The sequence below is a fragment of the Ceratotherium simum genome, chromosome X (genome assembly GCF_057802395.1).
Source record: "Ceratotherium simum simum isolate JZ-2026a chromosome X, ASM5780239v1, whole genome shotgun sequence".
NCBI classification, from domain to species: domain Eukaryota; kingdom Metazoa; phylum Chordata; class Mammalia; order Perissodactyla; family Rhinocerotidae; genus Ceratotherium; species Ceratotherium simum.
Window position 1 is genome coordinate 69,669,788 of NC_141940.1, and position 144,179 is coordinate 69,813,966.

General features: G+C 36.7%; 1 protein-coding gene across 1 annotated transcript; it reads left to right on the forward strand.

Annotated features, from left to right (window-relative positions):
- Positions 1 to 16,085: 16,085 nt before the first annotated feature.
- ZDHHC15 (zDHHC palmitoyltransferase 15) lies at positions 16,086 to 114,507 on the forward strand. The gene is made up of 12 exons (XM_004442196.3): positions 16,086 to 16,427; positions 38,232 to 38,258; positions 52,215 to 52,309; positions 78,201 to 78,321; positions 81,633 to 81,702; positions 83,770 to 83,802; positions 84,557 to 84,677; positions 88,989 to 89,121; positions 90,727 to 90,853; positions 93,259 to 93,362; positions 103,795 to 103,873; positions 110,203 to 114,507. The coding sequence occupies exons 1-11, from the start codon at positions 16,292 to 16,294 to the stop codon at positions 103,839 to 103,841; spliced, it is 1,014 nt and encodes a 337-aa protein (XP_004442253.2). The 5' UTR covers positions 16,086 to 16,291; the 3' UTR covers positions 103,842 to 103,873; positions 110,203 to 114,507.
- Positions 114,508 to 144,179: the final 29,672 nt, after the last annotated feature.

Here is a 144,179-nt window from a genome sequence, read left to right on the forward strand (position 1 = left end):
TTCCTTAGTTTCTTTCAATAATGTCTTATAGTTTTCAGTGTATAGGTCTTTCATCTCTGGTTAAGTTTATTCCTAGAGACTTTATTCGTTTTGTTGCGATTGTAAATGGAATTGTATTCTTGATTTCTCTTTTTGTTTGTTCATTTTTAGTGCATAGAAATGCTACGTTAGTTTGATGTAGTCCCATTTGTTTATTTTTTCTATTGTTTCTCTTGCCCGGTCAGATGTGGTGTTTGAAAAGATGTTGCTAAGACTGATGTCGAAGAGCGTACTGCCTATGTTTTCTTCTAGAACTTTCACAGTTTCAGGTCTTACATTCAAGTCTTTAATCCATTTGGAGTTAATTTTTGTGTATGGTGTAAGGTAAGAGTCTACTTTCATTTTTTTGCATATGCCTATCCAGTTTTCCCAACACCATTTGTTGAAGAGACTTTCTTTTCCCCATTGTATGTTCTTGGCTCCTTTGTCAAAGACTAGCTGTCCATAGATGTGTGGGTTTATTTCTGGGCTTTCGATTCTATTCCATTGATCTGTATGTCTGTTTTTGTGCCAGTACCATGCTGTTTTGGTTACTATAGCTTTGTAGTATATTTTGAAATCAGGGAGTGTGATACCTCCAGCTTTGTTCTTTTTTCTCAGGATTCCTTTAGCTATTCGGGGTCTTTTGTTGTTCCATATAAATTTTAGGATTCTTTGTTCTATTTCTGTGAAAAATGTTGTTGGAACTTTGATAGGGATTGCATTGAATCTATAGATGGCTTTAGGAAGTATGGACATCTTAACTATGTTAATTCTTCCAATCCAAGAGCACGGAAAAACTAAAAAGCTTCTGCACAGCAAAGGAAACCATCAACAAAACGAAAAGACAACCTAACAATTGGGAGAAGATATTTGCAAACCATACATCTGATAAGGGCTTAATCTCCAAAATATATAAAGAACTCATGCATCTCAACAACAAAAAAACTACCAACCCAATTAAAAAATGGGCAAAAGACCTGAACAGACATTTCTCCAAAGAAGATATACAGATGGCCAACAGACACATGAAAAGATGTTCAAAATCACTAACTATCAGGGAAATGCAAATCAAAACTACAATGAGATATCACCTCACGCCCGTCAGAATGGCTATAATTAACAAGACAGGAAACAACATGTGTTGGAGAGGTTGTGGAGAGAAGGGAACTCTCATACACTGCTGGTGGGAGTGCAAACTGGTGCAGCCACTATGGAAAACAGTATGGAGATTCCTCAAAAATCAACGATAGAACTACCATATGATCCAGCTATTCCACTGTTGGGTATTTATCCAAAGAACTTGAAAACACCAATTTGCAAAGGTACATGCACCCCTGTGTTCATTGCAGCCTTATTCACGATAGCCAAGACTTGGAAGCAACCTAAGTGCCCATCAAGGGACGAATGGATAAAAAGCTGTGGTATATATACACAATGGAATACTACTCAGCCATAAGAAACGATGAAATCCAGCCATTTGTGACAACATGGATGGACATTGAGGGCATGATGCAAAGTGAAATAAGTCAGAGGGAGAAGGTCAAATACCGTATGATTTCCTTCATTAAGTAGTAGATAATAACAACAATAAACAAACACATAGGGACAGAGATTGGATTGGTGGTTACCAGAGGGGAAGGGGGAGGGAGGAGGGTGAAAGGGATAATTGGGTACATGTGTGTGGTGATGGGTTGTAATTAGTATTTTGGTGGTGAACATGATGTAATCTATGCAGAAATAGAAGTACAATGATGTACACCTGACATTTTTACAATGTTATAAACCAATGTTACTGCAATAAACAAAAAATTTAAAAAAATAAAATAAAATAAAATAAAATATTAAAGTTGCATAAAAAAAAAAAAGAAATGCTACGTTATTTTGTAAATTGATTTTGTACCCTGCAACTTTGCTGTAGTTGTTGATTATTTCTAATAGATTTCTGATGGATTCTTTAGGGTTTTCTATATAGGGAATCATGTCATCTGCAAACAGTGAGAGTTTCACTTCTTCCTTTCCAATTTGGATTCCTTTTATTTCTTTTTCTTGCCTAATTCCTCTAGGCAAAACCTCCAGTACTATGTTGAATAGGAGTGGCAAGAACATAACCCTTGTCTTGTTCCTGTTCTCAGAGGGATGGCTTTCAGTTTTTTCCCCATTAAGTGTAATATTGACTGACGGTTTGTCATATATGGCCTTTACTACGTTGAGGTACATTCCTTCTATACTCAATTTATTGAGAGCTTTTATCATAAATAGATGGTGGATCGTGTCAAATGCTTTCTCTGCATCTATTGAGATGATCATGTGATTCTTCCTCATTTTGTTAATGTGGTGTATCACATTGATTGATTTGCATATGTTGAGCCATCCCTGCATCCCTGGAATAAATCCCACTTGATCATTGTGTATGATCCTTTTAATGTATTGCTTGTATTTCGTTTGCCCATATTTTGATGGGGATTTTTGCATCTATGTTCATTAGCGATATTGGCAAGTAATTTTCCTTCTTTGTGTTGTCCTTGTCTGCTTTTGGCATCAGGGTAATGTTGGCCTCATAGAATGAGTTAGGAAGTGTTCCATCATCTTCAATTTTTTGGAATAGCTTGAGAAGAATAGACATGAAATCTTCTTTGAATGTTTGGTAGAATTCTCCAGAGAAGACATCTGGTCCTGGACTTTTAGTTTAAAGGAGGTTTTTGATTACTGTTTCAATCTCTTTACTTGTGACTGGTCTACCCAGATTCTCTATTTCTTCTTGATTCAGTTTTGGGAGGTGGTATGAGTCTAAGAATTTATCTATTTCTTCTAGATTATCCAATTTGTGGGCATATAGTTTTTCATAGTATTCTCTTATAATCCTTTGTATTTCTGCAGTGTCTGTTGTAATTTCTCCTCTTTCATTTCTAATTTTATTTATTTGAGCCTTCTCTCTTTTTTCTTGGTGAGTCTGACTAAAGGTTTGTCAATTTTGTTTATCTTCTCAGAGAACCAACTCCTAGTTTCATGATCCTTCCTACTGTTTTTTTAGACTCTATTTTATTTATTTCTGCTCTGATTTTTGTTATTTCCTTCCTTCTGCTGACTTTGGGTTTTGCTTGTTCTTCTTTTTCTAGTTCTGTTAGGTGCAGTTTAAGGTTATTTATTTGAGATTTATCTTGTTTGTTGAGGTGGATCTGTATTGCTATAAATTTCCCTCTTATGACCGCTTTTCCTGCATCTCATAAGTGTTAGTATGTTGTATTTTCATTTTCATTTGTCTCCAGGTAATTTTTAATTTCTCTTTTGATTTCTTCATTGATCCAATTGTTGTTCAGTAGCCTGTTGTTTAGTCTCCACATATTTTTGACTTTCCCAGTTTTTTTCTTGTAGTTGGTTTCTAGTTTCATAGCAGTGTGGTCAGAAAAGATGCTTGACGTGATTTTAATCTTTTTAAATTTATTTATTGAGGCTAGCCTTATTTCTCAACATGTGGTGTATCTTTGAGAATGATCCGTGTGCACTCGAGAAGAATGTGTATTCTGCTGTTTTGGGATAGAATGCTCTGTATATATCTATTAAGTCCATCTGATCAAGAGTTTCATTTAGATCTACTATTTCCTTGTTGACTTTTTTTCTGGATGATCTATCCATTTATGTAAGTAGGGTTTGAGGTCCCCTACTATTATTACATTGCTGTTAATTTCTCCCTTTATGTCTGTTAATACTTGCTTTATGTACTTTGGTGCCTCTGTGTTAGGCTCATATATATTAATAAATGTTATGTCCTCTTGGTGGAATGTCCCTTTTATGATTATATACTGCCCCTCTTTGTGTCTCATTGTCATTTTTAACTTGAAGTCTGCTTTGTCTGATATAAGTATGGCAATACCTGCTTTTATTGTTTGCCATTAGCTTGGAGTATCATCTTCCATCCATTCACTCTGAGCCTATGTTTGTCTTTAGAGCTAAGATGTGTTTCTTGGAGGCAGTATATTGTTGGATCTTGTTTTTTAATCCATCCAGATACTCTGTGTCTTTTGATTGGAGAATTCAATCCATTTACATTTAGAACGATTATTGATATATAAGGGCTTAATATTGCCATTTTATCCCTTCTTTTATGGTTGTTCTATGTTTCCATTGTTTCTCTTCTTTTGTATTTCTGAATGTCATTTCATTTTGGTGGTTTTCTGAGGAGGTTTTCTCTCTTGTTGTGAATTGTAGCTCTGCTCTGATTTTTTGTGTAGTGGTTACCATGAGGTTTATATAAAAGATCTTGGAGATGAAACAGTCCATTTTCTCGTAGCCTCTTATCTCCATTAACATAAGCATGTTCCATCCCTTTCCTCTTCTTATTTATTGTTGTTACAAATTATTCTATTTTTAATGTTGTGAGTTTGTGACTAAGTTGAAGTATTTATATTTACTTTTGAAGCTTTTGTTCCTTTATCTTTAAGTTATAATTGAGTATTTGCTTCCCTGTTCTGATAGAGAGCTGCAGTTTTCTGATTTTTTCTGTTTATCTCCTTGTTCAAAGCTTTGTAGGCATCTGCCTTTTTGTTTGTGGTGTGAGGGCATATTTAATTATTTCAGTTTTCTGATTTTTTCTGTTTATCTCCTTGTTCAAAGCTTTGTAGGCATCTGCCTTTTTGTTTGTGGTGTGAGGGCATCTTTAATTATTTCTTGTAGGGGAGGTCTAGCTGCAATGAACTCCCTCAGCTTTTGTTTATCTGGTAAAGCTTTTATTTCTCCATTGCATCTGAAGGAAAGTTTCAATGGATAGAGTATCCTTGGCTGAAAGTTTTTGTCTTTCAGTATTTTGAATCTATCATTCCAGTCTCTCCCAGCCTGTAGGGTTTCTGCTGAGAAATCTGCTGAAAACTTGATATGGTTTCCTTTGTAAGTTATCTTCTTCTGCCTTACTGCCCTTAATATTTTTTGTCATTGACTTTTGCCAGCTTTACTATTATATGCCTTGGAGAAGGTCTTTTAGCATTGATGCAATTGGACATTCTAAGATCTTCGTGTATTGGTAAACTCGGTTCCTTCTCCAAGATTGGGAAGTTCTCAGCTATTATTTCTTTCAACGAGGTCTCTGGTCCTTTCTCCCTCTCTTCTCCCTCTGGAATACCTATAATCCTTATGGTGCTTTTCCTAATTGAGTCAGATATTTCTCAAAGAATTTCTTCATTTTTTTAAATTTTAGTTCTCTCTCCTCCTCCACCTGAAGCATTTCTATATATATCCTCTAAGTCACTAATTTTTTCCTCCATAACATCAGCTCTATTCTTTAAGGATTCTAGATTATTTTTATGTTATTAATTGTGTTTTTCATATCCAGAATTTTCTGCTTGATTTTTTTAATAATTTCAATCTCTTGGGTGAAGAGGTTTATTTTACTCCTGAGCTCATTGAACTGTTTTTCTGTGTTGTCTTATATCTCATTGAGTTTCTTTATGACAGGTATTTTGAATTCTCTGTCACTTAGATCATAAATTTCTGTGCCTTCAGGGTTGGTTTCTGGAGACCTGTCATTTTCCTTCTGGTCTGAATTGTTGCTGCAGTTTCTCATGGTGTTTGATGAACTAATCTCTTGTTGGGGCATTTGTGGTAGTATTGGGTCACAGATTCCACCTGCTACAGCTAGGGGGAGCAAGAGCAAACTTTCTGATCCCAACCCGTCTGCTGGAAGTTATGGGGGTACTATGGGCACTTGCACTGGTCTGGAGAGCTTTCAGGCACTTGTGTGGAGTGTGCTTGGGGGTCAGGGCTTCCTCCTGGAGACTGAGCTAAGGCCACTCCGTGGGGCCACAGGGGCATGGCAGGCCCCTGCTGGGAAAGTGATCATGAGTGGGTTAAGGGTCACTGCTGCCTCTTCCTACAGTCGATCCAGAGCACACTCCCTCTTTCAGGGCTCAGCAGTACTATGGGCACTCGCGCAGGCCTGGTGTGTGGTTTTGGCATATAGAACTGCTGCAGTCTCTGCCTGCATTCCCCCTAGGCTGCTGTGCTTGGTTGGTGAGGCTTTTCATGGGGACAAGCCAGGGCCACTCCTTGGGGCTGCAGGGGCATGGTGGGCTCCCCTCCTTGCTGGGAAAGAAATCTTGAGTGGGCTAAGGGTCTCCACTGCTTCTTCCTACAGTCGTCCCAGGGCACCCTCCTTTTTTCAGGGCTCAACAGTACTATGAGTGCTTGCACAGGCCTAGAGTATGCTTGCCCTGGCACAGCGTGTAGATCTACTGAAGTCTCTGTTTGCGGTCCTGCTGCCAGGCTGCTGTGCTTGGTGAACAGGGCTTCTCGTGGGGACCCAGCCAGAGTCAGTCCTTGGGGCCATGGGGGCATGGTGGGCTCCTACCCCCACCAGAAAAGCAATTGCCAGCAGGCTAACGGCCACCGCCTCTTCCTACAGCCACCCCTGGGCACATTCCCACTTCCCGGGCACTCATGCCAGGCTGGAAAGCGATCCTCTGTGTGCACAGGGCTGCCAGGGGAAGACAAGGAGTGCTCATCTATTTTCACCACTTCCCAGAGGGTCAGTCAATCCACCCTCAGATGTATAGCTGAATGTGTCTCTCAGACGTCCTGTTGTGATGTGAGGGTTTCCTCCATTGGTCAGTGAATGTCCATTTAGTTGTAGTTCAAAAGGACAAGAGACAAAAGGAACAGCTCACTCTGCCCTGTGGCTGATGTCACTCCTTGTTCTCACCTTTTAATCTCTTTGGCTCTGGGTGTCTGGTTCTGTGTCTTGGCTTCAAATTCCTGCCTCTAGCATTCTTTGACCTGGAATAAGCTCCAGTCAATCCCCCTACTTCTTAGCCCTCATCTTTCCTACCTTGTTTTCAGCTCAGCTCATTCTCTGGTTTGGGAATCCCAAGATGCCTTGTGTGAAAACTCTCATTGCACCCCATGAGACACCCACCTCCAGCCTGACCAATCTCAACTTATTTCCTTATAGATGCTGGATGAGATTTTGATCCTCTGGTCTTGATGTTTGTAGTTGGACTCTGGTGTTTGAACCTTGGCTTTCTCCTACACCAAGGAATGGCACACTTTTTCCATAAAGAGCCAGATAGTAAAAATTTTAGGCTTGAATGCCATAGGATCTCTGTCACAACTACTCAAATGTGCTGTTACAGTGCAAAAGCAGCCACAGACTATAGGTAAACAAATGGTCATGAATGTATTCCAATAAGATTTTATTTACTAAAACAGTCAGTGGATGGTTTCTCTGGCTCTTAGCCCTCCATGCTACTGTGGATATAAGCTATCCCTATCATAAGCCTTCTGCCCCAGGCTATTTTATTTGTGCCTAGGCTACCATATAAGAGGAGTATTTAGATAAAATTAATCATGTTTAAAAATTAAAATTATTGGGGCCAGCCTGGTGGCGCAAGCAGTTAAGTGCATGCGCTCTGCTGTGGTGGCCCAGGGTTCACTGGTTCGGATCCCGGGTGTGCACCGATGCACCACTTGTTAAGCCATGCTGTGGTGGCGTCCCATATAAAGTAGAGAAAGATGGACATGGATGTTAGCACAGGGCCAGTCTTCCTCAGCAAAAAAGAGGAGGATTGGCATTGGATGTTAGCTCAGGGCTGGTCCTCCTCACAAAAAAAAATTAAATTAAATTAAAGTTATCATCTTCCCCCATCAAAGATGCTCTTCTCACCATAGGTCCTCTCATGGTGACTGACAACACTGGTCATCAAGGTATTGAAGTTATAAATGTGGTTGTTAGCTTTGACTCATCCCAATCCTCACCTGCCAATTGGTCAAGAAGTTCTTTTGATTCTTTCCAAAACACTCTTACATTTGCTCCCACCTCTCCCTCCCGGCTTACGCTGTCTCTTGATTAGACTACTGTAATATCTTCCAGAAAGACAGATTACTTGCAATCCCCCATTACTTGCTGTGATATTTCATAAATCCACTACATATTTCCTTTTTCCTGGAATCCCCTCCCTCTTAACTCCAACTCCCACCTTTTATCTTCTTGGTGAACTCCTACTGATTATTCAAAACCCAGCTCAGACTTTTCCTTTCACATTTAATCATTGCCTCTTCAAGTCTACTTGGTTTAAATAGTATACCTTTGACATTCCCAAGAGATATGTTCCAAAAGCCCAAAAATCATGAATAATTGAAAATTTAGAGGAAGATGGTGGAATAGGAGGTCCTCTGCACATATGCCCCCACAGCAACAATAATTTGGCAGCAACCCACAGACAAAAGTGCCTTTGGGAAAGCTTTGGGATCAAGGTAGGAGACTGTAAAATCCTAGTAGAGCCCAACACCAAGGACAGTCATTTTGAGGTGCATCCAGGTGTCAGGCTTGCCAACTGTGGTCCCAGTTACAGATACAAAAACAGATCTGTCCTCCTGTGGACTCGGCTACAGCGCTATTTGGCATTGGTCCTGCCATCAGCACTATCTGACAAGGGAAATAGGAGAAGACATGCCCACCCACACCTTGGGTAACAGGCTCACCAACCTTGGTCCAACTGTGGATTGTAAAGTAGCCCTGTGATTCAGTTCTAGTCCCTCTCAGGCATGGTCTGAAAGCAATCCTGCCCACCTAGGGATCCGGCAGGAAGCACAGCCATCCACATCCCCAGAGGCAAGCCTGAAGACCTCGGACCTGGCTATGGACATTGAAGCAGCCCTGTGACTTAGAACTGGTTCCAGCTCTTCTTAGGTGCAGTCCAGAACCACTCCTGCCCACCCAGGGAAACACCTAGTGACCCGGCAGGAGCCCTCCAAGGAACCCAGCAGGAGTTACACCTGTTCATGCACCTGGTAACAGGCCTACCATCTGTGGACCCCAAAGTAGAGTGATGTCCCAGCACCAGCCCCACTAACCAAATTCCTGGAAGCAGTTGCACCAGCCCAGGGACTAGGCAGGATCCCCTGGTAACTGGCCTGCCAATCATGGACCCCACTGTGAACCCAACAACAGCCACATGCCCCACTCCAATTCCATTCAACTGAGATCCTGAAGGCAATACCATCAGCCCAGGGACCCAACAGGAGAGGGTCTTTACTTGCCAAAACCAGTATGTAAACACTGGAAAAATTGCTGGCTCCTTTAAATGCACAGACACCAACACAAGGCTACATGGATCATGAAGAATCAGGCAAGTATGACACCACAAAAGGAAATTAATAAGCTCCAGAAACTGATCTGAAAGAAATGCAGATCTATGAATTTTCTGACAAAGAATTCAAAATAATCACTTAAAGAAGCCAAATAAGATGCAAGAAAACACAGATAGACAGCTAAACAAAATCAGAAAAAAACAATGCATGAATAAAATGAGAATTTTAATAAAGAAACAAAAACCATAAAAATGAACCAAACAGAAATCTTGAAGCTAAAGAATACAATGACAAAAACTAAAAAATTCAATACAGAGCTTCAACAGCAGACTCAATCATGCAGAAGGACAAGCAATCTTGAAGACAAATCATTTGAAATTAGCCAGTTAGAGGAACAAAAATATGAATGGAAAAGACTGAAGAAAGCACACAGGACCTATGTGACACTATTAAGCATACAAATATATGCATTATGGGAGTCAAAGGAGAAGATAAAGAGAAAGGGACAGAAAGTTTATTTAAAGAAATAATGGCTAAACAGTTTCCAAATCTTGGGATGGATATGGACATCCAGATTCATGAAGTTCAAATATCCCCAAGCAAGACCAAGCCAAAGAAGATTAGCCCAGGACACATTATAATCAAATTGTAAAAAGTCTAAGCAAAGAGAGAATTTTGAAGCAGCATGAGAAAAGCAACTTGTCATATACAAGGGAACCCCCATAAGGTTATCAGTGGATTTCTCAACAGAAACCTTGCAGTACAAGAAGGAGTGGGATGATATGTTCAAAGTGCTCAAGGAAAAAACCTTCAACCAAGAATACTACACCCAGAAAAGCTGTCATTCAGAAATGGAGAGATAAAGACATTCCCAGATAAACTAGAGCTGAGGAAGATCATCACTACTAGACCCGCTTTACAGGAAATGCTAAAGGAAGTTCTTCAAGTTGAAAAGAAAGGAAGCTAAGAAACAATATGAAAGTATAAAACTCACAGGTAAAGGTAAATATATAGTCAAATTCAGAATACTCTAATACTGTAATGGTGGTATGTAAATCACTGAACTCTAGAATAAAAGTTAAAAGGCAAAAGTATTAAAAACAACTATGGTTACAGTAATTTGTTAATGGATACACAATATAAAAAGATGTGAAGGGTGATATCAATAGCATAAAATGTTGGGGGGGAGTAAAAGTATTAAGTATTTTCTAGTGATTGAAGTTCTGTTCTTATTAGCTTAAAACAGAATGTTAAAATACAAGATGTTTTATGTAAGCCTCATAGTAATGACAAAAAAATCCTTCTAGTATATACACAAATGATAAAGAGAAAGGAATCAAAGTATACCACTAGAAAAATTAACAAATCATAAAGAAAGACAGCAAGAGGAAAAAAGAAATAAAGAAACAAAGAAACTAAAAAAGGCAGCAAATAAGAAACAAATCGGCAATAGTAAGTTCTTATCTATCAGTAATTACTTTAAATATAAATGGATTAAGTTCTCCAATCAAAAGACATAGAGTGGCTGAATGGATAAAAAAACAAGATCCAACAATACGCTGCCTACAAGAGTTTTATGTTAGCTTTAAGGGCACACATTAGTTGAAAGTGAAGGGATGAAAAAAGATATCCCATGCAAAGAGTAACCAAAAGAGAGCAGAAGTGACTATGCTTATATTAGACAAAATAGATTTTTATTCAAAATCTGTCACAATAGACAAAGAAGGTCACTATATAATTATAATAAAGTCAATTCAGGGGCCAGCCTGGTGGCGTAGCAGTTAAGTTCACGCATTCCACTTCAGCATCCCTGTGTTTGCCGGTTCACCAGTCCCTGGGTGCAGATCTATTCACTGCTCATCAAGCCATGCTGAGGCGGCATCACACATAGAAGAGCTACAACTCTACAACCATGATACACAACTATGTACTGGGGCTTTGGGGAGAAAAAAGAAAAAGATGAAGATTGACAGCAGATGTTAGCGCAGGGCCAATCTTCCTCAAAAAAAAAGTCACTTAATCAAGAGGATATAACAATAGTACATACAAATGCAGCCAACATCAGAGTACTTAAATATATAAAGAAAATATTAACAGAACTGAAGGGAGAAATAGACAGCAATATAATAATAGTGGGGGACTTCAATACTCCACCTCAGGGAACTAGAACAAACTAAGACTAAAGTTAGCAGAAGGAAGGAAATAATGAAGATTAGAACAGAAATAAATTAAATAGAGACTGGAAAGACAATAAAAAAGATCAACAAAACTAAGAGTTGGTTTTTTGAAAAGATAAAATTGACAAACTTTGAGCTACACTAACCAAGAAAAAAAGAGAGAATACTTAAATAAAATTACAAATGAAAATTGTGACTAATATCAAGAAATAAAAAGGATCATAAGAGACTACTATGAACAATTATATGCCAACAAATTGGATGACCTAGAAGAAATGGATAAATTTCTAGAAATATACAACCTACCAACACTGAATCATGAAGAAATAGAAAATCTAAACAGACCAATAATGAGTAAGGATTTTGAATCAGTAATCAAAAATCTGCCAACAAAGAAAACTCCAGGGCCAGGTGGCTTCACTGGTGAATTCTAACCAACATTTTAAAAAGAATTAATGCCAATCCTTCTCAAACTCTTTCAAAATAATTGAACAGGAGGGAACATTTTAACTCATTTTACAAAGCCAGCATTACCCTGAAACTAAATCCAAACAAGGGCACTAAAAAAAAAGAAATAGAAAACTACAGGCCAGTATTTCTGATGAACATGGATGCAAAAGTTCTCAACAATATATTACCAAGCCAAATTCAACAGCAAATAAAAAGGAATATATACCATGATTAAACAAGATTTATCCCTGGGATGCAAGGATGGTTCAACATATGCAATTAATAAATGCTATACACCACATTAATAGAATGAAAAATAAAAATCACATGACCATCCCAATAGATGAAAAAGCATTTGACGAAATTCAACATCCTTTCATGATAAAAACTCTCAACAAATTAGGAAAAGATGTCCATTGACACAATAAAGGCCATATAAAGCCCACACCTAACATCATACTCAACAGTGAAAATTTGAAAGCTTTTCTTTTAAGATAAGAAACCAGACAAGGATGCCCACTCTTGCCACTTCTATTCAACATAGTACTGAAAGTCCTAGCTAGAGCAATAAGGCAAGAAAAAAAAATAAAAGACATTCAAATTGTAAAAGAAGTAAAACTGTCTTTGTTTGCAGATAACATGATCTTATATAGAGAAAACCCTCAAGACTCCACCAAAAACCTGTTAGAACTAACAAATGAATTTAGTGAAACTGCAGGATACAAAATCAACATACAAAAATCAGTTGCATCTATATATGCTAATAACAAACTAGCTGAAAGGGAAATTAGGAAAACAATCCCATTTACAATAGCATCAAAAAGAAAAAGAATACTTAGAAATAAATTTAACCAGGAAGATGAAAAATCTGTACACTGAAAACTATTCAACATTGATGAAAGAAATTGAAGAAGACACAAATAAATGGAAAAATATCCCATGATCATGGATTGGAAGAATTAATATTGTTAAAATGTCCATACCACCCAAAGTGATCTACAGATTCAATGCAATGTCTATCAAAATTCAAGTAGTATTTTACACAAAAATCGAAAAACAATTGTGAAATTCGTATGGAACCACAAAAGACTCTGAATAGCCAAAGCAATCTTGAGCAAGAAGAACAAGGCTGGAGGCATCATGCTTCCTGGTTTTAAACTCTATTACAAAACTATTTTAATCAAAACAGTTTGGTAGTAGCATAAACACAGATACATAGTCAAATGGAACAGAGCAGAGAGCCCAGAAATAAACCCACGCATATGCAGTCTACTAATCTTTGACAAGGGTGCTAAGTATACATAATGGGGAAAGGACAGTCTCTTTAATTAATGGTGCTGGGAAATCTGGATATCCACATGCCAAAGAATGAAATTGGACCCTTATCTTACATCATACACAAAAATCAACACAAAATGGATTAAAGACTTAAACATACAACCTGAAACTGTAAAACTCCTAGAAGAAAACATAGGACAAATGTTCCTTGACATTGGTCTTGGCAATGATTTTCTGGATATGACACCAAAAGTAAATGCAACAGAAGCAAAAATAAAACATGTGGAATTATATCAAACTAACAAGCCTCTGCACAGAAAAGGAAACAATCAACAAAATGAAATGGCAACCCACAGAATGGGAACAAATATTTGCAAACCATATATCTGATAAGGGGTTAATCTCCAAAAGATTTAAGGAACTTACACAATTAATTCAATAGCAAAAAAATAAATAACCTGACCTAAAAATGGACAAAGGACCTGAATAGTCATTTTTTCAAGGAAGACATACAAATGGGCAACAGGTATATAAAAAAGGTGCTCAACATTGCTAATCATCAAGGAAATGCAAATCAAAACCACAGTGAGATATGACCTCACATCTGTTAGGATGGCTAATATCAAAAAGACAAAAAAGATTAAGTGTTGGCAAGTGTCTGGAAAAAAGGGAACCCTTGTACACTGTTGGTGGGATTGTAAACTAGTTCAGCCACTATGGAGAACAGTATGGAGGTTCCTCAAAAAATTAAAAATGGAACTACTACACAATTCAGCAATCCCACTTCTGGGTATATATCCAAAGGAAATGAAAACAGGTTACCAAAGATACACATGCACTCCCATGTTTATTGCAGCATTATTCACAATAGCCAAGATATGGAAACAACCTAGGTGCCCGTCAACATACACATGGATAAAGAAGATGCGAGATATATGTACAGAATATTATTCAGCCATGAGAAAAAAGGAAATTCTGCCATTTGCAACAACATGGAAGGACCCTGAGGACATTACGCTAAGTGAGATAAGTCAGACAGAGAAAGACAAATACTGTCTGATATCTCTTGTATGTGGAATCTGAAAAAACTGAAATCATAAAAGCAGAGAGTAAAGTGGTGGTTAGCAGGGGCTGTGGCGTGAGGGAATGAGAGAGATGTTGTTTAGGGTACATACTTGCAACTAGTAGATAAATAAGTCAGTCCTGGAGACCTAATACACAGTATAGTGATTACAGACAACAAACTTATTATAAACTTTAACCTTGGTAAGAGACTAGATCTTAATTGTTCCCAACACTAGAAGAAATTATAATTATGTGATGCAATAGAGGTGTAAGCTAATGCTACAATGGCAATCATATTGCAATGTAAATGTATCAAATCAATATGTTGTACACCTTAAACTTATGCAAGTTGTATGTCACATATATCTCGATAAAAAAATAATTGTCAAAAAATGGTTAACTATGTGAGGTGATGGATGTGTTAATTAGCTTGATTGTGGTCATCATTTCACAGTGTATATGTATATCAAATCATCATGTTATACACTTTAATACAATTGTTATTTGTCAATTATATCTCAATAAAGCTGGAAAAAATAACATTTAAGTATCCATGTCAGAACCTTAGGTCTCAAGTAATTACTTGAGTTATTAAAATAAATATTGCAACTGAAATGAGCCTGCATTTCATTACATCATTAATTTAGTAATATCAACCATGAAGTTAACTTAATATGAAAAGAAACAACGAAGCTATCACCTCATGCATATATAACCATGAATAAGAACAGAAAGCAACCTTGTTGAAATCCTTGTTCCCACATTGCAGTCAGACAGAATACGAATTAAATGTGAGTGTCAGCAAAATCACAAATTACTTCATGTCACAGACCTTTGGAAATCAGTAAACAGTGAGTATCAAATCCATAAATGTCAAATGCTTACTATACTTATATTATTGTACTTGTGTCGTTGAACACCTATTGCCCTAATGAGAACATGAGCTTCTTGGGGACAGGACTCCTGTTTTATCATTCTTTTTATACCAAAGTTGACCTAACATAAAGCAACCACTCCAAAAACATTTGTTGAATTAAATTGCCTCCTAATTGGTTTCTCTGCTTCCAGGCCATCCTCCTCTCCAAAATCCTGCCAGATCTTTTACAAAAATACATCTCTAATAAAGTCATTCCATTGTCCAAAACTTTTAATGCTGTTCATAATCTGCTTTACAGGATTATGTCCACACACCTTGTCAGGGTATATAAGAAATACCCTCAGCCTATATTCCCAGTTTCACTCCCAGCATCTCAGCCTACCCTCAACCTATATTCCCAGTTTCACTCCCAGCCTCTCCTCTTCACACACCCTCTCCTCAAGCCATACTAGCTGTTCCTTGAACACTTTTGGATTTTTGTTACTCTATGCCTTTGCAAATGCTGTTTCCTCTGTCTGACAGGTTCTTCCGCTCTCATCTGCCTCATCAAACTCTTATTATTAAAGCTCAGTTTAAATATTACTACCTTTGTAGCTTTCCCTGACCCCTCACAGAATTAATATCTCCCCCTTTCTTTTTTCTGCATCAATACGTTTATTTATTCTGAAAATGGATTAGGCTAATTTAGGGGGAAGGGAAGAAGAGAAGGAAGGAGGGAGCGCCCTGCCAATGGACTTACCCAAGCAGCGACTGCGGCACTACGTGTTAAGCATATTGTTCTAGCAGCAGTGGTAGAATGGGACTGGACGATCTTTTAAGTCATGAGGTGCTATGGTTCGCACCTTTCACACTGCGTGTATGTGTGCTTGTGTGTGTGGAGGGGATCGGGGTGGGGGTGGAAGAGACAAAGAGACAGAGACAAAGAAACAGAGAGACACAGAGATCAGAGAGGAAATGAGAGAGGACGCAGTGCAGATGGGCGGACCCAAATTTCTTCCGCTTTTCAGTTTTGCAGAGGTCCAGCCCTGCATCTAGCGCTGTAGCAAGGAGGTGGGAGAGGAAGAAAGGGGAGGGGCCGCACTCCCTCTGAGCGTGCCCAGCCTCGACTGCCTGACGGATCACCTTCCGCTCCAGCACGGCCAGTTCCTCCTCGCCGTGACTCATGCCTCTTGTGCCCGGCAGGGCGCACTCTACCCACAGCCCCACAGGTGGTATAGGCTTGGTGAGACGCTTGCCGCCAGGCTAGGCAGTGGAGCGCCGCACAGCGCGCCTTCCCGCCTCTAAGCTGCCGCCCCAGCAGTTCCGACCCAGCGCCAGCAGGCCTGCTTGGTCGATCTTCGAGCCGAAGATGCGGCGGGGCTGGAAGATGGCTCTGTCAGGGGGGCTGCGGTGCTGCCGCCGGGTACTTTCCTGGGTGCCAGTGCTCGTTATCGTCCTCGTCGTGCTCTGGTCCTACTATGCCTACGTCTTTGAACTCTGCCTGGGTAAGTGGAGCTGGGCACCTAAGGTGGGGAAATTATGCTCCAGCATAATCGTCTGCCCTACCCTTTACACTAGTGTCGCCTGTGTTCTTAGCCCTCACACTGCGGTTTTCCTTTAGCTCCATGGAGAACTCCCCGTCTCCAACCTCTGGCTTCCCACAATATTTTTTGTGCCCTCCCACGAAGGTCCCACCATGTCGCCATCGCTTCCCACCTTGGGTTTCTTACATTGTTTCCTGGCCCTACTCACGAGAATTTCCTGGCTCTTCCCACTAGGTTTCTCATACAGGACAACCACTTGTGTTACGTGTTCTCGTTCTGGCGGCTCCCACTCTACCGAATTGAGGAAACGACATACCCTGTATCCTTAAACTGTCTGCTTATGCTACGAATCCCACCAATGCATCCAATTAGGAGCCCCACATTTTCCCATTCCCTTCAACTAGGAATCCCAAAATATTTCCTGTACTCTCTTACTAGCTCTCCTTTTTCCAACACTGGGATTCATCCTTTTCCCATGATCTGCTTTGAAGAGCATTCACGCCTTCCCACATTATTTTCCCCACATTATTTTCTGACATCTCATACTAGTCACCCTGCTTTTATCACACTATGATCCTGCATTGTCCACTGTTTTCTCACACTAGAGTGTCCTCTTTACCCTCCCACAAGGGTTCCCACAATATCTTTCATACCCTCCCTTGTTATCTTTTTTGAAAACTACTCCCCACCTCCTGCAGTCCTCTTCCACTGTTAGCCCCACATTTTGCCATTTTCTTCCTCTAGAGTTTCTTCTTATTTTCTCTTACTTCCCTCGAGGATCGCACTTGTCCCCTGTCTTCTCAAATTAGGGAAACACCATCCTTTCCCATTGAGCTTTCATTGAGTTTTCCTGTTCCTTCCAATGGGAGCCTCATTTCTTATCCCCTCTCATTAGACCACCCTCTTTATAAATCTGGGGTCTCCTCTTATACCGTGTCCTGACACACTAGGGGGCGTTCCATCTCCTCCTTATCTATAAAATGGTTTCCACAGTATATCTTATACTTTCAAACTCAGAATTCCACAATATTTCCTGACACAAACCCCAAGACCCTATCGTGTATGTTCCGCACTTGGATTATCCCCCTAGTTCCCTATCCTTATCACTACTGGCCTTATAGTGTTCTTATCAATTCACAATGGAGTTTCCGTATTATATCCTGTCTCCTCAAAACAGAGCCTCTGCTTTTCTCACAGTAAGATCTCTCCTTGCCCCTATCCTTTCACGTTGAAGAATCCCCATCTCTTCTCAAAGGGTATTCCACATAGTTGTCACTTCAATATTAGAATCCCGGTTCTAGCACCCTTAAACTTATATCCCACAATATTCTCTATTCATTCAGTGTGAGGTTCCAGTACATTTCCAGTCCCCTCATCTTAGGACTCCTATTTGTCCCATTGGATATCCCTTCACTCCCAAGTCCTTTTAAGGCTTCTTTATTCTTCATACCAGATTCTTCTCATCTTAGAAATTATGGCTGGAGCTGGCCCCGTGACTTAGCGGTTAAGTGCACGCGCTCTGCTACTGGCGGCCCAGTTCGGATCCAGGGTGCGCACCCACACACTGCTTCTCCGGCCATGCTGAGGCTGCGTCCCACATACAGCAACTAGAAGGATGTGCAACTATAACATACAACTATCTACTGGGGATTTGGGGGGAAAAAAAGGACAAGGATTGGCAATAGATGTTAGCTCAGAGCCGGTCTTCCTCAGCAAAAAGAGGAGAATTAGCACGGATGTTAGCTCAGGGCTGATCTTCCTCACACACACAAAAAAAATTATGGCTGTGATCCTGCTTTTTCCAACCCCAGGGCCTGACTCCACTTATAACTTCCTGCTCTTACATCTTTAAGGAGAAATAGTCTACTCCGGGTAGACTGGGATTAACTAGAGAGGCAGGAGATAACCCTCTTTTCCAATATAGAACTTTCTTCTAATCAACTCTGTGCATCAGAGTTTGAATTTTCCTCATCTCCTTCTTAGATTTATTATGGAAAATGCAGAAAGAGTTATTAAAAACAAATTCAATTAGGGGCCAGCCCCGTGGCTTAGCGGTTAAGTGCGCGTGCTCCGCTGCTGGCGGCCCGGGTTGGGATCCCGGGCGTGCACCAATGCACCGCTTGCCAGGCCATGCTGTGGCGGCATCCCATACAAAGTGGAGGAAGATGGGCCCGGATGTTAGCTCAGGGCCAGTCTTCCTCAGCAAAAAGACGAGGATTGGCATGGATGTTAGCTTAGGGCTGACCTTCCTCACAAAAAGAAAAAAAAAATTCAATTAGTTGCCTTCTTAGATACAAATTTAGGCTGTTTTTCTTTTTTATCTCAATCTGGTATTGAGGTGCATTCAGTGGGCTGTGCAGTGACTGGGAAGTTTTTCTATTCTTAGACCTCACCACTTTGCTTTTTTGAATGATTGATTGACGGGTTAAAAGTTCAGCTCCATTATTATGCTATGGACTTTGCTCCTAGGATCAATGCCATATTGTAAACACCATTAAACATATTTTTGAGTTTTTCAGTACTGATCTACATGAGCTTTGCCAAGCAATCGTTTTAAAAATAAATAATGATAATGGCTAACACTTACATAGTATATAATCTGTGCCAGGCAAGGTTCTAAGTACTCTAGATATATTAACTTTCTATATACTTACTCATTTAATCCTCTCAATAACCATTGCCATTGTACCATTACTGTCTCAGTGGGTACCATTACTGTCCACATTGTGCAGATGTGCAAAGTGAGGCACAGATGAGCAAACTGAAGTAAAGACCAAGTTAGAATCAGTGCAGATAATCAGCTTTGTACAAGTTCTTGTTAAGTCATATAAAATTAAAAGCTGAAAGGAAACTTAGAGCTTTTTTGTTTTGTTTTATTTAACATATTTGAAGAGCATTTGTTACATGCCAGCCACTGTTTTAAATGACTGTACACACACACACACACACACAAACACACAAACTTAATCCTCATAATAACCTTATGAGATACATACTATTATGATGCCCATTTTTTAAAGACAAGAAAACTGAGGCACAGATAGATTAGGAAGCTTGCCTAAGGTTACAGAGCTAGTAAATAGCCCAGCTTGGATGGCAACCCAGGCAGTATAACTCCATAGTCCTTGCTTTAACCAGCACAGTATCTTGACTCTCTGCCTCCTCTCAACTAATACAGAGGACAAAACTTGTGACTCACAGGCCAAATGTAGCCTGCAGATGTACTTTATTTGGCCTGCACAGTATTTTCTTAACATTTTTCATCAGCTACCATTATTTAAAAACCAGGAAAGTAAGGTAGCTTTGACTTCCAATTCTGGCTCCACCAGTCCATCCTGTCATCTTCATTTTACAATCTTTAACAAATGAGTGACCTGGGCTTTGGAAAGGTTAAATCAAATTTTCCTAAAGTCACATGTTTAGTAAGTAATGGAGAATTGGATGTCAAGTCTGCCTGATATTGAAGCAACACAATCAAGTTAACAGATTTGAGTTTCAATATGACTCAAAAAGTAATATTAAGGATCTAACTTCTTTCTAAAAATAGAACCTGAGTCTTTCTCTCTAATGTCAGGTTGCAGCTGAAGCCGAAAGTGGTATTTTTGTCTTATAATTCTTAGAGTTTGAATTCTGCCACTTACTAACTAGGAGACATGGGGCAAGTTACCTAATCTCTCTCAACCTCAGTTGCCTCACATGCCCCTTGCTTATATGGTTGTTCATTCATGTCACAAATACTTGCTGAGTACCTATTATATGCCATTATAGCATTATTGTTGTGAGATTTAAATAATATGGTACATAAAAAGCATGCATCACAGTTGAGAGCACATTGTAACTGCTCATTAAATAGTAACTTGTTATTACTATTATTAATAAAGATATAAGGAATTCTGCTTGGCTCAAAAAAATAAGAAGCTTAGACTTTTAGACAGGGAGAAAAGTAACAATATCTATTTTTTTAGGTAAAATTGACGTAACATAAAATTAACCATTTTAAAATGTTCAATTCAGTGACATTTAGTATATTCTGTTGTACAACCGTCACTAATATCTAGTTCCAAAACATTTTCATCACCCCCAAAGGAAACCTCATAGGCATTAAAAAATCACTCCCCATTCCCTCCTCCCCCCAGTCCCTACCAACCACTAATCTGTGTTCTGTCTCTATGGATTTACCTATTCTGGATGTTTCACATAAATGGCATCATACAATATGTGTCCTTTTGTATCTGGCTTCTTTCAATTAGCATAATGTTTTTGAGGTCCAACCACATTGTAGTATGTAACAGTACTTCATTCCTTTTTGTCTGAATAATATCCCACTGTATGTATATACCACACTTTATCAATTCATCCATTGATGGACATTTGGGTTGTTTCCACCTTTTGTCTATTCTGAACAATGCTGCTATAAACATTTGTGTACAAGTATTTGTTTGAGTATTTATTTTCAATTATTTTGAGTAAATACCAGGGAGAGAGGTGGGAATTGCTGGGCTGTATGTTAATTCTATGTGTAACTTTTTGAGGAAACGCCAAACTATTTTCCACAATGGCTGCACATTTTTATTTTCCCACCAATAACGTAGGAGGGTTCAAATTTCTCCACATCTTCACCAACACTTGTTATTTTTCTTTTTTTATTATAGCCATCATAGTGGGTATGAAGTGGTATCTCATTGTGATTTTGATTTGCATTTCCCTGATGATTAGTGATGTTGAGCATCTTTTCATGTGCTTGTTGGCCATTTGTATATCTTTTGTAAAGAAATGTCTTTTCAAGTCCTTTGCCCGTTTTTTTAATTGGGTTATTTGTCTTTTTGTTGTTGAATTGTAAGATTTCTTCATATACTCCAAATACTTGACCTTTATCAGATAAATGTTTCGCAAATATCTTCTCCCATTCCATGAGTTGTCATTTCACTTTCTTGATAGTATCATTTGATGCACAGAGTTTTTAATTTTGATAAAGTAAATTTATCTATATTTTCTTTTGTTGCCTGTGCTTTTGGTTTCATGTCTAAGAATCCATTGCAAATGCAAGGTCATAAAGATTTATCCCTGTGGTTTTTCCTGAGAGTTTTATAGTGTTAGCTTTTACATTTAGGTTTTTGATCCATTTTGAGTATTTTTTTGTATGTGGTGTGAGATAAGAGTCAGATTCATTCTTTTCATGTGATTATGCAGTTGTCCCAGCATCATTTGTAGAAGAGACTATTTTTTCCCTATTGAATAGTCTTGACACTATTGTCAAAAATCTGTTGAGTATACATGTATGGATTTATTTCTGGACTCTTAATTCTGTCCTATTGATCCATTTATCTATCCTTCTGCCAGTACCACACTCAGTTGAGTACTGTACCTTTGTAATAAATTTTGAAATCAATAAGTGTGAGTCTGCCAACTTTATTTTTATTTTATTGGACAGTTTGGCTAAGATCTTTTGCAATTCCATATAAATTATAGGATCAGCTTTTCCACATATGTAAAATGGTCATTGGAATTTTAATAAGGATTGCACGAAATCTGTATATTGTTTTGGAGAGAATTGCCATCTTAACAATATCAAGTTTTCCAGTCCATAAACATGGAAAATCTTTTCATTTGTTTAGGTCTTTAATTACTTTTAGCAGTGTTTGGGAATTTTAAGTGTATAAGTCTTGAGCCTCTTTGGTTAAATTTATTCCTAAGTATTTTATTCTTTTTGATGCTATTATAAATGGAATAGTTTTCTCAATTACCTTTTCTGATTGTTCATTGATAGTGCATAGAAATAAAATGGATATGGGGTTTTGATCTTGTATTCTGCAACTTTGCTGAATTTGTCCATTAGCTCTAAGAGGTTTTTTTTTTTTAAAGATTTTATTTATGTATTTATTTTCCCCCCAAAGCCCCAGTAGATAGTTGTATGTCATAGCTGCACATCCTTCTAGTTGCTGTATGTGGGACGCGGCCTCAGCATGGCCGGAGAAGTGGTGTGTGCCTGGGATCCGAAACCGAGCCGCCAGCAGTGGAGCGTGCACGCTTAACCGCTAAGCCACGGGGCCGGCCCTAAGAGGTTTTTTTTGATGGATTCTTTAGAATTATTTATACATAGGATCATATCATCTGCAAATAAAGATAATTTTATTTCTTCTTTCCAATTTGGATGCTTGTTTTATTTTTCTTGCCTAATTGCACTGGCTAGAACTTCCAGTACAATGTTGAATAGATGTGGTAAAAACAGGCATCCTGGACTTATTTCTTATCTGAGGGAGAAAGCTTTAGTCTTTTTCCATTGAGTATACTGTTAGTTGTGGGTTTTCCATAAATGCCATTTATCGAGTTGAAGAACTTGTCTTCTATTCCTAGTGTCTTGAGCATTTTTTTTTTCATGAAAGTGTGTGGAATGTTGTCAGATGCTTTTCTAGCATCAATTGAGATGATTGTATGGGGCTTTTTTCTTTGTCCTATTAATGTAGTGTATTACATGATTGATTTTCATATGTTGAACCACCCTTACATTTCTCCAATACATCTTACTTGATCATGGTGTATTATCCTCTAATATGCTGCTGAGTTTGGTTTGCTAGTAATTGCTTGAGTAATTTTGCATCTATGTTCATAAGAGATATTTGTATATAATTTTCTTGTGATGTCTTTATCTGACTTGGGTATCAGGGTAATGCTGGCCTCATAAAATGAGTTAGGAAGTGTTCTGTCCTCTTCAATATTTTGTTAGGGGGCCGGCCCAGTGGCACAAGCAGTTAAGTGCGCGCACTCTGCTGTGGCAGCCCAGGGTTCGCCGGTTCGGATCCCGGGCATGCACCGACACACTGCTTGGCAAGCCATGCTGTGGCAGCATCCCATATAAAGTGGAGGAAGATGGGCACGGATGTTAGCCCAGAGCCAGTCTTCCTCAGAAAAAAAAAGAGGAGGATTGGCAGATGTTAGCACAGGGCTGATCTCCTCACAAAAAAAAAAATATATATATATATATGTATTTTGTTAGAGTTTGTAAAGGATTGGTGTTAATTCTTCTTTAAATATTTGGTACAATTCACTGGTCAAGCCATCTGGTCTTGGCTTTTCTTTTTTGCAAGGTCTTTGATTACTGGTGTAATTTTTTACTTGTTAAAATTCTGCTCGGGTCTTGTCTTCTTAAGTCTGTTTTGGTGGTTTCTGTGTTTCTAGGAATTTGATCATTTCATCTAGGTTATCTAACTTGTTGGCACACAGTTGTTCCTACTATTCTATTATAATCCTTTTTATTTATGTAAGTTCTTTATTAATATCTCCACTTTCATTTCTAGTATTAGTAATTTGAATCTTCTCTCTTTTTTTCTTGTTCAATCTCATTAAAGATTGGTCAGTTTTGTTAATCTTTTCAAGGTCTCAACTTTCACTTTCATTGATATTGTTTTTGTGTTCTCAATTTTGTTTTTCTCTACTCTGTTCTTTATTATATCATTCCTTCTGCTAGCTTTGATTTTAGCTTGTGCTTCTATTTTAGTTCCTTAAAGTATAAAGTAAGGTCATTGATTTGAGATTTTTATTCTTTAATAATATAGACATTTACAGCCATAAATTTCTTTTTGAGTACTGCTTTCACTGTGTCCTGTAGGATTTGGTATGGTGTGTTTTTATTTTCATTGATATCAAAGTACTTTTTAATTTCACTTGTAATTCTTTGATTCATTGATTGTTTAAGAGTGTGTTGTTTAATTTCCCCATATTTTTGAATTTTGTAGTTTTTATTGTGTTATTCATTTCTAGTTTAATTCCATTGTGTCAGAGAAGATACTTTGTATAATTTCAATCTTTTAAGTTTGTTGAGATTTGTTTTGTGGTCTAACCTGTGGTCTAACTTATGGTCTCTACGGGATAATGTCCCATGTACATTTGAGAAGAATGTGTATTCTTCTGTTGTTGGGTTGAGTGTTCTACATTTGTCTGTTAGGTCTAATTGGTTTATAGTGTTGTTCAAGTCCCCTATTTTCTTATTGATCTTCTGTCTAGTTGTTCTATCTATTGAGAGTGAGTATTGAAGTCTCCTGCTAATATTTTAATACTGTTTGCATCTCCCTTCAATTCTGTCAATGTTTGCTTCCTATGTTTTGGGCTCTGTTGTTAGGTGTGTATGTGTTTATAATTGTTACATCATCTCGATAGATTAGCCCCTTTATCAATATATAATATCCTTCATTGTTACTTATATAAATTTTTAACTTAAAGTCTGTTTTGTCTGATGTTAGCATAGCCGCCCAATCTCTCTTTTGTTACTACGTACATGGATATCTTTGAAAAACTGTCTTCCAAAGTGGCTGTATCATTTTGCATTCCCACCAGCAATTAATGAGAGTTTCTGTGGCTCTACAACCTTGCCTGAACTTGGTATTGTCAGTATTTTGGAATTTTGCCATTCTAATATGTGTGTAGTGATAGTTCGTTGTTTTACTGCATTCTTATTTGATTAATTGATTTTTTCTTCTGTACCCATTTTGATTTCCTCTCATTTCTTTTCTATATATTTTTTAGTTTTTTTTCATAGTGCTTACCTTGGGTATTACAATTAATATGTTAACTTTATACTAATAAAATTTGGATTAATACCAACTTAATTTAATAGTATACGTAACTCTGCTCCTTTTCAGTTCCATTCCCTCCTTTATGTTGTTATTGTCACAGATTGCATCTGTGTACATTGTGTGCCTCTTAACATAGACTTATCATTATTGTTTCATGCATCTGTCTTTTAAATAATATAGCAAGTAAAAAAGAGTAAAAAACCAAAAAAGTAACACTACTGGCTTTTATATTTACCTATGTAGTTACCTTTGCCAGTGTTCTTGATTTCTTCTTATGGCTCAAGTTACAATTAGTGCCCTTTCATTTCTTCCTGGAGGACTCTCTGTCATTTCTTGTAGGACAGTTCTACTAGTGATGAACTCCTTCTACTTTTGTTTATCTGGGAATGTCTTATTTTTGCCTTCATTTTTTGAAGGATAGTGTTACTGGATATAGAATTCTTGGTTGACAGATACTTTTCTTTCAGCATTACCTCCTTCATGATTTCTGAAGAGAAATCAACTGTTAATATTATTGAGTATTTATTGTATGTGAAGAGTTGCCTAACTCTTCCTGCTTTCAAGATTTTCTCTTTGTCTTTAGCTTTTGATGGTTTGACTATAATGTGTCTGATTGTGGATATCCTTCAGTTTATCTTATATGGGAGATTCTCCATGGGAAGTTCATTGAGCTTTTTGGATGTTTAGATTTATGTCCTTTAACAAATTTGGGAAGTTTTCAATCACTATTTCTTCAAATATTCTTTCTCTTCCCTCTTTCTCTCCTCTCTCTCTGAAACTCCCATTATGTACATGTTAGTACATTTGATGGTGCCCTATAGGTCTCTTAGGCTCTGTTCATTTTTCTTTATTCTTTTCTCATATTGCTCTTCAGACTGGATAATTTCAATTGACCTATCTTCATGTTCACTGATTCCTTCTTCTTCCTGCTCAAATCTGCTGTTGAACCTCTCTAGTAAATTCTTTATTTCATGATTGTCCTTTTCAGCTCCAGAGTTTCCATTTGATTCCTTTCTCTGATTTCTATCTCTTTATTTATATTCTCTATTTTCATTCTTCTGGTTTCCTTTAGTCTTTGTACATCATTTTCTTTAGTTCTTTGAGCATATTTAAGACAGTTCATTTAAAATCTTTGTCTGTTAAACCAATGCCTGGGTTTCCTTATGGTCACTTTGTATTAATTTTTTTTCTATTAATGAGCTATACTGTTTTGTTTCTTGGCATGGCCTATAATTTTTCTTGAAAAATGGACGTTTAGAATATTATACAGTAGCAACTCCAGAAATCAGATTCTCTCCCCTCACCAGAATTTGTTTTTGCTGCCTGTTGTGAGTTGATGTTGTTTGCTTATTTAGTGATTTTTCTATATTAAAGACTGTATTTGTTGTTGTGTGTAGTCTCTAAAGTCTCTGTTCCTTAAACTTGTGGTCAGTTAGTGGTTTGATAAATATGTCATGAATGCCTGGAGTCATAAAAGAAATAGAAAAGAAGAAAAATATATACTCTCCCAGCCTTTGCAGATTGGCTCTGTGTTGGGGCACTTCACTCCTTCAGCTCCTGCCAGGCTGTCTATAACTCTGCCTTAGCCTTCACATGCTGCTTTGCAGGACCTGAAGGCCAGTTAGAGGTGAAAGCTTAGGATCTTCTTAGGCCTTTTCTGAGCATGCTTCCCACCCTGCATGTATGTGTGCCCTTCTCAATTCCATGATGTGCATAGTAGCTTTTAAACACTTATTCCCCGACCTGTCTCCTTTGTCAACCTCTTCCTTCCCAGGCTTTTTATTCTGTCAATTGCCTGTCTCAAGTGTTGTCCCTTGCCCCAGGCTGCTGGAGCCAATACCTGTGCCTATGAATTCTTTCAGCAAAAGCCACCCAAGAAGATGCCCCAGGCTTAAGAATGCTCTGAGTCAGACAAAACACAGGGAACCCTTTGCGTTGGTCTTTGAGGGAGCCACCAGACAGTCAAGACTCACAACCAAAATTCTCTGAGAATAAGGTCTGTATTGCTCCCTCTGGCACTAGAAACCTGCACCAGGCCATTCTTACATCCTCTTCTGATCTGGGGTGTGGAGGATGGTAAATAGGCAATTTGAAATGTCACAACATTGTCTTGCCAAAAAGCAACAGCTCCTTTCTTCACCAAGTCTCTCCTGATTGTTGTACATTTCTTGCTAGATTCCAGAGTTCAGCAAAAGTTGATTTTGATGGGTTTTACCACTTCATTCATGACTTTTGGGGAAGGACAAAACCCTGGAATTCCCTACTCTGCCATTTTTGGTGACCAGTAGTATCCAATTTGAGATCAAAATATAAAAGGTCCAGGAAATAATTCTACTCAGAAGCTATAAATTCTTCAAAGAGAGTCAGAAGAAATGAAAACTGATAAGGCAAAAAGCCAGAAGGAACATTTTCTAGAAACCAAGTTTCTACGGAAGTACGAACTCTCCATTGAAGCCTATATGAATCATTGTATTCTCATGTCTAAAATAGTTTAATAAGTCATCCATGTGTGAAACAGTTAAATGTATCACACCTGACTAGTATGACTTGGTATGATATCTATCATACCAAACATCTGAAATAACTCCAGTGGTTTTTAAACCTGGCTGATAATCCAAATCACCTGCTGAGTTAAAATACAAATTCCTGCACCTCTACCCAGAGATTGGTTATATGAAGGGGGCCCTAGAATCTATATTTTTATCTGTTCCCTAGGTGGGTATTAAAATCATCCAGATTTGGGAACGGCTGCCTAAAAAGTAAATGAATGGCTAGTATGAGTAACTTTTTCAGAGGAGTAAATGAAGACTGGCATGATTAGTTTGCTGTCAACAAGCAGAACATAATGAGAAATGTATCTAGGCTCCTCATTTCAAATTCTATTCCCTCTCCTAACCTAAAGTCTAAGAAAAATGTAATGGAAAAAGTGGATATCAAATATATTCCATTTGACATTGAATATATTATTTTAAAACCATCATATATAACTTTGGGATCAATATCATAAATAATATATTTTTTAAAAAAGTAAGACTTATTTTGCCCCAAACTATAATAAAATCTAACCTCACTGAATAGTTTACCTTTCTCAGAAAAATAATAATAAATAGCTAACAGTAAGTAAGTACCTATTATGTACCAGGCACCCAAGCACTCTACACATATTTTATCATTTAGTTCCTATAACAACCTTATAAATAATTTATCCTCATTTTACAGATGAGGAAACTGAGGCACAGAGAGATTAAATAATTTGTCCAAGGTCACAGAACAAGTGGCAGAGCCAGAATACGAATATACCAAAGTATATGCTGTACATTGCTATAATCAACTTCCTCCACAAATGAGTCATTAATTAAAAGAGAACTTCATGTTGTAAGGGAGCACTCATCTCACTAGACTCATATTTTCAACCTTCCGGTTCTCCTTTCACAAATCCTTTTGAGCTTTACTGTCTAATTCAGTATCCACTAGCCACATGTAGCTATTAAACACTTGAAATGTGGCATCTGAATTGCGATGTACTGGAAGCATAAAATACACACAAGCTTTCAAAAATTTAATACAAAAAGAAGAAGGTAAAATATCTCAATAATTTTATGTGGATAACATGTTGAAATCATATTTTTGATATATTGCATTAAATAAAATATATTATTAAAGTTAACTTCACTTGGTAGTTTTTTTGACTTTTTAAGATGTTTCTACTAGAACATTTAAATTACATGGCTTGCATTATATTTCTACTGGGCAGCACTATTGTAGAATTTCCTCCATGTCCTTTCTACTACATTCGTTGACCATCCCCACCTAGACCCAAATTAGGCTTATTCCACCAATACCCTTCTGTGAACCCTACAATATGCATCCACTTAAAGGAAGTAAAGAGATATGCTTTGGCTTTAACACTCGTTGTCTGTGATGAAAAGCCCTTGCGTATACTCCACATTTCCATACCTTTTCTCCATACCTAGTTGCAAAGAATTAGTAAATAGGTGAGAGAAAAGAGGAGAGACAGTGCGATAAGGTATTTGATGATAACTCCAGTCACTTAACTCCCCAGTAGTGAGCTAAAATTTGAAGCAACAGAACAGGTGTGTAATTACACATATCATCACATCACTCTATGATCATACATGGCAAGTTTCCCATAGAGTGACTAACTGTACATTTTCCCAAGAGATTCATGATAAAGGATTCATTTTGTAAAAGTTTATTATAACACTTGTAATATTTTCATTTTAAATATGACTGAAGTATTCTTAGTCTCTTCCTTTAATAATGTAAAAAGCAATACTAGAAAAATAAAGGAAAGGCTAAACTACCAAGGTAAGTGCCACAATGTTTTAGAATGAAGGCCCCCCTTTTTTTCTCGCAAGTATGTAACTTTCAACAGGGAATTTTGCAAGAAAATATATTTTTCTTAGATTTAGTGACTCCTTATAGATTTCAGGAGTGAGAAGGATTTTAAAAGTTAAATCCAGTGCCTAACTAACGTCTAAATGTCCTCTACAACATTTCCAACTGTTTGTAATGGGAAACTCAGTTCTTCCCAATGCTATCAGTCTGGCTGGTCATCATTGTCATCATCATCATCATTATCATAATCATCATCATCATCATCATTTTCTCTTATATTGAGCTAAAGTGTGTTGACCTATAGCTTTTACCCATTGATTCTATTTCTGCCCACTGTTCTTATATCATATAAACCAATCCCACTTGTGCATGACAGACCTGAAATTACTTCAAGACAGCTGTCTCCCACCTGGAGACTTCACTGCTAACCATTCATTTTTCTGTATATACATTGTCTCATTCCAGCATTTGCAAAGAACTGAGTGATATCCTTCCCTCACCCGCAAGTGCTGTAGCAAGTGGCCAATCAAATGGGAGTTAGGAGCTCCACTTCTTGTTGAGCAGTGAGTGTTCAGCCATAGAGGCATATGAAGATATACCAAACAGCAGTTTGTCAGCTACTCTTTATTAATATTTGTCTCCAAGAAACTCTGCTCTCTCTCACTCCATTTTAAAGAGATGTTACTGAGGCTGGCCCGGTGGCATAGTGATAAGTTTCGCATGCTCTTCTTTGGCAACCCAGGGTTTGCAGGTTCAAAACCCGAGAGTGAACCGACACACCGCTCATCAAGCCATGCTGTGGCAGTGTCCCATGTACAAAATACAGGAAAATGGGCAAAGATATTAGCTCAGAGACAATCTTCCTCAGCAATCTCACAGCTAATCTTCCTCTTTTTGCTGAGGAAGATTGGCAACAGTTGTTATCTCAAGGCCAATCTTCTGCAACAAAAAAATAAATAAATAAAATTAAAAAATAAAGAGATATTATTGACCCAGTTCAGGACCTAGTAGAACTGATACAGGTATGCACCATGTATGTGCAAAATCATGATGTCCCAGGTTGAACCATCAGAGCTTCTTGTTTTCACTTCCATTTGTATTGTCAATGTAGAGTATGTGCTTCATTCAATCATTACCTTTTTTGTATTGAGGTCATTATAGTTTATAACATGGTGAAATTTCAGTTGTACATTATTATTTGTCAGTCACCATATATATGTGCCCCTTCAATCCTTGTGCCCGCCCCCCAACTTCCTTCCCTCCTGGTAACCACTAAGCTGTTCTCTTTGTCAGTGTGTTAGTTTATCTTCCACATATGAGTGAAATCACGTGGTGTTTGTATTTTTCTGTCTGGCTTTTTTCGCTTGACATCATACCCTTAAGGTCCATCCATATTGTTGTCAATGGAACAATTTTGTCTTTTTTAATGGCTGAGTAGTATTCCATTGTACATATATACCACATCTTCTTTATCCAATCATCGGTTGATGGGAACTTGGGTTGCTTCCACTTCTTGGATATAGTGAACAATGCTGCGGTGAACATAGGGGTGCATAAGTCTCTTTGAATTGTTGATTTCAAGTTTTTTGGATAAATACCCCGTAGTGGGATAGCTGGGTCACATGGTATTTCTATTTTTAATTTTTTGAGAAATCTCCATACTATTTTCAGTAGTGGCTGTACCCATTTGTATTCCCACCAGCAGTGTATGAGGGTTCCCTTTTCTCCACATCCTCTCCAACATTTGTTATTTTTTGTCTTGGTGATTATAGCCATTCTGATGGGTGTAAGGTGATATCTCATTGTAGTTTTGATTTGCATTTCCCTGATAGTTAGTGATGTTGAACATCTTTTCGGGTGCCTATTGTCCATCTGTGTATCTTCTTTGGAAAAATGTCTGTTCATATCCTCTGCCCACTTTGTGATTGGGTTGTTTGTTTTTTTGTTGTTGAGTTGTGTGAGGTCTTTTACTTTGGTGGTTAACCCCTTGTCGGATATATGATTTGCAAATATTTTCTCCCCATTGGTGGGTTGTCTTTTCATTTTGTTCCTGGTTTCCTTTCCTTGCAGAAGCTCTTTAGTCTGATGAAGTCCCATTTGTTTATTTTTTCTTTTGTTTCCCTTCTCTGAGTAGACGTGGTATTCGAAAAGATCCTTCTAAGACCAATGTCAAAGAGTGTACTGCCTATATTTTCCTCTAGGAGTTTTATGGTTTCAGGTCTTACTTTCAAGTCTTTGATCCATTTTGAGTTAATTTTTGTGTATGGCAAAAGATAATGGTCTACTTTCATTCTTTTGCATGTGGCTGTCCAGTTTTCCCAGCACCATTTATTGAAGAGACTTTCCTTTCTCCATCGTATGTTCTTAGCTCCTTTGTCAAAGATTAGCTGTCTGTAAATGTGTGGTTTATTTCTGGGCTTTCAGTTCTGTTCCATCGATCTGTGTGTCTGTTTTTGTACCAGTACCATGCTGTTTTGATTACTATAGCTTTGTAGTATATTATGAAGTCAAGGATTATGATGCCTCCAGCTTTGTTCTTTTTTCTCAGGATTGCTTTAGCTATTTGGGGTCTTTTGTTGCCCCCTATGAATTTTAGGATTATTTGTTCTGTTTCCGTGAAGAGTGTCATTGGGATTCTGATTGGGATTGCAGTGAATCTGTATATTGCTTTATGTTGTATGGACATTTTAACTATATTTATTTTTCCAATCCATGTGCATGGAATATTTTTACATTTATTTATGTCATCATTCATTTCTTTCAATAATGTCTTATAGTTTTCACTGTATAGGTCTTTCACCTCCTTGGTTAAATTTATTCCTAGATATTTTATTCTTTTTGTTGCGATTTTAAATGGGATTGTATTCTTGAGTTCTCTTTCTGTTAGTTCGTTATTAGAGTATAGAAATGCAACTAATTTTTGTAAGTTGATTTTGTATGTTGCAACTTTGCTGTAGTTGTTGATTATTTCTAATAGTTTTCCAATGGATTCTTTAGGGTTTTCTATATATAAAATTATGTTATCTGCAAACAGCAAGAGTTTCACCTCTTCATTGCCTATTTGGACTCTTTTTATTTCTTTTTCTTGCCTAATTTTTCTGATCAAAATCTCCAGTACTAGGTTCAATAAGAGTGGTGAGAGTGGGCACCCTTGTCTTGTTCCTGTTCTCAAAGGGGTGGCTTTCAATTTTTCCTGTTGAGTATCATGTTTGCTGTGGGTTTCTCATATATGGCCTTTATCATGTTGAGGTACTTTCCTTCTATACCCATTTTATTGAGAGCTTTTATCATAAATGTATGTTGGATCTTGTCAAATGCTTTCTCTGCATCTATTGAGATGACCATGTGGTTTTTCTTCCTTGCTTTGTGAATATGATGTATTACATTGATTGACTTGTGGATGTTGGACTATGCCAGTGTCCCTGGTATAAATCCCACTTGGTCATGGTGTATAATCTTTTTAATGTATTGTTAAATTCAGTTGGCCAATATTTTGTTGAGGATTTTTGCATCTATGTTCATCAGTGATATTGGCCTGTAACATTCCTTCTTTGTGTTATCCTTGTCTGGCTTTCGTATCAGGGTGATGTTGGCCTTGTAGAATGACTTAGGTACGTGTTCCAATTTCCTCAACTTTTTGCAATAGTTAGAGAAGGATAGGTATGAAATCTTCTTTGAATGTTTGGTAGAATTCTGGGAAGCCATCTGGTCTTGGACTTTTAGTTTTGGGGAGATTTTTTATTACTTTTTCAATCTCTTTATATGTGATTGGTCTTGATTCAGTTTTGGGAGGTTGTATGAGTCTAAGAGTTTATCCATTTCTTCTGGATTGTCCAATTTGTTGGCATATAGTTTTTCATAGTATTCTCTTATAATCCTTTGTACTTCTGTGATATCCACTATAATTTCTCCTCTTTCATTTCTAATTTTATTTATTTGAGCCTTCTCTCTTTTTTTCTTAGTGAGTATGGCTAAGAGTTTGTCAATTTTGTTTATCACCTTAAAGAACCAGCTCTTTGTTTCATTGGTACTTTCTACTATTTTCTGGTTTCAATTTCATTTATTTCTGCTCTAATTTTTATTATTTCTCTGCTTCTGCTGACTTTAGGCTTTGTTTGTTCTTCTTTTTCTAAATCTGTTAGGTGTAGTTTAAGATTGCTTATTTGAGATTTTTCTTGTTTGTTAAGGTGTGCCTGTATTGCTGTGAATTTCCCTCTTGGGTCTGCTTTTTCTACATCCTATCTGAGTTGTTATGGTGTATTTTCATTTTCATTTGTCTCCAGATATTTTTTGATTTCTCCTTAATTTCTTCAGTGATCCATTGGTTGTTCAATACCATATGCTTTAGTCTCCAAATATTTGTCCCTTCCTCACCTTTTTTTTTCTACTTGATTTCTAGTTTCATAGCATTATGGTCAGAAAATATGCTTGATATGATTTCAATCTTAAATTTATTGAAGGTTGCCTTGTTTCCCAACATATGGTCTGTCCTTGAGAATGTTCCATGTGCACTTGAGAAGAATGTGTATTCTGCTGTTTTTAGATGGAGTCTTCTATATATATCTATTAAGTCCATGTGGTCTATTTTTTCATTAAATCCACTATTTCCTTGTTGACTTTCTGTCTGGATGATCTATCCATTGATGTACGTGGGGTATTAAAGTCCCCTACTATTATTGTGTTGTTGTTAATATCTCCCTTTATGTTTGTTAATATATGTTGCTTTATGTACTTTGGTGCTCCTGTGTTGGGTGCATATATATTTATAATTGTTATGTCTTCTTGGTGCAGTGTCCCTTTTATTATTATATAATGCCCCCATTTGTCTCTCATTGCTTTTTTTATCTTGAAGTCTACTTCGTCAGATATAAGTATGGCAACACCTGCTTTCTTTTGTTTGCCATTAGCTTGGAGTATTGTCTTCCATCCCTTCACTCTGAGCCTATGTTTGTCTTTAGAACTGAGATGTGTTTCCTGGAGGCTGTGTATTCTTGGGTCTTGTTTTTTAATCCATTCTGCCACTCTTGTGTCTTTTGATTGGGGAATTCAATCCATTTACATTTAGAGTGATTATTGATACACGAGGGCTTAATTCTGCAATTTTATCACTCATTTCTGCAAGGGAATGTTCTGTCATTCCCTTGTTTGTTGTCCCTTATATTTTGGACTACCAATTCAGTTTGGTAGTTCTTTATGATGGTTTTCCTAGTTTTCTCTTTATTTGTCATCTGTGTCAGTGTTCTGATTTTTTTTTAGTGGTTACCAAGAGGTTTGTATAAAAAATCTCATAGATGAGATAGTCCATTTTCTGATGGTCTCTTATTTGCTTAGACTAAGCCAATTCCATCCCTTGCCTCTTCCCCTTCTAAGGTATTATTCTCACAACTTATTCCATCTTGTATTGTGTGTTTGGGATTAAAATGACAAGATTATATTTAATTTTGATGTTTTCCTTCCCTTTATCTTTAATGTTTATAGTTAAGTGTTTGCTAGCCTGTTCTGATAGAGAGCTGCCATTTTCTCTACCTATTTATCTCCTTGTTCAAGGCTTTGTCATGCCTTTCTTTTTTTTCGGATATCAGGGGCTTCTTAAGCATTTCTTGTAGGGAAGGTCTTGTGGCAATGAACTCCCTTAGCTTTTGTTTATCTGAGAAAGTTTTTATTTGTCTGTCCTATCTTCAGGATATTTTTACTGGATAGAGTATTCTTGTCTGAAAGTTTTTGTCTTTCAGAATTTTGAATATATCATTCCACTCTCACCTAGCCTGTAAGGTTTCTGCTGCAAAATCTGCTGAAAGCCTGATAGGGGTTCCTTTGTAAGTTATTTTCTTCTGCCTTGCTGCCCTTAATGTTTTTGTTTGTTGACTTTTGTTTTTTTGTTGACTTTTGCCAGCTTTACTAGTATATGCCTTGGAGAAAGTCTTTTTAGGGCCGGCCCTGTGGCTTAGTGGTTAAGTGCGCACACTCCGCTACTGGCGGCCCAGGTTCAGATCCTGGGCGCGCACCGATGCACTGCTTCTCTGGCCATGCTGAGGCCACGTCCCACATACAGCAACTAGAAGAATGTGCAACTATGACATACAGCTATCTACTGGTGCTTTGGGGGAAACAAAAGGAGGAGGATTGGCAATAGACATTAGCTCAGAGCCAGTCTTCCTCAGCAAAAGAGGAGGATTAGCATGGATGTTAGCTCAGGGCTGATCTTCCTCACAAAAGAAAAAAAAAAAAGAAAAGCACCGCAAAAAAAAAAAGTCTTTTTACATATATAAAATATGTAAGTAACATATAGTTAGGAGATCTATTAACTTCTTTCACTTGTATTTCCAGCTCCTTACCCAGGTTTGGGAAATTCTCAGCTCTTATTTCTTTGAGCAAGCTTTCTGCTCCATTCTCCTTCTCTTCTCCTTCTGGAATACCTATAATCCTTATGTTACATTTCATAATTGAGTCAGATATTTATCAGAGAATTTCTTCATTTTTTTTAGTCTTAGTTCTCTCTCCTCCTCCATCTGAAACATTCTATATTTATGTCCTCCAGACTGCTGATTCTCTCCGCCATAATATCAGCTCTGTTATTCAGGGAGTCCAGATTTTTATTTATCTCATCTATTGTGTTTTTCATCTCCAGCATTTCTGATTGGTTTTTTGTTATAATTTCAATCTCTTTTGTGAAGAATTCCCTCTGTTCATTAATTTTGTTCCTGATTTCATTGAACTGTCTCTCTGTATTTTCTTGTAACTCATTTAGTTTTTTTATGGTAGCTATTTTGAATTCTCTGTCATTTAGATTATAAATTTCTGTGCTTTCAGCATTGATTTCTGGGTACTTGTCATTTTCCTTCTGGTCTGGAATATTAATATATCTCTTCATACTGTTTGATGGTGTGAATTTGTACCTCCTCATAGTGATACTATCTGGTTGCAGCTTCTACCTGCCACCATTGGGTAGGGATCAAGAGCTGTGTATTCTGAGCATGCTGCAATCTGTGGCTCACTCCCTCACAGTTGCTGCTTTTCTATCATCTGCACAGGTGCTCTGGCCGATCAGCTGAGCTGGAACACTGGACCAGGGGAGAGGTGCTTGCCTTCATGTGTGATCCTGGGGGCATTGTCGCCCTGCCCTGTCTTAGGATGCTGGCTTTATGAAGACACCCCTGCAATAGCTTAGCCACCTCTGTGTGGGGCTTTCTCACTGGCTGTGAGGGAACTTGGAGAGTGAAGGTGTTCTTGCGAAGGGCCACCCCTCTGCCTCTCCTCTCTGAGACAAGCATGGTCCTGCGCCCTGGGTCACTGCCATTGAAGGAGGGAGAGGAGATCCCCTTGCCTCTTTCCACTTCCTCCGTTGGGGTCCAGCACCTTCATCTTCAGGGATGGCTGTGTGGGTCTCTCAGACGTCTTTTATTTTGTGTCAATATCCTCTATTTGTATATGAATGTCCTTTACTTTGTATCTTAGGGGGGAGAGTCTAAGGGAAGAGCTCACTCTGCCGTGATGCTGATGTCACTCCCTCAATCATTCTTAACCAGGATTCTATAACTGGAAAGAAAAAAAAAAAGGAGTTGATATCAATCTCCAGATAAGTGTATTAGAGAAAAAGAGGACATTATCTGGTCAAATTTAACACAGACAAATGGGACAGTTTTAACAAAGTCCATTCAAATGATCATTAAAAGGAGACATTTTTAAGACTCAACAAAAATAGACGTGCAAATGCAGAGAAAGAGAAGGTATGACCGATGAAGGACCCCAGGAAATAGCCCCTAGAATATAGTCTCCTTCTCCGTTTGGATTTTTTTCCCATTTCCTGACCTTTAAGTGTTTATCATTGTGTATGAAAAACATCTTAATTTAATAGCTTCTCAAGATTGAGATCCATGCCTTGTAATTTCACTTTACCTTAGTGCCAAGTACAAGCACTCACAGGTGTTGGTGGTGAGTAAAGACAGGTAGGCCTCACTTTGTACAAATGACATTCTGAACAAAAGTTATATATGTATGTATCACAATAAGCCAGCAAGGAATGATTGAGGACGGTAGGCACAGTACCTGGAAAAAGTCCTGGAGGCTGGAATCTAGTCCCAACTCTACCACTAACTTGCTCTATGACCTTGGGCAAATCATTTGCTACTACTCTAGTCCATTTTTCCCATCTGTAAAATGAGGCAGATAAACTAGATAATCACTGAAGTCCCTTCCAGTTCTGATATTCTGTGAAATATTAGTTAAAATATAATAATTAATATTCATTAAGTACTTACCTTGTGCTAGATATTATGCTAAACAATATTTACATGCATTAACTCATTTAATTCTCAAGTAACCTTGTGAGGAAGGTACTGTTAGGGAAGTTAAGGAACTTGCCCAGGGTCACAAAATAGTGCGACTAGGCTTCTAACCCAGACAGTCTGACTTCAGAGTTGACATGCAACCTCCACGCTATATCACTTCTAAATATACAAGTGAAGCTTGGTATTTAAAGATGTTCTACAGGGAATACTTTAGGAAAATAAACAATCATCTCCTAATTTTTCAGCTTTTACGTTCTTACTGCCATGTTGTATAGCTTGAGTGTTTCTCTTTGTTGTTTTTTTAAAAAAATCAGATTATAATTGTATTTGTTGAATGAGTAAAAATTCTTAATTACTCAAGTATCAAGATGAAGAAAGATAGGAAAGGATGAAATTTAATCATCCTTGCCTTTCCTTATCTTACCAGGCTGGTGGTTTCCTAAAGTACCATTGAATAAATTGCTCAAAAATGATGCTATGGAAAAATGGATTAGGTAAATAATATTTTTAAATGTCACTAATTTTGACCTTTCTTTCTCTTTTCACAGTGACTGTTTTGAGCCCAGCAGAAAAAGGTAAGGGGGTATTATAAATTTTATCGGTCAGGAGTGTCTCTCTCTTTCTATCTAAAAGTGAATTACATAAAAGCCTATAAATGGAGCAACTTTCCCAGGAACACACTGAGGTGAGTGGAAAGTTCAGGATGGCAGTTTTCAGGAGCTTACCCAGAGATAGAGCAGAATATATTTTTAGTGGCCCCTTTGGCTATACGACAGAAATTGAAAATTACCAGGATTTATGATAGAGAAAGGCACAGTTAACCACTCTCTTGGCCATAGTAACCCTAGGCTCTCTTTTGGTTCATCACTGTTGTCCTAGGTACCTTGCCTTTTTGCCCAATTCATCTCCTCTTCAAGACGTGGAGTAAGTGCCCCACAGGGGGCTTTTAAGAGTTAAGTCCGTCACCATTGCAGTTCCAATGTATTTACTGTACTCCTCTCCACTCCTCACCCCCATTTTGGCTTGGTCTGCAATTTGTACTACCATTGTAAAGAGACTGAGGCATTTTTCCTTAAAAATGTGTAAGCTAAGCATGAGTCTTAACAAAATTTTAGCTTTACATTATTTTTTCAGGTATTACCTTAAGTATTTACGTAGGCACTTCATATAGCCACCCTTTATTTTCACTTCATGGGAATTAATTATTGTAATTAATTAACTATGTAGCATTCATCTTATGCTGTTTTAAAGCTCCAATATGCTATTAGTCATTTAACAGAAGTGTTGGCTATAGAGGCAACAGAGCAGAGTGGTGGGAAGACAGTAGACCATAGTAGTTAAAAGTATGAACTCTGTGGGCCGGCTCTGTGGCTTAGCGGTTAAGTGCACGCGCTCTGATGCTGGCGGCCAGGGTTCGGATCCCGGGAGCGCCCGGAGGGACCACTTCTCCGTCCAACGCGAGGCCGAGTCCCGCGTACAGCAACTAGAAGGATGTGAACCTATGACATACGACTATCTACTGGGGCTTTGGGGGGAAAAAGCTGAATAAATAAAATCTTTAAAAAAAAAAAAAAACAAAGTATGAATTCTGGCGCTGGACTGTCCAAATTCAAATCCTGACTCCGCTACTTTCTAGTAAATTATTTGACTTCCTTGTGCTCATTTTAGTCATGTGTAGAATATAAATAGTAATACTACCTATTTTGTTGAGTTGTGAAAATTTAATGAGTTAATGCATGTAAAGCACTTAGGACTTTGGTGAGTAAGCATATTCTGATGACTCAGTAAATGTTTGCTACTATTATAGCCTTATAGCAAGTAGTGAGTTGCCTCTTATTCTTATGCCTGGTTCTTAAGGTCAGAGATCATTTTCTGTATATATATACATATATATATACATATATATGTATATATATATGTATATATATATGAAATAATTATAAATAAATATCATTTTCCACAATAAACTTTCAAGACAAGTTGGGTGGGGGCTTAGATGATGCTCTAGCATAATAAGAATAATGACAGCAATATTGTTATTATTATTGGAAACTACAATTTATCGTGCCAGGTACCCTCCTGAGTATTGTATATATATTACATTTTTCAACATTGAATCAGCACAATGATATAGACATTCTTATGTCCATTTATTGAGAGGGAAACTGAAGTTTAGAGAGGTTAAGTAACTTATCCCAGGTCATCTAGCTAGTAAGTGGTAGGATTCAAACCCAGAACTGTGTGACTTCAAAGTCCATGCTCTTAAGCAAATCTGCACTTGTCTTTTACTTTTTGGTCTGCAACTCCCTCATTTGCTTAGTTGAGCTCCTTACTCATAAAGTTGATGCTCAATTGCTCTTTTTTCTGGTGTCCAAAGTACTATATCATCATTTCTTTGTGTTATCAGTGAACTCACCCACACCAGTGTAAAGTGTTATTTGTAAGGTCAGCTCAGTTCAAAGCTTTCCAAGTAGCATCAGTCCAATTACCAGGATCTGAGCTCTTTAGGAGATTGTAACCGCAATGTATGATTTTTAAGGTCCCTTCTGACTCTAGAATTCTGTGACTCCAAAGCACTTTTCTCCTAATAGTTCTTAAATTTATCAATACAGTAAAGAATAAGATTAGATTTTGCTTCTTTATTCTGCAGTGGGGTATAATGGGACAAAGCACAGGATTTAGGGACAGAAGATCTGGGTTGGAGTTCCAGCTCCATCATTTACTAGCTCTATGACCTTTGGTAAGTAACTCAACTTCTCCGAACCTCAATTACTATAAAATGAGGCTAGTTTAATAACGTCTTACAGATTTATTGTAAGCTAGCAGAAGTAAAAGTATACAGCAGTAAACTGCTTTGTAAATGTTAAGCATTAACAATCTCAGTTGTACCATTTTCTGTATGTCAAGATTCTCAAAGACAGTGGAATCCATCAACTAAAATTAGGTTTGATCATAACCAGAAAGTTGAAAGTTAGACTTGTAAAGAGCTTCTGAACATTAGCACAAGTCACTAGGAGATGCCATGAAATCTCCTTTTCAGAAAGTATCAGACACCCAACTCTCTGGCGTGGATCAGTGAGCCATGCCTAGAAGCTAACCAATAGGCATAATGACTATCTGAGGTCCTTTCTAACCCTGTGAATCTGTGACTTATTTCAAATTACACTGCACTATTAAAGTAGAATACGGTATAGCATATGATTGCCAGTAAGAACATTGTTTGGCATAGGCAAAGAAACTATAAGGGGCAAAGAAATGAAAACCTCGAGTCATATAACCTTTTATTCAGTCTCCACAGCCTAAGAAAACCATAGTCAGACATATTGCAAAAGTTTTTCCATTTCTTGTCTGCTTAATGTTTCCTTTACTGGGTTGAAGAGTGTCACTCCAAAATTCATGTCCACCTAAAACCTGTGAATGTGACTTTATTTAGAAATAGGGTCTTTGCAGATGTAACCAAGTTAAGATGAGGCCATATTGGATTAGGCTTGGCCCTAAGATTAGTGTCCTTTTAAGAAGAGGGAAATTTGGATACACAGATACACACGGAGAGAAGACGGCCATGTGAAGAAGGAGGCAGAGATTGGAGTGATGCTGCCACAAACCAAGGAACACCAAGGATTGCCAGGAACCACCAGAAGCTAGGAAGAGGCAAGGAAGGATCCTCCTCTGGAGCCTTCAGAGAGAGCACGACCTTGCCTATACCTTAATTTCAGACTTCTAGCCTCCAGAACTGAGATAATAAATTTCTGTTGTTTTAAGCCACCCACTTTGTGGTAATTTGTTATGACAGCCCTAGGAAACTAATACGATACCTGATAAATTTTAATTTCTAATGCAGTTAAAAGAGCATTGTAACAGTAGAAAATAAGCATAGACTTTGGTGTCAGATGTACCAAGGATCAAATCTTGATTTTACCACTTACTGTATATATTGACCTTGGGGAACTTAACCTCACTAAGTTTCACTTTCTTACTTTGTAAAATGGGGATAAGAATACCTACCTTTTATGGTCGTTTGGAGCACTAAATGAGATGATGTACGTAAGTCTCTTGGCAGTGCTTGGCATATGATGAGTGCAAAAAATTATACAGAATTATACAAAATAGTACAAAATAACTATTATTGTTGTTGTTATTAACATTGGAAAAGACCTAAAAGATCTTTCTTCTAAGAAGCATGACACATTTCAGGACTGTTCCTGATTCCTCCTACTATCCTTGTAAATATATTGTTAAAATCCATGCACTTGTATTTTGTAAGTAGAATAACTGAGACCCAAAGAAGTAAAATATGTTGCCCTAGTCATGCTGATTCTAGTGCACAGAAAGGACTAAAGCCCAGAGCATATGAACCATAGTCCAGAATATTATATATTATGTCATTCTTGATTATATAGGACTCAAAAATTCTTTTTTTAAGACATGAGTCCATATCTTCTTCCATAGATCATACTGAAAAACATAATAATAATGTATTTATTTTGCTTTCACTAGAATGTTTTGCATAGATGATCTCATTCAGCATCATACTGTCTGCATTTTGAAGATCTTGACTGGAAGATCTTTCCTCCTCTACCCCTGAAGTGAGGATCTGAGATGAATTGGAGGTTAGAAATTTAGTAGGGTCCAAGGATGGGGGAGGCTAAAACATGAATTTAGGAATGAGATTAGGCACAATCTGTCAGACAGTCCACATATAATCAAGAGTAATGTATTGACTTCAGTTTTTCATCTTCAAAAGGGCCATTAATCATTTTAAACATAAGTTTAATTCTCTGAGAATTCACTTGCATTTTGAATTGTTTACATACTGAATTCTCTGGTTTCTCCTTTCAAGTTAAAAATGGTTGTAATTATTTACCTTTTTAGAAATAAATGTAATTTCTAAATAATAGAACTGTTGTGGGCTGAATTGTGTCCTCCCCAAATTCATATGTTAAAATCCTAACACCCAGTACTTCAGAATGTGACTGTATTTGCAGGTAGGGTCTTTAAAGAGGTACTTAGGTTAAAATGAGGTCACTAGGGTAGGCCCTACTCAATATGACTGGTGTCCTTATAAGAAGAGGAGATTAGGACACAGACACACACAGAGGGAAGACCATGTGAAGACACAGGAAGATGGACATCTACAAACCAAGAGAGGCCTCAGAAGAAACCAACCCTGCTGACACCTTGATCTTGGACTTGGAGTCTCCAAAATTATGAGAAAGTAAATTTCTGTTGTTTAAACCAGTCAGTCTGTGATACTTTGTTATGGCAGCCCTAGCAAACTAAGACAAGAGCTTATTCAGATTTCCATTTGAAAATTCAGAGCATAGAAATATCTGCTTTGTGTTGGCTTCTTGATTATACTAACTTTAATTTATTGGTGATGTATTAGACACCAGGAGGGTGAGAGGCCCCTGGGAGGAAAAATTTGGGGCCACAGTATGATCTTTTTTACTCACCTCCAGACTGTATAGGAAATCCTCAATTAGGTTTTGAGTAGTTATCCCAGTGCTCTTAATACACTATGTTATATTTATTATTATAAAATTACTTTATAATGAGGATTTGGGAGAGCAGACAAAAGCTCTCTTTAGAGGCTAACTCACTGCTAAAAAAGTTATATTAATATAATAATAATATTTATAATTATTAATATTAATTATTAATATAATTATTAATAATCATATTTTGTAATAAAATAATTCTTATTGGCAATTGAAACAATACAAAAATATATAAAATGAAACATTAAAATCCTCCTCACATTGCCCACTCTCCTATCACTATTCACAGATAACTACTATATTTACTTTGATTTGTATCCTTCTAGATGTTTTCTTCTGTATTTAGTTACAAACATGAGTATGAAAGTGTATATTTTTATGGGCTTGGTTGTTTTATTAACTGGGTGATACTGTGCATATTATTCTATGACTTACTTTTTTCACTTAATAATATATCATAGATGTCTTTCCATGTTAGTATATACAAATGTATTTCATTTTTTTAGTGATCTCAGGGTTTTTTATAGTATGCATATACTATGATTTATTTAACCATTCCCGAATAATGAATTTACAAAATAAAACTTTATTATTATGAAAGTAATATAACCTGATAAAATGCAAACAATATAGAAATGGATAAAGTAGAAAGTGTAGGTCCTTTGTAATTACTGCAGGGGTTAAGGATGAGGTAAGAGTCAGTGGTGTCTATTGTACATACCACTTGGTAAATCTTTTAAAAAGTGATTTGGCTCCTTTACATTTTGACAAATCTCTTTGATATTGCTATATCTAAATGTACCATTTCAAAGCTATGACTCTCCCATGCTTCAGTTCATCCCTCCCCAGTGGGCTGGGCTGGAACTTCCATGCTCTTGTGCCCTTCCCAATATGACTCCCAGAACCCCTCACTTGTATTGGGTTACCGCTTGTTGGGGCATATATGGAGCCAAAATGATGAGATCTATATGTGTGAGGAAAGATCAGCCAGAGTACAACCAGTGCTAGGTTTCAGAGTCATGATTTTGCTTTCTACCCTAGCTGTGTATCTATCGACACTGCTGTCAATCATATAACCTATAACTCCCAACACATTTAAATATGGCTATGAGGATGCTGCAGAGTATACAGATGTCAAATTATAATGTTGTACACCTGAAACTTATATAATGTCATAAACCAAAGTTACCTCAAAATAAATAAATAAATATGACTATGAGGAAAATAAAAATATTAGGCTGGAAAGTCAGAATAAATAGCTATCTACTATGCTAAATGTTAGAAAATCTAAGATGAAAAGACATCAAAGGAAAAAGCCCATTTTTATTACCTATTTATTTATTTTGAGTCTGTTAGACTAAGTGTTTTTATTATTACCAGTTAACAGGTAATGGGACTGGAGGCTCAAAGATAACTAAGGTCACCTAACTATTAAAGAGTCATAATAAATACTATTTCAAGTGCACCTATTACATGCCAGCTATTGCTGTAATGTGCCTTAGGTGTATTGATTCATTTAATTCTCATTACAGCCCTATGACATAAGTATTATCATATGCCAATTTATGGATGAAAAAACTGAATGTGGAGAGTGTATTAGTTTGTTAGGGCTGCCATGACAAATTACCATGAACATGGTGGCATAAAACAACAGAAATGTATTCTCTCATGATTCTGGAGGGAAGAAGTCTGAAATCAAGGTGTCGGCAGGCCATGCTCCCTCTAGAGGCTCAAGGGGAGATTCCTAATCTTGTCTCTTCCAGTTTCCCGTGACTGCATTTGTTCTTGGTTTGTGGCTGCACTGCTTTACCTCCGGAGAAGGTCCTTTCTTAGATCTCCTTGTTTTTTGTTTTTGTCAGGCTTATTGGCATAAAATTTACATACGGTAAGAACTATCCTTTGTAAATGTACAGGTTGATGAGTTTTAACAAATGTATACAGTGATGTAAGCACTACTACCATCAAGATATACAATATTTACATTACTCAGAATATTCCCTCTGCCCCATTTGCAAGCAGTCCTCTTACTCTCCGCCCTGGAAACCACTGATCTGTTTTCTGTACCTATAGTTTTACCTTTTTCAGGATGTCATATAAATTGAATCATACAATACGTAGTCCGTTGTATCTGGCTTCTTTCACTTAGCAATATACATTTAAGATTCATCCATGTGAGTGTGTGTATGAGTAGTTTGTTCCATTTTATTGCTGAGTAGTATCCTATGTTATAGATGTACCACAATTTGCTTATTTATTTACCAGTTGATGAGCATTTGGGATGTTTCCAATTTTTGGCTATTATAAATAAAGCTGATAAGAATATCCATTGCAGGCCTTCATGGAAATGTATGTTTTTATTTCTCTTGAGTAAATATCTAGGAGAATTTTTGCTGAGTTGTAAGGTAATTGTATGTTTAACTTTTTAAGAAACTGCCAAACTGTTTTCCAAAGCAGTTTTACCATTTTAAATCTCCATCAGTGATATATGAGATTCCAATTGCTCTACATCTTCACTGTCACTTGGTGTTGCCAGGTTTTTTTAACCATTTTATTGTGTATGAAGTGGTATTTCCTTGTGGTTTTAATTTGCACTTCTGTAATGACTAATGATAAAGATCTTTTCATGTGCTTGTTTGCCATCTGTAAATCTTTTTTTATGAAGTGTCTAAGTCTTCTGCCTATTTTTGTTGAATTGTTTGTCTTATTTTTGAATTGTAAGAGATCTTTACATGTGCAGATACAAGTCTCTTTATTTTTAAGCAAATATGATGCCTCTCCAGGGAGCAAAATTAGGATCAACGGGAGAGAGTTACCAGGAGGCATATTGCTGCTTAATATGAGGAAGATGTGTCTAACGATCAGAGTTAACCAACAATAGAATGCAATGCCTCAAGAGTTGATAAGTTTCCCATTACTTCAGGTGTTCAAACTAAAGCTGCGTAAGCACTTGATAGGGATAATGCAAAGCAGATTTATGCATCTTGGAGACTCTTGGACCAAATGGCATCTAAGGACTCTTCCAAATCTAAAATTTTATAACATTAAAATAAATCAAGTCAACATCATATTAGTGAGGTAGAAGATTTATTGGTTGCATCAACAAAAGGAAATACATTCTGAGGGAACCAAGCTGGGATTGTGATAATCCCCGCCACTTTCCCAGACAGTGAAAAATTGGCTCACAAATCCCTAGCCACTGTATAGACCAGAGAGATTCTCTGTTCTGCTTTGGTGTCCTCTGTGAGTATTCCTGACAACATGGGGGCATTAGGCTGTACTTAATCCAAATGATACATACAGAATTATAATATCTCAGCTATCCGTTTTAAACCAGGAAAGTAGCCAAAGATTATTCCCCAAAGGATGTTGCCCTGTGTGCTTCTTTACCCCTAAGATCAGTGAATCAATGAAATGTTAAGTAGACATTGTCAAGAAGAGGACTGGAAACAAACCATTTTCCCTGTTTTTGAATGAAGCCATGGTGTGTCTGCCCCTGAAATCAGTGTAATTTTTACCACCATATCTCAGAAAACAAATCATTAAAATTTAAGAGGAAGGGAGAGGAAGAGAACTATCAACCTGACAAGGTGGTTGTTGTTGTCATCATTGTGTATGTGTGTGTGTGTATACACATGTGATAAGATTAGCGAGGTTAACCAACTTCTAAAGGACACACAGTTATTAAATTGCATATCCAGGGTTCAAATCCAGGTCATCTGATTCCAAATCCATTGTATTTTGCACGATATCTCAATGCCTGAAGCAGACCAAAAAGAGAGGCCTCTTCAGCATGGAAAAACAAAAACTGAAAGAGGCTATAATCCAAGTTCATAAATATATGAAGACTATATATTTTGTTAACTTCGTGTTGTTTACCAAATCTCAATACACTGGGACTAGAAAGCTCTTTGAAACTGAAAAATACTATATTTAAGACAACTAAAACTAAGCCCTGCTTTGCACAGTGACTGGCAAACTTATGAGACTCATTACCCCCCAGAATTGGTATAGACTAAAGATATAACCAGTTCATAAAAGGTTTATATAAATTGATAAGTGGTAGATGCCTAATGGATAATTAAGGGAAATTAGGATACTTGGGAGACAACCCTAACTTTTAAAGTTTATATCAATAAGGAAAACCTTGCTGTTTCAAAAGATGATGCCATATGTTGGCACTAGAATTTGATCCCACCATCAGAGAGACTCCTAGAGGGTAGCTGGCTAAACCTTGGAATAACTCTTGACAAAATGTTGTATTCTTCTAGAGGGTAGCTAAATCATGGAAACAACTCTTGAATAATTCTTATATTCTCATGAACTATCCTTAGCTCCTTAGTTACAACCTATGAGCCTCTAACCCCGTTCTCTCCAAATACTCCTTTAAATAGCTAAGAGACAAGGTCCAGCTCTGTGTTAGGACTTTTAAGACAGTGAAAGTAAAGTAAGTCAGTGAACTCAAATATTGGAGTCAATACGTCGTTGCTAGGTGTCCTACTCAAAAGGAGAAATAACTATCCAGCTGACAAATTTGCCCTGATCATATTCTGGGGATTTCTATGTTGAGCCAAAATGGGGATTTCAGTGAGGACTCTTTCAATTGCTGAAGCTACAGCTGCAGTTCCTGTTTGAATTATAGTATGTAGTTAAAAGGTACACTCCTCTCCCCATTACCCCCTTTGCCAACTCAATTGCTTTTAGTCATCAATTGATATAAAAGATATTACAGAAAACAATGTCTTTTTAAACTATACATAGTTTCCAAAAATAGCTTCGTAAGAAAAGAGGTTTGTTATATAATTGCCCCAGTAACAGCTTTAGCCTTTATGTGTCTGAATATGTAGTCAAGCTTCATTATTTTCTCTGTTCCCCATTTTGGTGCTCATCTTGCTGCATTCATTATTATTCACACAAGAATGGTATGCATGTGCACACACACATATACAAAGAAAATCACTGACTTCCCATTAGTTCCTGGAAGCAACACCTAGGAAAAGCATCCTACTGGCCAAAGATTTTGCTAATAGCAACTTTCTGCTACTTTCACCATGTAGTTTCAGATTCTATAATTTTTATCAAAGTATTTATGAATCATTATTTCAGGAAAGTCTCAAGTAGTCATTCTCATTTCAGAAGCTCTTCCCTTAATGGGATATTGCCATTGCAACACAGTGACTGAATTCGTTACAACTGCATGCTTAGGTGGATTTTTCTTTGGCAGCTGGTCATGTTCCTTATGTCTGATTTCTGCTTCTGAAAACCTTTGCACATTGTGGAAGGAAAAAAAAAAAAAAAACTTGAAAGGCTTTTGGCTTTCATGTGGTAATCACAGCTCCAGCAGCTTCTGATGCCCCATGATTGTGATCACTACCAGATAAGCGAAGGGCTTTACTGTGCCTTTTTGCTTAAAAAAGATGTTTTCCGGGGCCGCCCAGTGGTGTAGTGGTTAAGTTTGCGTGCTCCACTTCCGCGGCCCAGGGTTCATAGGTTCAGATCCCAGGCACGCACCTACACACTGCTCATCAAACCATGCTGTGGTGGCGTCCCACATACAAAATAGGAGATTGGCACAGATATTAGCTCAGGCAGTCTTCCTCAAGCAAAAAGAGGAAGATTGGCAACAGATGTTAGCTCTGAGCCAATCTCCCTCACCAAAAATAAAAGATGTTTTCCCATTTCATTCTAATGTTAATGAGTAGTGACAGTACAGGGATACAGTTCATAAGCTGTTTGATTTCTCTAGTGACCTGAACACTCACTAGAGTGTCACACTTAAAAAGAAAGTCTCAGGGGCCAGCCCGGTGGCATAGCAGTCAAGTTCACATGCTCTGCTTTGGCAGCCGGGTATTCACAGGTTCAGATCCCAGGTGCGGACTGATGCACCGCTTGTCAAGCCATGCTGTGGCAGCGTCCCATATAAAGTAGAGGAAGATGGGCACACATGTTAGCCCAGAGCCAATCTTCCTCAGCAAAAAGGGGAGGATTGGCATCGGATGTTAGACCAGGGCTAATCTTCCTCACACACACAAAAAAAGACTCAGTGTCCCTGCAGTATATAAGGATGATTATTCTAGGTATAAAATAATTAATTATAAAAAAATATGTTGCTCATTCTTTAAGGCAGAAAAAGAATGGACTTCCACACATTTGGGACCATGGCTTACGAGCATCATATATATAGAGAGAAACATAAAATTGAGAATCGTGGGGCCTATCCATAATTCAATAATACTCACTGCAGAGTGAAGTGTGGCAGAGATGTGGTAATTCCCTGCCAAGGATGTTGGAGCGGAGCTTCCTCCTTGGGTTGGTAGACTGAACAACCAAATGGCCCTGTTTCTCATGGTCCGTCTGCCTCAGAATCACCTGGGGGAGTTTCTAAATTCTTGGACTCCATCTCAGACCGCTGATTCAGGATATTTGGTGTAGAGCTTAAGAATCTGCATTCTAATAGTCTCCCAAGGTGATTTTGATGCACATTGAAATTTGAGAACCACTGCTCTAAAGAAAAGAGCTCTGGACTGGAAGTGAGGAAACCTGGATTCTGGTTCCATTGCTTCCGTAACTTTGCTGGGTAACCCTGATCAAGTCATTTACCCTCTCTGTGTATAAAATGTATATTTTATCTGTGTATAACATGAGGAGGTTGAACTAGATGATCTCTGTGTTCTCACCCAACTCTAAGATTTTTATGAAATCTATAGTATAGTCCCTATTCTACCAATCTACTGAATGACTTTGACTTAGTCATTTAACCTCATAATCTCTCATTTTCCACCCTTTATAAAAATATACTTATAACTTCTATGAAACCTTGGAATACAGGAATGGGAGCTAGCTGTTTTCAGTTCCATGATTAAACCAGTTGTTAATTTGTAGTATGACCTGGAAGAAGTTCAAGTCCCACTTCCTATCTCAATCATTGGAACAAAAATAAACACCCTTAAAGTACTACCAAGTGTAAGAGCTTAGTTCTCACCATTCAGGTGATCCAAATTGCTGAAACTTATTACCTTTGAAGTGCGCAATGGGAGGATAAACATGAAATTATTTTCTCCTAATTTCTTTGCAACCAAAAATTCCGCACTCCCATTCCATACTGAAGGAACAGCAGTTAACATATGTCCTTTCTAACTTGATAGTCATGGAATCTTCCCCATATAAACCACATAAAATCAAAGAAACAAAACATAGCAAAAGATAACACATAAAGAAACATTTAAAAATCTTGCCTAGGATCGAAAATTCTAATAACGCTTCACGAGGGCCAGGTTGTGGAGGAAGAGTCACTCTCATTCATTGCTGATGAGACTGTAAAGTAAATAAAACTTTTAAAATGGCAATATCTACCAAAAGGTCTATGTTTGGGCCTAGCAATCCCACTTCAGGGAGTTGATCCTATAGACACTTTTAGTACATGTGCCAATAACATATATATAAAGTTATTCGTTATAGCATTATTTGTATTAGCAAAAGCAGAGGGAAGATTTAAGTTTTCATCAGAGACAGTGTGGTTAAATAAATTACGGTACATTCATTCAATGGAATCCCATGCAACTTTTTAAAAGGAGAGTGCGGAAGCTCACTCTCTCCAAGTTATAAGTGGAATGATCTCCAACTTATAACAAGTGAAAAAGAAATAAGGTGCAGTGTGTATAGAATACTGCTATTTGTGTGAAAAAGCACACTGTTTTGGTGCTTTTATGTGTATAAAATCTGAAAGGGTACAGAATAAATTCATGACACTGTGACATTTGTTGCTTCCAGGGAGGGAAACTGGGTGGCTGAGGGACAGGGATAGAAGGGAAACTTTTTACTGTGTACTATTTTATACCTTCAAATTTTGAACCTTGTGAATATACTAGCTTTCAAAAAAAAAATACAATGAAAAATTTTTAAATACTATAAAAATTCCATATGTATAGTGTTGATATAGTTATATATTTTATATAAACATATAAAAATGAGGATATCTGGAATGATACACACCAAATAGGTATTATGCCTTAGGAGGGGGAGATGGGAGGTTAGATGTATGTGTGGAATGAACCTTTATATTTTACTTTATATTGCTTGAATTTGAAAATGGGAATTCTGAATTACACAAATCAAGCACGTAAAAAGAGGTCTTATACCATAGGGCTGGGAGCACTGGGCCAAGAGATTGCAGCTTTTTTCAGTTCAGCCGTATATATATGAGAGGCTCAGCCCTATTAACTTGGTCTTGAGTCACCTCATTCCCTTCAGTCTTTCTGATGGATTAAAGTAATAAGATCTTCCCATGCAAAGACTCACAATGAAACAGTAAACTGACTTTCAGTCTTGTAATGAACTCTGTGGAGAATACTGAAATTTCTCATATCAGAAGAGTTATCTAGGAGGCAAACAGTATAAAAAGAAAAGCAGTGGGGAGCCACTTTTACAACTGTCTCAAAGGTACAACTCACATTTCAAAAGTGTGTAGTCTTTGGGGCTACTGAAAAGAATTTGTGATTTAGAGTCAGAAGTTTTGTCTTTAAGACCTGGCTGTATTATATAGTAGCTGTATGACTTTGGATAATAAACTACCCTTGATAGTTAATCAACTATCCTATCCTATTACGTATCTCATGAAGTTATTTACAAAATATAATGAGATAATATTATGAAAGCATGTTGTAAACTCTGTAGTGCTGTGCAAATACTATCATTATCATCCTGCAGCACCCACAGTGATAGAGATAATGACAATTGGCTACGGTAGCTTCACCCACATTGTCATAAAGGACATTTTCACTTTACTCTCAGAATCACATGGCAACTTTTAAAACATGCAACTTCCACAAAGTCTCTGGTTCAAAATTTGGCATTATAACTTGTTTCTGTCACTGCTTAGGAAAAAGGTAAGAATTAATATTTCATTATAATACTAGAAAATACTTGGTAATAGGAAAACGAAATAGAAATTTGTTGTTGAGCATTTTATGTCTTCCTGAACTCTTAGAAATGGACAAAAAGATAATATAAACACTGATTTTTTTTCTTCAATTTCAGTTATCTACCTCATATTCTACCATGCCATCTTTGTGTTCTTTACCTGGACCTATTGGAAGTCTATTTTTACACTCCCACAACAGCCAAACCAAAAGGTAAGATATACTTCAAACTTCAAAAGGTAAGGATACTTCATAAAGGCTAAAAACAGAAGAAAGTAGAAATGCCAGTAGGGCAAGAAGAGGGCAAAAACAGGAGCAAATAACCTTCCATTACAAAAGATATATTCAAGATAATCTTAAAAAGGACTCAGAGATAAAGGTAAATTAAGGGTAGGATAGTCTATTGAAGGAGTTTGTGAAATCGCCAGCCATGGATATCTTTAAGACTAGGAAACCACTGCCTGCATTGGTGATATAATTAGAGAAACAAGAACCCACTTGAATTCTGAGGACTCATCTAGTTCAACTCTATGAAACTATATTATTTTAGAACCCAGCGAGACTCTGCAAGACAACTCCTAGGAAAAAATTACAGTTGTTAAATTGATAATTTTCCAACTGTGTTCCCTTGAATCAAAGTGTTCCATGCAATATTTGGGAGGGTTGATCAAAGAATTTTTAATCATATCAGGCATTTATAATATGTGACTACTGTCACATATTTTTTACTTCAGAACCTACAGATTAGGTTCTGAAGTAAAAAAAAAAAAATGGAAGAGATTTTAACAGCCTCCAAACATTAAGAAAAATACTGGTTTAAATTTTCCCATTTATGGAATCAAAATGGCGCACACAAAAAATGAAATTAGAGAGGAAAACAGTAATGCAATAATTGAGGGATATAAGAGATAAAGGATATATAGAAAATAAATAGCAAAATGGCAGAAGTCCTTTCTTATGAGTAATTATTTGAAATATAAATGGATTAAACTATCCAGTCAAAAGGCAGACATTGGTATAATGTGTACACATTATCATCTATCTTTATATTGTCTACAAATGACTCACTTTAGAACCAAAGACATAAATAGGTCAAAAGTGAAAGGATGGAAAAAGTTATTCCAAGCGAATATTAATCAAAAGAGAGCAAGGCTAGCTATACTAATATCACATGAAAGAAGCTTTAAGCCAAAAACTGTCGCAAGATACAAAAAAGAAAAAGACCTTGCTGAATGATGTCAGAAAGATGACAAAGTAGAAGATGCCAGCTTTTGTCCCCCCCCCAAAAAAAAAGAACAGACAGCTATGCATGAATGAAAATAGCCCTGGGAGGGCTTAAGAGTCTAATTAAGAACCTGCAACAACACAGTGGAACGAAAAATGGAGAATAACCACACAGAAAGGATTGCTGGGGAGATCAACATGGCTGAGACATCTGGAGAAGGCTAAGAACAAAGAAACAGGGCAGGGGCTATCAGTGTCAGCCATGTGGTGGATGCCAATGCAGTCCCCAGTGGCCTGCTCTGTGGAAGACCCTGGCAGCTTTTGCCACTGAGGAACTCAACAGCCCCCATAAATGTCCACTGCTTTAACAGCAGAGGACCCCATAGTGTTTGTTGGTGTGGACCTCAGCAGTTTGCTCCACAGAGGATACTGGCAGCTTTTGCCACTGAGGTAACCAATAGCCTCAAATTCTTCCAAAATTTGAAGAGGACAGTATGCTTCAAACTCATTTTACAAGGACAGCATTACCATGATACCAAAGCCAGACAAGGACACTACAAGAAAAGAAAATTACAGGCCAATATCCCTGATGAACATAGATGCAAAATCCTTAACAAAATACTAGCAAACCAAATTCAACACCATTTTAAAAGGATCATTCACCCTGGCTAAGTGGGATTAATACCTGGGATATAAGGATGTTTCAACATATGTAAATCAATAAATGTCCTGCACCATATTTACAAAATGAAGGATAAAAATCATATGTTCATCTCAATAGATGCAGAAAAAGCATTTAGCACATTTCAACATCCTTTCGTGATAAAAATTCTCAACAAATTAGGTATAGAACAAATGTACGTCAACATAATAAAGACCATATATGACAAACCCATAGCTGCTGTCATACTCAATGGTGAAAATCTGAAGGCTTTTCCTCTAAGATCAGGAACAAGACAAGATGCCTACCCTCACCACTTCTATTCAACATAGTACTGAAAGTTCTAGCTAGAGCAATTAGGCAAGAGAAAGAAATAAAAGACATACAAATTAGAAAGGAAGTAGTTAAATTTTCTGTTTGCAGATGACATGATCTTATATATAGAAAACCCTAAAGACTCCACCAAAAAACTTTTAGAACTAATCAACAAATTCAGTCAAGTTGAAGGATAAAAAAACAAACAAAAACTCAGTTGCATTTCTATACCCTAAAAATAAACTATCCAATAAGTAAATAAAACGATTTCATTTACAATAACATCAAAAAGAATAAAATACTTAGGAATAAATTTAACCAAAGAGATGAAAGATCTGTATAAGGCAAACGATAAAACAATGATGAAAGAAATTGAGGAACACACAAATAAATGGAAAAATATCCTGTGTTCATGGATTGGAAGAATTAATATTGTTAAAATGTCCATACTACCCAAAGCCATCTATAGATTCAATGAAATCTCTATCAAGAGTCCAATGGCGTTTTTTACAGAAATAAAAAACAATTCTAAAATTCATTTGGAACCACAAAATATCCCAAGTACTTAAAGCAATCTTGAGCAAGAAAAAAAAAGCTGACAGCATCACACTTTCTGATTTCAAATTATATTATAAAGCTATAGTAATCAAAACAGTATGATACTGACAAAAAAACCGAACACATAGACCAATGGAACAGAATCAAGAGCCCAGAAATAAACCCATGTGTGTACAGTCAACTAATCTTCAACAAAGTTGCCAAGAATACACAATGGGAAAATGACAATCTCCTTAATAAATGTTGCTGGACAAACTGAATATGCACATGCAAAATAATGAAATTGGACCTTTATCTTATACCATTCACAAAAATTAAAATGAATTAATAATTTAAACATAAAACCTGAAACCATAAAAATCCTGGAAGAATACAAAGGAAAACTCCTTGACATTGGTCTTGGCATGAATTTTTGGATTTCACACCAAAAACACACAGAACAAAGCAAAAATAAACAAGTGGAACTGCATCAAACTAAAAAGTTTCTGCACAGCAAAGGAAACAATCAACACAATGATAAGGCAGCCTATGGAATGGGAGAAAATATTTGCAAACCACATATCTGATAAGGGATTGTAATCCAAAATGTATATGGAACTCATACAACTCAATAGCAAAAAAAATTACCGCATTAAAAATGGGCAAAGGACCTGAACAGACATTTTTCAAAAGAAGACATACAGATGGCCAATGGGTACATGAAAAGGTGCTCAACATCAGTAATCATCATGGAAATGCAAATCAAAACCACAATGAGATATCACCTCACACCTGTCAGGATGGCTATTATGAAAAAGTCAAAACAGAAGTGTTGGTGAGGATATGGAGGAAAGGGAACACTTGTGCACTGTTGTTGTGAATGTAAATTTGTACAGCCATTATGAAAAACATATGGAGGTTCCTCAAAAAATTGAAAATAGAACTGCTATATGATCCAGCAATCCCACTTCTGAGTATATATTTAAAAAAATGAAATCTGTATCTCAAAGAGATATCTACACTCCTGTGTTCATTGCAGCGTTATTCACAGTCATAAAGATATGGAAACAATCTATGTGTTCATCATTGGATGAATGGATAAAGAAAATATGGTATATACATAATGGATATTATTCAGTCTTTAAAAATAAAGAAATACTGCTATTTGCAACAATATGGGTGTACCTGGAATACATTATGATAAGTGAAACAAGCCAGAAACAGAAAGATAAATACTACATGATCTCACTTATATGTGGAATCTTAAAAAAAAGTGAAGGGGCCAGCCCACTGGCTGAGTGGTTAAAGTTCCACATGCTCCACTTCAGTGGCCCAGGTTCGTGGGTTTGGATCCCAGGCACAGACCTACACCACTTGTCAAGCCATGCTGGTGGCAACCCACATACAAAATAGAGGCAGATTGGCACAGATGTTAGCTCAGAGCCAATCTTCCTCAAAAAAAATAAATAAATAAACTCATGGTAACAGAGTAGAATGTTGGTTACCAGGAGCTGGGGGTGGGAGTTAGGGGAAATGTTGGTCAAAGGGTACAAACTTTCAGTTATAAGACAAATAAGTTATGGAGACCTAATGTACAGCATAGTGACTATAATTAATAATAATGTATAATTGAAGTACCAAGAGAATAATCTCAAATGTTTATACCACAACAAAAGCGAAACTGTGAAGTGAGGTAGGTTAATTAGTTTGATTGCGGTAATCATTTCACAATGGATACGTATATCAAAACATCACATTGTTCATCTTAAATATATACAATTTTTGTATTCAGGTCATAATAGTTTATAACATTGTGAAATTTCAGTGGTACATTATTATTTTTCAGTCACCATATAAATGTGTCCCTTCACCCCTTGTGCCCCCCCCAAACACTTCCCCCTGGTAACCACCAAACTGTTCTCTCTGTCCATGTGTTAGTTTATCTTCCACATATGAGTAAAATCATACGATGTTTGTCTTTCTCTGGCTGGCTTATTTCACTTAACATAATACCCTTCAGGTCCATCCATGCTGTAGCGAATGGGACAATTTTGTCTTTTTTTATGGCTGAGGAGTATTCCATTGTATAAATATATACAATTTTTATCTGGCAATCATACCTTAGTAAAGCTGGGAAAAAATAAAATATTTAATCCACTAAGAGAAAAGAGAGAGACAAAGATGAACATTATATGTTGATAAGAGAGTCAATCCATCAATAATATGTAACAGTTACAAACATGTGTACACCTAACAAGAGAACTCCAAAATGTAGGAAGTAAAAACTGACAGAACTGAAGGAAAAAATGCACAGTTCTACAATAATAGTTGGATATTTTAATATTTTAATAGTTCATTTTCAATAATGGATAGAGCACCTAGACAGAAGATCAATAAGGAAATGTAGGGTTTTGCAACACTATAAAACCAACTAGATGTGACACAAATGTATGGAACACTCCACCCAAAAACAGCAAAGTACACATTCTTCTCCTGTGCACATGGAACATTTTGCAGTATAGACCATATGTTAGGCCACAAAACAAGTCTCAATAAATTTAAAAGATTTGAAATCATATAAAGAATCTTCTCTGACTTCAGTGGAGTAAAACTAGAAATCAGTAACTGAAGGAAAACTATAAATTCACAAATATGTGGAATTGAACAACACACTCTTAAACAACCAATGAATTAAATAAGAAATCACAAGGGAAATTAAAAAATACTTTAAAAATACTTTGAGATGAATGAAAATGAAAAGCAACATACCGAAAATTATGGAATGCAATAAAGCAGTGCTCAGAGGAAAATTTATAGCTATAAACAGATTATAAAAGAACTAATATATCAATTCAATATTCTTTACACCTTAAAGAATCAGAGGACGAAGAGCAATCTAACCCCAAAGTTAGCAGAAGTAAATAATAAGGATTAGAGCAGAGATAAACTAAATAGGGAATAGGAAACAATAGGATAATAAAACAAAAAGGACTTTGAAAAGATCAACAAAATTGGCAAACCTTTAGCTAGACTTACAAAAAGAAAGGGAGAGAGAGAAGACACAAATTACTAATATCAGAAATGAAAGTGGGACATTACTATAGACCTTACAGAAACAGAAAGAATTATAAGAAAATAGTATGAAGAATTGTGTGCCAACAAATTAGATAACCTAGATGAAATGGCCAAATTCCTAGAAACACACAAACTGCTAAAACTAAATCAAGAAGAAATGAAAAACCCGAATCTATCTATAATAAGTAAAGAGATTATATTAATCAAAAATCTATCAACAAAGAAAAGCCCAGGACCAGATGGTTTCACAGGTAAATTCTATCAAACATTTAAAGAAGAATTAACACCAGTCCTTCTCAAATTCTTCCAAAAAAAAAAAAATAGGAGAGGGAGGAACACTTCCTCTAACCAGTGCAAGTAGGCAAGAAGAAAAATAAAAGGCATCCAAATGGCACAGGGAGAAGTAAAATTACCTCTGTTCATAGATAACATGATCTTATATAGAAGGAATCCTAAAGATTCCACCAAAAGAACCTGTTAGAACTAATAAATGAATTCAGCAAAATTTCAGGATGTAAAATCAACACACCAATGCACAACAATCAGTTGCATTTCTATGCACTAACAATGAGCAATCAGAAAAATTAAGAAAACAATGGCATTTACAATAGCATGAAAAAGAATACAATACTTAGTAATAAACTTAACCAAGGAAGTGAAAATCTTGTACACCGAAAACTAAAAAATGTTACTGAAAAGAAATAGATAGAAATAAATGGAAAAACATCCCATGTTCATGGATTGGAAGAGTTAATATTGTTAAGAATGTCATTACTACCCAAAGTAGTCTACAGAGTCAATGCAATCTCTATCAAAATCCCAATGATATTTTTTTGCATAAATAGAAAGTTCCATCCTAAAATTCACATGGAATCTCAAGGGACCCCAAATCGCCAAAGCAATCTTGAAAAAGAACAAAGTTGGAGGTCTCATACTTCCTTATTTCTAAACTTACTACAAAGCTACACTAATCAGAACAGTGTGGTACAGACACAAAGACTAATGGAATAGAATACAGAGCCCAGAAATAAACCCTCACACATATGGTCAGATAATTTTTGGAAAGGATGCCAAGACCATTCAATGGAGAAAGGACTTTTCAACAATGGTGTTGGGAAAACTGGATATGCACATGCAAAATAATGAAGTTGGACCCTTACTTTACACCATATACAAAAGTAACTCAAATGGATTAAAGTCCTAAACCTAAAAAGCTAAAACTATAAAACCATTAGAAGAAAACATAAGGGATAAGTTTCATGACATTGGATTTGGCAATGATTTCTTGGATATGACACCAAAAGCAAAAGAAACTAAAATAAAAATAGGTAAATTGAACTACAGATTGTCCCCAACTTATGATGGTTTGACTTAAATTTTCTGACTTTACAATGGTGCAAAATCGATACACATTCAGTAGAAATTGTACTTCAAATTTTGAATTTTGATCTTTTCCTGGGCTAGAAATATGCAGTATGGTACTCTCTCATGATGCTGGGCAGTGGCAGTGAGCCACAGCTCCCAGTCCGCCATGCAGTCATGAGGGTAAACAATCGATACCGTTACAATTCGTACCCATACAACCATCCTGTTTTTCACTTTCAATACGGTATTCAATATATTACATGAGATATTCAACACTTTACTATAAAATAGGCTTTGTGTTAGAAAATTTTGTCCAACTGTAGACTAATGTAAGTGTGCTGAGCACATTTAAGGTAGGCAAGGCTAAGCTATGATGTTTGGTAGGTTAGGTATATTAAATGCATTTTCAATTTATGATATTTTCAACTTAAGATGGGTTTTTTGGTATGTAATCCCATCGTAAATCGAGGAATATCTGTACATCAAAATTTAAAACTTCTGGACATCAAAACACAACAAACAGAGTGAACTGGCCACCTATGGAATGGGAGAAAATATTTACAAATCATCTCTCTGACAAGGGGTTAATATCCAGAATATAAAAGAACTCCTACAACTCTATAACAAAAAAACAAGCAACCCAATTTTAAAATGGGTAAAAGATTTGAATAGACATATCTCCAAAGAAGATATACACATGACCAACAAACACATGAAAAGATGCTCAACCTCACTAATCATTAGGGAAATGCATATCAAAACCACAATGAAATACTACTTCACATCCATTAGAATGTCTACTATATTTTTAAAAAGCAGAAAATAGAACATATTGACAAGGATGTGGAGAAACTGGAACCCTTGTGCAATGTTGGTGAGAATATAAAATGGTGTGGCCACTGTAGAATACAGTATGGCTCAAATAATTAAAAATAGAGCTACCATATGATCCAGCAATTCCACTTCTCAGTGTGTACCCCAAAGAATTGAAAACAGTGTCTCAAGGAGATATTTGTACACCCATGTTCATAGCAACATTATTCACAATAGCCACAGGTAGAAGCAACTCAGATATCCATCAACAGATGAATGGATAAATAAAATGTGGTATATACATACAATGGAATATTCTTCAGCCTTATAAAGGAAAAAAATTCTGACACATACTACAACATGGATGAACTTTCAGGACTTTATGGTAAGTGAAATAATATGCCAGTCACAAAAAGACAAATACTGCATACAGTATTTCCACTTATAGAGTACCTGGAGTAGTCAAATTCACAGAAAGAGAAAATAAAATGGTGGTTACCAGGAGCTGAGGGGAAGGGGGAATGGGGGATTTTTGTCTAATGAGTATGGAATTTCAATTTGGAAAGATTAAAAAAGGACTGGAGATGTATGATAATGATAGTTGCACAACAATGTGAATATACTTAATGCCACTGAGCTGTACACTTAAAAATAGTTTAAATGGCTGAATTTTATATTGTGCATATTTTATCACAGTAAGAGAAAAAGGATAAAAGACCAAAATGACCAAAAGATTAAGACCTAAACCTCTTAAACTCTTAGGAGAAAACATAGGGAAAAAATCTTCATAACCTTGGATTTGGCAATGGATTCTTAGATAGGACAACAAAAGCACAAGAAACAAAAGAAAAAATAAGTTAGATTTTGTCAAAATTGAAAACATTTGTACATCAAACAACACTATCAATAAAGAGAAGACCACCCAAAGAATTGGAGAAAATATTTGCAGATCATATATCTGGTAAATATCAAGTATCCAGAATACGTAAAGATTCTTACAACTGAACGACAAAAAGACAAATAACCCAATTAAAAAATGGGCAAATGATTTGAATAGACATTTCTCTAAAGAATGTATACAAATGGCCAACAAGCATGTGAAAAGATGGTTGACATCATTAGTCAATAGAAAAATGCAAATCAAGACCACAATGAGATACCACTTCACACCCACCATGATGGCCAAAATATAAAGAAAGAAAGAAATGAGAGAGAGAGAGAGAAAGAAAGAACAAATGAAAGAAAAAAAGAAAAGAAAAACACAAGGAAGAAAGAAAAATAAGAAAGAAGGAAAGAAAAATGGACAATAACAAGTGTTGGTGTGGATGTGGAGAAATCTGAATCCTCATATTTTGCTACTGGGAATATAAAATGATGTAGCTAGTGTGGAAAACAGTTTTGTGGTTCAACATGAAGTTAAACAGAATTACCATGTGATCCAGCAATTCTACTCCTAGGTATATACTCAAAAGAATTGAAAACAAGTGTTCAAACAGCTATACACAATTGTTCATAGAGCATTATTCACTTTAGCCAAAAGGTGGAAAGGACCCAAACATCCATCAATGGATGAATGGATAAACCAAGTGTAGTATGTCCATACAATGGAATATTATTCAGCTATAAAAAGGAATGCATTACTGATACTTGCTGCAACATGGATGAACCTCGAAAACATTATGTTAATTGAAAGATACCAGACACCAAAGGCTACATATTGTTTGATTCTATTTATATGAAATATCCAAAAAAGAAAACCTAATGAAACAGAAAGTAGACTAGTGATTGCACGGGTCTGGGAATGTGGGTAATAGGGAATGACTGCTTAATGTATATGGGGTTTCCTTTGGGGTGATGAAAATATTCTGGAACTAGATTGTGGTGATGGTTGGACAACACTGTAATGCCACTGAATTATACACTATAAAATGTACACTTTAAAAGGGAATTTTATGTTATGTGAATTCTAGCTCAATAAAAATAATTAGCAGTGATGTCATCATCATGGTGGCGTGAGATGTACCCTTTGTCTTTCCCCTTCAATCTACAATGAGCAAAACATCTGTAACTCAACAAAGGCTACATCGCCCAACATACCACGATGCTGGGGAGATCCACACATCAGTACATACAAAGTTTGGTAGATTGGAACAGACTGAGGAGGCAAACCAGGGGAACAGCGGAGGCAGTGCCCACAATCCTGGCACCCTGGCTGTGGCAGCTAAGCCAGCCCAACCCAGCCCCAGAGAACTTGGTAGCAGCACCTGGGGCATGCACATAACTCTGGCTTCCTGACCACAGTGGTGCCTGTGGCCACAAAGAATCAGTCCCTAGCAGAGGGGGTGCCCCACAAACCCAGCTCCCACCCCACAATCCCCCTTCTCCCACCATGGCAGCAGGTCTTGCAACCCAGGTGATCCTGGATGCAGCAGAGGTGTCCTCCATCACTGTGTCCCTGGCAGCAAAGCCAGTGACTACTGCAAAATCAACAACAGCAAGGCAACAGTGACCTCCAGAGGCACAAGTGGCAATGGCAAGGGTACTGGAGATGCCCCTAATAGAAGCAGTGGAGGATGGAAAGTACTAATCCTCAAATATAGCCAGAGGCAGCTCAGGAAAGAGAAACCAAAAACTGGTGTCATAGCGCCACCTACTGAAAAACAAAAGAAAGGCCTCTAATCACCAATTGGTTGAATGGCTAGGCATTTAGCAATACCTAAATAAGAAAAATACTTGCTGTGACAAATGTGCCAGCAGAAGAATAACTCAGCAAGCACCACAAAAAGCCAGAGTAACATGGAATCACAAAAAGAAAATAATTCTCCAGAAACCAAAAATATAGTCATGGAAGATTGTGATCTAACTGATAAAGAATTCAAAATAGCTGTCGTAAAGAAACTCAGTGAGCTACAAGAAAACTGAGAAAGGTAGTTCAAGGCGCTCAGGAATAAAATTAATGAACAGAAGGAATTCTTTACCAGAGATTGAAATTCTAAAAAAGAACCAAACAGAAATTCTGGAGCTGAAGAACTCAATAAATGATATGAAGAATGCATTAGAAAGCATTGGAAATAGAGCAAACCATATGGAAGAGGTAATAAGAGAGCTCAAACATAGAAATTTAGAAATGATGCAGGTAGAAGAGGAGAGAGAACTAAGGTTTTTTGAAACTGTAGAAATACTACAAGAATTATCTGACTCCATTAGGAAGGGCAACATAAGAATAATGGATATCCCAGAAGGAGAAGAGAGGGAGAAAGGAGTGGAGAGCTTATTTAAAGAAATAATAGCTGAAACTTCTAAACCTAGGGAAGGAACTGGTTATATAAATCCATGAAGCTAATAGAACACCCAATTATCACAACACAAAAGAACCTTCTCCAAGACACATGACAGTAAAACTGTCAAAAATCAATGACAAAGAAAGAATATTAAAGGCAGCCAGGGACAAAAAAAACAATGACTTACAAGGAAACCACCATTAGGCTATCAGCAGATTTCTCAGCAAGAAACTCTACAGGCCAGGAGAGAGTAGAATGATATATTCAAATATTGATAAAATGTTCAATGATAAAAATGATAAAAAATTCAAATATGATAAAAACTGTCAGCCAAGAATACTCTATCTAGCAAAGTTATCTTTCAGTTGTGAAGGAGAAATAAAGGCTTTCCCAGGCAAACAAAAGCTGAGGGAGTTCATCACCACTAGATCTGTCTTACAAGAAATGTTGAAAGGAGCTCTCCTACCTGAAATCAAAAGGCAAACATACACAAAACTTTGAGCAAGGAGGTAAACAGACAGACTCAGAAAATTGCAACTCTATGTCAGAATAGCTTAGTAAACAATTATGACATAAAGGTTAAAGGAAAAAGAAGCATTAAAAATAACTACAGCCACTTCAATTTGGTAACAGACTCACAACTTAAAAAGGGATAATTTGCAACAACAAAGCATAGAAGGGGAAGACAAAACGGATGGAACCTGTGTAGGCAAAAGAAGATAAATACTGTCAGCAGAATAAGGACTATCTCATCTACGAGACCTGTTATACAAACCTCATGGTAGCGACAAAACAAAAATTCAGAGCACAGACACGAAATATAAAAAAAGAGGAAACTAAGAAACACTTCACAGAAAACCACAAAACTGAAATTGCAGACAGAAACAGAAGGAAAAAAACAATGGAAATATAGAACAACCAGAAAACAAAAGATAAAATGGCAGTACTAAGTCTTCATATATCAATAATAATCCTCAATCTAAACAGATTGTATTCACAAATCAAAAGACACAGAGTGGCTGGATGGATTAAAAAACAAGCCCCAACAATATGCTGCCTCCAGCAGACCCATCTCAGCTCTAAAGACAAACACAGATTCAAAGTGAAGGGATGGAAGATGAAGCTGCAAACAAATGGCAACCAAAAGAAAGTAGGTGTAGCCATACTTATATCAGACACAATAAGACTTCAAGCCAAAAAAAGATAACAAAAGACAAAGATGGGAATTATATAATGATAAAAAGGACCATCATTCAAGAAGACATAACATTTATTAATATATATGCACCTAACATAGGAGCAGCAAAGTATATAAAGCAATTATTAATAGACCTAAAGGGAGGAATTGACAGCAACACAATAATAGTAGGGGACTTTAATATCCCACTTATATCAATCAATGGATAGATCATTCAGACAGAAAGTCAACAAGAAAACATTGGCTTTAAATTAAATGTTAGACCAGATGGACTTAATATATACATATATAGAACATTCCATCCAAAAGCAACAGAATACACATTCTTCTCAAGTGCACATGGAAAATTCTCAAGAACAGATCATATGTTGGGAAACAAAACAAGTCTCCATAAATTCAAGAAGAGAGAAATCCTATCAAGCATCTTTTTCAACCACAATGGTGTGAATTTGGAAATCAACTACAAGAAAAAGTCTGGGAAAGTCACAAATATATGGACACTAAACAACATGCTACTGAACAACTATTAGATCAATGAGGAAATAAAAGGAGAAATGAAAAAATACCTGGAGACAAAGGAAAATGAAAATACTGCATACCAAAATCTGTGGGTTGCAGCAAAAGCAGTAGTAAGAGGGAAGTTTCTAGCAATACAGACCTACCTCAAAAAATGAAAAAAATCTCAAATAATCTAACATTACACTTAAAGGATCTAGAAAAACAAGAACAAATGAAGACCAAAGTCAGTAGAAGGAAGGAAATAATAAAAATCTGAGTGGAAATAAATGTAACAGAGACTAAAAAGACAATAGAAAAGGTTAATGAAACTAAGAGCTTGTTCTTTGAAAAGATAAACAAAATTGACAAACCTTTAGCTAGACACACGGAGAAAAAAAAAAGGCTCAGATAAAAAATATCAGAAACAAAAGAGGAGAAATTACAACAGATACCATAGAAGTAAGGGATCATAACAGAATACAATGAAAAGCTATATGCCAGAAAATTGGATAACCTAAAAAAAATGAATAAATTCTTAGAATCATTCAACCTTCCAAAACTGAATCAAGAATAAAGAGGATCTGAAGAGACCAGTGACAAGTAAGGAGATTGAAACAGTAATCAAACCCCCCCCCCAAAGATACAAATCCAGGACCAGATGGTTTCTCTGGTGAATTCTAACAAATATGCAAAAAAATTAATACCTATCCTTCTCAAACTCTTCCAAAAAATTGAAGGGGAGGGGATGCTTCCTAACTCATTACAAGACCAACATTACCCTGATACCAAAACCAAACAAGGACAACACAAAAATCAGTGAACATACATGCAAAAATCCTCAACAAAATATTAGCAAACCAAATACAACAGTACATTAAGTCATACACCATGATTAAGTGGGATTTATTCCAGGGATGCAAGGATGATTCAACATCTGTAATTCAATCAACATGATACACCACATTAACAAAATAAAGAATGAAATCATATGATCATCTCAGTAGATGCAGAGAAAGCATTTGACAAGATTCAGCATCCATTTATAATAAAAACTCTGAATAAAATGGGTATAGAAGTTGGGGCGGGCCTGGTGGCATAGTGGTTAAGTTCACACACTCTGCTTTGGCAGCCTGGGGTTCGTGGGTTCGGATCCTGGATGTGGACCTACACAGTGCTGATATAAGCCATGCTGTGGTGGCATCCCATATACAGAATAGAGGAAGATTGCCATAGATATTAGCTCAGAGACAATCTTCCTCAAGCAAAGAGAGGAAGATTGGCAACAGATGTTAGCTCAGGGCCAATCTTCCTCACCAAAAAAAACAAAAAAATGGTTATAGAAGGAAAGTACCTCAATGTAATAAAGAACATATATGACAAACCAACAGCTAACATACTCAGCAGTGAAAAACTGAAAGCTCTCCCTTTAAGAACAGGAACAAGACAAGGATGCTCACTCTTGCCACTCTTCTTCAACATAGTACTAGAAGTCCTAGCCAGAGCCATTAGGCAAGAAAAAGAAATAAAAGGGATCCAAATTGGAAAGGAAGAAGTAAAACTGTCACTTTTTACAGATGACTTGATTTTATATACAGAAAACCCTAAAGAATCCACTGAAAAACTATTAGAAATAATAAGTGAATATAGTAAAGTTGCAGGGTACAAAATCAATATACTAAGATCAATTGTGTTTCCATACACTAACAACACAGTAGCAGAAAGAGAAATTAAGAATAGAATCCCATTTACGATCTCAACAAAAACAGTAACATACCTAGGAATAAATTTACCCAAGGAAGTGAAAGACTTGTACACTGAAAACTATCAGACATTGCTGAAAGAAAGTGAAGAAAACACAAAGAAATGGAAAGATATTCTGTGCTCATGGACTGGAAGAATTAACATAGTTAAAATGTCCATGTTACCTAAAGCAATCTACAGATTCAGTGCAATGCATATCAAAATCCCAATGACATTTTTCATGGAAATAGAACCAACAATCCTAAAATTTATATGGAAGAACAAAAGACTCCGAATAACCAAACTAATCCTGAAAAAAAAGAACAAAGCTGGAAGTATCACGCTCCCTGATTTCAAAGTATACTACAAAACTCTAGTGATCAAAACTGTATGATATTGGCAGAAAAGCAGACACAGATCAATGGAACAGAATTGAGAGCCCGGAAATAAACCCTCACATTTATGGACAGCTAATTTTTAACCAAGGAGCCAAGAACATGCAATGGAGGAAAGAGAGTCTCTTCAATAAATGGTACTGGGAGAACTGGACAACCACATGCAAAAGAAGGAAAGTAGACCAGTGTCCTACACCTTACACAAAAATTAACTAAAAATGGATTAAAAACTTGAATGTAAGACCCGAACCCATAAAACTCCTAGAAGAAAACATAGGCAGAATGCTTTTGGACAGTGGTCTTAGGAGTATCTTTTTGAATATGTTTCCTCGGGCAAGGGAAAGAAAAGAAAAAATAAACAAATGGGCTACATCAAACTGAAAGGCTTCTGCACAGCAAAGGAAACCATCAATAAAACGAAAAGACAATCTACCAATTGGGAGAAGATATTTGCAAATCATACATCCAATAAGGGGTTAATATCCAAAAGTTATAAAGAACTCATACAACTGAACAACAACAACAAAACAACCCAATTAAAAAATGAGCAGAAGGGGGCCGGCTCTGTGGCGTAGTGGTTAAGTGCGTGCGCTCCGCTGCTGGTGGCCCGGGTTCAGATCCCGGGCGCACACGGATGCACCACTTGCCAGGCCATACTGGGGCGGTGTCCCATGTAAAGTGGAGGAAGATAGGCACAGATGTTAGCCCAGGGCCAGTCTTCCTGAGCAAAAAAAAAAAAGAGGAGGATTGGCGTGGATGTTAGCTCAGGCTGATCTTCCTCACAAAAAAAAAAAAATGAGCAGAAAATATGAACAGACATTTTTTCCAAAAAAGATATACAATGGCCAACAGTCCCATGAAAAGATGTTCAATATTCCTAATTGTTGGGGAAATGCAAATCAAAACCACAATGAGATATAACCTCACAACGATCAGAATGGCTATTATTAAAAAGACAATAAATAACAAGTGTTGGAGAGGATGTGGAGAAAAGGGAACCCTTGTACACTGCTAGTGGGAATGTAAATTGGTGCAGCCACTATGGAAAACAGTATGGAGATTCCTCAAAAAATTAAGAACAGAACTACCATATACTCCAGCTATGCTACTTCTGGGCATTTATCAAAAGAATATGAAAACACTAATTTGAAAAGATATATGCATCTCTATATTCATTGCAGCATTATTTACAATAGCCAAGATGTGGAAACAACCTAAGTGCCCATTGACAGATGAATGGATAAAGAAGATGTGGTATACATACACAATAGAATACTACTCGGCCATAGAAAAGATGAAATCTTGCTATTTGTGACAACATGGATGGACCTTGAGGGTATTATGCTAAATAAAATAAATCAGAGTAAGACAGATACCGTATGATTTCACTCATATGTGGAAGATAAAAAACAACAACAACAACCAAAGAAACACATAGATACAGAGAACAGATAGGTGGTGACCAGAGGGGAACCCGAGAGGGAGAGGGCAAAATGGGTAAAGGGGGTCATTTGAGTGGTGATGGATGAAAACTAGACTTTTGGTGGTGAACGTGATGTGGTGTATACAGAAGTCGAATTATAATCATGCACACCTGAAATCTATATGTTATAAACCAATTCTACCTAAATTAAAAAAAAAGAAAAAGAAAATAATTGTCCCCTTCATGCTATTTATGAAGCTTGTAGGCCAGTAGAAGGGCTGAGTGGTTGGGCATTTTGTAGGCCTAAACTGGGTGAGAAGATGACAGGATTTAGATATGTACTGCAAATGTCTAACATTTAAGACTACATCATCATCATTTTTAATTGGTAAAAAGAAAAGGTGAGAGTGACGTCAGCATCATGGTGGAGTGAGCTTTCCCGTGAACTCTTCCCCCGACAAGATACAACAAAAGGTACAGTCACAGACCAACAACGGAATCCCAGACAGTGAAAAGCTAGAGCGGAAAGATCCACACTGCCGCACATCTGACAGAGGAACGTGCTGGGCCCCCGGAGGAAGTGGGGAGAGGTAAGGAGAACTCCTCTCCCTCCCCATCAGATCAGCGATCCCGGTCCGCGCGGCTCCCAGAGAGGGGGGAGGCGCGGCCCTCAGCGGGGAAACCGTAGCTCTTTAGACTCGCTCAGCCAGTGGGAAACTCCCGCACAGAGGACTCAGAAGAGCCACAGGGCTACTATCAACATTTGAGCACCCCAGAGAGCAGATAAAGAGGAGCAAACGAGAAGCCTCCCACATCAGGGACCCAGAGGGCAAAAGAGAGAGCTCCCCCCTCCCCACAAACCAGACCCTGCAGCTCAACTGACCAGACCAGACCTAGCGATCGCGGCAGACCAGACCAAGAGATCCGTGACAGACCAGACCAAGCGATCCGCGACAGACCTGATCAAACGACCGGACCCGTGGATCGCAGCGGGAAAAACAAAACAAAAAAAAAACAAAAACAAAACTGCGGATCGCAGCAGAAAAACCGGGGCAGAGCGCAGGGGGCTTAGACTAGACAGACCTATACCACCAGACAGTGGCGGCAGGGGGAAATTGCAACCAGAGGTTCCAGGATGAGGAAAAACAAAACCGACACAGGAACCACAATGCAAAAATATATGAAATCACCAGACCAGAAACAAAATGACAAGCATGCAGAAATCAACCCCGAAGAAACAGAAATCCATAATCTAAATGACAGAGATTTTGAAATAGCTATCATAAAAACACTCAACGAAATACGAGACAACACAGACAAACAATTCAATGACATTAGGAGTTTCTTCACAAAAGAGATTGAAATCATAAAGAAAAACCAATCAGTGCTGATGGAGATGAAGAACACGATGGAGGAGATAAAGGAGAATCTGGAATCTTTAAAGAACAGAGCTGACAATATGGAGGAAAGAATTAGCACTTTAGAGGATAGGAATACAGATATACTCCAGATGGAAGAGGAGAGAGAACTAAGACTAAAAAGAAAAGAAGAAAGACTCCGAGAAATATCTGACTCTATTAGAAAATGTAACATAAGAATTATAGGTATTCCTGAGGGAGAAGAGAGGGAAAGAGGAACAGAGAGCCTATTCAAGGAAATAATAGCTGAGAATTTCCCAAATCTGGGGAAGGAGCAGGAAATACCAGTAAGCGAAGCCAACAGAGCACCTATATATATTAACAGACAAAGGCCTTCACCACGACACCTAGTGGTAAGGCTAGCCAGGGTCAACGACAAAGAAACAAGATTAAGGGCAGCTAGACAAAAACAAAAAATAACGTACAAAGGAACTCCCATCAGGCTCTCAGCAGATTTCTCAACAGAAATTTTACAAGCTAGAAGAGACTGGAATGATATATTCAAAATACTGAAAGACAAAAACTTTCAGCCAAGAATACTCTAACCAGGAAAAAATATCCTTCAAATATGATGGAGAAATAGTAACTCTCCCAGATAAACAAAAGCTAAGGGAGTTCATGGCCACAAGACCCCCACTACAAGAAATACTCAAGAAGACCCTCAGGCCTGAAAAAAAGAAGAGAAAGGGAACACAAAGCTTGGAGCAAGGAGAAAAGTAGGTAGACAAACTCAGAAAAATAGTAGATCTTTACCACAATAGGTTAGCAATGACTTAAATACTAAATTCAAAGATCAAAAGAAGAAACTCACCAAAAATAAATTTAACCTCATCACTGTAAACACACAGCCACAACACAAGATAGAATAAGGTATAACAAGAACAACTTAGAAGGGGAAGAGGAAAGTGATTGCATTGACTTAGTATAAGGAAATAGGAGGCCATCAGATAATGGACTATCTCATACACAAGATTTTTTGCCCAAACCTCAAGGTAACCACTAAACAAATAATCAAAACAAAACCACATATGATAAACCAAGAGAAAACTAGAAGAGTCATAAGACAGAACAACCAAACTAAATTGGCAGTCCGAAACAAATGGGACAAGAAACAAAGGAAATGCAAAAGAACCAGAAAATAAGTGACAAAACAGCAACATTAAGCCCTCATATATCAATAATTACCCTAAATGTAAATGGATTGAACTCTCCAATCAAAAGATACAGAGTGGCAGGATGGATTAAAAAGCAAGACCCAACAATATGCTGCCTTCAGGAAACACATCTTAGCACTAAAGACAATCAGAGGCTCAGAGTGAAAGGATGGAAGACAATACTCCAAGCTAATGGCAAACAAAAGAAAGCAGGTGTTGCCATACTCATATCAGACAAAGTAGACTTCAAGATAAAACAGATTAAGAAAGACAAAGAAGGGAAATATATAATGATAAAAGGGACACTCCATCAAGAAGACATATCGCTTATAAATATATATGCACCCAACATAGGAGCACCAATGTACATAAAGCAACTATTAACAAACCTAAAAGGAGACATCAACAACAACACAATAATAGTAGGGGATCTTAACACCCCACTTACAACAATGGATAGATCATCCAGACAAAAAGTCAATAAAGAAATAGTAGACTTAAATGAAAAACTGGACGAGATGTACCTAGTAGACATATACAGAGCACTCCATCCAAAAACAGCTGAATACACATTCTTCTCAAGTGCGCATGGAACATTCTCTAGGATAGACCATATGTTGGGAAACAAAGCAAGCCTCAATAAATTTAAGAAGATTGAAACCATAACAAGCATCTTTTCAGACCATAAGGGTATGAAACTGGAAATGAACCATGAAAAAAAAAACTGGGAAAGGGACAAAAATGTGGAGATTAAACAACATGCTACTGGACAACCAATGGATCATTGATGAAATTAAAGGAGAAATCAAAAACTATCTGGAAACAAACAAAAATGATAATATGCCATATCAAACCATATGGGATGCAGCAAAAGCAGTCCTGAGAGGGAAACTCATAGCGATACAAGCCCAACTTAACAAACAAGAAAAAGCCCAAATAAGCAACCTTAAACTACACCTAACAGAACTAGAAAAAGAAGAACAAACAAAGCCCAAAGCCAGCAGAAGGAGAGAAATAATAAAAATCAGAGCAGAAATAAATGAAATTGAGACCAAAAAAACAGTAGAAAGGATTAATGAAACAAAGAGTTGGTTCTTCGAGAAGATAAACAAAATCGACAAACCCTTAGCCAGGCTTACTAAGAAAAAAAGAGAAAAGGCTCAAGTAAATAAAATTAGAAATGAAAGAGGAGAAATTGCAATGGATACCACGGAAATACAGAGGATTATAAGAGAATACTATGAGAAATTATATGCCCACAAATTGGACAATCTAGAAGAAACGGATCAATTCTTAGACTTATACAACCTCCTAAAATTGAACCAAGAAGAAATGGAGAATCTGAATAGACCAATAACAACTAAAGAGATTGCAATAGTAATCAAAAACCTCCCAAAAAATAAAAGTCCAGGACCGGATGGCTTCTCCAGTGAATTTTACCAAACATTCAAAGAAGATTTAATATGCATTCTTCTCAAACTATTCCAAAAAATAGAGGAAGATGGAACACTTCCTAAATCATTCTCTGAGGCCAACATCACCCTGATACCAAAACCAGACAAAGACAATACAAAGAAAGAAAATTACAGGCCAATATCGTTGATGAACTTTGATGCAAAAATCCTCAACAAAATATTGGCAAACCGAATACAACAGTACATTAAAAAGATCATACACCATGATCAAGTGGGATTTATACCAGGGACGCAGGGATGGTTCAACACCCGCAAATCAATCAACGTGATACATCACATCAACAAAACAAAGAATAAAAACCACATGATCATCTCAATAGACGCAGAGAAGGCATTTGATAAGATACGACCTCCATTTATGATAAAAACTCTCAATAAAATGGGAATAGAAGGAAAGTACCTCACCATAATAAAGGCCATATATGACAAACCCACAGCCAACATCATACTCAATGGGGAAAGACTGAAAGCCATTCCTCTGAGAACAGGAATGAGGCAGGGCTGCCCACTCTCACCACTCCTGTTCAACATAGTAAAGGAGGTTTTGGCCAGAGCAATTAGGCAAGAAAAAGGAATAAAAGGAATCCAAATAGGTAACGAAGAAGTGAAACTCTCACTATTTGCAGATGACATGATTGTATATATAGAAAACCCTAAGGAATCTGTTGGAAAACTATTAGAAACAATCAACAACTACAGCAAAGTTGCAGGGTACAAAATCCATCTACAAAAATCAGTTGCATTTCTGTATGCTAATAATGAATTAACAGAAAGAGAGCTCAAAAAGATAATACCATTTACAATTGCATCAAAAAGAATAAAATACCTAGGAATAAATCTTACCAAGGAGGTGAAGGACCTATACAAGGAGAACTACAAGACATTATTGAGGGAAACCCATGATGACATAAAGAAATGGAAAGATATCCCATGCACGTGGATTGGAAGAATAAACATATTTAAAATGTCTACATTACCTAAAGCAATCTACAGATTCAATGCAATCCCAATCAGAATCCCAATGACATTCTTCACAGAAATAGAAAAAAGAATACTAAAATTTATATGGGGCAACAAAAGACCCCGAATAGCTAAAGAAATCCTAAAGAAAAAGAACAAAGCAGGAGGCATCACAATCCCTGACTTCAAAACATACTACAAAGCAATAGTAATCAAAACAGCATGGTACTGGTACAAAAACAGACACACAGATCAATGGAACAGAATTGAAAGCCCAGAAATAAAACCACACATATATGGACAGCTAATTTTCGACAAAGGTCCTAAGAACATGCAATGGAGAAAGGAAAGTCTCTTCAATAAATGGTGTTGGGAAAACTGGACAGCCACATGCAAAAGAATTAAAGTGGACCATGTGCTATCGCCATTCACAAAAATTAACTCAAAATGGATCAAAGACCTGAAGGTGAGACCTGAAACTATAAAACTCATAGAAGAAAATATAGGCAACACACTATTTGACATTGGTTTTAAAGGAATCTTTTCGGATGACATGCCTACCCAGACTAGGGAAACTAAAGAAAAAATAAACAAGTGGGACTTTATCAGATTAAAGAGCTTTTATAAGACAAATGAAACCAGAATCAAGATGAACAAACAACCAACCAGCTGGGAGAGAATATTTGCAAAACATACATCTGACAAGGGGTTGATTTCCATAATATATAAAGAACTCACACAATTGAACAACAAAAAAACAACCCAATCAAAAAATGGGCAGAGGAAATGAACAGACACTTCTCCAAGGAAGATATACAGATGGCCAATAGGCACATGAAAAGATGCTCAACATCACTAATCATCAGGGAAATGCAAATCAAAACAACACTAAGATACCACCTCACGCCTGTTAGAATGGCTATAATCACCAAGACAAAAAACAACAAATGTTGGAGAGGAGGTGGAGAAACAGGAACCCTCATACACAGCTGGTGGGAATGCAAATTGGTGCAGCCTCTATGGAAAACGGTATGGAGATTCCTCAAAGAATTAAAAATAGAGATGCCCTATGATCCAGCCATCCCACTACTGGGAATCTATCCAACGCACCTGAAATCAACAATCCAAAGAGGCTTATACACCCCTATGTTCATTGCAGCTTTATTCGCCATAGCCAAGAAGTGGAAGCAACCTAAGTGTCCCTCGACTGACGATTGGATTAAGAAAATGTGGTATATATATACAATGGAATACTATTCAGCCATGAAAAAAGACAAAATCGTCCCATTTGCAACAACATGGATGGGCCTGGAGCGTATTATGTTAAGGGAAATAAGCCAGAAAGAGAAAGACAAACACTGTATGATCTCACTTATATGTGGAATATAAACCAACACATGGACAGAGAAAACTGGACTGTGGTTACCAGGGCAGTGGGGGTGGGGGGTGGGCACAAGGGGTGAAGGGAGTCATATATGTGGTGATGGACAAACAAAAATGTACAACCCAAAATTTCACAATGTTAGAAACCATTAAAACATCAATAAAAAAAAAATCAACAGCAAAAAAAAAAAAAAATAGAGATCCCCTATGATCCAGCCATCCCACTACTGTGAATCTATCCAACGAACCTGAAATCAACAATCCAAAGAGGCTTATGCACCCCTATGTTCATTGCAGCATTATTCACCATAGCCAAGAAGTGGAAGCAACCTAAGTGTCCCTTGACTGACGATTGGATTAAGAAAATGTGGTGTGTATATACAATGGAATACTACTCAGCCATAAAAAAAGACAAAATTGTCCCATTTGCAACAACATGGATGGGCCTGGAGCGTATTATGTTAAGTGAAATAAGCCAGAAAGAGAAAGACAAACACTGTATGATCTCACTCATATGTGGAATATAAACCAACACATGGACAGAGAAAACTGGACTGTGGTTACCAGGGGCAGTGGGGGTGGGGGGTGGGTACAAGGGGTGAAGGGAGTCATATATATGGTGATGGACAAACAAAAATGTACAACCCAAAATTTCACAATGTTAGAAACAATTAAAACATCAATAAAAAAAAAAAAGAAAAGGTGAGTCCTTGGACCTAATTGCTAGCCACCATATTAATTTCTCTAATACCCAATACATCCCAGTCTATCACCAATTGTCCCACTCAAAAGGCATTTACTGGCTCATTGCATTGTAATTCTCAGAAAGGCTTGGTTAGTGCCAGAAATAGGGCATCCAGTCATGACATCTTATTCCAAACCAAAGCCTACTTGAATAACCACAGATTTTCATCACGTACAAGCAGTAACAACTCTGTCTCTGCCATTTAAAAAGGTATAGTGTACCATAAGAAAGTTATATTCCCAAGGACATCACAAAAATTAAAGGGTCACCCCAAGGTGCTATTTTAATTATCAAAATTTAAAAGAATTTTTTAAAACTTTATTCTTTTGAGTTAGTCAGTATAATTGTTCTTCTAAGAAGACAAAATAACCAGTTATTTTTATATTGAATTTACATTATTTAGTTACTATTTTATGACATTGATCTATGGCCTTTTGGTTGATAAAATTGTTAATTCTATGCATCTGTCCAGTTCATTGCAGAATCCTTAGCACCCTGGGCTCCCACCCATTAAATGCCCATAGTGCATCATACTTATTGTAAAAGCCAAAAATGCCCCTACATATTTCCGCATACCCCAAGCCAGGTACTCAATTCTCACTCTACTTGAGAATGACATACCATAAAACGTACCACTAGGTATGGTTCTTAAAATACAGTGTTTGAATTTATACATTTCCAATTTTTAAAGTTAGATACATTTAAAATATCTAAAGTATTTTATTAATTTATTTGTTTTACTATTTTACTGATGTATAATATACATACTCTACTCCGAGAATTAACTTGTAAAGAGTACAATTTGATGAATTTTTACCTATATATATACACCCATATAACCACTATGCAGGCTAAGATTTTGAACATTTCTAACACTTTAAGACTCTTCTTTATGCCCATTCCCAAACAACCTCCTCTCAGAGGTAACCACTAATCTGACTTATATCACCATAGATTAGTTTTGCTTATTTTTGAACCTCACAAGAAAAGAATCATAGTATGCACTGTTTTGTGTAAGCCCTTCACTCATTATAATGTTTTCAAAATTCATTCATGTTGATGCATGTTTCAGTTGTCCATTCTGTTTTACTACTATAGTTATTCCCTTTTATCACAGTTGGTTTATTCATTCACCAGTTGAAGGACACTTGGGTTGTTATCATTTTTTTCTATTATGAATAAAGCTGCTATAAGCAATCTTGTACATATCTTTTGACATACACACACACATACATATACACACATACTCATTTCTCTTGGGTATATAACTAGGAATGGAATTGCTGAGTCATAGGGCAGGCATATATTTAACTTAAGTAGGTAATTCCAAACAATTTTCCAAAGTGCTTGCATAAATCTACATTCGCACCAAGATCTTCTGTTCATCAAAATGCACCATAAAGGAAGTAAAAAGGAAAGCCACAGACTGGTAGAAAATATTCAACAAAGGACTACTATGCAAAATATATAATGAATTCCTGCAAATCAATACAAAAAAGGACAAACAACCCAATTCCTTTTTAGCGGACAAAAGGTTTGAATAGGCATTTCACAAGAAGATACCCAAATGGCCAATAAACTCATGAAAAGGTGCTCAATGTCATTAGTAATCAGGGGAGTGCAAATTAAAATCACAATAAGATACCGTTACACACTAACTAGAATAGTTAAAATTTAAAATATTGGCAATATCAAATATTTTTAAATGATTTAAGAAATTGGACTTGTAAAAGAGACTTTTAATTACTTGTTGTTATCCAGCACTTTTACACCAATCTTGTGAAGTAGGTATTATTTTGTATTACTGTATTACTTTGGAAAATCATTGGCATATCTTTTGCAAGATTAGCAAAGTGTGGTACAAACATGGCAGCAAGCTCTATACCAGACTGAAAATATGAGAAATAGTGAGAATATCCACATTTCTACTCATTTGCAAGATTGGAATATACAGACAATGCTGTTAGCAGTCTCATCCAGCTTCCCCAAGTGTCACCTATGAAAAATACAACTTAATAACAAGCAAAGTTAATCATCAATAGAGTCCTGGCAGCAAGGTGTCACACATCTGTATGCAATGTCATATTAGAGTGTAATGGAGTGGAAAGGACACAAGTCTTAGAGTCAGGTGAACTGGGTTTGGGGCTTAGTTTTGCTGCTTACTATTTCAGTGAGTATAATCATGGACAATATACTTAATCTCCCTCAGTTTTATTTTCTTTATTTATAAAACTATGCTATGTATCGTATAGAATTATGAAAATTGAGATAAAAGCCAGATAAGATAATTAAGATAATTATCCAGAGAAAGTTATAAACCAAATTGTTACCTGGGCTTCAAGGGTAGGTAACAAATATTTTCATCTAAATAGTTACTGTTGTTGTTTTTAATCTTTTCTGTGAACCTTGGAAAATAAAGTCTTGCCTCTCACTTCTGCTTCCAGTTCCACTTGTCCTATACAGACAAGGAGCGCTATGAAAACGAAGAGAGACCTGAGGTCCAGAAGCAGATGCTCGTTGATATGGCCAAAAAGCTACCAGTTTACACAAGAACTGGAAGTGGAGGTCAGTTCATCCAAAGTCAGCAAGAGAGGCAGATCAGCAAGGATCTCAGAACTAAGTCATATATATCTTCAGGCTAGCCCCCTTTTTTCTCCTCTCTTCTGAAAAACACTAGGGAATTTTTTTTCAATATTTTATTATAAAAAATTTCAAACAACAATTTCCAAGATGGAAGAATTATATAATAAACATCCGTATATCCACCACTGGAGTCTACCACTAACATTTCACTATATTGTTTTATCACATATCTGTCCACAAATCCATCCCTCTATCTAGCATCCACCAAGCCATCTTATTTTTTGATGCATTTCAAAGTAGCAGATATCAGCACATATCCACCTAAATATTTTATCATTCTTTTTGGGGTGAAATTTACATTAAAATATGCATAAATCATAAGTATACCATTCAGTGTTTCAAGAAATGTACACACCTGTGTAACCAAAACCTTTATAAATATTACCATAACCTAGAAAGTTCTCTCATGCTCCTTCCCAGTCGACTCCACCACCACCACCAAAGACAACCACTATTCTGATAGTTTTCCGCCATAGATTAGTTTTACCTGCTCTAGAATTTTATATAAATGGAATCATACAGTACGTACTGTTGTGGCTGGCTTCTTTTATTCAGCATAATGTTTTTGAGACTCATTCATATTGTGTATTTCAGTCATTTTATTTCTGAGTAGTAATTCATGGCATGAATATATCATAGATTGTTTATCCATTCACCAGTTTGGGCATGTTTGGGTTGTTTCCGGTGCTTAGCTATTATGAGTAAATCTGCTATGAACATTCTTATATGAGTATTTGTGCAGAGATATGTCTTCATTTATCTTAGGTAGATACCCACTATGGAGTTTTACTTTTAGTTTCCATCTGCATGACTAGAACGGTACTAGCTGACCCAATTCTCCGCCTTTTAAAATTTGAAAACCAAAGCTCTTTTGACAAGTCATCCTAATGTTTCTAAAAGAAAGATCACATTTCAAAGCTTTGGGAAGTATACTGTTAGTCATCTATGTTCGTCTGTTTATCATTATTTATTCAACAAATATTTAGTAAGATCCCATATGACAATTGGGGAAATTTTAATATGGTCTGGATATTAGATGATACTAAGGACTTATTGTTAATTTTATTAGAGCATTAGTCATGGTGGTTATGATTTTTTAAAAGTCTTTATGCATACTGAAATATGGTGAAAAGGAGACTGACAGGAAATTACCTATAGAATTTCAAACAGTAATAAACAGAATGATGTGATAGAGCAGAGGTTACAAACTAGAGGCATACTGGATGAATTTAGCCTAGAGATATATTTTGTTTGATCTCTAACACGTCTTTTAAAACTTTGCATTTGTTACTAATTTTTAACAATTAGAATATTTCCACATGAAAATCCAGATTTGTGGCTTCTCTTCAAAACTCAGATACTCTGGCATCATTTGATCTGCATTTTCACATGGCAAAAATTAGCTAGAGCTGAGTAGTAACTGCTCTTTTTAAACATGGCATGAATTCTCAGGTTCTCCCACAGTCTCCAAATGGCTACTGCACTCACTATTCACTATTCACTATTCCCTAGACCCTTGAACGTTTGTTTGCAGCCCCCATGATATAGAGTAATAGAGAAGGCTTCTCTGAGGAAATGTCATTTGATCTGAGACCTGAATAATAAGAAGTAACTAGCTATGCAAAGAGAAGAGGGACTAGAGTTCCTGGCAGAAGGAGCTGCAAGTACAAAAGGCCCTGAGACAGGAGCAAGCTTGCAGTATTAGAAGAGTAGACAGACGTTGTGACTGGAGTATAGTAGATGGACAGTGGTACAAGTTAAGGTTGAAGAGGCAGGCAGAGGCCAGATGATGCAGGCCATGGTAAGGAGTTTGTCTTTTATTCTAAGGGTGTTGGAAATCTATTGAACGTTTTAAGTGGACAGTGGTATGATCTGATTCACGTTTTAATAGATCACCCAGGTATTCTGTAGAGAATGTGGGGGGCAAGAATGAAAGCAGAGTGAATAATTAGGCAGTTATTGCCGTTGTCTAAGTGAGAGATGATGGTGGCTTAAACTGGGCAGTGGCATTGACCATATCTTTAAAAACATGCTGAAGGACCCAAACATGCATGGCCCTCTCCCTTCCTCCTTGCCTCAGTTATACCCATACTTTGGTCACCCCCACACCATTGCTGGAAATGAACACAAACTCTGCTTAATTAGCAGTCCCTTATGTTGAATCAGTTATGTGTGCTTAATGTACACTTTAGATGAAATTATTATATTATCTCAAATTATTCATAATTTTAGTTGTTATACTTAATAATAATCATATTAAACACAGTCATACTCTATCAATGAACATAGAGAAAATGAGAAGGAAAGGAGAATGCCTTTCATCTAAGAGAAGTAAAGAAAGGAAGGAAGGAGGGAGGGAGAGAGAAATGACTTGTTGTATCAGACTTACAGAATGAAGAGAACCCTGAACTAAGGGGTCAGAAAAGCTGTACTGGCCATAGCCCTGCCACTCACTTGCTGTGTGACCTTTATGGCTCAGATTTTTACTTCCTTTCTCTGTGAAATGGTCAATTGAACTAATTGTTCTAGAATGTCTCTTCTATTCTCCAAATTGTTATTCTAAGAACCACTCTCTTTACCATGCTTTAGGAGTTTTTTCTACCTCATACAATCTAACCTCTGGAGACAACAGATAAATTGTGAATCCTTGTTTTTAGATAGGAAAGTTGGAGTAAACAGAAGCTAAATGATTTTTCCAAGATCGCTGAGCAGTTAACAATATAGTTTGTTTTATAATACAAAATTTTATGATTAGATACCCAGATATGAAAAATTTTCCCCTTACCTTCATCCCCCAAAGTGTGCTTTCAAGATTGATCCAACAAGGGGCCGGCCCTGTGGTTTAGTGGTTAAGTGCGCGCTCTCCGCTACTGGCGGCCCGGGTTCGGATCCCGGGCGCGCACCGAGGCACCACTTCTCCGGCCATGCTGAGGCCGCGTCCCACATACAGCAACTAAGAAGGATGTGCAGCTGTGACATACAACTATCTACTGGGGCTTTGGGGGAAAAATAAATAAATAAATAATAAATAAATAAATAAAAAAGATTGATCCAACAGGGAAAAAATACATAGCATAATTCTCTTATTTGATCTACCTTTTGCTTGCTAACTTGAAATTAGATGAGTTTGACTACCTGTAGTCAGTGTATAACAAGCCATCCTGATAGGCTAGTAAGATATATGGTGTCATATTGAGCCCTAAGTAGTGCTAACCACCTTATTTTTCCTTTAGCTGTAAGATTCTGTGACCGGTGCCATTTGATCAAGCCAGATCGCTGCCACCACTGCTCTGTCTGTGCCATGTAAGTGACAGCCATATTTCCCCTGGGCTGAGCCTAGACGACAAAGTGACTGATCCTAGATGACAAAGTGACTGATCCTAGGCATGTAACCATGCCTAGATAAGAACATTTCCTTTTGATCATAATGAGCACATGCCAAACACCCTCACAGGGATGATGATGATTCAAACTATTCTAAATATAGGAAAGATAAATAAATCCCCATTCTAAAAATAAACATTTTAGGGGCTGGCCCGGTGGTGTAGTAGTTAAGTTCATCCTCTGCTTCAGCAGCCTGGGGTTCGCAGGTTCAGATCCCAGGTGCAGACCTACATATCGCTCATCAAGCTATGCTGTGGCAGCATCCTGCCTACAAAGTGGAGGAAGATTGGCACAGACCTTAGCTCAGGGACAATCTTCCTCAAGCACAAAGAGGAGGATTGGCAACAGATATTAGCTCAGGGCCAATCTTCCTCACCAAAAAAAAAAAAAAACATTTTATTTTAGAACAGTTTTAGATTTAAAGAATTATTGTGAAGATAGTTCTCATATGTCCCACTCCCAATTCCCCCTATTATTAACATCTTACATTAATGTGGTACATTTGTTACAATTAATAAACCAGTATTGATACAGGCATACCTTGTTTTATTGCACTGTGCTTTATTGTGCTTAGCAGATATTGCGTTTTTATATGACTCTCCACTAGCAAAAAGATTATGACTCCCTGAAGGCTCAGATGATGGTTAGCATTTTTTAGCAATAAAGTATTTTTTAATTAAGGTATGTACATTGTTTTTTTAGACATAATGCTATTGCACACTTAATAGACTACAGTATAGTGTAAAGATAATTTTTATATCACTGGGAAACAAAAAAATTCATGTGACTTTGTTGCAATATTCACTTTATTGCAATGGTCTGTAACCAAACCCGCAATATCTCTGAAGTATGCCTGTATATTATTTTTAACTGAAGTCCATACTCTATTTAGATTTCCTCAGTTTTTCCCTAATGTTCTTTTCATGTTCCAGGATCCCATCCAGGATACTACATTACGTTTAGTTGTCATGTCTTCTTAGGCTCCTCTTAGCTGTGACAGTTTCTCATACTTTACTTGTTTTTGACAACCTTGACAGTTTTTAAGATTAACGGTCAAGTATTTTGTCGGCTATCCCTCAGTTGGGATTTGCCTGATATTTTCCTCATGATTAGACATGGATAACGTGTTTTGGGGAGAAAGACCATAGAGGTAAAGCGCCATTCTCATTATATCATATCAAGAGTATATAATATAAACATGACTTATCACTGCAATGTTTATCTTGATCATCTGGGTGAGGTAGTGTTTGTCATATTTCTCCATTATAAAGTTACCCTGTCCCCACTTCCATACTGTACTCTTTGGAAGGAAGTCACTATGTGCAGCCCATGCTAAGGGAATGAGAACTTAACGCTCCCCCTCCTTGAAGGCAGAGTATCTACATAAATTATTTGGAATTCTTCTGCGTGGGAGATTTGTCTCTTCTCCCTCATTTATTTATTTATTCAAATCAGTAGGTAGGCGTGGATAATCATTTTATGTTTTGGGTTGTAACTCAGTAGTACTTTATTTTGTTACTCAAATTGCTCCAGCTTTGTAAAACCCCATTTTTGTGTTAATAAATATAATCTTTATGTCTTTCTTCTTGGGTGCTTGTTCCACCCTTATTTCTCTTACCCTTGATTCAAACACAGGCTGTAGCCATATGTTTTCTTCTTTATTTTTATTAACCTGAGTATTGAGCAAAATGAGAGTAGATATCTTGGACTTTTTCTCTGTATCAATATCCTAGAGTTCCCAATCCCTTTTAAAGGTTGGGCTTCTAGGCATGTAACTTGCTGCCAGCATGATCCTATAAAGTCCTGTGATTGGCTCATCCTAGGAATAACTGAGGACACAATAGTTTTGGAGTAGCTATAGTGGAAATCTAAGAATGAGTGTACTGGTACCATGTAAAAATACTGGTGAGACCTTTAGTTCAATTATGAGATGTTGCTTCATTTCCATAGCTCCACTTATCACACTGTATTTTCTCCCTTTTGTAGGTGTGTATTAAAAATGGACCATCATTGCCCTTGGTATGTCCCTTTGATTCATTTCTCTCCTCTAAAACGGTCAAAGTTGTTCAATATGCCTGCTTTCCTAAGCATAGTTGTAACATGCATGTTTCTGCTACCATAATTCACTGGGCTTTGTATTTGTGTGGGAAACAGAGGAGGCATAACATTTTAAAGCAAGAATAAATATACCACCAAAGGTATGGTAGTGAATTCCCGGACTCACAAAGCTAATAGTCTCTTGTCCATTAGCTTTAGTAATTGGGCATAGTAATGAAATAGAGCACAAATAGTTCTCCTCTTTGACATTACACAATTCAGTTCTGTTCTTAGCTGTATGGATGTTTGAAATACTCTAGATTGTTAACTTCAGCAAGTCTTCCCCAAATTTTGTATGTCTGACCTAGAGAACCAGTGTGAAATCATCTAACTACAAAGAGAACATGCCACACTCTACTAAGTGTAGCCACTAAGATTGTAATAGGTTTTCAGCATCCAAGATCCAGTTTTGCTTGGGAGTGTCAGGAACCAGTCCAGAACTATTAGGTAGGCCACGTGTCTCTGTGCCTGTAAATGAAAGAAGAAATAAGTGAGACATGAACTTGTTTTTCCAGTCTGTTCCTATTAAGGGACTTCTATTTCTGTTGAGTTTCTACACAGCACATAATGAAGCAGCAGGAGTAACATATTTCCATTGCTTAGTTCACTTATGTATCAATATGTTCTCAATCCATTGGTCCTGATTTCAAATTATTTTTTCTTTTTTTTTTTTTAGGGTTAACAACTGCATTGGATTTTCCAACTACAAATTTTTCCTTCAGTTCTTAGCTTATTCTGTTCTCTACTGCCTGTACATTGCTACAACAGTCTTCAGCTATTTCATCAAATACTGGAGAGTAAGTTAAAAAATCCTGAAGGTTCCCCCTGGAACAAGCACACACCTACTCCTGTCTGTGACATTGTTTACTTTACCTTTTTTTTTTTTTACATTTTGAAATAGCTAATGCTGAAGTAACCAGAAAGGAAGGCACCAAAAACAAGTTACCTGTGTTAAATATTCTTAGACTTAGAAGATTATTATTTAAAGATTCCAGTTAAACAAATTTCTATCATATATGAGAATCTTGTTAAGACCTTCAGGAACATAACCTCTTGACTCTTTCTGATTCTTTACAATGTACTTTTCTAGTCAAGTTTTAAAAATCCAATTCTTACCAATTATAGATTTGAAAAATGTTGAAACTAATTCTAAATCCCTAGTTTCCTAAGAAAAAGGCTAATAAAGTACTCCCTCATTGTTAGAAAAATACTTTCTAATTCCTTGTTCAAAGGAGAGTTGCAAAATTCCTGCTGAACAGAAAGAGTCCTTGACTCATGTGACTTCTTCACATGTGACCAAAATGAAATGGGGAATTGTATTTGGACTTTGTATGACAAACACTGGGTTGGGAATTAGGAGAACTGACTTCTAATACTGGCTCTGTTACGTCCTTCACCGACTCATTGCTAAGATCAAATGAAATAGATGTTGAAAGTACTTTACCTTTCAAAACATGATTCAAATAATTATAATAAAATCTAAGAAAAAAATCCTACTTTCATCTTTCTTCTACTTGAAGACATCAATCGTATCCCATCTATTCCCAAAAGAATCGAAGGCAGATTTTCAGTTTGCTTATGTGTACATGGTCTTGCAGAGTATAGTGAATTTTTTTTTTTTATTTTATGCCAATGGACTCCAGAAGACGTCCCTTCCTCACAACTTCAATACAATTTCTAAGACATCATAACCTTCCATGATGAGCATTGTCCAAACTGAACCTGAATAGCAAAAGACAGATGTGGGCAGAGCTACTAGTAATTACTTTAGGAATTGTACAAGAGCCTGTATAACAGGAATATGTCACCTCAGATGGAGAAGTAAAGCAGCAAGGAAAGAAAGTGAATCCTGTGACCAGAATATAGATTATAATAAACTGGTGAAAGAAGGAGAGAGACAAAGCAGTGAGAACCTAAATAGCCGAGAATATTTGAATTATTAATTAGTACTTTGATCCCTACTAGTGTAGAAAATATAGTATGGAAATTTATAATGATATATGCTTTCCATTCTCCCTTCAACTTGCTTAATCAATTCAGATATTTAATAACTTTAAGAATCAGAAATTATATAATGGATATCAAAATCTTTAACTCAAAGACACAAAAGTATAAGCAGAAATGAAGTTTTCTCATAAATTTTTCCCAAATACAAAATGCTTTACCATCTTAGTGTCTTTTCTTTGGCTCCTTTCCACTGCACAGGATCTCTTATCTATTGCTCGGGTTTCCATGACCTGTTTGGCATTCCATTCACACACTGAGCTACTACCCTGAACATAAAGAAAATCTACTGCATACAATTCAGCAGAGAAAGGTGTCAGCCTTGGTCTCCACTACAGACCTTACTTGGTCCTTAACACAGTAGACTACTGCTTAAGAACCACCCTTGACTCTCATAACAGAGTAAACAACGTTGCATTTCACACACTTTGCCTTTGGCCCTCCTAGTCAGGCAATAATCAAATACCGCAATGCCAGTCAGGTGCTGTATGCTTTTTTTACTCTTGAAAGATAATATTTGGATATGAATTAATCACCAGAAATATGATAGTATTCACAAGCAATATCAGGTGTGAACATAGCCTTGTTCTTTTCCTATTCCCTCATTTTTTCTCCACAATAGACTAGCTCATGCCTGACAGATGAGAGACGAGGAAACCTGTCTTGGCTTACACTCTAATGAAAAGGGAATTGACAGTTCATAGAAATACTTTGCAGTCTCTCCAGCCAGAGAGCACTTTGGTGTGGTTTAGAGATGGCTTTCTCAGTTTAAATTGAGTCTCCCCTTAAAATGAAAAGTAAACACTACCATGTATTTTAAAAGCCATGTATCAAAGAGACTAGCTGTGCTCCTAAGAACAGCAACCTCCATTTGTATAGTACTTTACCATTTTTAAAGCACTTTCCTATCTATTATGTCATCTATCCTTACTATAACCTTGTGAAATAGGCAAAGCAGGAATTAATAGTCTCATTTAAAGATGATAAAACTGAGGCTCATAGCAGTTAAGTGACTTGCTCAGGATCACTTAGCTTATAAGTTTCAGAGTCATGACTTGAACCTATCTGATCCTAAGTCCAGTGATCTTAAACACTGTACCATATCCTACCACTCGTTACGGTCCTGCTGTGGAGAAGCTGTAGCTCCTTTGGAATAAGGAATTCAGAAGACCATCAGATCATGTCTCTCCTCTCAATATTAACTTAAAGAGTAGCTACTTTGATAGGAAATTGATCTTTGCCTTATGAAAAAAGTAGTAATATACACCTCCCACACTGGACCAGGAATCTCATCACAGAGGCTATGTATTATTTTAGAACCAAGATAATAGTTCTACCAGTATTTCCCTGAACTGTTTCTGGTGGTTATTGCTTTGAATAATTTAGTTTGGTTATCTCCTGAGAAGGTAATTTTGAACATAGAGCCATCATCCTCTTCTAACAAAAAAAGTTAAATATTAAGGACTTTATCAAGGAACAACACAGTAGATATGCTTTGGCAGACAGAAGAGAGTTCTATAAGAGTAATTGCAGCTCAGCTAACCAGAGTGTGAACTGACGTTATGTCAGTCCCTCTTGCCTAGCCATTTCCTATTGCCCATTTAAACATGACAGATAAAGAAGCAAAATAAATGTAAGTTTTAAAATCTGTAAAAAACATACTCCAAAAGGGGAGATTATGAAAGCAAAAACCCAGCCAGGCAAAAACCACTGCAAAGCGATACATGGAGTTTCCTATAAATTCAAAACAAAATAAACAAAAGCCAGTCAAATTCAGTTTGAGTGCTTAAGCCAAGATTTTATAGAGGGATCATTTTAAAAGGGAGCTTCAGATAAAAGTTCCTGAAGGTTGAAGTCCTTGGGGTAGCTATTTCCTGGGTGCCCTGCCCCCATGCAAATTTCACCCAAGCTGTCCTTCAGCTGAAAGCATCTGACTGGCTTATTTCCCCTTATCTTCATCCTACAAACATATACACTCTGGAAGATTCGTAATATTTCCTTACATCAAAATGAATAAAAACCTCTAAGAGAAGAAAACAATCTGTGCTATCTGAATTTGCCAAGTGTTTCCAAGCCTTCACTTTCTCCTTCCAAAGTGGAGTAGAACCAGATCCTAATGTTAAGGTCCACTTCAATCAATAATCACCTTTAACTTTATTACTCAAGAGGATTTGGAAATATTTCAAAGCAATTCAGCACCCCAAAATAATGATCAGCACAAGATGGGAGGAAATAAAGAAAAGTCATTATCACAACTGCTGACTCTAAAATTGAAAATGTTTCTAAGGTTCTCTTCAGAAGACAAAATGTTACATGCTGTGCATGCTATAGAACTTTAGAAAATTCATTCTGATATAGGGCCACATGTGAAAAAAAAATCTGGCATCACATGGAAAATAAGATATCCTAGCTAACTATAAAAATCTTTACCTGCCTCCTTTTACAATTGCCTGTCAAATCCTGCCTGATTTTACTATCTAAACAGCTGTTTCACAGGATGCACTATACCAGCACATTCTACTTCAGCTATAAAAAACAACTACACAAAATTTAGAGTAGCTTTAAAATCAGGTCATGACTTATAGGTAGAACGTTTTAAAATTCTGTGTTTTAACTTCCTACATATATCACCATGACATTTTCAACACATATACGTCCAAGGAAACATGACATATAAAGTATTTCAGAATAAACCACCTTGAGACAAGAGGATGAACCATATGACCTCAAGATCACCTCAAGTCAATGATTCATAATTTGCAGACTAAATGGAGTACAAGCTCTAAGAGATTGCATACCAATTATGGCCTGAGTATATCCTTTTCACATTACCCTTTTATAACTGGTACATTATATACTCTATTTTACACTGAACTGCACTTAAGCAAGGATCCATTTTAGGCTTTGTAAGGTGAAAGCATATCCATAATGAGGAATGGTCATCAACAGAAAGAACTGTTTTGTAAAAATTTTACAAAATCTACTTTTTAAATTACAGCTAGACATTTTATACATATGAAAAAAGTACTAACCTATATAGAAAAACTAGCCAAGCCTTACCACTTTAATCCTTTGTTTCTGTTTGTTTATTATTTCTTTTCTAGGGGGAATTGCCCAGTGTTCGCTCTAAGTTCCATGTCCTTTTTCTCCTCTTTGTGGCCTGCATGTTTTTTGTCAGCCTTGTGATTCTCTTTGGTTACCATTGTTGGCTTGTCAGCAGAAACAAAACCACCTTAGGTAAGACTGGATATTAAGACTAGGAAAAAACATATTAATGTATATCACAGTGACCTGTGGATTGTTCCTAAGGAAGAGAAAAACTTCCAGTGAAGCATTTTAGCTGCAGTGACATCTCTTGCCTCCAAACTGAGACAGACGTAAACACATTTTACAAACTAGAGAGCCATAGTAACTAAAGCTTACAGGCAAGAGAGCGTTAGTGAGTGAAACCTCACACCAAACCAAAAATGACCATTGTTCTTTATAGTTCATAATGGGTAATAGCACCCCAGATTTACAGCTCAAAAAATTTCTAAAAGTTGTTCACATGAGGAAGTGAAGGAAAGAATCAGTACAGAAGGGAACAGCAGAAGGGGGAGATGAAGGTCAATAAAAATAGAAGAATCTAATTTATTAAGTGCATCCAAAAACAAGTTCCTGAGAAAGAATCCAAACCAACAAATCATTTAAATATCTACAGTCATCAAGGAGCTGTGTAGAGACTGGGAATTAGATAAACACATTGAACAAGAGAGTCTCTAGAAAATGAGTACAAGAAATGAACTTTTTTTTCCTGTCCATTACTCTCTACTCTAGGCTGTTATTTGGAGAAGTATATTTTTTATGAATTCCAGTGCAACAATTTTTTTCATCTATGGGGAAACACATATTTTCATTGTATACAAATCAGTGCATGAGGAGTGAGGAGAAAGTGCCTAAGTGTTGAATGTTTAGCTAAGATAGATTTGAGGAAATTTTAGTGCAAAAGCCATTATGCTTTTGGAACTCATTTGCTAATATTGCTAACAGCTAGGAAAGTATTTGCACTCATTTTCTAAACCAAATATATATGTAGCATTTAGATTCTAGGTTGGTAGATTAGCACATTTGGCTTAGAGGTCAACTGCAAAGTAGAAAAGTACTAAAAGCTTCATGATAACAGAGTCTGAAAACAAAGAATAAATGGGAAATGGCCAGATGCAGCCAGAGTCCAGTAGTGAAAGTGTTTGCTTAATGAGATATGTGTCCAAAACTAATGTGCACTAACATGGTCCAATTCCTCATGGTCTTTGAGGTAATTATAGTTCACCCATGGACATTTTTTCTAGAGTAAAACTCAGTTTCTTACATTGCAGGCTTCAATGTGAACAGTGTCATTTCTGAAATGTTTCAAAACCAAAGAATATCATTGTCATCTCTTTATGTGTCATTACTTTTGTTCCAGTTCTAAAGATGGAGACCATTTGGCTGTTGTTGCCACTTTGATTCAAATGAAGTACCATTAAATTTGTTCTTTCATTCCTTACAAGCAGCAGTACAAAATACATACTACCCCTGTGGCTGCTTAATTATTTCTACATCATGTGTTTCTTCTGCCGTTTTTTAAAAAAGAGAGTATCAATTCTTTGTATTTAACAACAAACTTACTTTGTATTAAGTGATTAAACTGGTTTTTACTAAGTAATTTAGCAATAATTAAAAACAAGGAGCTATGCTCCCACAGCAAAAAGATATTATAGAACCAATTCACATTCATGGAGAACTGTAAAATCATGATGGTCCTGAAATTGGTTCCTTTATTGCTTTCTTCCTCTTTTCTTTAACTCCCCTACCCTGCCCTAGAGGCCTTCTGTACTCCAGTGTTTACAAGTGGCCCAGAGAAAAACGGGTTCAACCTTGGCTTCATCAAAAATATCCAGCAGGTGTTTGGAGATAACAAGAAGTTCTGGTTAATACCTGTTGGGTCGAGGTAAGTAATTATTACTAATGAAAGAAGATGATGCTGAAGCATGCATTGAAGTAGCAAATTCAATTTTGACTGTAGTATGCAGCAAGTATCAGTTCAATGTAAAACTCTATTCCCCAAGTTTTTCATTTCTACGTTAGTAAAGACAAATCAGGAGGTGAGGGTATGATAAAATAAACATTCTCATGCTTTGTTGTGGCAGTATAAACTGGTACCACTCTTTTATAAATGAATTTGGTAATATGTATCAAAAAACTATAAGAATCTATGTGTCCATTGTCTCAGTAATTCCATTTCTGGGAATCTATCCTAAAGACAGAGACAAACTAGGCACAAAAGTGTTCATCACAGCATTATTTCTAGCCAATAATTAGAAAACAACTTAAACATCCAACAATATACGAATATATATATGTATATTATATATATATATATATATATATATATATATATATATATATATATATATCCTCACTGGATGCAATATTATGTAGTCAAATGTAATGCTTATAAAGACTATGTCACAATAATGGGAAATGCTTACTATATTTTAAATGAAATATATAGAATTCAAAATGGTATATACACTGTGATTAAAACTATGCACAAATATATACAGAAGAAAAACAACACAGGGGAGATACAGCCAAAAAATGCTGTAAGTGGTAAGGGCAATAGTCTTAGAAATTATTTTTCTTGTCTCCATTTTTCATATTTGGGGGTCAAGTGCTTATATTACTTTTATGAAGAAAAAAATTAAAACCAAAAGCAAGAACGAAGATTGATTTAGAAATTGTAGGTAATTCTTAGAACTGCAATAGGAATGAAGGGAAAGCAGTGAAGAAGAGATGAGCTTGTATCTTCTGAGTGACTTTGTGAACCAGATCTATCTACCATCAACTAAACTAGCTCTGGAGCAAAGCTTATTTATAGCCTTCTTGCAGCCCCCTTTAGATCTGTTCCTCAGAAAGGGATACATCCATTTGTTCACTTAGTTGAGGACAGTTTTTTGGAGTAGGGTGTTAATTAAGAAAAATTTTCTAGGCCAGCCCCAGTTGCCTAGTGGTTAAGTTTGGCACGCTCTGCTTCGGCGGCCTTGGTTCAGTTCCCGGGCGCGGACCTACACCACTGGTCGGTGGCCATGCTGTGGTGGCAGCCCACATACAAATAGGAAGATTTGCCGCAGATGTTAGCCCAGGAGGAATCTTCCTCAAACAAAAAGAGGAGGATTGGTGATGGATGTTAGCTCAGAGCGAATCTTCCTCAGCAAAAAAAAGAAAAAGAAAAATTTTCTCCTCCCCTTCACTCATTGCCCTGATACTTCCTCTGTACCAGTTAGTGTTTTACAGGCTCATTTATTTAAGAGCTGTGGTTTATCCTACTATCTTGGCTATAAATCACAAGACAAAACTGTGTCCGTGGGTATTGTTGATTAATAACTGTTACCAGCAATTATTTGCACCCCACTCACACACATACACACACACTATCACTACTTCAAAGGGAGGTCTAAAATGAGTCTTCTCTGGAATAAAGAACAAAAACCAAAATCAAAGCCCATTCACTTATAATCAGTATACTTACATCTTCTGTAGAGAACTATCAATAAAATCTGTCAATTTTCAATTAACCACATTTGTGAACAGGAGAAAAAGCATAGGTAATATCAAATGAATAATCCAAAAATCACACAGATATAAATTTGGAAAGCATTCAGATATATAGGCTCAAATATTCAAACTGTAACCCCCTCTAGCCAGGGCCAGATCACTTTCCTCCAATGCATCGAATCTGTTAGTGGCTGGAGATTAACCAACGTGGTGGCCCTAAGTGACCATAGATATCCACAAAGTGGATCCCACATACGAATAATTTCCCCCAGAATCTGAACTCTTAGAGATGCCTCACTATGGCTATTTCCCCCAGCTCCTAATAACCTTTCTGCCATACAAGCCAAATAATGAGGCATTCAGACATTATTATCTATCACCAGTTCACAGCAACTTATCTCCAGTGTATTCAATGATTCCAAATCTGCTAATTGTTCTTGAAAATTTAGAACCAAAGCATTAAAATAATGGGATATAAATTGGGATCATCATCATTAAATATTTATGAAGCTTGCTATGTGTGTATATTACCACACTGGGCATTGTGGGAAGCAAGTTAAAGACTTGCTTACAAACGAAAACAGTCAACACTGATGCAGACAAACAAGATAAAGAAATTGAGAGCAGTACAACAACTAAATGACACTATTATAAGAGCCTATCCCACCATGGCTTTAGCCAATAAGCTAAATGGTTTAAATCTTCCTAAGAACCCCCCTCATATTTCCAATAGGATTATTACCTTCATAAAAAGTATATGTCAGCTGGAAGAGCTCACTGCTTTCCTTTCCCCACCAGCCCTGGTGATGGACACTCCTTCCCTATGAGGTCTATGAATGAGTCACAGAACCCATTGCTAGCAAATGAAGAACCCTGGGAAGACAATGAGGATGACAACCGAGGTAAGTAGGCTCAGAAGGAAGTCTTTTTCTCCACCCAGCAGACCAAGCACTAATAAAGAACATGTTAACACAACCAACGTAATGTAGTGAGAAAATAGTGTCCAGAAAGATTATATAAGCATGTTAACCTCTTAAGTGACCTTTGGATGGAGAAGGACAAGTATGGCTAGATTTGTCTAGCAAATATGGGTGGCGTAGGTAGGATTAGATGGCAGCTTTGGATGTTCCTTACCACCTTTGTGATACCATGATTTATAACCAATCAGATGAATCAGGAAACATAATAAACAGTGCTAATGAATGTTTGTAAACAATCCTGCCAGTTGGTCACTCATAGGCTTTGCTCGAGTTAATTCAATCAATGGGCAACAGATCACATTTCTCTACCCTGATTCATTCACATCGGTTAAATTTTCTTTAAAATCTCATTCCCATTCTCTTTTAGGATGGTTTAAATACACACAAAAAATAAAAGGTAGTACATGGGGGCAAGACTACACGTGCATGTAGTCTACTTTTCTAAAAGGCGGAAGGGCAAAGAAAAAATAAGGAAACAGAACTTTGCCTTTCCACCTTTTTCCCACCAGATTATTAGGTCATCTTGAGATTTTTTGTGAAGAGCTGAAAGTTAAGTTCTCATGTCCTGTACCCTCCTTACCGCCTATTCTTTGTCTCCATGTGATGCTCTGGTTACTACTGTGCCTCCAACATTTGTCTACGTTGCTAATACCAGGCATCAGAGAGTAATTTTTAGTGGCTGGCCCCAATAATTCAGTAGCTGACAGAAATTTTGAGTGGGAACTTGTATTAATTATCACAAAGGGTACCTGGGGTGAATGAGGACATGAAAAGGCATTGAAGTGGGGCCCAGAGATGGGAAACAAGTTGTTTCTAAATGTTCACCCAGTTAGATCAGCTAAGCCCAGGTTCTCTCCCTAGAAGTCCAGTTTTAGAGTAAGCCATGTTACTAGGACTAAAGAAAACAAAACAGACCTAAATCCATAGTTAAAAACGGAAAGAGTTCTTGCCCAGCCCAAAGAACTTATAACACAAGCAACTCCCTTACCTCCTCCTGCTAACTTGATTAAAAAACTGACTGTATTTTGACCTACCTTCCTTCAGCTCTCAGTCTTTCTGAACAGAGTTAATTACAGCAATTACAAGTGATAAGAACTTTTATTTTGGTATTAAGAAACCCAAACTCTAATAGAAATCAGAGACTTATAGGGTCTTAACCTGGTTTGAAATATCTCCACAATGGAAAAAACTATTCATATCCGAGCCTTGTGTTGGCGAGCAAAACACTTTAAGTATAGATGTAGCACTACATTATAAAAAGGTTATTTTCTTGAAATGGTTTGCAGTTCCAGACTTTTTCAAAAATATTCAACCATAAAAAAATGTGTATTCCATTTTATAGTTTACAAAGTACTTTCATATACTTTTTTTATATCCTTTGTCTCTTACAATCGTCAGGTTAAGTGGGCAATTTTATTAATACCATCCCATTTCATAATTGAGGAAACTGAGATTTGGAGATTTTAAGTAACTTATCCAAGACCACATAGCAAGAAAGAGGCAGAACTTGAACTTAAAGTAAGGTATCCTGATTCCAAGTCCTGGATTCTTTCTAATACAATGTTATGTCTGTCCTTTGAACAAATACATATGAGATACAGTGCTGTGGTTGGATGCCATCTTATTACCTGATGTATTCAACTGCTTCATACATGCATTGTAAAATCATAGACTATAAGCTGCCTTTAGGTTTAACAAGACCACCATGCCATCCCAGATATAGGAGAGTTTTTTAAAGTCCATTGAAAGAGTTTCCACAACCCTCCTTTATCACCCACTCCAGTATCTAACAAATTTAACTATTAGAAAACTGTACTTTTCTCTAACACAGGTTTTCATACTGCATTATTTGTCCAGTTGATTCTGTGTTATCCTCAGTTGCCCCCATTTTCTGTGCATAACTGGTCATATACAAGTAGTCCTTGCACTTTTGACAACTTAGATTGCTGATAAATGTGCTGTAAGTTAAAATAACTTGTGTTGAACTTCATTTCTTTTAGGAATAATATCAAAGTTTGATTCCTAGCCCAAAATATAATATTTAGTTTACGATAAATGATGTACTTATACATTGTATAATGCAAAACATTCTAAAATGTATATAAATTGATAAAATATGGTAAAACAGTAACCTGTTAAGTAAAAATGTAATTTCACAGTCAGGGTATAAAGTCTTTATCTTCTTTGAAATCCCTTCCTTATTTTAGTACAGCAATGTACTTGGTAAAGAAACAACTTTATGAGATTTAAATAGGCTTCTCTCATGAGATTTTTACAAAGTGTTTAATTAATATATAAATGCATAGAAAAAATGTGCAAATCAAAAGTGACAGATCAATATATTCTTCTGAGGAGATTTTAATGGGCATCTTTTAAAAGACTTTTCAAAGACTTAGGGCTACATTTAAGCTTTTTGAGGAAATGATGCAGAGATATCCGTTCTATTACTCATTACAAATTTTCCTGTAGCTTGCATAAAAAAAATTAGAGATTACAGTATAAATCTTTCTACTCTATTCAAAATTGGAATCCATTTCCTCCAGATTGAATGGGTGGCATCTATGGCCCTGCCTGCCGTATATGTCATTAATAATAAGGTGGGTGTGATTGTCAGGGTGATTCTTAAATGCAAATTGCTGTAAGTCAAAGTCTGCCTGTATGCAAAATCCATAAAGAACCCCCTCAGCCTTCTCAGAGGGAATAATCCTAGTTCCTTAATATTTTCTTTTTTTATTATTTATTTTTCCCCCCAAAGCCCCAGTATATAGTTGTATGTCATAGCTGCACATCCTTCTAGTTTCTGTGTGTGGGACGCGGCCTCAGCATGGCCGGAGAAGAGGTGCGTCGGTGCACGCCTGGGATGTGAGCCCGGGCCGCCAGCAGCAGAGCGTGCGCACTTAACCGCTAAGCCATGGGGCCGGACCCCTTAATATTTTCTTATACAGGTTATTTCTCAATATTCTTTTTGTCTTTATGGCTCTGGTGCCTTTCTAAGTGCTCTATGTCCTTTTATTGTTTCAGCAGGTAACAAAGCCTATGCTATTTTCCAACCATCACCCCTTTTAGATTAGTTGCTGAACTGTTTGATCATGGACATTTATTTAAGATACAACATCCCTGGAATTCAGAGCAGGTAGTGATATTCTCTAGACAGTGAATTTAGCAGAGACATTGACAAAGACTCCAACAGCAGAGCAATGGTTTTTCAATCTGCAAGGGAGTAACTCTTATCAATGCCACTGCTTGAATCATGAATGATATTATCTTGCTCCAGAGAGGTTTTCATTGGAAAATATTTTAAGATAAATAGAAATATAGCCCACTTGTTAGGAAAATTTACTCTGCAAGATCTTACCAAAGAGGTGTGAGAGATTTGTTTTCATAGTGACTCAAATAAGCAACTTCAAGTCACCTGCAGCCCTCTTGTTGAGGTCCTCCTGCAGAGAAGCCCAAATTGAACTATATGTATATTAGGATTGGCCAGACAGCATCTTTCTACACGCTCTTCCATGAAGTATGAATTTGCCCAAGCTATAAGAGAAGCAAGTCACCTGAGCCCTGGATGGTAGCCATGAAACTTCTTAAGAGTCTAGACTTAACCCTGATAGAGAGGGTCAGAACTTTCCAGAGAAAAGTTGTCTCAGAGTTTACAGAGAACTTCCCACTTCCTCCTGTTATCTAGGATGAACTGAAACTCATAGTAATCTGCTTTTCAATATTCCCCAGCCCAGACCCACAGATTGGAGTCTTCAAAAAATATTGCCAAGAATATCTATTTTGTGGCTATCTGACAGGAACTGAACTCAGTTTTGGCTTTGATAAAAGTACCAAGGTTAACATCTTTCAGTTGTAACTACATGACCTCTCTCCTTTAGACTTAGTTCCTTTACTTCCTAGTGAAGAATGTAGAGCCATTTCCTTTCCTCCCTCTTACCCAGCTCTTCCATCAGCCTGGTTTGGGAATACAGTAGGGAGCTCCAGGTCAGGATGAAGTCCTAGGATACACAATAATTATGCACAGCCTGTTCCAGTTAATCTATATCAATGCACTATGACAAGAACATTTTGAAAGAATCCAGCAGAAAAAGAACTGAGCTTTCCTTAATTAACCAAAATTGCTTTCTAGCTACAGCTAATGAGACTGAAAATCAACTCTTTAGTTTGATAATTACAATAGAGTATATCCCAGGAGGGATACTTTTATAAAATAAAAAAATCTCTATAATACAAAAATAACAATATGCCTGAATTTGCTAGTAGAATCTTCTGGTATTAATGATAACCAGGGCTTGGAAGAATTTATCTCTGAATTGTCAAATGCTAGACACTTATCCAGAAAAATATTGACTTCAAACACTAGTGTATTATGTGTTTTATATAGAGCCTAATTTCCTACTCCTTTGTTTGGGTAAAACTTTTTTGTTAGTAACTGCTCAAGGTAGAAGAGGTTTCTGCTTTATTTTCAGTCTGGTAATTTCTGCTGCCATGGTAAATAATCCATTAGGAAAAAGATCAGAAGAAATAAACTAGTATTTGTTGAGAGCATATTAAGGGTGTGACATTGGACCCATAAGGGGCATTATACATTATTATCTCTGAACTCAAGGCTCTTGTGTTTATTTGGAGAGATAAGACATATACATGAAAAGTTGCCTAACAAAACACAATACAGGATATGTTATTGACCAAATAAATAGGACCATAAAGTTTGTGATAGAGGAATTCAAAGGAGAGAGTGATTCCTATGGGCTGGGCTAATCAGGAAAGGCTTTACAGAGGAGGTAGAATTTGGTCCTCAAAGATTAGACAGGATTTGGATTGGTGGCAAGAAATGAAGAGGCAGAAAGTACAAGGAAAGGCACAGGTTGTAATGCATGAGACCCCAAGCTAAGTGAAGGGGATATAAAGAAAGTAGCCTGGCTCCAGCAAAGAGTTTGAATGGTAGGGAACTGTATGGAAGCTCTTTGAAGTCAGAGAACTCGTCACCTTCATTTCAATAGTCTCTGCAACCCTTGCAAAATAGGGTTGCATATAGAAGATAATTGTTAGATTAATTCAGCAGGTAAATTGGTGTTTGATTGGGTAGAGCCTTAGATACAAAACTAAGAACTCTATTATACAGATGATGGAGAACTACTACTGATGGTTTTTGAGCAGGGGTGTGATATGAGGAAAATGTTGTTTTAGGAAGATGATGAAGTGATACTCCTATCAAAGCACACTTCCATCCTATGCCAGAGACTGCTCTAATCCCTTGACCTTCTGAGAAGATTCGCAAGAGCCCTTCTCTTCATCAGAACTCAAACTCTTCAAGTACATCCTGTATACAAGAGCTCTGGTTCTGAGACAAGAGGCCTTTCACATCAAGAGCTTTGTTGTTTAGAAACATCTCTGGGTGATATTCTGTGCAATCACCTCCCAGTCAGAGGCAGCCATTGAATCTTGCTTGAAGAAAAATTTTCCTTATCACTTAGTTCTTTAGACCTAACCAGACCTCTGTGACTATGCCTGAAGAACTTTAAGATACTATCACAGGACTTAAGCAAGGTCCTAAGTTAAATTCATGCTTTTTACCTCAAAGAATATACTCCTTCAGGGGCACCAAATTGCCCTTATTTATTGCCATGCATAGTGGCAATAGGTAGGGCCAACTATTGAAGTGTCCTTAGTCTCAGTCAATTTTTTTACCAGCTTTCTATATAGAAATTCAAGATACATGGGACTATACTAACATCTTACCAAGCTGATCTTTTCATGAGTCATATACTTATGATTACACGTTTGGGAGGATTAGGTGAGTGACTCTTTTCCAAAAGGCTATTTTCTCTCATTCCTACATATAAGAGGCAGTACCATTCTGGGGGAGGATGTCTGCCTGCCTGATCAAGAATATATGGAGAGGGAAGAGGGAGAAACTAACATTTCTTAAATTTATATGGGGAGATAACACACATACGTGAAAAGTTGCCTAACAAAACACAATACAGGATATGATGCTGACCAAATGAGTAAAACCATAAAGTTTATGCTATAGGAATTCAAAGGAGAGTGATTCCTGTAGGCAGGGCTGGTCAGGAAAGGCTTTACAGAGGAGGTAAAATTTGGGTCTGAACGATTAGATAGGATTTAGATTGATGGCAAGGAATGAAGAGACAAAAGGTACAAGGAAAGGCACAAGTAATGCACAAGACCCCAAGCTAAGTGATGAAGAAAGTAACCTGGTTCCAACAAAGAGTTTGGATGGTAAGGGGCTGGATAGGGACTCCTTGAAGTCAGAAACGTCATCTCCTTTATTTCATTATTTGCTCCAACTCTAGTAAAATAAAGGTGCATATAGATGATTGCTTGATTCCAAGGGTACAACTAACATTTATTGAATGACTATTATGTACTAGGTGATTTACAAACATTGTCACATTTAAGAATCATAATCACTTTGTGAGTTATAAATATTAAATAACCCCATTTTATAGATGAGGAAACTCAAGTGCAGAGAAGCCCAAAGTCACACAGCTAGTAAGTGACAGTGTCTGGCTCCAAAGTCAAAACCCTTAACCACTGTACCACCCAGTGTCTCTCCTTTGCTCCTATTTACTTTTCAGTTTATAGACCTTTTTAAGGTCCATTTAAAAGAAAATGACCTCAGTTCCTGTACCTCTTTCATCAGAAATAGAATAATGGAAAAACATGGATAAAGCTCTGGCATGGGAATCATTTCCCAGCTCTGCCACTAGGTTCATTGTATGACTTCTGGAAAGTCCCTTCTCTTCTCTGGACCTCATTTTCAATTCCATGATCTCTAAGCTGTCTTCAGCTCTAAGGCATGATGTTTTATGATCCCATCTGATACTGAGGAGTCAGAAGTCAAGCTGAATAACCATACCAGATATCTTTCACCAAATGGCTCTTTTCCTTTTTTGGAAGAAATATATACTAGAGGCCACTGTAAACTTACATTATCAATATACCTTCTATATTCTGGAACCAAATTTCTTTCTTCAAGTGTTCTTTCTAAGTACACCCAGTTGCTCCCTCTTATCACCTCTACCTAGCATTTTGACCACCAGAACCTATTCTCACACTTGTCATTTGCCTTTACTCAAGAGTAGGAATCTTAGGTCTCATCCCTGAAAGCATCAAACATAATACACTGAGTTAGGGAGGGGCTGCTCTTTTGGGTAGCCAGGCATTTTTCAAGTGGCTTGTTCCCCATGTTTCTAGATGAGAAGGTAATGGCCAGTCCCTCAGCTACTGGAAAACTTACCTCATGCAGTAATATCATGTATGTTCATTTTATTGCCTTACCTGCATTGTCCAACCCTGAGCTCTGAGTTAGTATGTGTCCCTGAAATATTGCTGGTCTCTAATTAGTCAGTTCAATTCAGAAAGCATTTCCTGAAGATACACCTCTAACAAGGTACTGTGGGGAGATATAAAGATAAATAAAAGGTGGCCTCTGCCCTAAGGAATTTGCAATTGTAAGAAAGGATAGGAAAAGCACACAAGTTTAACACAAGGTTTAATGTGCTCATTGCCATAAAAGTGATGCTAGCAATTACACACCTAGTGTAGGCTTACCCTGTGCTCAGTACTGTGTGGTATGCATGGTAAGTGTATGATTGTTGGTGATGCTTAAACACTGAGTATATCAATAAAGAGGGAAAGCATATGGGCTATAATGTTGAAAGTTTTGAGGAAGAGGCAGGACTTAAGCTAGATGATATTAGGATGAGGAACATCTTGATAGATGCTAGGAAGAAGGAAATAACATTCCAGGTAAGAAGTGTGACATGAATGTGGTAAGAACACTAAGGAGGCCATCCATTCCTAAGTACAGGGTGGGCATTGTGTGTTGTAGGCAGTAATCTTAGAGAGGTAAGATATGGCCAGATGGTAGAGGGCTTTGTAGACTTTGATACAATAGAAAATAGCTATTAATTTTATGGTCTTGAGTGATGTTGATATAATGAAAGATAAATTTTAGAAAGATTACTCGGGTACTAGCATGCAGGGTGGATTGAAATTTGGAGAGACAAGAACCAGAAAGAGCAATAGATAGTTGGACATGTGTAACAATGGCTTCATGAGTAGTGATAACTTTAGAAATGGAGAGGAAGGATCCAAGCCAGGAGACATTTTAAATACCTGGAAATAGTCCCAGTGACTAGAGAGATCTGGGAGTCATTTGTATAGAGATGACAGTTAAACCCATGAGAGGTGTAGAAGATAATCAATGGAGAGAATAAAGATAGGGAAAGGAGATAAAATGGAAAATTTGGAATTACCTAAGCAACGTTGACATGCATCCATGTGGACAAATAAATGAATGGAGAAAGAGAAAGAGAGTAAAGAATATAACCTTAGAAGACACTCATAATTCAAGGGAGAGCATCACAAAAATACTGTGAGTGAGAGAATATTACACTTTTTTACCGATGGAAAAGCTGAGGCTGGGCAGTTATAATGACTTATGTAAAGCCATGAAGCAGTCACAACTCAACCTAAGTTCTTCCAGATTCCACATTGTGTCCATTTCCCTACTCTTCCCAATCTCTGAGAACCAATGGCTAGAAAGAAGTGTACATATACTGTTATGGTCACTTCCCATAGTATCAAAGGTTTATGTGGGAACATAGGATTTTAAAGTAAGGAAGGAGATCTAGGATGAGACAGGAAGAGAACCAGAGCTGAGCCAACGTATACTAAGACTAAAATGACATCGTTCTTGGTTCAAGTAGACATCTATTTACTAATGGTGAGATCACGACAGTATCAGCAGCAGGAGCAGGTGGGGATGGGGAAAGCAGTATAAATGCAGATGGTAGAAAGAGAAGGTAAATTGAGTTCCTAAATTCTGCATTTGTCTTCCATTAGGCAGAGCCTGATTTTTGGAATTATCTGCATTTTTTTCAATTTAGTCCTCACCAGATAGTGACTCTACCTTTGCAGCCTTAGCTTAATCTCCCCCAGGAGTGAAACCATGAAGGAAGTTGATAATTGGGTTTTTCAACTCAGGCTTGAATGTCTGCAAGCCTGATTTTAATTCAAATAATTGCTTGGAGGAAGTATTCTGTGCCAAGTATGAGTGGGGAATGCAGTGGTGAAAAGTAAAAGAAACCCATTTAGCAGAATACTAAAGGCAATTCTGGAAAAGGTGCATTGGCAAACCATACCTACAAAATTCTGAGACAGCCAACCATCAGCAGGAAGCAGCAAGGCAAATAGTGCATTGCACTTCCAGAATTGCCTTTCACACTTTATCAATCACCTTCTTGGTAGAAATGTATAGGTGCAATGAGATGTATGCTTAAGCACTTGCTGCCTCTTTTTCTCTTTGAGTTTGACAAACATGAATTATTCTCTATATACCCTTCACTGAAGAGCTGGGCCAATACAGCTGCTTTCTGTTCAGACTTAAGGGCAACAATACCCTAAGTCTGAGATTCCAGACAAAACAGAATGTTGTGCCCACCATGGAACTATGATTATAAAGACAGACATTTTCAGAGCCACTTTTACTTTTCCACTCTTCCTAGAAGAAAACAACCTTATCTCTGGAATCTGCCTGGTTAACTCGGCGGCATGAGAGTTTGCCAGCTTGCTGTGGCAAGAGTAACCCACCTTAGCTAGCCTCTATCTTCTGAGATCCAGATCTCACACTTGATGGGAGCACTCTGAATGGCACATTAATTTCATAAAGGAGAATGTACTAAGCAGAAACTGTAAGGGACGACCACTGTCAACTTTTTTTATCTCAAAGTGCCAAGTACATTACTATGCAGGGAGTATAAAGAAAGTGATTATCGGTACATTAAACAAGCTGATTCAGAGTGTATTTTCCTACCACCAAAAGGCTGGGGGTTGGAAACAAAAACATTTGTACCATAAATGATGTTGCTTGTTAATTCCAAAGCCTCTTGTTTTCTAGATACCTCATTCCTTTTTAGAAACACACCAACACCTAAAGTACTATAATAGCTATCTCAATTATGTCCAGTGGAATAGTAACAAAACAGGGTAATTTTGTGAGTAGCAAGACCCAAAACATTCCATTAAATCCAGATGATGTTGAGCTGTCATCACAGCTATTTAAGTCAAATACCAGCCACTATCATAGATTAGATAATGCTGATAAATAAAATAATCTTAGTTCATAGTGAAGCAGGCTGACTACTCTTAGAATGTGAATTTCTGGACTGGTTACAAATGCTTTGGTATAGCACACCAATCTTTAGAGATTTGCAGATGTTTGCTGCCTCCAGGGCTTGAACAAAAAGGAGATATACCAATGAATGCATACCCACCCATACAAGAGAAAGGGACATTTGATCACCTTCACTTTTCAACCTTACAGATTATCCAGAAGTTTCATCATCTCTTGCCGTGGAAACGGAAACGTAGCAGTTTTCACATTTCCTGCATATCTCAGACAGGTCAGTATTCTGAGAGAGGCACATAGATTGCCGCCTGGACTGCTAAGAAGCAGTCTTGGGAACAGAACTAGAAAAGGAGTAAGTTCTCACCCTGGTGAACAAGATGCTAAATTCTTCACTGTTGTATATTCACATAAGCAGAAGTTCTATACATAATTTCCCTGTGTAACATACTGAAAAAGATGCCCTTATTCCCTGCAAATTCACACTATTCACTTGGGCTAAACTACCCCAGGGTATCCGGAAACAGCCAAACATCCTGTTCAGGTATTTACTTTCATATTGTGAATTATAAACCTTGTCCTGGTGCATTTCAAGTCTCTGACATGATATAGATTATAAATGGGTTCTTTTTGCCTGACTCCATTATGTCAATTAATAAACTTCTCTTACCCACTCACAGGCAAAAAAGCACCCTCCCTACACTCCAACTCTCCCAAAATGCTACTAATTTGTTTATCAGTGGCAGGCAGCCTTACACATAGCATTCTCTTTGGCCTAGTGAAAAGCTAAACAGCCTTTTCTTTGCAACATTCACAGGTAAATAAACCCAGGTAATTCAGTATTAAAAGGAGAATTTTAGTAATAGAAATACCATGCATGGAGCTCAAAGCTCTGATCTGATAAGCCTTCCAATTCTATTTCCATGAAAAAGCTAGCAATTATTCAGAAGGCTATCAATCTGTGGGCTCTCGAGTCTTCACTTCTTTCCGTTACAGAAGCCTGCTGTGTACCAGTATAGATACTGTATAAGACCTTGTATATGCCAGCCACTTTGCTATGTAGTTGATATATGTTATCTCATTTAATCTTTGCATCAACTCTGTGAGGTCAGTGTTACTATTCCCATTTTACTTGTGAGAAAACTGAAGTCCAGACAGGTTAATCCACCTGTCCAGCTAGAAAGTGGATAACCTAAGATTGCAACCCAGGTCTGTCTGACCTCAGAGCATGCTCTTTCCACTTTGTCACAACATTTAAAAACCTGACTTGGGCTATTTACTGTGCATCTTCACTTAAAATTAAAAGTTAAAAAGAGGGAAAGATTAAATCTGTCTTCTTGTCCAAAGCCCTTATGAAATGTTTGATGTTTAAGTGAGACAACTTGTATGGTAGTAGTATCTAGATTTCAGTTATCCATGGTGTTTATCTCTCTCATTTTCTTGTTTTATGAGGGTATTCTATGGAGCACTAGTACTTTGACAAGTTAACAAATGTTAGAGGGAGAAAAAAGTTCTTTGGTGAAATAAATTTAGGAAACCCTATGTAAGCAAAATTAGAGAGTTGTCTTTAGCATAGGAATTCTCAAAGCTTTTACTATGCAAATGATTTTGTGATTCTCCAAGAGAAGATTGTAGTAGCCCTCTGAACTTATTTGACTGAACTTATTTTCTTTTCTGCAGATCATATAACCTTGTCTTTAGTGCAGTACTTGTAAAGAAATTTGTGAATCCCCAAAAGCGAAATAAGTTTTTCCCAAACTTATATGACCATGTAACCCTTTTTTTCAGAACATTTTAAGTGAAATTAAACCATAAATATATTTTTGGTATGATTCCCTATATAAGCAAAATTGCCTTTAAACAATGCTTTTCCCAGGGCACTCTGTTCAAATAAATTAACTGATTAATTTGTGGGGACAGCAGAGTCATGTTCTGATAATAATAGAAAAGTGTTTGGGGATATAGGAAGGAATAGTGGGAGAATGATTTCAAAATTTATCAAGATATAAAGAATTTTTTAATGTCTATAAGATAATTACTACAGTGATGTTTGTAAAATCTCCAAATGGAAAACAACCTGAATGTCTATCAATAGAATGGTTGTATAAATTATGTATGTCCAAATTATTAGATATTTTATACATATTTTCCTTTGAAAAGTTTTCACAATTAAAGAAAACTATGTGGGATAAAGTGAATACCCATCTATTTACAACTCAGAATTAACAAATGCTAACATAGTTTATCATTTTGTCTCAAATTTTTGTATAAAAAGAAATTATTGCCGTAATTTTTACACAAAAAAGCACTAATTCTAGATGATATTTTCTTCAAAATGAAAAGATTAACTTGAAGAAACATTTGTAAAATATATAACACACAAGATCTAACATCCTTAATTTACAAAGATCTTGCAAATCAGTAAGAAAAACACAACAGTTAGAAAATGGGCAAAGTTTGCGAACAGTCAGAAAAATAAAAGTTACAAAGAGTAAACATAAAAATTGTTCAACTTCAGTAGACAGAAACGCAAATTAAAATAACTCAAAATATCAATATTGGTTTACTAAAGCAACCAATTTTTATAAATTATAGTACCTACTGTTGCCAACAACATGTTGAAACAGGTGCTCTTATATACTACTGATATAAAGTTAAATTTATAGATCATTTTTTTGAGGGCAATTTGGCAACATATATGAAAACCTTAAATTTTTCATACAATTTTATCTAATAACTCCATTTTAATAACATATTTTATTATCTAATAATAAAATAATCAGAGATCTGCACAACTATTCATCATCAATTTATTATAATAGCATAAAATTGGAAACAAAACTAAATATCTAACAATAGAGGAATGGTGAAATAAATTGTCACATCATTATGATAAAATATTATGCACCATTAAGAGTAATACTTTTAAAGAATAATTAATAAGGTTATGTGAAAAAGCTAAGTGCAGTTTAATTTTAAAAGTACATTTTTATCAGCTTTATGGAAATATAATTCACATACCATTGAATTCAGTGACTTAAAGTGTACAATTCAGTGGTTTTTAGGATATTCAGAGTTGTGCAACCATCACTACAATCAATTTTAGAATATTTTCATTACTCCAGAAAGAAACCCCATACTCATTAGCAGTCACTCCCCATTCCTCCACTGTCACCTCTAGGCAACCACTAGTCTACTTTCTGTCTCTATGGATTTGCCTATTCTGGACAATCTATGTAATCCATGATTTCATGGAATCATACAATATGTGGTCTTTTGGGAGAAAATATTTGCAAATCAAATATCTGATAAGAGACTTGTATGCAGAATATATTTTAAAAACTCTTACAATTCTAGTCTATACAGGAACTAATATATAATAATGTACACCTGAAATTACACAATGTTATAAACCATTATGATCTCAATAAAATATTTTTTTAAAAAAAGAGCTGTTACAATTCTATAATTAAAGGAAAATCCAATTTTTTTAAATGGGCAAAGGATCTGAATAGACATCTCTCCATATACAAATGATCAATAAGCACATGAAAAGATGCTTAACGTCATTAGCCATTAGGGGAATGCAAATCAAAACCACAAGATACCACTTAATATCCACTAAGATGGCTATAATCCAGAAGACTGATAATAACAAGTGTTGATGAGGATGTAAAGAAATCAGAACCCTCATACATTGCTGGTGGGAGTATAAAATGGTGCAGTCACTTTGGAAAAGAGTTTGGCAGTCCTTCAAAATGTTAAACATAGAATTACCATATGACCCAACAATTCCACTCCTAGGTTTATAACCAAGAGAAATGAAAACATATGTCCACACAAAACTACATGAATGTTCGCAGTATTATTCATAATAGCAAAAAGTGGAAACAACCCTAATGTCCATCTACTGATGAATAGATAAATAAAATATGGCATATCAAGACAATGGAATACTATTTGGCAACCAAAAGAATACATGCTGCAACATGGATGAACCTTGAAAACTTTATAAAATTACATTTTTAATTTTAATTTAAAACTTTTAAGTATTAAAATGTGTCTACATATGTAGAAAAACACCGAAAGGAAATATACCTAAAACAATAAAAACAAAATTTTTACATGGGTTACTTCTTCTCTATCCAGACTTGACACTTCAACCTCTGTCTTGCCAGTATTCTTATCTTACTTACTCCATTGCCTTAGCCAGCAAAAACCCAAATTCCAGATTTAATCCAGCTGTCTGCCTTCTCCATTTCTATACTCAGGCTGCTGAGAACTACTACAAAAATAACACAACTGATTATAAATACTGATTGCAACTGATTACAAATAACAGAACTGAGATTATACATTTGTGGTCTCCAGCCTAAACTGGCCTGATAAGTCTTCACTACTTACCTACTTACCAGTAGTTCTTTCCTCTGTTAACCACAACTTCATATAGTCTCTCATATCACTCCTATCCTATATCATAATTAAGGTCCTAACACATGCAATAGAGACAGAAAAAAGAAATAAAAGGCACTCTGATTGGAAAAGAAGAAATGAAACTATCCCAATTTGCAGGTGACATGATTGTCTACATAGATAATCCAAAGAATCTACAAAAACTCCTAGAACTAATAGATGAGTTTAGCAAGTTCACAGCACACAAGATCACACAAACATCTATTGTGTTTCTGTACACTAGCAGTGCACAATTAGGAAACCAAAATCAAAAACACAATACCATTTACAATAACTCCAAAACATTAAGTAGCTAGATATAAATCTAAGAAATCATATACAAGATGTGTATGCTGAAACCTACAAAACACTGATGAAAAAAACCAAAGAAGACCACAATAAATGAAGAGACATATTATACTCATAGATTAGAAGACTCAATATAGTTAAGATGTCAATGCTCCCAAAATTGATAGACAGGTTTAATGCAATCACAATTAAAATTCCAGTAGGATTTTTTTGTAGATAAAGACAAGCTGATTCTAAAATTTTTACAGAAATGTAAGGGAACTACAATAGCCAAAATGATTCTGAAAAACAAAAAGAAAGTCGGAGGACTCAAACTGTCCAATTTTAAGACATGTTATAATGCTACAGTAGTCAAGACAGGGTAGTATTGGATAAAGGATAGACTCATAAACCAATGGGACAGAATAAAAAGTAAAATACAGACATAGACCACATAAAGATGGTCAACTGATTTTTACACAAAAATGTAATAGTAATTTTTGGCGAAATTACAGTCTTTTCAACAAATGGTGCTAGAACAAGTGGATATCCCTACACCATGTACACCCCACAGCATATGCAAAATTTAACTCAATGGATCCTAGACCTAAATGTAAAATGTAAAACTATAAAACCCTTAGAAGAAAACATAGGAGAAAATCTTTATCACTGTGAGTTAGGCAAAGAGTTCTTAGATATGTCATCAAAAGTAAGATACATAAAAGAAAAAATTTATAAATTGGACTTGAACAAAATTATAAGTGTTGTCTCTGAGAAGAACACTGTTAAGAGAAAAAAAAGACAAGTCACTGACTGGGAAAAAATATTTGCAAAACACATAGCTGATAAATGACTTGTATCCAGAATATGTAAAGTGCTGTAAAAGCTCAAAAATAAGAAAACAAACACCACAACAAAAAATGGGCAAAAGGTTTGAATGGACACTTCACCAAAGAAGTGGAAATAAGCACAAGAAAAGATTCTCAACATCACTAGCCATTAGGAAAATGCAAATTAAAACCACAAGGAGATTTCTTCACACCCGTACTAGAATGGGTAAAATTTTTTTTTAAAAGTAATTTCCCATTATATCAAGGTACTGTTGTTTATTTAACCAATTCTCAGCTGTCCAACATTAAGATCTTATCCAATTTTTCACTATTATGAATAAGGCTGTCAATAATATCATTGAATATAAATCTTTTTACTCATGTGTAATCATTTTTTTAGGATAGAATCCTAGAAGCAAAATTACTAGTATGAACTCTTTAAAGACTTAATATATATGGCCGAATTGTTTTCCAGAAAGCTTGTACTAATAATAGCTACTTGAGTGCCTACTATATGCCAGATATTGTTTTAAGCAGATTTTATTATGCCTATTTTACAGATGAAGAAACTAAGGTCCATTGATGTTATTTGTCCAGAGTCACAGAGATAGCAAGTAGCAAAGCTAGAATTCAAATTCAGAATTGCCCAATCTCAAAGCTCATGTTATTTCCATGTGAATTTCAAAAATAAATATTTTTGCGTTATCAAATTATTATATATTTCCTAGAGAAAATGTGGAAAATACAAGTAGAAAGTAAAGAAAATGAAAATAAATTACCCATGAATCCACCTCTTTTAACAGTATAGTGTATTTCTCAGTCTTTTGTCCCAGAAGATACAATTTCTGGGTTAAAAATAATTATAACATTGTATATATAATTCTGCATCCTGATTTTTTCACTTAACATTTTTCAGTGCTGACCCATACTCTTCATAAACATAATTTTATGGTTGCATATTATTGTCAAGGGATGTTACCATGTGGATATTTACAGTTGTTCATCTCATCTGTGAATTTCTTCTTTCCATTCCCAGAACCCTCCAGCTCCCATGAAGCTTACAGAGTTCAATGTTGGGAACCATCTAATCTTCAAAATAAGTCACCATGGCGGATTGAAACCTTCACAGTTTGAAAACATTCCATCAAATACTTGCTGTGCAGATAGATGTTTCAGGACTTCACAAGTTATTTAATTTACTGACTGAACTCATCAATCTGGTAGCAGTTAATTCAAGCTAGTCTTCCTCTCTTTCTTTCTTTCTTTCCCCTCCCCTAATCTGTGAAAGCCTAAATGTAACATATATATCTTTCCAGAGGCTCTTTTCATTCCTCTTGTCAGGTAAAGAGGAATTCAAAAGACTTCCTCGAAGTCTCTAACTCCCTTGGAAAAACTATTAATCATATCTATAGGGTCTTTGTGGTATTGAGGGGAATTAGACTATATTTTCTTCTTGTGTCCATGTGCATTTATAAGCATGCATATGTGCAGCATATTTACACAAAATTCTGCTGTGGTGTTGTGCAAATCAAGGTTAAAAAAATCTGAGGTTTTTATTCAATCATGCTTTCTCCCTAAATAGCAATTTAGATATTTGCTGAGCCATAACACCATCCCTATATTGGGTACCTAAAATTTGAGAGGGAGATTCAACACACTGTGATCAAGGTCCTTGAATTGGGAATTGAACAAAACGTAAAACCTGTTCTCTGTCATAGAGGTGTGGCGTTCCTGAAAGCACCACAGCTAATAGAGAAGATCAGATCAGATTTCCACTTTATTAAATATAATGATTGTGTTTTAAAGACTTTTAATGACAGACTGTGGTAAAATTCTCCAATTACTTTTATTCTTATCTCTGCTACCCAGCTTTATTTTAGGCTTTATGAATTACTCTATGAGGAAAGAAAAACTATAAGCCTAACTTACAGACCATAGATTTTGTTAAGGGGTTTAAAGGTGATTTTCAGGTTTAATTATAGTACTGTTCATAAAGATAGTTTCACAGTTGAAATCAGCCTAAGGATTAGCACAAAGGATCTATGTTTTCACAGCAGGGGTTAGTGCACAGATAGTGATAATCTAATAGTAATATGCCAATTCTTTCTTTTTTTTTTTTTTTTTAGCTTCATGGTAGCTCAGCCATTAAGATAGTTTACATCCATTTCCCCATTTATTTATAATCAGCCTTTCTTTTAGTCCTAGTGCCTGAATCAGTGAGTATGGATACTAATGCTGCTTCTTTGTGATAATAATACCCAAGAGTATTGATGGTTTTCATTTCTCAGCCAGTGCCCATCTGCTGACAATAGAAGTCCCAACTCTTACAGAGATCAGTGAGAGTTAGAGGCATCTTACAGATATCAAGGAGTTGAGCTCCCAGAGGGTCTACTAAGTTATCCCCCCTAAAACCTTTATGAGCAAAAAAGAGTTGCCTGTCACAAACGGTTCAGTTTTTGGGCTCCAGTGAAGCTGAGAAAGTGAGCAATCCAGTTCATTAAAGCAACAACAACAAAAAAAAACCTGTTCATTTGTATTCTTTAGGAAATTTTGGTCAAAGTAAAACTTTTAGCATAAATTAAGTGGATTGTGGCCAGCATTTCATTTGAGAGCATACTAGACATGACTAAATCAATTAGGACCAGGGACTGTTTCTCAAACTCAGACTCTAAGAAGCAGCCTAGAAGCATATGCACACTGGGTTTCATGATGAAATTGTATATGTTCAGATGGGAAGACTTTTCTCCTTCCTCTCTCCCTCCAAAATACACTCTTGTTTAGGTTTCTCTTGAAAGCTTATTTGGCCATCCATATAGTCTTATGATGCATAAGCCTTGCCTTCTATTCATGTAGAAATGCACCTTTCTCTAAAGGTAGGGCCATTACTTACTCCATAGCCAGTGAGCCTCAAAACAATCTTTCCCTTTTCCATCTATCATCTTCTGCCAAGGGTTTAGGCAGAGTAGCTGCTAACTATGATTCAAAATCAGGAAGGAATGAAGAACTTCTTGCATGCACAGAGTGTATCAGCATACAGCACTCATAGAAATCAGGTCATAAAAGACAGTGTAAGGAAACTACAGGAAAGCAGAGGAAGGGTAAAGCTCAGGAGAGCTATAATGCAAAGCTGATTGTTTAATGTCTTACAGACTTAACACTGTCTTCAAAAGGCCAAATAAATCAGGGTTTTATGTGGGGGCTTGGAGAAATAAACAAACCTTATTCCTATCAGCTCCTTGGTTCCACTAGTTTATAGACTCTGATAATATCCCTGTCCATATATCATTGAGTATTGACTACTATACATAGGCATCCCCCTGCTTGGTTGACTATTGATAAAGAAGGCAGAAAGGTTTGTCGGATAATTAGCATACCCTGATCTGGCTCCTTTGCTTGCTTTTCCTTGGGGCACTGTCCAATAACCTCTGCAGGATCTCATTCCCCAATCTTTGGTACCCATTTTCCCCATTTGAAAAACAAAGACACTCATTGTTAGGATCCTAAAGTTGAAAGGTGCTATGTAACTCCCTAGTGCTCTTATATGTCTTTCATTTCAGGACTGGAATGAAAAGTTTAACCATAACAGTATTTCTAAGCAAACTAGTGTGCTCTGTTCTTTCTTCCAGGCTCTCATTGCTGATTTGTTCTTGCAGAGCTTAGAGTACTTTATTAATGTTTTTCCTTTCATTCCAACTAGAAAGAGACAGAATAGAAATTATTTTCCCCATGATACAGCTGAAAAAATTAAGGGCGAAAGAAATGAGGTGCCCTCCAAAAGCACATAGCTATCTGGGGCAGAAGTCACAGTTACCATGTCCAGTGCACTGTTAGAGTGACTTGGCTTCCCAGTACTAGAATTACCGTGGAGCAACTTAGAACATTGAGAGCAATTAGGGTAGGATCACATTTCAGAAGAGTCCCATTTTGTCCAAAATCTGAAAGTATGCAATTTATAAAACTCTTGTTTTCTATGTGATAGAAATGTAATATGTACCTCTTTCCCTCACTGGCCCCATGTTACACATATTTCACACTATGTGGCATCAGCCAGTGTCATTATCTCCTCTGGCACCCATAGAACCCAATCTCAGGGCTGTCTTTGCCAGGGAAAAGAATATGCTTCCTCATGTTTATGCCAGATTGCACAAAGTGTAGGCATTGAGCTTAATGGAGATTTAAGCACAATCCTAGCAGGTATGTTTTAAGAATATTGAATATACATCATTGTAATGTGCACCTGAAATTTAACATTGCTCAAATTCACAGGAATGTAACAGTCATGAAAAGCCTATCTTTTTCACCTCTCATCACACATACATATCTACATACAGGTGTGCACACGCATATGCACACACACACACTGCCCCAAAGCAGGCTGCCTGGTCATCAGGAGAAAATACTTTAAAAGAATGATTCTCTGTCTTCTCCTTTTAGAAAAAAGTCCAATAGTCACTGCAAGTGAAGAACATTCCACTACACATCCTAGAACCCTAGAACCCTTAGCTCCCAATGTAGCTAAGGTACTCCATTGGTGCAAAAGACATGTTCTGTGCCTCTATCAGAGGCACAGAAGGCATCTAAAAAGATTGTTAGACCCTTCCATAAGTCCCGTGTTCTTAGTAAATGCATGAGCTCCATCCAATCAATAGGAAATGGTTTATGAGGTATGGTACATCTGCATTTCTTTAACCATAGCTGTAACATACCGTATTAAATTGTAGTCTTTTGCATGCAGGTGTTATGCAATATAATAATGAATGGGTGGCTCCTGATAGCCATGCAACCCGTGACAGTTTACTTCCCCAGAAGAGCTAGGGCTGTGTCCCACATAGTGCTCAAAACTATTAAATGTGTTCTTCATAGCAACCTGGTATATGGCCATCAGCAAAATGAGTAAAAACAGACAATGAATGCAGTATATCAGGAAATAGGTTTTTGGTAGAGAATGGCATTAAAGGAAAAAGAACAGTAAGATAAGATGCATTCAAGGAATAATTGCTGTCACTCTGCTAGCTAAATCAGCAAAGGGACACAGCACGAAAGCTGGTACTGGGTTTTGGTAATATGTGAAATGTATTGGAGGGCCAGAAAAAGAAAGGCACTGGGGACCTCAGCAGTTAAGCTCAAGTTGCCAATTTGCTACAAATCCTTTTTTCCACCAATCTGCTCAAAGTGATTGTATATAGTATTCTTAAAACCATATGTCTTGCTACAGAAATATCCACAAATACTGACCAGCTTTATCTTCCTATGTTCTTTATTAAAAGTATATGCATAAAATTGTCATTTCTTTTATATATTATGGTTTTATTAAACAATGTTGGCAAAGCCTAAAATTTCAGACCACTTTGATGGAAGTTTCTATACATCTCAATTCAGGGGGGTATAGTGGCATTTATTCACTTCTAGGTTGATTGGTATCTGTGGTATGTAGACTCCTCTGTAACATCTCATCTTCCAGACACCCCCTACCCCATGCTCAGTATTTCTATCTTATGTTCCTACATGGATATGAGTTGGAAAATGAGCAGCAATGGCTTTTATTTTTTTTTTTTTGTTTATTGCAGTAACATTGGTTTATAACATTGTAAAAATTTCAGGTGTACATCATTATACTTCTATTTCTGCATAGATTACATCATGTTCACCACCAAAATACTAATTACAACCCATCACCACACACATGTACCGAATTATCCCTTTCACCCTCCTCCCTCCCCCCTTCCCCTCTGGTAACCACCAATCCAATCTCTGTCCCTATGTGTTTGTTTATTGTTGTTATTATCTACTACTGAATGAAGGAAATCATACGGTATTTGACCTTCTCCCTCTGACTTATTTCATTTTGCATAATACCCTCAATGTCCATCCATGTTGTCACAAATGGCTGGATTTCATGATTTCTTATGGCTGAGTAGTATTCCATTGTGTATATATACCACATCTTCTTTATCCATTCGTCCCTTGATGGGCATTTAGGTTTTAGATAGAAAGCTGACTCATCTAATGGCACATAATCATGTTCAGTCTCTGCTCAGCCTCACACATTTTTTGCCTTTTCCTGTATTGTGATAAGTAAAAAGTAAAAGAAAGAACTTAATCTATGTGCTTAAGGGTGATATGAACTCTGATTTGCTTTTTCAAACACTGAAGACTGTGTTTACTATTATGCAGATGCGTGTCACCTGAAAAAAGAATATAATGATCCTGACAAAAATAACACAGTTGTCCACTTGTTCCTAAATTATACATTACCCTCAGAGAAATATTTGAAGAGACCCTCATTAAGTAAGCCCCAAATAAGTTTTCCCTCAATAGATGCACCATTTGCACAGAGTCCTTCTCAGACAGAATGGAGAAAAGTCCCCCAATTAGCCAACAAGAAGGCAGAAGTCAATGAAAATGCAGAGCATTGAAAGCTAAAGTTTGGAATAGTCAATGCTGATCGTAACTAAATAATAATGGAGAACTTGAATCACTTCAGAGAGGCCCAACCTGTAGAGGTCAGGCTTAACACAAAACCAGAAAGAAGTCTGTTATTCTAGTTAAGCTTATAAAAAAGTGCTTACTTTGTCCTAGGTAAAGACTTTAAAGATCTCAGCTGAAAATCTCATTTTATTTATTCCAATGCATCAGCTACAAACAGCTTGAATTTACATCACAAGCACAGTGTAGAAAAATAAATACTAGAAACAAAGGACAACTAATTTCTTTCTAGATTAAAAAAGGCATAAAAGAGGAAACCTTTGTACAAGAATCTTATTTGAATAGAGGTTACTAAAGAAATTCAAGACATAGATGTTTAAAAGGAAACTTTAATTTATAAGTGTAGATATAAGTATAATGGTTTATACAAGAATGTGTAAACATACTGACGTGCATTTTCTTCGTATTATAAACAAGAAAATTTTCAAATTAATTTTCTCACCATATTCAGGGACATTGAAAAACTAGTCAGTTTCTCTTTGAATATTAAAATGTTCTCACACATTAGCATAATGTTTCAATGTTTAGACTTCCAACTCTACATGGGTGGAAAATTTATGACAGTGTAAAGCACATTTTAGCAAACTTTTTTTTAAAGTATTTGAATATGTTTATGGTTTTGAAAGAAATTTTCCTCATAAACCTTAATTGGTATTCAAATCAATTTTGCAAATTGGCACAGTATCAGACCTAGATCCTGACAATGTTGGCAAACTCTAAAATAAATTTGGCCACAGCATTGTTTCTTATGGCTGAGTAGTATTCCATTGCCTATATATACCACATCTTCTTTATCCATTCGTCCCTTGATGGGCACTTAGGTTGCTTCCAAGTCTTGGCTATTGTGAATAACGCTGCAACGAACACAGGGGTGCATGTATCTTTACGCATTGGCGTTTTCACGTTCTTTGGATAAATACCCAGCAGTGGAATAGCTGGATCATAGGGTAGTTCTATCCTTGATTTTTTGAGGAATCTCCATACTGTTTTCCATAGTGGCTGCACCAGTTTGCACTCCCACCAGCAGTGTATGAGAGTTCCCTTCTCTCCATATCCTCTCTAGCCATTCTGACGGGCGTGAGGTGATAGCTCATTGTAGTTTTGATTTGCATTTCCCTGATAGTTAATGATGTTGAACATCTTTTCATGTGCCTGTTGGTCATCTGTATATCTTCTACTCAGCCATAAGAAATGATGAAATCCAGCCATTTGTGACAACATGGATGGACATTGAGGGTATTATGCAAAGTTAAATAAGTCAGAGGGAGAAGGTCAAATACCATATGATCTCACTCATAAAATAGTAGATAATAACAACAACAAACAAACACATAGAGACAGAGATTGGATTGGTGGTTACCAGAGGGGAAGAGGGGAGAGAAGAGGGTGAAAGGGATAATTAGGCACATGTGTGTGGTGATGGATTGCAATTAGTATTTGGGTGGTGAACATGAGAACATGATGTAATCCATGGAGAAATAGAAGTATAATGATGTACACCTGAAATTTATACAATGTTATAAACCAATGTTACCACAACAAACAAAAAATTTAAAAAAAAAAAGAGCTATAGAAAAAAATTTTGCCACAGCATATAAGAACTTCAATGAAAATAAAATACAATTAGCTATACAGGGAAAGCAAAAGTTTTGCTATTGAAACGTTAAAGAATATAGGTTTCAAATTAGTCAAAAATTGTTATTGTTATACTTACCAGTTCGCTATCATACCATACATAAATTGCCCCGGACAATTAGAAAGCACTTATTAGAGTAATGTGGTTCTGAGGGACCCAGTACAAATGCAAATTTGAAATCGTTACTGAATCATAAGAGTCTGTGTGTGACAGGACTACTGGGTGCTGAGGGTGGAGGGTTCTTTGAGATGTAAACAATCAAGGGGGAATACTGGTGGAAATAAGCCAAGCTGAGATAGGAAACATTAACAATTTAACCCCTTTTCCACTTGATTATAATTTCTCCTAAACTTGGAAGCCTTCTATCTTCTACCTACATATTTTCAATCTATTAAAATTGTAATTTTGTTGGGGGTAAAATTAATTTATCTCTTCTCTGTCTTTCCTATTAGCTGACTGATCCAGAGACAACTTCAGATTTGCATTTCTATCACTACCTCTGATTATCTTAACAAAAACATCTGGAGCATCTATTTATAAAAATTATTTTTAAATACTTTCATTTGCCATGAACTTATGAAGTTTCCTACTTTTTATTCACCTGAAAGTTTTGGACAATCTCAGTTCAGCCAAAGTTATCAGAAAAAAAGAAAACTTTGCCTTCCTATGACTGTTTTCAAAGGGTATAGACACTACAAACTTAGTTGATAAATAAAACAATGTATTTTTAATGTAGTCTTTCTACTGATTCCCAGTCTAGCTTTTAAATCTACTTCTTCATGATAATAATTCTCACTGCCATGAGCTACCATCTTTGTGAACACTATTGTCAAGAAAGTGTATGAGAGGAAGAAATTGTCTTCTACCCTTCTACGTTCTTCTGGCTGGTCTAAGAATTAAATTGACATGAGACAGAATAACAGGAGAAAATCAAACAAAGTTTAATAACATGTATACATGGGAGAAACCCAGGAAAACTGAGCAACTTACCAAAATGACTGAAGCCACGACCTTAAATGCCATCTTCAGCTAAAGACAAAAGAGGATGTTGCGGGTAGTGGTTTGGAACTTCAAAGGAGAGGGAGGAAATTCTCATGGAGATGGAAAGGCAAATGTTTAGTAAACAACTGTTTGCCATACCTTGTGAAGACAATGGGACATGGGGAGGACTTTGATCTAATAGGCCTTGCTAAATTCCTCCCTGTATACTGCATCTTGTTCATAGTATAGTATAGTTATCTATGGTAATAGCTCTTTCCTGAAACAGGCTTTCTATCTTAAATTATTTTAGGCAGTTAGGCAGGTCAAAGTTTCATCCTGAGTCTTTTGTTCTTAAAAATAAGCCAAAGAGACACATTTGGGGGTGGCAAGTTCTGCTCCCCTACAAAAGAAAAAGGGGGTAGTAGGAAGAGAGGGAGAGAGGGAAGTTGTTTGAACCATTTGAGATTGCCTTAAACCAGGGACTCTCAACCTTATTTTGGTCATGCACTCCTTTGAGAATCTAAAGTTAGCTATGGACAGTCTCCACATAAAAATACATGCACACACACACACACAGAATTTTACAATTTCAGAGGGTTTTCAGAGACTCTTAAATATATTCATATGACCTAGTTAAGAATTCTTACCTTAAATTGCATCCCATCTTTATAGAAGCATCATATCAAATAAGTGAACCTGTGTGTGATACTGTGTTACATTATCAAACAGGTTACCAATTAATGCAAAGTCTATTACTGAGTTTATTACATTTTTAAGAATTTTCTATTTCCATAATCCTCCACCCCATTACCCAAGGCTTTGGAGCAGTTGGATGAGCAGCAGGAATGGTTGTTGCTAAGGATATCAGAGAGATGGGCTGTGTACACAGCAGGTACTATATAAAGTCCTCTCTTCAGACAACAGAAGACCAAATGTTTCTCATCAAATTAAAGAAGTTTTAAGATGACAGCTGTTGGAATATTTAGCTCATGTCTGTTATTTTTAGTGACACTGACATTGGTTTTAAAAGTCAGAAATGGGTTTTTTAAGAGAATTTTCTATTACAAGCATTATCCTCCTTTTTACTCTCACACCCCTTGTCATTTATTGGATTTTGTAAGTTGCATGCCTTAAGTTTTAACATGTCTTTTAATTGTGTATGAATTAATGCTACATGGCAGTGGTTCTCAAAGTGGGGACCCTAAAGAAACATCCAAAAGGAACAAGAGAAACAATCTCTGGACCAGAAACAGTTCATTTTATCTCTAGTCAGAGTGGAAGAAACTTGGAATTCATGGACCATGGGCTGGATAGGATGCTCACAAGGGTTTTATGTAGTGAATAGTGGGGAAAATTATGCCTAGACTAAAGGGTGTTCTGGACCTGCTCAGGAAAGCTTAAAAATAAGGCTTATGAAGATCAAATTGTTCCGAAGTAACTGTGTCCCAGAACAAAACTCAAGAATATTAATGGTAACAAAAATATCTAGCACCAAACGATGAAATTTGCAGTATCTGGCATCCCATAAAAAAAATAATCAGACATTCAAAGGAGCAGTAAAATAAAACCAATAATGTTAAGAAAAATTAATGGTAAAAGCAGCCCCAGAAGTGACAGAGATAATAGAATTTGTAGAAAAACAATGTTAAAACAGTTATTATATCTATATTCTATGTGTTCAGAAAAGTAGAAGAAAACATAAGCATGTTAAGGAGAAACATGAAGGATATAAAAACTGAACCTCTAGAGTTAAAAAAAAATCACTGAGATGAAAAATGTGCTGGATGGTATTTAAAGATGATTAGACACTGCAGAAAAAATGATTAGTGAACTTGATCACATAGCAAGTTTAGTTTAGAAACTATCTAAAATTAAATTGAAGATCAAAAGAGACTAAAATAAAAAGAATAGACAATTAGTGAACTTGGGATGACTTCAGGCTGCTTAATATAATTATTAGTCCTAGAGGGGAGGAGGAACAAAAACATTTTGAAGAAATAATGGCCAAAGGAGATAAATTTCAGAATAGTGGTGCGAGGAGCTCCACAGACACTCTCCCCAGCAAAAGAACCATAACTGGTAAAAATTATTTTTAAAACAGACACTTAAAGTCTCTGGAAATTGTCCTAAGAGCCTACAGCAAATGAGAAAACAATGATTAAAAAAAAATCTACTAAATTTCACTATTAACAGCGAGTCTATGCCATTTGAAACACAATTTGCTCCCTCCATTTGCTCCCCTCACTAGCTCAGCATGTTGCAAGCTCTACCCCAAGCAGATGCAGCCAAGAACATAGGGCTCCTTCTCCCTCTAGTTACCAGTGAAGGCTGTGGTATCTGCCCTGGAGTGGCAGACTGCCAACATTTCTCATCCCACACTCCAGTTCCATGTGACAGAAACTCTATCCCAAGCAAGAGTGGTTTAGAATTTGGGGACTCTTCATCCACTAGCCCACAATTGTGGAACAAAAGTCCTACCCCAGGCAAGGCAGGTTGAGAATACTGCTGCCCTGATCACTCTCACATATGCTTGCTCATTCAGCAAAGAGAGGAAGCCAAGGAGAGAGCGCCAGGAGAGGTAAACCAAGAACACGAAAGGTTACTACACCCAACCAGTACGCTGCACATAAAGAAGGAGTTTCATTCTGAGAGAAGTGGGCCACTTTCCCTCCCAACTGTTCTGGAACAGTGGTATAGAGATTTTGCCCAAGGATGAGAGGTAGGACATAAGAACAGATAGCTCAATGTTCTTCCCAAGAAAACAGAATTTCTTTGGAAGACAATGTAGGGTAATTCAAGCTTAAGAGTGTTCTTAAAACCAATGAGGTTTTAGAGGTAAGCAATTAAAAGGAGGCTATGGCTCCATCAGAGCAACAATCTAAGCCATAGACCAGCTAGATGTCTAACAGAGAGAATCATGGTAAGAGACAGAAAACAAGAGCTCTCCTGTGGTAAGAACAAACCTCGAAGACTAGTTTCAAAGACTACTGCTGCAAAAGTGCCCAAATTTAATTGGATCAGACTGTAGTGCAATTTATGACCCAAGCCACTGTTTTAAAAAATAGAGCAATAAACCAGCAATTAGTAGAAGCTAACAGCTGGGTATTATACTAACAAAGGCATACAGCTTAAGAGAGAGATCAGAGAGAGAAACAGTAAAAAGGAAACCTGCTAAAACTATGTTATCACATAGGGACTGTATGCATGCTCTGCAAAGTGACATCAGAAAATTTACATTGCAGGGGAAATAGATAGACTTCACTGAAATAGTCTAGCCAAGTCTCTAAACTAAAAAACAAGCAAAAAAAAAAAAATCTCCCAAGGAAGAGTGATCAGTATCTCTGAGTTGCTACAATATATTATCAGAAATGTCCAATTTTCAATAACAAATTATGAAACATGCAAAGAAACATGAAAGTATGACCAGTACACAGGGAAAAAATTAGGTAACAGAAACAGCCTTTAAGAGGGCCCAAATGTGGGCCGGCCCTGTGGCTTAGCAGTTAAGTGCGTGCTCTCTGATGCTGGTGGCCCGGGTTCGGATCCCGGGCGCACACCAGCGCACCGCTTCTCCGGCCACGCTGAGGCTGCATCCCACATACGGCAACTAGAAGGCTGTGCAACTATGACATACAACTATCTATTGGGGCTTTGGGGGGAAAATAAATAAAATAAATCTTTAAAAAAAAAAAAAAAAAGAGGGCCCAAATGTCAAATTTAGCAGACAAAAACTACAAAGCAGCTATAATAAATATGTTCAAAGAAATAAAGGAAACCATGATTAAAGCAATAAAGGTATGATGACATTTATCAAATAAATAAAATCAATAGAGACAGAAATTACAAAAGAAAACAACAGAAAATTTTGGAGTTGAAAACTACAATAATTGAAATGAAAAATTCAGTGAGGTACTCAACAGTAGATTTGAGCTAGAAGTGAAAGAAACAGCAACCTTGAAGATGGATGATGGAGATTAGGCAGTCCAAAGAATAGAGAGTAAAATGAAGGAAGAAAAAGGAACAGAATCAAATAAATGTAGAGGATGATTAAGTACATAAACATATGTGTAATGAAAGTACCACAAGGAAAGAAGAGAGGGAAAGGAGCATAAAAATATTCAAAGAAGTAATGACTGGACACTTCCCAAATTTAATGAAAAATATTAAGCTATACATCTAAGAGTTCAATGAACTCCAAGTAGGATAAATTCAAAGAGATCCACACCCAGACACATAAAGTAAAAAATTTTAAATCCAAAGCAAAGAGAAAATCTAGAAAGCAGCAAGAGAAAAATGACTCATCATGTACAAGACAATCTCAATAAGAGTAACACTTTATTTTTTACCAGAAACAATGTAGGCCAAAAGATAGAAAGACGATGATATATTCAAAAGGCTGAAAGAAAAAAACCTGTCAACCAAGAATTTTAAATCCAGCAAAACTATCTTTCAAAAATGAAAGAGTAACATCAGCAAAATTCCAAGCTCTTGACCTCTGACAGAAACATAAAAAAAAGCAGAAATTGTCTAAACCAATTTTGTCAGAAATCTGGAAAACAGTAAAATATTTACATCAACCAAGTGAACACTGAATCAAGAGAAAGGAAATTTGAAAACAGGAAATCTTTGTGGCATTTCTACTTGCCCTTGCCACACCCCTTCCTTGATGCAGTGGCAGTATCAAAGTCATGGCAGACCATATTGCCACTGTGGGATCCTGGTATCTAGTTCCACAGGGAGAAGAGTAGAACTTATACTGTTCTGACCTCTGTATGTCTGTTCTAACCTCTCTGGGGGCAACCTCAAGGATTTATGCAAGACATTAGTCTCTGTTTTTCCAAACTTGGAACTCAGGCTGGAAGAGTGGTAGGCATTGCTGGAAAACACTGCAGGGAGAACTAAAAACCCACAGATGCCTGGGGCAAAAGATATGGTTGAGACACTAGACGACTTAAAGTCTGAGAGGAAAAGCTGAAGGAGATTGTCTGGAAAATTAGGACACCCAAAACACCCATGGATACAGAGGAATTTAGAAACCCATGTGCCTGTCCAGGGCAAGACACATGCTCGGAAAAGACCTGAGAAGATCTAAGCTTTCACCTAGGGCTTATCCCTAGGCTCAGTGCAAGCCTGGTAAGTGTTAAAGGAGTTCCCCAGCCCAGAACCAATCTGCAAAAACTGGAAGAGGTGTTTGGCCTTGGGGGCTTGAGTTTGTTTTTATATTTCTTTTATTTTCCCTTGTTTTGTCTTTAGCTCCTAGCATTCAATAAAATCTCTACCAAAACATTAGCAAAAGGAACAGAGACTTCAGTGACATACTCAAGAGGGAATACAGTCTATACAAAATAGTTTGTAAAAGTCAATAAACATATAGTGAAAAATTATTACATAATTCAAATATTATGGTGGAAAATATCCAGTTAATAAAAAGCAATCACTAAAGGAGGAATAGAGGAAGGAAAAATACATGATGCATGTAGAACATAAAAAGTAAAATGGCATTATAAATCCAACAATATCAATATTTTTAAAGTCACCAAACAAACAAACTGCTCTAGCATTCAATGAAAAGAGCAAACCTTGGTGTTATGGACTCAATTGTGTTCCCTCAAAATTCATAAGGTGAAACCCTAACCTCCAGTGTAATGGTATTTGGAAATATGGCCTTTACAGAAGTAATTAAGGTTAAATGAAGGCATAAGGGTGGAATCCTACTCCAATAAGACTGCTATCCTTATGGAGAGGACGAGACACCAGGCATGAATGTGCACAGAGGAAAGGTGACATGAGGGCGTAGTGAGAAGTCTGCAAGCCAGGAAGAGAGATCTCATCAGAAACCAAGACTGCCAGCACCCTAATCTTGGACTTCCAGCTTCCAGAACTGTGAGAAAACAAGTTTCTTTTGTTTAAGCCACCCAGTCTGTGGTATTTTGTTATGGCAGCCGGAGAAGACCATACCAGGGAAGGGGGAAAATCTCATTTTCAGACTTGCCACGTAATAATATTCAACTGCCCAGTTTTCAAAAAATATCAGAAGATGTACAAAAAAAAAAAATAAAAGTAAGGCCCAAAGGGAAAGATACATTGACAGGAACAAACCTTGAAGAAGCCCAGGCATTGAAATTACTAGGTAAAGACTTTAAATCAACTGCCTTAAATATGATTTAAAAAAAGCTAAGGAAACCTTCGACAAAGAATAAAAGGAAATCAGGAAAAAATAGGTACAAAAATTAGAATATCAATAAAAGGAAAGAAATTATAAAAAAAAGAACTAAACAGAAATTCTGGATCTGAAAAGTAAAACAACTGAAATGAAAATTCAATAGAGGGATTTAAAAGCCAATTTAAGCAGGCGGAAGAAAGAATCAGTGAACTTGAAGACAGAACAATTGAAATTATCAAGTCTATTGAGCAAAAAGAAAAAAGAATGAAGGAAAATAAACAGAGTCTAAGGGACCTGTGGGATATCATTAAATGGACCAAGATATTTATTATGGAAGCCAAGAAAAAGAAGAGGGAGGAGGAGGAGCAAGAGGAAGAGGAGGTGGAGGAAAAGGAGAGAAAGAAGAATGAGGAGTAGGCAGAGGAGAATGATAAGAAAGAGGGGAGGGGAAGAGGGAGGAGGAGAAGGAGAAGAAGAAGGAGGAGGAGGTGAGGGAGGAGGAGGAGAGGAAGAAGAAGGAGGAGGATGAGGAGGAGAAAGAAAAGAAGAAGAAGGTGGAGGAGGAGGGGGGAGGAGGAGGAGGAGAATAAGAAAGGGACAGAAAGAATGATTTGAAGAAGTAATGGCTAAAACACAACCAAATTTGATGAAAGACATGAACTTACAAATCCAAGAAGTTCAATCAACTCCAAGCAGGATAAACTCAAAGAGACACTCACTGAGACACAGTATAGGCACAACATACTGAGGCACAGTGTAAGGAAACTGTTGAAAGTCAAAGACAATGAGAGAATCTTGAAAGTGGCAAGAGAGAAGCAATTCATCACACGCATGTATCCTCAATAAGATTAACAACCGATTCTCATCAGAACCTATGGAGGTAAGAAGGCAGTCAGATGACATATTTAAAGTGTTGAAAGAAAAAAACTGTCAACCAAGAATTCTATATCTGGCAAAACTGTCATTCAAAAATGGGAGAGAAATTAAGACGTTCCCAGATAAATAAAGCTGAGGGAGTTTGTTACCACTAGGACTATCCTACAAAATATGCTATGGAGAGTCCTTCAGTTTGAAATAAAATTAAAAACTAGACAGTAATTTGAAGCCATATGAAGAAATATAAATCTGTGGTAAAGGTAAATACATAGGCGAATATAAAAGGCATTATTATTGCGTTTTTGTTTGTAAATCTAATTTTAATTTCCTAGATGATTTAAAAGATAAATTCATAAGAATAATTATAAATCTATATAATTGGGCACACGATGCATAAAGAAGTAATTTGTGACAACATAAGGGGGGGTGGAGCTATATAGGAACAGAGTTTTTGTATGCTATTGAAGTTAAGTTAGTGACAATTCAAATTAGATTTTTGTAAATGTAGGATGTTAAATAATATCCCCATTGTAACCACAACAAAAATACCTAAATAATATACTCAAGAGGAAATGAGACAAGAATCAAAACATTTCACTACAAAAAATCAACTACCTACAAAAGGACAGAGATAGAGGAATTGAGCAGTAAAAAAGCTATAAGATAGAAAAAAATGGCAGAAGAAAATCTATCCTTATCATGAATGCAAGTGGATTAAACACTCGTTAATATCAGAGATTTTCAGAATGATAAAAAAAACCATAATCCAAGAATATGCTGTCTATAAGAGACTCATTTTAGATCCAAAGATACAAATAGGTTTAAACTGAATGGATGGAAAAGTATATTCCATTCAAATAGTAACCAAATGAGGGCTAACATCACTATACTAATATTAGAAAAAAATAGACTTTAAGTATATATTATTACAAGAGAAAAAGAAGGATGTTACATATTGATAAAAATTTCTATTCATCAAAAAATATATATAACAATTATAAACATATATGAACCAAACAACAGAGGCCCAAAATATATAAAGCAAGCACTGGCAGAATTGAAAGATGAAGTAGACAATTGTACAATAATAGTTGGAGACGTCAATAAACCATTTTCAATAATGGATAGAAAAATTAGATGATCAATAACAAAATACAGGAATTGAACAACACTACATACAAACTAGAACATATATATATATATTCAGGATATATTTTATATTGATATATATATAGAGAGAGAGAGATTAGAGAGAAAGAGAGAGAACAGGGTGATGAGGCTAAAGCAGCCCCCTGCACCACAGAGACTAAGACAGACTGCATTACAAAAGTAAGAGAAGCAACTACACACTGATGACATTGCCCCTCCCCCAGACCAACACAGCACCACACAGAAGGTCTCCCCTGAACCTCCAGTTCCTCCAGTGGCAAAAGAGAGGATGGGGGGACAACCAGCCCCCCAGCATTGTGGGTCACTTCATGGGAGCCCCTACTCTGGTCTTGCCCCATAGGTATTGCAGGGGGAATATGCAGGCCTCAACCACAAGGAATGTGGCTGTGACAGAGAAGGAGGAAGGGGCTTGCAACAACCAGCATGCGAATCTTGACAGACCAAGTTCATACCTGCAATGCCCAAGTAGTAATCTCAACCTGCAGCTTTGCTCATCTGTGGAACCAGGTTGGTGGTGCACTCTGACCAGGGAACTCATTGGGGTGCAGATCTGCCTGATTCAGGTCTTCAAATGAGTTTTTCCAGCCCCAGAGCCTGGGTTGCCCACACCCAGGCAAGGAGCTGAGTCATAGCCCTATCCACTGAGGAGAGAATCTCCTGGCCCCATCTGGCCAGAGAACTTGGCAAGAGCACCTGGAAGCTGTGTAACCCAGAAATGTTTGAGCCAAGATGCAGGCAGACAGAGCTGATCACCCCATAGCAAAGCCAGTACTGGGTGTGAAGGGTTCTTCTGCTATGACCAGGCAGGGAGATTAATTCATAGCCTAGGCTGAGGGTAGCTCTCAACCCCTCCTGATGAGAAAGCCTGTTTGGGAAAAATTGGGAGAGACCTGAAGTGACTCCTTCCCATCCTTCCCAGGCAGGGGAACTGAGACATAGCCCCACCCACTGCCCCATATGACCAGAAGGGCTGATGAGAACACCTGGAAGTTGTGCAAGGCAGCAACACTCAAGCCAAGAGACAAGCGAGCAGAGCCAATAGTCTGCAGAGCAAAGCCAGTGGCCCTGTTCATTCAGGAACTTGGAGTGTGGGTTAGCTTGAGTTAAGACAACAGACAAAGAGCTTTACCAGCTTTATAGATGTTTCTCCCACCGTGCCCAGGCAAGGAAACTAATTTGTAGCCCCACTCATTGCTGAATACAGCCTTCAGCCTGCCCAATCAGGGAACTTAACCAGAGCACATGGGAAGCTGTGTAGCCCATCCAAAAGCCCTGCTTACAGTGGTACTTGAACAGAGAGCACAGCCCCTGGCTTTCCCTGTCTACAGAGGAAAATTGGTGACCTCTCTGACCAGGGAATTCAGTGTACACTTTTGCCTGATTCAGGTCCCCAAACAACAAGCCATAGAAACCCTGAGTCACGTTCTCCTGCTCCTGCCAGGGCAGGCAAGCTAATTCATAGCCCCACTTACTACTGAATATAGTACTCAGTCCCAATCACCTAGTAAGCCTGACCAGAGAATCCAGGCAACCAACAAGCCCATCCTACAACCTCACATGCATAGGGAACCAGGCCAGCAGTCCTATCAAATTTTTAGCCAGTGACACCCCTCCGCATACCCAAGCTCAGAGCCTATACAGTTGTCTTGCCCCCAAATACATCATAATAGCAGGCCCCACCTGCCCAAGGACATTACCAGGATACACACCCATAAACCCAAACTGAGCTGACTGGTGAAGATCTGTCTCTGCCAAAACAAACCTGTGAAGCCTGGAAGAGGGTCTTGATTACTCAAATGCACAGATATCAACACAACATAACAAAGATAATGAAAAATCACTTAAGTATGAGACCACGAAAGGAAACTAATAAAGCTCCAATAACTGACACTAAAGAAATGGAGATCCAGGAACTGTCAGAAAAATGATTCAGATTAATCCTCTTATGGAAGTTTATCAAACTCCAAAAACACACAGATGACTTAACAAAATTGGGAAAATAAAGCATGAAAAAAATGAGAAGTTTCACAAAGAAATAGAAACCATCAAAAAAAGAAAACCCAGAAAATCTAGAGTTGAAAAATATAATAACTGAACTGAAGAATTCAAACAGAGTTTCAAAAGCAGACTTCAACATGCAGAAAGAAGAATCAGTAACTTGGAGGATGAGGCATTTGAAATTATCCAATCAGAGGAGGAAAAAAAAAAGGATAGCAAAGTGACATCAGCATTATAACAGAGTGAGCTCTTCCCTTAGTCTCTCCCCCTTAAGATACAATGAAAAAGACATTCATAAACCAACAGTGGACATTCACACAACACAATAGATGTCTGAGAGATCCACACAGCCATACGTCTAAAGGTTGGGGTGCAGGACTCCCCTGTTAAGAGGCAGTGAAAGGAGGAAGGAGATCTCCTCTCCATCCATGAGTGGCAGCAATCCAGGGCACAGGGCCTTGTGCAACAGCCTGCACATGACACTGAGAGAGGAAGGGAAAAAGGCAGCCATCCATGGGTACGCTTGTGCTCTTGGATTTGCCTCCCAGCCTGTGGGAACATTCCACACTGAGGCAGCTAAGCAATTGTGGGGGCGTCCAAATCAAGCTGAGCAGTCCAATCAGGCAGAAAGTGAGTGCAGAGCAGGGGCATGCAGGATCATGCACGGGAAAGAAAGCACCATTCCACTCCCCACCTGGCACCAGCTCAGCAGGTCGGCCAGGACAGAGGATCCCTGCCAGTGCACCTGCACATACATGCATAAAGCAGCAACAGCCAGTGGGAAAACACAGATGGGGCCTGTTGGCACAAGTTCCAATGGACAGGCGCATCAGCCAGGGGGTCACAGAGGGCTCAGAAGACATAGCTCCTGCCCCCTCCACTGGTGGCAGGTGGAAACTGTAACCAGATACTACCACCATAGGGCATCAAAAGTACACAACAACAAATAGCATGAAGTATATTAACAATCCAGACGAGAAGGAAGATGACAAGTGCCAAATAATCAATCCTGAAGTCAAAGAAATTTACAATCTAAATGACAGAGAATTCAAAAAATCTATCACAAAGAAACTCAATGGGTTGCAAGAAAACTCAGACAGTTTAATAATCTCAGGAATAAAATTAATGAACAGAGGGAATTCTTCACAAAAGAGAGTGCAACTATAAAAAAAATCAGGAATGTTGGAGATGGAAAGCACAATGAATGAGATGAAGATCTGGAGTCCTTAAATAATAGAGCCGACAATATGGAGGACATAATCAGTACTTTAGAGGACAGAAACGTAGAAATGCTTCAGGTGGAGGAGGAGAGAGAACTAAGACTAAAAAAAATGAAGAAATTCTACGAGAAATATCTGACTCAATTAGGAAATGCAACATAAGGATTATCGGTATTCCAGAGGGAGAAGAGAGGGAGAAGGGAGCAGAGAGCTTGTTGAAAGAAATAATAGCCGAGAACTTCCCAAATCTGGGGAAGGAGCTGAAATTGCTTGTAATGAAGCCAATAGAACTCCTAATTACATCAATGTAAAAAGACCTTCTTCAATGCATATATTAGTAAAACTGGCAAAAGACAATGACAAAGAAAAAATATTAAGGGCAGCAAGGCAGAAGAAAATAACCAACAAAGGAACATCTATCAGGTTTTCAGCAGCTTTCACAACAGAAACCTTACAGGCTAGGAGAGAGTGGGATCATATATTCAAAATTCTGAAAGACAGAAACTTCCTTTCTAGAATCATCCACCCAGCGAAACTATCTTTCAGATAGAATGGCAAAATAAAAACTTTCCCAGATAAACAAAAGCTGAGGGAGTTCATCGCCACAAGACCCCACCCCACAAGAAATGATCAAGAAGGCCCTCACTCCTGAAAAAAAGAAAGAGTTTACAAAGCCATGAGCAAGGAGAGAAATAGAAAAAATCAGAAAATTGCAGCTCTCTATCAGAACAAGTTAGCAAACATTAAAGAAAAAGGGAAGGAAAGCATCAAAAATAACTATAATCACCTCATTTTAATCACAAACTAACAACACAAAATGGAAAAAGTTGTGACAAAAATAACTTAAATGGGGAGGAGGAAAGGGATGGAACCTGCTTAGACTGGGGAAATAAGAGACTATCAGAAAATTGACTATCTCATCTACGAGATCTTTTATACAAACCTCACAATAACCACTAAACAAAAAATCAGAGCAGAGACACAAATGATAAATAAAGAGAAAACTGAGAAAACCATCATAGAGAAACACCAAACTGAACTGGCAGTTGGAAATACACAAGATGAGAAACAAGGGAAATACAGAACAACTGTAAAACAAGTGATAAAATGGCAGTATTAAGCCCTCATATATCAATGATCACTCTAAATGTAAATGGATTGAATTCTCCAATCAAAAGACACAGAGTGGCTGGATGGATTAAAAAACAAGACCCAACAATATACTGCCTCCAGGAAACACATCTCAGCTTTAAAGACAAACACAGGCTCAGAGTGAAGGGATGGAAGATGATACTCCAAGCTAATGGCAAACAAAAGAAAGCAGGTGTTGCCATACTTAGACAAAGTAGACTTCAAGGTAAAAAAGGCGATGAGAGACAAAAAGGGACACTGTATAATGATAAAAGGGACACTCCACCAAGAGGACATAGCACTTATAAATATAAATGCACCCAACACAGGAGCACCAAAATACATAAAGCAACTATTAACAGACCTAAAAGGAGAACATAGCAGCAACACAGTAATAGTAGGGGACCTTGACACCCCACTTACAACAATGGATATATCATCCAGACAGAAAGTCAACAAGGAAATAGTGGACTTAAATGGAAAACTAGACAAGAATGACTTTATATATATATATATAATACTCAATCCAAAATCAGCAGAATGCACATTCTTCTCAAGTGCCATGGAACATTCTCAAAAACAGATCATATGTTGGGAAACAAGGCAAGTCTCAATAAATATAAGAAGATTGAAATCACATTGAGCATCTTTTCCTATCACAATGTTATGAAACCAGAAATGAACTACAAGAAAAAAGCTGGGAAAGTGACAAATATGGAGACTTAACAATGTGCTACTGAACAACAAATTGACCAATGAAGATATTAAAGAATAAATCAAAAAATATCTGGAGAAAAAAGAAAGTTAAAGTACACCATACCAACTCATGTGGGATGCAAAAAAGCGGTCCTAAAAGAGAAATTCATAGCAATACAGGGCCACCTCAACGAATAAGAAAAATCTCAACTAAGTACTCTTAAACTACACCTAACAGAACTAGAAAAAGAAGAACAAATGAAGCCCAAAGTCAGCAGAAGGAGGGAAATAATAAAAATTAGAGCAGACATAAATGAAAGTGAAACCTAAAAACAGTAGAAAGGATCGATGAAACAAAGAGCTGGTTCTTTGAGAAGATAAACAAAAGTGACAAACTCTTAGCCAGACTCACTAAGAAAAAAAGAGAGAAGGCTCAAGTAAATAAAATTAGAAATGAAAGAGGAGAAATTACAAGAGTTACCACAGAAATACAAAGGACTATAAAAGACTACTATGAAAAACTATATGCCAACAAATTGGACAATCTAGAAGAAATCGATAAATTCTTAGACTCATACAACCTCCCAAAACTGAATCAAGAAGAAATAGTGACTCTGAATAGACCAATCACAAGTAAAGAGATTGAAATAGTAATCAAAAACCTTCCATAAAACAAAAGTCCAGGGCCAGATAGCTTCTCAAGAGAGTTCTACCAAACATTCAAAGAATAATTAATACCTATACTTTTCAAACTATTCCAAAAAATTGAGGAATATGGAACACTTCCTAACACATTCTATGAGGCCAACATCACCCTGATACCAAAGCCAGACAAGAACAACACAAAGAAGGAAAACTACAGGCTAATATCGCTGATGAACATAGATACAAAAATCCTCAACAAAATATTTGCAAGCTGAATATAGCAATACATTAGAAGGATCATACACCATGATAAAGTGGGACTTATAGCAGGAACACAGCGATGGTTCAACAGCTACAAATCAATCAATGTGATACACCACATTAGCAAAATGAGGAAGAAAAACCACATGATCATCTCAATGGATGCAGAGAAAGCATGTGACAAGATCCAACAGCCATTTATGATAAAAACTCTCAATAAAATGGGTATAGAAGGAAAGCACCTCAACAAAAAAATAAATGCCATATATGACAAACCCACAGCCAACATCATAATCAACAGAGAAAAACTGAAAGCCATCCCTCTGAGAACATGTACAAGCCAAGGGTGCCCACTCTCACCACTCTTATTCAACATATTACTGGAGGTGTGGGCCAGAGCAATTAGGCATGATTCTATATATAGAAAACCCTAGAGAATCCATCGGAAAACTACTAGAAACCATGAACAACTACAACAAAGTTGCAGGATACAAAATCAATTTACAAAAATCAGTTGCATTTCTATACTCTAATAATGAACTAACAGAAAGAGAACTCAAGAATACGATCCCATTTACGATCACAACAAAAAGTATAAAATATCTAGGAATAAATATAACCAAGGAGGTAAAATCCCTATACAGTGAAAACTATAAGACATTAATGAAAGAAATCGATGGTGACATAAAGAAATGGAAAGAAATCCCATGCATATGGATTGCAAGTATGAACATAGTTAAAATATCCATAGTACCTGAAGCAATCTACAAATTCAATGCAAGCCCAAGTAGAATCCCAATGACACTCTTCATGGAAATAGACCAAGAAATCCTAAAATTCATAGGGGGCAACAAAAGACCCTGAATAGCTAAAGCAATCCTGAGAAAAATGAGCAAAGCTATATTAATCAAAACAGCATGGTACTGGTACAAAAACAGACACACAGATCAATGGAACAGAATTGAAACCCCAGAAATAAAACCACGCATCTACGGATAGCTAATCTTTGACAAAGGAGCCAAGAACATACATACAATGGAGAAAGGAAGCTCTTTTCAATAAATGGTGTTGGGAAAACTGGACAGCCACGTGCAAAAGAATGAAAGTAGACCATTATCTTTCACCATACACAAAAATTAACTCAAAGTTGATCAAAGACTTTAAGCTAAGCTATGAAACCATAAAACTCTTAGAAGAAACTATAGGTAGCACACTCTTTGACATCAGCTTTAGAAACATATTTTTGAATACCATGTCTACTCGGGCAAGGGAAACAAGGGAAAAAATAAACTAATGGGGCTCTGTCAGACTAAAGAGCTTCTGCAAAGCAAAGGAAACCAGGAACAAAATGAAAAGACAACCCACTAACTGGGAGAAAATATTTGGAAATCATCTATATGACAAGGGGTTAATCTCCAAAACATATAAAGAACTCACACAGCTCAACAACAAAAAAACAGACAACCTGATCACAAAATGGGCACAGCATATGAACAGACATTTTTCCAAAGAGGATATACTGATGGCCAACAGGCACATGAAAAGATGTTCAACATCATTAATCATTAGGGAAAGGAAAATCAAAACTACACTAACATTACATCTATTAGAATGGCTATAATTATCAAGACAAAAAATAACAAATATTGGCGAGAATGTGGAGAAAAGAGATCCCTCATACATTGCTGGTGGGAATAAAAACTGGTGCAGCCACTATGGAAAACAGGATGTGGATTTCCCATAATATTAAAAATAGAGATACCATATGGCTCAGCTATCCCACTACTGGGTATTTATCCAAAGAACTTAAAATCAACAATTCAAAGAGACTATGCACCTCTATGTTTATTGCAGCATTATTCACAATAGCCAAGATGTGGAAGCAACCCAAGTGCCCATCAACTGATGAATGGATAAAGAACATGTGGTATACATATATGATGGAATACTTCTCAGCCATAAAAAAAGACAAAACTCTGCCATTTGCAACAACATGGATGGACCTGGAGGGTATTATATTAAGCGAAATAAGCCAGAAAGAGAAAGATAAACACTTCATGGTTTCACTCATATGTGGAAGATAAAGAAACACATAGACAGAGAGAACAAATTAGTGGTTGCTAAAGGGGAAAGGGCATGAGGTGTGGGCATAAGGGGTAAAGGGGCACACATATATGGTGACTGACAAATAATAATGTACAACTGGAATTTCACAATGTTATAAACTATTATGACCTCAATAAAATTAAGAAAAGAGAATAAAAAAATATCAAAGAAAGCCTAATGTCCTTATGGGACACAATGAAAAGAAACAATATTCTACATTATGAGAATTCCAGAAGGTGAAGAGAAAATAAAGGGACAGAAAATATATTTAAGCAGTAATGTCTGAATACTTTTTGAACCTGGGAAGAGAAATGGACATCCAGATCCATGAAGCCCAAAGGATCTGTGATAGGGTTAACCTGAATAAGGCTACACCAAGACACATTGTTATTAAATTATCAAAATTCAAAGACAAATAAAGAATTTTAAAAGCAGCAAGAGAAAAGAAATATGTTACATATAAGGGAACCCACATAAGACCATAGACAGATTTCTCAACAGAAACTTTTCAGGCCAGGAGAAAATGGGATGACATAGTCAGAAAGAAAAAACCATCAACCAAGAATTCTATACCCAGTGAGCTGTCCTTCAGAGATTCAGGATGACTAAAGACTTTCCCAAACAAACAGAGCTGAGGGATTTCATTACCACTAGAACTGCCTTATAAGAAATGCTAAAGGGAGTTCTTTAAGTGGAAGTAAAAGGTATGCTAATTAACATCATAAAACCATAAAAAAGTAGCATGAAACTCACTGGTAATGGTAACTATATAGAGAAAGTTAAAGTGTATAATATGGTTATGATGGTGCATAATACACTTACAACTCGTTTAAAAGTTTAAAATGAATATAATAAAAATAATCATAACTACAATAATCTATTAGTTACACAATATAAAAAAATATGTTAAATTGTAACAGCAACAGCCTAAAATGTGAGGGGGAAGAGAAGGAAAAGTGTAAAGTTTAGCAATTCTATTGATGTTAAGTTGTTATCAGCTTAAAATAGGGTGTATAATTTTAAGATATTTTATGAAGCCTTATGGTAACCACAAGGGAAAAACCTGTAGCAATTTCACTTAAGAATATGATAAAGAAGTCAACAAATACTGATACCAAAAGATGCCAAAACATGAAAAAGGACAGCAGGATAAAAAATGAGAAACAATGCACCTACAATTAACGAATGGAAATAGTAAGTCCTTACCTATCAATAATTACTTTAAATTTAAATGGATTAAAATATCTAATCAAAAGACATAGAATGGCTGAATGGATTAAAAAAACAAGATTCGATGGTATGTTACCTGCAAGAGACTTACTTTAGCCTTAAAGACACACACAGACTGAGAGTGGGATGGAAAAAGACATTTCAAGCAAATTTTAACCAAAAGAAAGCAGGAGTAGCTATGCTTATATCAGACAAAATAGAAGTTAAAAATGGTAAAAAAAAGACATAGAATGTCATCATATAATGATAAAGGGTCAATACATCAAGAAGATTTAAAATTGTAATTATTTATGCACCTGCCATTGGAGTACCTAAATATATAAAGCAAAAACTAAAAGAGCTAAAAGGAGAAATAAACAATAATACAATAATAGTTGGGTACTTGAATACCTCACTCTCAACAAAGGATACATCATCCAGACAGAGAATCAATACGGAAACAGTGAATTTAAACAACGCTATAGACGAAATGGACCTAACAGACATATCAGAACATTCTATCCAGCAACAGGAGAATACACATTCTCCTCAAACATACATGAAACATTTTCTAGGATAGACTAGATGTTAGTCCACAAAACAAGTCCTAGTAAACTCATGAAGATTGAAATCACAACAAGTATCTTCCCTGACCACAATGGCATGAAGCTAGACATTAATAACAAGAGGAAAATGGGAAAATTCATGAATATATGGAAATTAAACAACACTCTCCTGAACAAGCAGATCAAAGAAGAAATTAAAGGGTAAATTAAAATTTCTTGAGACAAATGAAAATGGAAAACAAAATACCAGAACTTATGGGATGTAGCAAAAGCAGTTTTATGTGAGAAGTTTATAGCAATAAACACCTACATTAAGAAGCAAGAAAGATCTCAAATAAACAACTAACTCTATGCCTGAACTAGAAAAAGAACAAACTGAGCCCAAAGTTAGCAGAAGGAAGGATATAATAAATATTAGAGCAGAAATAAATGAAATAAAACACAGAAAAATAGAAAAAATTAACCAAAGAGTTGGTTCTTTGAAGTGATAAAACTGATGAACTCTTAGACTAACAAAGGAAAAGAGAGAGAACCCAAATAAACAAAATCAGAAGTGAAAAAGGAAATGTTATAATTGCTACCACACAAATATAAAGGATCATAAGAGGCTACCATGAACAAATATATTCTAACAATATGGACAACCTAGAAGAAATGGAAAAAGTCTTAGAAACATACAATCTATCAAGACTGAATCAGGGAGAAATAGAAAACCTGAGTAGACCAATTACCAGTAAGGAGATTGAATCAGTAATCAAAAATCTCCCAACAAAGAAAAGCTCCAGACCAGATGGCTTCACTGGTGAATTTTACCAAATATTTAAAGAAGAATTAACACCAATCCTTCTCAAATTGTTCCAAAAAATCAAGAGGGAACACTCCCAAACTCATTTTATGAGGCCAGCATTATCCCAATACCACAGCCAGATAAGGACCTTACTAGAAAAGAAAGCCACAGACCAATATCCCTGATGTACATAGAAGCAAAAATTCTCAACAAAATACTAGCAAATTGATTTCAGCAGCACATTAAAATGATCATTCACAATGATCAAGTAGGATTTATCCCTGGGAGGCAAAGATGGTTCAACATATGCAAATCAATCAATGTGATACATCACATTAATAGAACGGAAGAAAAGAATCACATGATCATCTCAATAAATGCAGAAAAAGCATTTAACAAAATTCAATATTCATTCATGATAAAAACACTTAGCAAATTAGACATAAAAGAAACATAACAAAGGCTATATATAACAAGCCCACAGCTAAAATCATACTGAATGGCAAACAGATTAAAGCTTTTCCTCTGATATCAGGAACAAGACAAGAGTACTCACTTTCACCACTCCTATTCAACATAGTAGTGGAAGTCGTAGCTAGAGCAATCAGGCAAGAAAAAGAAATAAAATGTATCCAAATTGGAAAGGAAGAAGTGAAACCGACACTATTTGCAGGTGATGAACAAACAATCCTAAAATTTTTATGGAACCATAAAAGACCTCAAATAGCCAGAGAAAAGTTGAGAAAGAAGAACAAAGCTGTAGGCATCATGGTCCCTTATTTCAAATTATATTACAAAGCTATAGTAATTAAAACAGTATGGTATTGGCATAAAAACACACATAGATCAATGGAACAGAATAGAAAGCCAAGAAATAAATCCATGCATATACATCAATTAATTTATGACAAAGGAGCCAAAAATATACAATAGGGAAAGGACAGTCTCTTCAATAAACGGTATTGGGAAAACTGGATAGCCATGTGCAAAAGAATGAAACTGGACCACTCTTATACCAGACAGAAAAATTAACTCAAAATAGATTAAATACTTGAACATAAGATTTGAAACCATAAAACTCTCCTGGAAGAAAACATAGGCAGTAAGTTGGTCTTGGCATTGATTTTTTGAATTTTACACCAAAAGTAAACACAACAAAAGCAAACAGAAACAAGTGGCACTACATCAAACTAAAAAGTTTCTGTACAGCAAAGGAAACCATCAATAAAATGAAAAGGCAACCTACTGAATGGGAGAAAATAGTTGCAAATCATATATTTGATAAGGAGCTAGTATCTATATGGGTTTTTATATATTTTGGATATTATAAAATATATATCATTATATTATAAAATATCCAAAATACATAAAAACCCATATGACTCAATAGCAAAAAAAAAATCTGATTAAAAATGGGCACAAGATCTGAATATATATTTTTCCAAAGAAGACATACAGATGGCCAACAGGTACAAGAAAACATGCTCTACATCATTAATCATCAGGTAAATGCAAATCAAAACCACAATGAGAGATCACCTCATATCTATTAGAATGTCTATTATCAAAAAGACTAGAGGGTCTGGCCCCATGGCATAGTGGTTAAGTTTGGTGTGCTCTGCTTCAGTGGCCTGGGTTCACAGATTCAGATACTGGGTGTGGACCTGTGTCACTCATCAGCCATGCATGGTGGTGACCCACATACAAAATAGAGGAATATTGGCACAGATGTTAGCTCAGGGCTAATCTTCCTCAAGCAAAAAAACAAAAAAAAGACTAGAAATAACAATTGTTGGAGAGGATGTGGAGAAAAGGGAACCATTGTGCACTTTTGGTGGGAATGTATATTTGTGCAGCCACTATGGGAAACAGTATGGAGGTTCCTCAAAAAATTAAAAATAGTACTCCCAGATGCTCCAGCAATTCCACTTCTGGGTATTTAGCCAAAGAAGATGAAAACACTAACTCGAAAAGATATATGCACCCTCACGTTCATTGCAGCATTATTTACAATAGTCAAGACATGGAAACAACCTAAGTGTCCATGAATGGACGAATGGATAAAGAAACGATGCTATATATATACGATGGAATACTTTCAGCCATAAGAAAAGGATGAAATCTTGCCATTTGCAACAACATGGATGTACCTTGAGGGCATTATGCTAAGTGAAATAAATCAGACATAACCCCGAGAAACTCATAGAAAAAGAGTTCCGAGTTGTGGTTACCAGGGGCAAGGGGTGAGGGGAGGGGGGATTGTAAGAAGGTAGTCAAAAGATACAAACTTCTAGTTATAAGATAAATAAGTACTAGGGATATAATGTACAACATGATGACTATAGTTAACACCGCTGTATGATATATGGGAAAGTTGTTAAGAGAGTAGATCTTAAGAATTCTCATCATAAGGAAAATTTTTCTTCTTTTCTTTTTATTGTATCTATATGAGATGATAGATATTATCTAAACCTATTATGGTAATCATTTCACAATATATGTAAATCAAACCATCATGCTGTATGCCTTGAACTTACGTAGTGAGGTATGTCAACTATTTCTCAATAAACTGGAAAAAAGTAAAATAAAATAAGAAATTAAAGGGAGGCATTACTACCAACCTTATGAAACTAAAAGGATTATAAGAGACTACTATGAACAACTGCACACCAACTAATTAGATAACCTAGATGAAATGGACACATTTCTAGAAGCACAAATTACCTACACTGAGTCAAGAAGAAATAGAAAATCTGGACAACTGCAACAAGTAAAGAGACTGAATCAAATCTTATAACAGTGAAAAGCCCTAAACCAGATGGCTTCAATGGTGAATTCTATCAAACATTTATAGAAGAATTAACACAATCCTTCTCAAACTCTTCCAAAAAATTGAAGAGGATGGGATAATTCCTATTTCATTGTATGAGGCAAGTATTAGTATCATATCAAAGCCAAATAAAAACATCACTAGGAAAGAAAATTACATTCTATTATCCCTTATGAATATAGATGTAAATATCCTCCACAAAATATTAGCAAACTGAATCAAGCAGCATATTAAAAGGATTATACACTATGACCAAGTGGGATTTATCCCAGGAATGCAAGGGTAGTTTAATATAAGAAAATCAATCAATAATACCTTACATTAATAGAATGAAGAAAAAAACCCACATGATCATCTCAATTGATAAAGAAAGGCATTTGATAAAATCAAACACTTTTCTAATAAAAGCGCTCAAAACATTAGAATAGAAAGGAACTTCCTTAACATGATAAAGGGCATTTATGAAAACCCACAACTAACATCCTCAATGGTAAAAGACTAAAAGCCTTCTGCCTAAGATCAGGGTCAACTAGTCCCACTTTCACCACTGCTATTCAACATTGTATTGGAGGGGCTGGCCAGGTGGTGCAGCAGTTAAGTGCACGCGCTCCACTTCCACAGCCTGAGGCTCGCAGGTTCAGATCCCGGGCGCACACCAATGCACTGCTTGTCAAGCCATGCTGTGATGGCATCCCATATAAAGTAGAGGAAGATGGGCACAGATGTTATCCCACGGCCAATCTTCCTCAGCAAAAAGAGGAGGACTGGCATCGGATGTTAGTTCAGAGCTAGACTTCCTCACAAAAAAAATAAATAAATAAAACCCATTGTTTAAAAAAAAAATCACATTGGAAATTCTAGCCAAAGCAATTAGACAAGAAAAAGAAATAAAATGCATCCAAATTGGAAAGTAATAAGTAAAACCCCAAAGAATCCACAAGAAAGCTACTAGAGCTAATAAATGATTTTAACAAAGTTGTAGGGTACAAAGTCAATACACAAAAATCAGTTTTGTTTCTATAAATCATAAATTAACTATCTGAAAAGGAAGTTAAGAGAGCAATTCCATTTATAATAGCACCCAAAAGAGTAAAATACCTAAAATAAATTTAACCAAGGAGGTAAAAGACTTTTACACTAAAAACCACAACACATTGCTGATAGAAATTAAGGAAAACCTAAATAAATGGAGAGATTCACGTGTTTATTGATAAAAATATTTAATAATGTTAACATATTCATACTACTCAAAGCAATCTACAGATTTAATGCAATTTCTATCAATATTCCAGCAGCCTTTTTGGAAGATATGGAAAAGCTGATCCTCAAATTCATATGGAATTGCAAGGGGCCCCAAATAGCCAAAATAATCATGAAAAAGCAGAACAAAGTAAGAAAACTCACAATTCTTGATATCAAAATTTACTACTAAGCTACAGCATTCAAAACAGTGTGCTGTTGGGATAAATACTGACATATAGACAGTGCAATAGAAATGAGAGTCCAGAAATAAGCCCATACATCTATGGCCAGTTGATTTTTCACAAACGCACCAAGTCCATTCAAAGGAGGAAAGAATAATATCACAATGGTTAGGGGTGCTGGGACAACTGAATATATACATGCAAAAGAATGAAGGTGGATCCCTGCCTCACACCATATACAAAACCTAACTCAAAATGGATCAAAGACCTAAACATAAAGCTACAATCATAAAACTCTTAGAAGAAAACATAGAGGGAAATATGACTTTGGATTCACAACAGATTCCTAGATATGACACTCAAAGTACATGCAACAACAACAAAAAATACAAATTGAACTTCATCAAATTTAAAAGCTTTTGTGCATCAATGGATATTACCAAAAAAGTGAAAATATTACCTACAGAATAGGAGAAATTATTTGCAAATCATATAAGTGTTAAGAGTTTAATATTCAGAGTATATAAAGATCTACTACAATGGAACAGCAAACAACCTAATTTAAAAAATGGCCAAAGGAATGGAATAGACATTTCTGCAAAGAAGATATACAAATGGACAAGGAGCACATGAGGTGACCAAAATCATTAGTCATCAGGAAAACGCAAATTAAAACTAAAATGAGATATCACTTCACATCCATTAGGATAGCTATTATATACATATCATAAAATTACAAGCATTAGAGAAGTCATGGAGAAATTGGAACACATTGTTGAAAATGTAAAATGGTACAGCTGCTGTGAAAAAGTTTGCCAATTCCTCAAAAAGCTAAACATAGAATTACCACATGACCCAGAAATTCCACTCTACATACATATCCAAAAGAATTTAAAACAGGGACTCAAACAGATACTTGTACATTAATGCCCATTGAAGCCTTATCACAATAGCCAAAAGGTGAAAACAACCCAACTATCTATCAACAGATAAATGGACAAAATATAGTAGTATATACATACAACGGAATATCATTCAGCCATAGAGGAATGAAGTTCTGAAACTTGCTAAAATATGGATGAACCTTGAAAAATTATGCCATAAGAAATAAACCAGACACAAAGGGACATAGGTTGTACGATTCCACTTACATGAAATATCCAGACTAGGCAAATTTATAGAGACAGAAAGAAGATATGAGGTTATCACGGTCTGGAGGGAAGGGAGAATGGAAAATGATTGCTTAATGGTTACAAGGTTTTTGTTTAGGATAATAAAAAATGAAATTAATAGTGGTGATGGTTGCATAACATTATAAATATAACGCCAATGAAAAGTACACTTAAACATGATTTAAAATGACAAATTTTACATTGTATATATTTTACCATAATAATAAAAATAGAACGAAATACATTCCTATACAAACAAGATATGAGAGAATATGTTGCTAGCAGCCCTAATAAGAAATATAAAAGTAAATTCTCAAGTATGAAAATAAGTGACCTCAGACAGTAATTCATAACCACACACACACAAAACACGAAGTGCACCAGTAAAGGTAATTATAATTATACATAACATAAATATATACAATTACAATTATAATTTATAATGTAATTATTTTTTTTTAATTTTTGTTTATTGCAGTAACATTGCTTTATAACATTGTAGAAATTTCAGGTGTACATTGTTATACTTCTATTTCTGCATAGATTACATCATGTTCACCACTAAAATACCAATTACAACCCATCACCACACACATGTGCCAAATTATCCATTTCACCCTCCTCCCTACCCCCGTCCACTCTGGTAACCACCAATCCAATCTCTGTCTCTATGTGTTTGCTTATTATTGTTATTATCTACTACTCAATGAATGAAATAATACGGTATTTGACCTTCTCCCTCTGACATATTTCACTTTGCATAATACCCTCAATGTCCATCCATGTTGTCACAAATGGCTGGATTTCATTGTTTCTTATGGCTGAGTAGTATTTCATTGTGTAAATATACCACATCTTCTTTATCCATTCGTCCCTTGATGGGCACTTAGGTTGCTTCCAAGTCTTGGCTATTGTGAAAGACGCTGCAATGAACACAGGGGTGCATGTATCTTTAAGCATTGGTGTTTACAAGTTCTTTGGATAAATACCCAGTGGTGGAATAGCTGGATCATAAGGTAGTTCTATCCTTGATTTTTTGAGGCATCTCCATAATGTTTTCAATAGTGGCTGCACCAGTTGGCACTCCCACCAGCAGTGTATGAGAGTTCCCTTCTCTCCACACCCTCTCCAACACATGTTGTTTCCTGTCTTGCTAATTATAGCCATTCTGACGACTGTGAGGTGATATCTCATCCTAGTTTTGATTAGCATTTCCCTGATAGTTAATGATTTTGAACATCTTTTCATGTGTCTGTTGGCCATCTGTATATCTTCTTTGGAGAAATGTCTCTTCAGATCTTTTGCCCAATTTTTAATTGGGTTGTTAGTTTTTTTGTTGTTGAGATGCATCAGTTCTTTATATATTTTGGAGATTAAGCCCTTATCAGATGTATGGTTTGCAAATATCTTCTCCCAGTTGTTACATTGTCTTTTCGTCTTGTTGATGGTTTCCTTTGTTGTGCAGAAGCTTTTTAGTTTGATGTAGTCCCATTTGTTTATTTTTTCTATTGTTTCTCTTGCCCGGTCAGACATGGTGCTTGAAAATATGTTGCTAAGACCGATGTCGAAGAGCTTACTGCCTATGTTTTGTTCTAGAAGTTTCACAGTTTCAGGTCTTACATTCAAGTCTTTAACCCATTTGGAGTTAATTTTTGT

What these genes read in the sequence shown, in the direction of transcription:
- ZDHHC15 (XM_004442196.3), top strand. Translation starts at nt 16,292, where the DNA reads ATGCGGCGGGGCTGGAAGATGGCTCTGTCAGGGGGGCTGCGGTGCTGC. An exon ending in CAGAAACAAAACCACCTTAG is followed by an intron (nt 89,122 to 90,726) that starts GTAAGACTGGAT and finishes ACCCTGCCCTAG; the next exon opens with AGGCCTTCTGTACTCCAGTG. An exon ending in TTAATACCTGTTGGGTCGAG is followed by an intron (nt 90,854 to 93,258) that starts GTAAGTAATTAT and finishes TTTCCCCACCAG; the next exon opens with CCCTGGTGATGGACACTCCT.